The 140144-nt window shown below is 38.3% G+C and overlaps 7 protein-coding genes across 8 annotated transcripts; 6 read left to right on the top strand and 1 right to left on the bottom strand.

Annotated features, from left to right (window-relative positions):
* Window positions 1–5057: 5057 nt before the first annotated feature.
* srgn (serglycin) lies at window positions 5058–11905 on the top strand. Its single transcript, XM_062421682.1, has 4 exons — window positions 5058–5263; window positions 7292–7433; window positions 10654–10922; window positions 11048–11905. Exons 1-4 carry the CDS (start codon window positions 5209–5211, stop codon window positions 11152–11154), a joined length of 573 nt encoding a protein of 190 aa, XP_062277666.1. The 5' UTR covers window positions 5058–5208; the 3' UTR covers window positions 11155–11905.
* Window positions 11906–12959: 1054 nt separating this feature from the next.
* On the top strand, window positions 12960–20790 carry vps26a (VPS26, retromer complex component A). Of its 2 annotated transcripts, XM_062421686.1 has the most exons (10): window positions 12983–13027; window positions 13594–13757; window positions 14234–14383; window positions 15035–15110; window positions 15677–15833; window positions 15988–16152; window positions 16313–16419; window positions 16559–16660; window positions 16852–16961; window positions 18370–20790. In XM_062421686.1, the coding sequence occupies exons 2-10, from the start codon at window positions 13755–13757 to the stop codon at window positions 18484–18486; spliced, it is 987 nt and encodes a 328-aa protein (XP_062277670.1). In that variant the 5' UTR covers window positions 12983–13027; window positions 13594–13754; the 3' UTR covers window positions 18487–20790. The 2 variants fall into 2 exon arrangements, with proteins under 2 accessions (XP_062277674.1, XP_062277670.1); XM_062421690.1 differs by lacking the exon at window positions 13594–13757 and having other exon boundaries at window positions 12960–13027.
* A 1806-nt stretch (window positions 20791–22596) lies between these two features.
* supv3l1 (SUV3-like helicase) lies at window positions 22597–29807 on the top strand. Its single transcript, XM_062444262.1, has 16 exons — window positions 22597–22998; window positions 23126–23203; window positions 23666–23773; window positions 23865–23979; window positions 24152–24320; window positions 24570–24681; window positions 24843–24920; window positions 25218–25309; window positions 25454–25634; window positions 25859–25952; window positions 26434–26553; window positions 26670–26769; window positions 26879–26959; window positions 27215–27391; window positions 28280–28428; window positions 28636–29807. The coding sequence occupies exons 1-16, from the start codon at window positions 22719–22721 to the stop codon at window positions 29051–29053; spliced, it is 2352 nt and encodes a 783-aa protein (XP_062300246.1). The 5' UTR covers window positions 22597–22718; the 3' UTR covers window positions 29054–29807.
* An 887-nt stretch (window positions 29808–30694) lies between these two features.
* LOC133982754 (hexokinase HKDC1-like) lies at window positions 30695–41172 on the top strand. Its single transcript, XM_062421680.1, has 18 exons — window positions 30695–30757; window positions 32170–32332; window positions 32453–32610; window positions 32811–32933; window positions 33099–33194; window positions 35283–35382; window positions 36082–36265; window positions 36366–36521; window positions 36600–36833; window positions 37289–37430; window positions 37568–37724; window positions 38405–38553; window positions 39349–39468; window positions 39627–39722; window positions 40114–40213; window positions 40443–40509; window positions 40689–40805; window positions 41013–41172. The coding sequence occupies exons 1-18, from the start codon at window positions 30695–30697 to the stop codon at window positions 41170–41172; spliced, it is 2385 nt and encodes a 794-aa protein (XP_062277664.1).
* Window positions 41173–47803: 6631 nt separating this feature from the next.
* Window positions 47804–68547, top strand: hk1 (hexokinase 1). The gene is made up of 21 exons (XM_062421679.1): window positions 47804–48162; window positions 54548–54710; window positions 57875–58023; window positions 58125–58244; window positions 58461–58556; window positions 58757–58856; window positions 59026–59209; window positions 59532–59687; window positions 59810–59897; window positions 60043–60188; window positions 60275–60467; window positions 60579–60690; window positions 61699–61847; window positions 63325–63444; window positions 63625–63720; window positions 63810–63909; window positions 63992–64175; window positions 64326–64481; window positions 64710–64797; window positions 65262–65407; window positions 66511–68547. Exons 1-21 carry the CDS (start codon window positions 48100–48102, stop codon window positions 66656–66658), a joined length of 2757 nt encoding a protein of 918 aa, XP_062277663.1. The 5' UTR covers window positions 47804–48099; the 3' UTR covers window positions 66659–68547.
* Window positions 68548–70193: 1646 nt separating this feature from the next.
* On the bottom strand, window positions 70194–76255 carry tacr2 (tachykinin receptor 2). The gene is made up of 7 exons (XM_062428094.1): window positions 76109–76255; window positions 75084–75379; window positions 71681–71875; window positions 71095–71245; window positions 70793–70912; window positions 70627–70703; window positions 70194–70530 (listed from the first exon to the last, which is right to left on the bottom strand). The coding sequence occupies exons 1-7, from the start codon at window positions 76241–76243 to the stop codon at window positions 70194–70196; spliced, it is 1311 nt and encodes a 436-aa protein (XP_062284078.1). The 5' UTR covers window positions 76244–76255.
* A 6420-nt stretch (window positions 76256–82675) lies between these two features.
* tspan15 (tetraspanin 15) lies at window positions 82676–122174 on the top strand. Its single transcript, XM_062417141.1, has 8 exons — window positions 82676–82788; window positions 94079–94264; window positions 95338–95412; window positions 102261–102356; window positions 115341–115457; window positions 118522–118572; window positions 119162–119278; window positions 121802–122174. The coding sequence occupies exons 1-8, from the start codon at window positions 82699–82701 to the stop codon at window positions 121967–121969; spliced, it is 900 nt and encodes a 299-aa protein (XP_062273125.1). The 5' UTR covers window positions 82676–82698; the 3' UTR covers window positions 121970–122174.
* The last annotated feature ends 17970 nt before the right edge of the window (window positions 122175–140144 follow it).

The following is a 140144-nucleotide window of genomic DNA, read 5'->3' as shown; positions in this document are numbered from 1 at the left end:
GCCTGTTCTGTTCATACAATAGAAACTATTTCAATGCATTAAAACCTGCCATTACTGCTTTAATTTGTGCTACCACTGACCTTTCTGATGCCTGTCAAAACATGTATACATACCTGCTCACACAGTTCAAACAAACTAACTGTGGTCAGCTATGGCAAAAATCCTCTCAAATATAATACACACAAATATTCACCCTAATCACATGTAACCTCCAGGAATTTTTCATTACTTTTTCCATCTTTAAAAAAATACCAAGAAAAACTGCAAATGAGTTTGTTAAAAGGTCAGATGACCTATAGTTTCTTGTTATTAAGAGGTGTGTGGAGCACAGTTATGAAATTACTTATAAAATTTAAAAATGACTTAATGACTCATCCACATGGATTAATTTAATCTTCTTCTTAAGTTTTAATCGTTTTGTAGAGATATCTGTACTTATTTCTTCTGCTGTATTCAGGTCTCTTTATCTCAATGTGATTCCCTGACCCTTAAGTACTCTTTCATTGGGTACATTGCTGTACTATAGTTTAAAAGCTACTGTTATGTCTTGCAGGGCACCCAATTGTACTTAAATGTATACAGGTGGATAAGGCACAAAATGGAGCAGCACTGAAGGGTACAAAAGCAACAAGTATTTATACACTTTAGGTACACACTAGTACTTCTATTTTTGAGTGTGGACGCTGTACTCTCCAACAGTTTCCAGAGATAGGTTTTTTTCCTGTATATGATGCTTCATTTTGCTTGAAATACACCCACAGTGTGTTTTGAAACTGTTACACCCTCACTCAACCTCTGAGCGGCAGACAACACAACAGAAGAAAGCAGAGGGCAAAGTTCCACTGCAGTTTGCTGTGTAAATGGCCGACTGTGGCACAGTGATGGTTTGTGAGTTGAGCACACAAAACCTCTTACAGTTGCCTGAATATATCTTACACTTTCTGAATTTCTTTAAAGGGGTTACTACTCATTAAATTATTTTGAATGCTAAACACAGAATTATGTCAGTTTATGTTGGTGTATGATGTGCCACCGGTTTGTGGAGAGAGCTCAACAATCAGGTAACAGATGGCTCAGGTAGCAGGCTGGTATTAACACAAAACACAGACAAGATGGAACATATATGTATATATATATATATACACACACACACACACACACACACACAGGGCACTAATCACAAAAAGGCACAGGGGTGAGCTGGGACCATAACAAGGAGGGAACACGATGAATGGGTAACATGGTGATTCGGAGGGTGTAGCAGAAAAAACACAGGACGAACCTAATGAGGCTAACACCATACAGGTGAGCGGAGGAGAGCAGCTTGGGCAGGGCTACAGGAACACATAAAGAACACAAGAATGAAACCAAATCAAGGCAGACATAAAGCTAAAGAAAACCCAGGACTCAGAGGAAAAAACAATACCAAGCTCAAGCACTACACAAAGAAACACAAATGGCAAATGCAGTTATCACAAACAATCTGTAGCAATACATATTCAAACACACACACACAATCCTCTACATCACTGAGACAGAGAATATTCTGTGTGAGTTCAAACTAATCAACAAAGGCAACCCAGATAATCATCATGCAAGATAGTCTTTCATAGACAAAACTCAAATCAGCTTTCCTCAACTCAGTCCAGCCCAAACAAAAAGGGAGAAAAGTCTGAGGGCCTCTGGAGGACTAGTGGAGAATGGCAGCCAGTGGCACAGAGTCAGACTACGAACAGAACCATAACAGCTGGAGCTGAACCCTCATATAACAATCCCTCATCTGCTGCATGTGCAAAAAACTTTTCTAAAGGCATGCATATGTATATAGCATGAATATCTCAATAGTCAATATCTGTTCACTTGTGTTTTTTATTTTATGTATCAAATGTCTGAACTTCCCTCTTTTGTTAAAGAAAAAAAATGATTAGATAAGCTTAATGTGGTTATCAGTCACTGCTCCAGCTTCCCCTCACAAGCGTCTTCTGTGGAGACGTGTTTGTTTTCATGTACCCTGCTGCAGACGGGTTGAAACAATCCTATTGTGTTTTAATATATGTTGACGACTGTGTGTGCGTGTACAGTGTTTCTGCATGTGTGTATCTGAGAGTGTGAAAATAGTGCTGTCTCTGCTGCCATAAACTCTGGTTACCGAAACAATAGTCTTGAATCCCACATAATGTGACAAGGGCGGGAACAGAAGCCAAGCTGACTATAACAGCTAACTTTTTATAGGTGCAATAACACACTGACTGCTGCAGGAAAACACGCGTATATCATACAAATATCAGATATTATTGACTGTATAGGAATAATAGTGTTTTGTTTAAATGGCTTGTATATTTAGTTTTGTGCAGGGGAGAAGCTCCTGGAAAGGATTTGTGATGTGTGTAAGTAGGTATTTGTCTCATAAGTGTGTCAAAATATGTATATGTGGGTACGTGTACTGTGTATGTGTGTGCGTGCGTGGTGTGCGGTGGTGAGGCTGGGCAGGCTAGTGTGTCATTTCCTGAGGGAAAATGATAGCAATTGATGTTACCACTTCCTGTGGCATCGTAGAGATATGTCAGCTAAAACAAACTGTTCGCTCCAGCTCTGGGTCTTCCTCTCGTCTTGCCTGACACAGATGAGATAGGGGCATAAAAGACACAAAGATGCAGCGGAAGAATAGCAGTAAGAAGAACACAAAGTCAGTCAAAGAGAGGAATGCAATATTCAGCTCACAGAGCCACACCGGTCTCTGCTGTACAAGAACTCGACAAATATTTGACGGAGTGCTGACAGTAACACACACACAAGCACGCACGCACGCACACACACACACACACACACACACACACACACACACACACACACACACACACACATGCACTCACGGGTCAGTGGATCAGACTGTTCAAGCATATTGAAGAGGGGGCCAGATATCATAAACACTTTGTTATACTCACTGTTGTATGTGTGTGTCCAAGCCACTCTTTACCACTGCAGCTCCTGACTGAATATTGTTTAAAAGGCTGGAGTTGTGGAAAAGGAGAAAAATGAACTTTGAGATGGATTCGGCTGATGTTGATGATGTTGGGGCCCTCCTGTGTTGCAAAGTTACTCCAGTCTGTCTCCTCCATCTTTTCAAATTATTTGAAATTGCCACAAGAGTGAGCGGTGTTGACGCAGTACCTGTTACTGTATCACAGCAGAGAACTGAAATGTAAACAAATATATAAAAATGTTTTCTTATAGTACACTCAGATGCCTTCTGTTGAATATGCAAGTCTGTGTGTATTTGTTGTTGTATGCTTTCCTTGCCTTGTCATGTCTTGTATGTGACTTGTCAGTTGCTTGCTGTGCACTTCCAATACAAGATAAAACATTTAAAATAAATACATAAATAAAATAATAGACATCACCATTGCATGCTGCAGTCTGTAGTTTAGGCCATAAACTAAACAGGCCACTTGCTAGTTGAGAAGACTGTTTCCTATGTCAAATATTTAATATTTAATTTCTGGTGTTCACTTTGAAGTGGGTTTTTTTAAATAGAAGAGGACAAAAAGGAGATCCAGATATCTGATAAAACTGTGAAGGGACAGATTGTACTGATTCAATCTTCACCTGTGTCTGAGAATCTCATTTTTTAAAGTTAGTGATCTCCTTTCCACGACACCTGCATTAGAAATATTAGATGCCTAAAATGTTTTCTTAATCTGCTATTACTGTCAGAAGAGGGAAGGTTTATTACTGACACCACAAAAGTCTCTGAGTGTTCTCTCCATTATTCATACTTCTTTAGACTCACACACCCATTGCATCACAAGTTTGCAACATAACCTACAACTCTACTTCTCTCTTATTCACATGTATTTTGCTGCTAGTTCTCAGCAGCCGCAGAGCTTCCTGACACTTCTGAGTCATCGGTAGAATTAATCGAGTAAATGCCCGTCAGCTGCCCGAGGCCCTGGGACATTCCAGCTGTCGACAATTGAAATGTCTTAACTTGTGTTTACCAGCACTTAGAGCACAGTAAGGAATCACACTGATATAGACAATCGTGGGAGTGATGTTTAGATCTTTTAGGTAAAGGTGATAATAGTGTAAAAATACTCCACTGTAAGATAGATAGATATACTTTATTGATCCCAAGCTGGGAAATTACAGAAAAGTAAAAGAGTGTAGGAGTATTAAGGGGAAAATTTAGGATTTTTAAAGTTTTTTAATTACACGGAATGACCTGGTGGCCATTGTGGCCATGGTAATATTTTCAAGCTTATTTGAACTATATTGGGTTTGATTCATCTCCAGCAATGGATTATATTTTATTAGTTTATCAATAAACTAATTAAAAAAAAAACACACACACACAGAGAGAGAAGAGAGAGAGAGAGAGAGATAGAGAGAGAGAGAGAGAGAGAGAGAGAGAGAGAGAGAGAGAGAGAGAGAGAGAGAGTGAGTGAGAGAGAGAGAGAGAGAGAGAGAGAGAGAGAGGGAGTAATGTGTTATACAGGTGTCTCAGGAGATGGGGCAGTTACCGTGGAGTCCAGGGTGTAATAAGTACTTAAACCCCATGCAGGCCCCAGTACTTTCCCACACAATAATTGCTTTTCCTTATGTTGACTAAGGTGATACTGTTGGTGTTAATACTTCTCAACATTTTCTGTTTAACTCTGGGAAACTTCAGAGAGCAAAGTTAGGATTTCTTAACTTTAAACGAAAACGAAGTAATCTAATGAGGTGATACACCACATTCGTTTTCTTACACACAAAGAAAATATAAAATAACTTTGTGTATGAACAGAAGACAGTTAAAAACAACTGAATTGAATTAATCTTGACCGAAGAAGCTCTTCAAATATGCTTTTATCCCAATTCATAACAAGCCAATTAAGAAAAATTGTCGCTATCGCTATCAAAACACTGATTGAATCTTGGCTGATATCTTTTGGTATTTCCTACGTCAAAGTGCGGAGTTACGCAAACCTGATATCTGATATTTGAGGTAGCAAAAGCAAGTTTCCGCTGAGGATGTTCAGCAACTCTACACGCAAGAAGACTGCAGGAAACCATGACGCACTCAGAGGGCTGAGCTCTTTCTGTTAGGGGTAGTTTGGCTTGTCTCAGACACTTCACACATATTCTTCTGCGTGTTAAGAAGCTTCATTTTGGAAAGCAGTGTCTTTAGATTTTATTTGGTGTTACGTGAAAGGAAGAAAAAACGAGATGAAACTTATTCTGCTCCTCGTCATCTCCTGCCTCGCCTTAAATAACGGACAGGGTAAGTCGGGAGTTTATTCTCATAAAATCTAACTTGTTTTGTAGCTCTTTTACCGACTTACAGTTAAGGCTTTATTTGGACAGGCTTTGGTAGGAAGTTGAAACAAGTACAAACATCCAGATAGCTTGAGTACCACCGAGGAACATCTTTACAATAACGAAGAGTGGCCCAAACTGAGGTCTGGGGGCAATCAGGGTCCATCAAGTTATAAGAAATGTTCAGTTTCACAGTTTTTTGACTGTCAACATTTAAGTCATTACAGTAAATATATGACTCATTTGCCATCGTTATGGTTCTGTGTCCTCATTGTTGGGCTGATGGTAAATCTCCCTAGCTGATCAGCAGAATAACTATAGCTATAGATTTACAGGCTAATAATAATAATAATAATAATAATAATAATAATAATAATAATAATAATAATAATAACACACAAATCAAACATTGTGTTTCTGAGGATGATTTCCTGTAATGAGGAACTACACTCTGAGGCTCTTGAGAGGTAACTTTCGTATTAGAGTCGGGGCATTTCACTGTGAACATTTTGTACATGTAACGTCAGACAGTGTATCTCAAACCTTTTGCAGGTCAAAGACCCCTAAATGTACACAAATTAGACCCCTATTTGATAAGCGTTTGTCCTAGGGTTCTCCATCTGATGAAGAAGAGTTTTGCTTTTAGATGTTTTATTACATAAACGGTATAAAATTAGTTAAAAAGTTAATTGTTCCCTTTATTGCTGGGGATACCATGAGACCCACTTTGAGAATCACTGATGTAAGAGGAACCACTGATGTAAGGGACTTTTTGGACTTTCACAATGACACACGTTGTCTATGAATACATAAAGGAAGAGGCTGGGTATATCTGACCAAAATGGAAATAACATTCCAATTTATTCTGAATTATATATTGTATTCACCTTTTATTATTAAACCAACAAGCCATCTGTTTATTAACCTAAGTCTGTTTCTCTGGTTAATCTGTTCTTCTTGTAATTGTTCAAATTATTTGTACTGATGCTCTTTTTACAGCCTTTTAACAAAAGATTAGGTTAAAAAGCCTAAATATGAATATCAGCTTTATTAAGTAGAATGAAGATTAATAATTGAGATTATAATGATGCCTTACTTTATTACTTGTGTCATATAACACATACACGCACCAAAACCATACAGGCACCAAACATAGCACCTTCACTCTATCAACACTTAATCATCACTTTATATTAGGTGTAACACTGCCTTCCTCTTTACTGATGTTCTTATCTTACAAGTTTTACTCACACACAGCCGTCAAAAAGGAATCCACCCAACTACGAACACCCGTATTTCTTGTGAAATTGTTCTGATACTGGTACAAGTGTGAGATGAAATAGATGGTGCTGGATATCTTTGATAGTTGTATCAGTGTGATGAGGAAATGTCACAGCAACTTTGTTTTTTTCAAACATTTCATGTTTGCCTGTTTGCATGTTTGCTATGTAAGTGTTTTTCTAAACCATCAAAACTTTCAAACAATGACAACAGCCCAACAGCCTGGATGTGACAAAAAGACAGGGCTTTTGAACTCAAACTTTGTCTTCCAGGGATGGCTAATGCCATGAGTGTTATCTTGCTTGCTGTATTGGGGAAACATTTGATGGTTGTTTTCTTAACATCAATCTGCAGATATTGGTGGAAATAACAGTTAATTCTTTTGGCATCAGATAAACTCTGTATCAACAATCTGCTATGTGTTGAGAAAATATGGTGAAACTATTACTTCCTATTGTAGCACATCACTTAGGTGAATAAACAACTCTGAAACCCATTAGGCCAACTGTCAAATTACGCTGTTGCAGAATAATGTTGTAATCTCCTGAAACACTGCAAATGTGGAGCTAGTAAACCCTTATTATCACACTGAACTGATCCAGATGAGTTACCATGTGTTGCTCACAAATACTCTGACTAAATGAATGTTGCATAAAATGCTCCATGATATAAACCATAACTTCAACAATAACAATCTTCTTTCACTCTCCAGGAGCACCCACAGGTGCTACATATAAATTTGTAAAGTGTAACCCTGATGGCGACCAGGCGAACTGTGTGACTTACCAAAGTCCAGAGATGGCGTGGAGTCCAGACCTGCCTGCCAAACTGCCCGCTTCCACTGCACAGTATCTGTAAGTATTCATATGCTGTGTGTTTGCATCATTTTGAGTGGGATTTGATGGTTTAGTTGCTAAAACTCAGGTGACAGTGTCACAGCGGCAGTGAAATCACTTCAATGTGTCTACAAACGAGTCTGGAAAAACAACGCAACCATCTTGGACACACTGTTGTTGGATAAATGCAGATGTTAAATTTAGAAATGCTGATTCTGCATTGGATCTGTTAACTTGGTTGACAAACGCTCCAACAGCACAACAGTTATTGTGTGTCTTTGTGTGTGCACTCATGTGTTGTGTGTTTTTGTAAGTGTGAGGTAGGTGGCCAAGAAAAACCAAAATAGAGGACGACATTTAGGCAAAAAAGAAGGAGAAAAGGAACAACAGAGGGCAGGAACGTTAGAGCTAGAGTTTATTTTTCATTTACACAAAGTAAAGAAGAAGGAGCACAGATAATTTAAGGTGCTAGATATAGGTGGTTTTATATTGAGCATATCAAGTTTTTAAAGCAGGTTTTTATATGGTATCATGAGAAAATGTACAGTATGAAAGTCTAAACTCCCTGACATATTGTATTTAATGAGCTGTAAAGAGTGAAATTACATTAATGTATTTACAGACATTTGGTTGGTGTATTCATGGTGAAGAAACTTAGTGCCCTCTGGAAGCACAGTTGAGTGTATTTCAGTCTCCAATAAAGAGGAATTTACTCAGTTGTGGCATCATGTTGAAATAGTCAACTGAGAAAGATTGATGTACTCATGATGATGTAAGGTGTACAAATACACAAATAGCATTAACTTCTTTGAAGGATCATATTTTCTGCACTCAATTCTGTTCATATATGCAGTGCTACTTTTAAAATTCATCTCTGAAATGTAATGTTGGCTGTGATGATGCCATCTATGGTTTTACTCCGACCAGAATCATCTTTATGTCACCTTGTCTTCCTTTGCTAATTCTTATATGGTCGGCGTGTTGGGTTGGGAACTTGTCATGTTCATTTTCTCAGTTGCCCTGAATAGGAATAATTTAGCAGATCAAAAAGTTTTTAATTTCTTCTAGAAATTAAAACTTGTAGATTGTACCTGTCAGCAGTGAGCCTCATGTGGTTTGAGGGCTTAATTCAAAACTGAAATACTTGTGTATGTTTGTCATGGGAAGTTTTTATATCAATTTAAAAAATAGATGGCAGGACAGGTATGACAGACTGGAAATAATCTCTCTTGTGCTCCCATGTTGCTAAATTGAATTGCTAAATTATAATTAATATTTTTTGTCTTAATATCTTGTGGAAGGCATTCAAAACCCATGCAGAGGTTACACCCTGTGTCTTTAAAAGGACTTATTCACACCCCATGTTCCCTCTGATGTGAAAAGTTCATTACTTTTTGTTTCCCTGTGAGCTTTATGACAGTTTTGATTACTTAAAAAGAACCCTCAACCAACTCTCTTGGCAGAAGTACAAATTGTGATCACATCACAAATAGTTTGAGCTTAAAAGGAATTCAAACCGTTGCTTTTATTTAGTCTCTGGATCCAGATTGTTCCATTTAGTTTAACTCTAACTTCAAAACTGTGACCACTCTGGAAATAATGAGACGCCGAAAAACTGTGTGTGTGTGTGTGTGTGTGTGTGTGTGTGTGTGTGTGTGTGTGTGTGTGTGTGTGTGTGTGTGTGTGTGTGTGTGTGTGTGTGTGTGTGCGCGCGCATATGGTATGTGTGAAATGATTAGTTTTAATGTGTGTGTGACTGTTAGAAAGTCTGTAGCACGATCTTGGTCTTAGCCCTCAGTTTCCTCTATAGAGTTCCTGTTAACTGACATTGATGCTATCAGTTAATGAGCACACATACAAAAAAGGAAACTTTAAAAAAATGAATACCACAAATCATTTTTTCCAGTTGAGGTCAATCTGCAGTGATGTTGAAATTACACAGTTTGTTTTGATTAAATGAACTGTTGCAGATGTACCCTGCATATAAATAACCATGTAAACTCTTCATTTATTTTATAAAATGACAGTTCCACAGAAAATACTTAGTGGGTTACAGTGAGAATACAGTGAGCATCAACGAGCCAAAGCACATGTTTTTACTGTTAATAAAAGTGGTTAAAAGTCCATCTTAAAATTGTGTATACACGTTTATAAAGCCTTTGACAAACAACATCCTGTAAGTCATCAGTGACTTAAGAGCAGAAAAGGAGTGTAGGGGAGTTTGTTAGCAAGTGGAAAGGATTGTTGGAGAGACAGACTGAATAAAAAAGTTTAAGAATGTTCCTATTGAAATATCTCTGTTGTCAGCAACACTCTTATCTGGCCTCCTACATCATTCTCTTAAAAAACACGACAGCCTGAGCTGCAGCCTTCCCTTTTGCAGCTCGCCTTGTAGAGGAAGCCAGAGGGAAGTGTTGAGAGGAAGTGGGCTGTGACGCCCGGTGGGCCACTGTTTCTGGTCTATTGTTTAGCATCTGTGTATGTGCCATGCTGGTCTGATCCTCTGGTTTGTGAATCAACAGGTTACATGTTTAAGGGATAGAGTAACTGACTAATTAAAGCAGAAATTGTAATTTCTTACCTGGACTGGATTACTTCAACAGGCCTTGATATATGAGCATAGTTTACAGAACAAAAAATAAGTTAAAGTCAGGTTAGGTGGGGAGAGCTTGTGTTTTAAAGGTCTTAATTGTCTCAGAAAAAAAGGAAATATAAATAATATGATTATAATTTAGAAAGGGTTCAAGAAATGACTGCTGTTTCAAGCTTTCAGTTTACATTAAAAACACCCATCAACCTTTGACCCTTAAAGAGGAAATATCATGCTTTTTGGATTTTGTTATTTTTATACTGCTATAATAATGGATGTCTATGTTAAATATGGTTAGTGATCCAAAACTTGAAATGAACATATAGGAAAATGCTCCATGAAGGTCAAACAGCTTTTGTCAAAAGAGTCAAAAGAGCATACTTCAGCGCAGAATACAAATACACAAACCGGAAAATTTGTAACTGAAATCAAACTACAGAAAAGATGATGGCGATGGGGTGTCTATGTCAAGTTTGTGAAGTTTCCATTACTTTGTTGTTGTTTCTACATGCACTTAAAATGTAGACAAGAAAGTAACATTAACGTTAATATATTCAAGTGATAAAGTGAGGCAGCCTGCCAAAACAACAGCTTTGATCAGACGAACCAGATCAATGTTTCTCAATGTTTTTATTCTTGTGATTCCAGAGAGGCAGAGCCTGTGGAGGATGAGAGTCCAGTCGAGGACGAGGATGAGGATCTATTCGGGGGGGAGGATGAAAATGATGAAGTGGAAGAGGAAGAGGACGAATCACAGACAACCAGTGAAGACAGGGAGTCTCCTCTGCTGCCTGAGGAAGGTTCTGGCCTTTATGAAGGCTCTGGATCTGAAGGTTCATTCATCGGAGACCAGGCTTTTGTGGCTGAAATGGGCTCTGGGGAGTCCTGGACAGAGACAGACACAGAGCCATTCAAAGGTGATTTTTTCTTTAAAAGGTCTTAAATGCATGGATGGGATTGTTTTGTACTTCCTCCTTCATGCCTAGGCCCTCCTTTTTTCTGTTTCACATAGCCTGATCTGTCTTTGTTGTCCTTCTTGTAGGTGGACGGGCAGATACAAGTGATATGAGGAGGTACACCCGGTCTCTGCCTGATGAGGCAAAACCAGCAGAGCAGGAGATGAAAGACGACCACCTTCTGCAGCTGTAGACCCTAACCCACACGCACACACAGACACACATACAGGCTAGCATTTTATTTGCTTCTAACCTCTCAATCCAAATAATATAACAGATATAGCATCATCACCTCGTGGTGGAAAAAACTTGGTTGCTGAGAGATCGACAATGGCCAAAATATATGTAATTTATATTTTCAGTGTTATTGATGGGATTTATTCTCTTCAGGAGCAAAAGAACAACAAAGTATAAGAAGCTAAAAGAATGGTCTGCTTTCATGAGACACACTGTACACACTTTAGTTTGCTTTCTTGTGGAAAAGAATTGTCAGTTGTGAAATGGTTTTTTGATGTACACTTAAAGTATGCTTTTAAATAATTGACCAGTGCAATATTGGATGTCACCTTTGTCGTCTGTGCATTGCTCACCATTGTAGCTGAGGTTCTAACTAATTTTTTTGGAGCCGATAAGGCATGTGTTCCTTTAAAACACACAAAACTGGACTTATTTATATTATTTGATCCCTTTGTCTCAAATGTTGTGACACTTAATATTTTTATCCAGGACAATTATGCAACCTATTTTGGGAACTTCTGGTCTGTTAGATGGAGCAAGAGAACCTTGCACACAAAAAGCCCTCAGGAAGAGATTCACGCAATCTTAACCACTGTGACCTGAAACATATTCAATGTATGTATCGTGCACATGCATCCATTTCGACCATGCTCTGCATTGTCTAATTTGCATATTAAATACTTCTATTAATAAAAGATTTATATCAACAGTGTTCAGTTCTGTTTTGTAACATTTCTGTTTTTCATCTTCTCAGTCACCCTCAATTGTATGTTTGCTGACGACATGACAGACTATCTACAAACTGAAGTGATCGTGTAAAACTACTTTTTCTAAAATAAAGAGAATGTGTAATGCTGTAGGCTACTAATCATAAATACTAAATTAGACAGTTTTGTCTATTATACGCTATTATGATGATACAGTAGCAATATTATTGGTCAATACTGGCTTATAACAGATCTATCAGTATTTGCATATAATGGACAATTTTTCAAGTCAGTCTTAAACAGTGGTGTATAGTAACAACGTACATTTACTCAAGAACTGACTCCAGTTTAGTATCTCTCTGTGAATTTACAAAAAATAAACAACAACCTTCAGAAATGAAGGACTGTAAACAGGTGCAAATTGTTTGTGTGGACTATAAACAGGATGCAAATAGTGCAAAGGAGTGATGGTTTTAAAAAAGTGACATGTTATTTATACACATATAGTAGGCGGTTATAAGAAGTGGAAAATTAATATACATTTATTCAAGAATTGCACTTAAATTCAGTTTTGCTGTACTTGTACTTTAACTGAGTGTTTCCATTTGATTCTGCTTTATACTTCCACTCCACTACATTTCAGAAGGGAAATACTGCTACTTTCTATTCCAATACATTTATTTGACAACTTTAGTTTCTTTTCAAAGAAGATTTGACACAATGGATAACATAACGTTTTTAAAATACAACACATTGTTAAAGATTAAAAGTATTTTTGGCTTTTAACATTTTACAAAAAGCAGTTTGTAGTCAGGGTCACATTTCAGATTTCTATGAGTTGTTAACAGCTCCACCAAATAGTGATGTTTCCCTCCAAACTTCTCACATTGGTTAATTTCAATAAATATTAAAATGAGACAATAAGTCAGAAAACATAAAAGATTACACAAAAAGTCCAAAAAATTAGAGGGGGTTGTGCACAGCTGGACATCCTCCCCCGCCCTCCACACACATGACCCGGGTCACATGACTGTACCTTGATACTACCTCCTGGTTCAGACAGACTGGCTACACGGAGCGAGGCTAGCTGTTTAGCTTCAACTTGTCTAGACGGCCGAGATGGTGAGTGTAAAAACAGGCATCAGCTGTCCGGACAGCATTGAAAGCAGTTGTCATGTCTATTGATAAGTAACTCAACATTAACACGAACTTGCAGGCGTCGCTTGACAGTAGCTATTTGCTCTTTAAACCTGACAGGAAAGCTAGCTGTGTTAGCACAGTGCGAGGCCGCCTCTGTTTCTCTATGATATTTTGGTTAGCTGACGGGCTTGCAGCAACTTAATGTGTTGGTGTGAATATCTAAAATAACCTGTTCCTTTTATACAAAGTTGTTAATACTCGACCTACTTAGAGACATGTCATGTGTCACATGTTATGGGGATGTTGTTGACCGGTTAGCTTGATGCAATGTGAAGCATGTCACAGACAGATGTTGAAATAGCCTCCCAGCAACTGCTCCTGAAATTACATAATTACTATTAATGTTTAAAGGATATACAACGTGGAAAATAATTAATCGCTCATTGATTTAATTACTCAAAGGATAAATTACACCCCAAGTTTAAACCCACTGACTAAGATGCTGTGTTGTAGTTACTAACCCTGTAATTTGCTCATGTCTACTTCAGTGGGGAGATTTGGTTTCTTCACAGGGGCCAAGTCAGCTTTATTAAAAATGCACCCACTCTTGGGATGCAGTGAATGAAAGCATCCTACTCCTGTCCAACCAGTGACATCTTGATGATTGGGCTGATTCATCTCCAGATTTGCTGCTCCTGCATGTTGAAGCATGGTGTGTTTGTTACTTTGTGCCAGCTCAGAGGGAAATAATGTGGTTGTGCAGCAGGCAATGAGTGATGATATTAGTGTGGAAATGATAGATGTCATTGTTCTACCAGAATATGGATAGCAAGTGACTGTGAGCATTTACATAGTGACATCTTCAGACTGTTACTGTGTCCTGATCAAATCCATCAGCTGATGTGTTGACATTCATGTGCACACATTGAGATGTTTTCTAACCAGCTGTGGTGCTGTAAATAATGATGAATTACATTTAAGCAATAATTGGATGTAATTGAGTATGTTGTAATTTGTAATATGCCTGTAAACAAATCTGATGCAGCCTCAGTCCTGTTTATAGTGCTTCAACAACTAGTCAGCTTTTTTAAATCCTGTAGAGTCCTGGTGTCCTGTTTGGTTTCCGGAAGTGCACGCTGTATTCTTATCTGTAATTTTGTGTCTCATGCTTTTGTTCTCTGTGTCCAGAGTTTCCTAGGGGGTTTGTTTGGGCCGGTATGTGAGATCGATGTGCTGCTGAACGATGCAGAGAACAGAAAGACAGCTGAGTTGAAGACAGAAGATGGGAAAGTGGAGAAACATTACCTGTTTTACGACGGAGAGTCTGTGTCTGGCAAGGTAAACCCAGTCTGCAATATATATGAAACCGGATTCCACACACATGAAGCATTTTTTTCTTAATTAGTTAACAGCACTTAGTCAGCAGAAGATGGACTTAACCGCCATACACCAGTCTATTTTGGGATCGTCTCTTTTACTGAGCCCAGTGGGAAATCTTTTGTGTGTTACATGTGCTCTGACTTTTGTAGAATGCAAAGTGGTCACGCTTATTATCCATGAATGTATCAGCTTTTTTAGATAATATCAGGGTCGAACTGATATTACTTTTTCATCCTTGTGTTTGGCCAGTTGGCTTCCTACTTGTCTTCTGTCACCTAACACAACCATCAATTTAGAAACAATGAATTTAACATGGAATGTCATTAAATATCATCTTCACAATGTTTGTTCTTGAGATTACCTTGTTTTGATGAACCAACACTTTAAAAAATGCATATCAGTGTGGTAACAGCAAATACAGGATGGCTAAATGTGTTATTATACTAATATAAAGAAAGATTTTTCTATGTAATTCAAAGGGTGAATTTCTTAGTTTCACTGTGTCAAAGTATTTGAGGTATTTTTAAATAGCGATTGCTATCATATTATTGTAACAACACACCTTTTGGTTCTTAAGATACTTGATCACAGCACATGTTTGCCCTCCAGGTCAATCTAAATGTGAAGCAGGGAGGAAAACGACTTGAGCACCAGGGCATCCGCATTGAGTTTGTTGGACAGATAGGTGAGCATGATCAAAGCGCTGCATTTATCACTTTATGTTATCACTCTTAATTTACTGCCTTCCGCTAGAGATATGAAGAGGTAACTATGACAACATAACCTAAATATTCTGTTGCTCTCGTGGTAGGAGGATGGTGCCGATGTATGTATTCTGTCTGACACCTAAAACCTTTAAATTGTCTTAAGCTTTATAATTATTTATTACCTTCTGCATGCATTGTGAAATATCTGACACGCTCATTGGGTGCATTAGCTTCATAGCTGCAAAATTGCTTGTCAACAGTAGGCAAATAGTTTTCTCACGTGGCTAAAAGATTTAACAGAGCATGTGGCTGTCATGTGCAGCCTGCCATAGTGGAGTTAAATCCTCCTCCAACTGTAGTTGCAGTAGGAGGAGGGTAGTATGTGGAAAGAACATGGGATCCAGAATTAAAAGTCATATATAATGCTTTGCCTTCTGTCACTTAAATAAGTGTGATAAATGTGGAAACTATTGTGGTTACTAATTTGTTTAAACTGTCTTGAATTATGCACCAACCTCTGTAAATCCACTCTTCTGTGTTTCAGAGCTGTTCTCTGATAAGAGCAACACTCATGAATTTGTAGACTTGGTGAAAGAGTTGGCTTTACCTGGAGAACTCACCCAGAACAGGAGCTACGACTTTGAGTTCATGCAGGTGGAGAAGCCCTACGAGTCTTACACTGGAGCTAACGTCAGGCTAAGGTATATTCAGTTTGAGAAAAGGCAAACATCCTACACATACATTTGCTGTCTTCTGGAAATGTTAAATGCTTGTTACAAATTGATACAGTGGGTGGCAGCATGTCCCGAGTTGTTTCAGTCAGATTCCTGAGCTTCGGTTGTTTGTGTTTTTCAGGTATTTCCTCAGGGTGACAATAGTCCGGCGTTTGTCTGACCTTGTGAAGGAGTATGAGCTGATTGTCCACCAGTTAGCCACCTACCCAGATGTCAACAACTCAATTAAGATGGAGGTCGGCATAGAAGACTGTCTTCACATTGAGTTCGAATACAATAAATCCAAGTAAGACCAGTATTGTTTTAACTTATTGTTTTAACTCTGATAAGAGTCTTTGTTGCTTCAGTAAATCCCAAATCCAAATAGGATGCTTTTATCCTTAATTTAGTATGAATTTAGATGAAAGTGTCAAATGCCAAATGTCGTGTTAAAATTTCATTGCTAGATACCACCTAAAGGACGTGATTGTTGGGAAGATTTACTTCCTGCTGGTCAGGATCAAGATCCAACACATGGAGCTGCAGCTCATTAAGAAGGAGATGACAGGCATAGGTGAGAATCTATCAACCAGCAGCATGACACTGCTGTAAAACGTGTCCTCCAAGAAGACCATCAAAGCTTCTTTCAGTTCTGCTCCACTTTACCATTCTCCATCTGTGTTATTTAATGTTGTTCTTGTCCTACTTTTCAGGTCCCAGTACTACCACAGAAACGGAGACGGTTGCTAAGTATGAGATCATGGACGGAGCTCCAGTTAAAGGAGAATCAATCCCTATCAGACTGTTCCTGGCAGGTAAGTTCTTTATTTAAGAGTATTAGCTGGTAATGCTGCCACTGAGGTGTTTTCAAAGGTAATCAGGGCTTTAAAGCTGTCAAAGACATAGGCGCTATTTAAGATTTAGTTGTTACAATCATCTGAAGATAATACATATATTGAAGATAAAGTTTGAGTGAGAGTGTTTCGCATCTTCTGATTCCTAACAGGATATGACATGACACCCACCATGAGGGATGTCAACAAGAAGTTCTCTGTACGTTACTTCCTAAACCTGGTGCTGGTGGACGAAGAAGACAGGAGATACTTTAAACAACAGGTAACCTAAATATTTGTGGATATTTTTTTGTCTTAATCTCTTATCTGACATTGCCTTTAAAAATGAACAATATTGTTAATTGTATTCTACATGTTTAGACACAGATCTTAAGCTTAGTTTATTTTTCCAGTAGCAGGACCTCTATATCATTCTGACACTAACACTGGTAACTTTCAGAGCAGAGTTTCCTTTTGTGTGATTTATTTATGTCTTTAGAGCAAGAGAAAGCACTCTGCATCATAGGATATATTTTATAACCCAGCAGAATTTGCATCCAAGTTATATTTAGTTCCAATTGCATTTTAATATCTGTGTATTAGTGCTTCACTACAAGCTTCTCTATCACACAGACCTGTAGCAGCAGAGTAAGCATGCATTTTTTGTGCATGAGCATGAGTTTTTCTGTCTATGATAAGTTGATTGCAATGTTGATTCAGTTAATCAGTGGTATTTTAGGGTATATTTTTATAATCCAATTGTAAATAATTGTAAATTAAAGGCATCCTGTGTAGTTCTTGACTTCTAGTAATGATATGGAGTGATATTTTTGTGAGTGGTTGACACTTTTGTGTTTTGCAAGTGCGCACATATGCAAGCACAAAGGCAGCACAATTCACATCCTGTTGTTGGTTTCGTGCTATTCTGCTTATCAACAGTTGGTGGCGGCATTTCGGCAAAAAAAAAAGTTGCAATGACTAAAAAAGGCAGTGAATAGGAGACTTCCACAAAGCAAATATGGATGTAAACAATGCAGTTTAAAATATTCAGACATTATTTGTTATTAAGAAGTAATTGTTAGACTCCAAGGAGAGACAATGTGTTTTAGTAAGAAACAATACATGTATACACTATAGTTGTTCACTCAATAAAGTTGGGAAACAAAAGAAAGTGGCATCCAAGCACACTGGTCATAAACCTCAGATCACACTGTCAAACTAAGCAGCTCTGATCAGATATGGGTCAAGATTTTGTTAGTTCATACCTATTTATCACCTAAAATGTTTTCAGAAAAATATTTTAGTGAGCTGTTTAGCTTTAATGCGAAAAAGTTTGTGACCTGGCTGCCATGTTAAAAAATGGATGTGGGGAGGACAGGGAAGGACTCGCATACACGAATATGCGTGTGCGGTCGGAGAAGCAGAGAGAAGAGACAGAAGCTTGAATTAGAAACAGTCACCTTGTGGGGTTGAATGTCCTATATTGCACCTTTAACCAACAGTCGGATTGTCTGTCCTTCAGGAGAGTTTTTCTTAAGACTTTTAAAGTGCACTTATCCATTTCTGCATTATTTTAGTTCTTGTTTTTCTATTACAGCCTTTCTTTTGTATGCACCTTTTGACAACCACAACAATTTTAACTGTGATTATTGAAAGTTTTCCTTCATTTGCTCCTCTGCCTCTGTGTTTAGGAGATTGTTTTGTGGAGAAAAGCTCCAGAGAAGCTGAGAAAAAGAAACTTCCATCAGCGCTACGAGTCCCCCGAGTCCCGAACCCAGCCACTTACTGCAGAGCAGCCAGAGATGTGAGGGCTACGCTACGAACTGAAAATTCACACAGACGCATCCCAACTCTTCACTGCTGAACAGCCAGAGGTGTGAGGGCTGCCCCACTATCTACCTGGACTGAGAAATTTCTGTATACATACCTTCAAACATCCCCCCCTCACCCCATCACAGCTTCTAATGTGAGCTGTCCTACCACCGTCACCTGCCCCCCTTAGGACTGAAACATACTCGCATTCAGATGCACAAGTGTCAGTCCAAGTCTGCTGAATGCTAAACGTCAAGGCAAGAGTGCAAATCAAATCGACCCATGTAAGGAGCTGTGAGGCAGGCTATTTGATCTCGGCCCCTCCGACTGAAACACACACACAAGCACATACGAGTGAAGCCATACAGTCTCAGTTTGCTGAACGCATAATAAAACAGGAACAAAGATGAAAAAGAAGACATGGCTACATGCAACAACCACATCATTTATCCCTTCTTGCGCAACAGGAACTTCTTCTGTTTGGGGATCAGCTTGAACAAAGGACATGATACTCTGTTTATTCACAATATCTGACCTTAAGCTATAATGATGCCACAGTGCTATAGTTCATCCATCTAGCAGGGAAATAAAGAATTTCCCAGTTACTGGTTATCGTAAGTATGTTACAACCATGCACCAATGGCTTTTTCCATGCAAATGTCTGCTTCATTTGGAAATGAGCGTAGTGCAACAAATGTCCATCTTAACATCATTTTAATCCTATATTTAATCTTAAAATATGATTATTTTGTGCAAGTGACATAATTTAACCTGTTTCTAGTTTCAGACCACGTCTCATTTCATTACAGAAATATTTAGACAAGATAGAAACATAATTTCTGCGTCAAGTATTTCATACAATCAAAAAATACTGTAGCTCAGTGCATTTCAGTCTCTTCTTAGGATGAATATTTGATGCAGTTTCCACTGATTTAGTCTGTCAGGTTACTACAGAGTTGCCTCCAAATTAATCTAATGGTTATGATTCAGAGTTTGACTGTATTTCTCTAACGGTTGATCTTGAAATTGCTGTACATTTATGACAAATGCTCAAGAATGACAAACCATTTGTTGTTGGTCTTCCAAAGTTATTTAAAGTATCAATTCATCAAAAACAAAACAAAAAAACAAACAATGGCTTCAGTAAGATACCATTGGGGGTCTTCTTTTGGTTTGTTTGTTTGTTTGTTTTCTATGGTCATTTGTATGAACTGAACCTTTAAATTTCTATATCAGGTCTGGTGTCAGCTGACAAAGCTTCACAAGTCAAAGAGGTTGAAAAAAATGAGAAAGCTGTCCGGCTACTTTTAATGTTCTCACCGCATGAGTACCAGTCTCTATTTACATTTGAATGATCAAATATAAAACTGATATGACGCTAGCTCTCATCGGCATACTGTAGATTCACTGTTTCCATCAGCTTCACTTACGTTTAGGATGGGGAGTTTTTGAGCCTGTTTTAAGTAGAATAGTAATGTAATAAATGGCTCGTGTCTGCTACTGTAAGCACTGGAAGGGATGCAGTATCAGTATACTGTTAAATCCAATATTGTTCCACTGTGATGCCCAGACCGGCAGCTTAGGTCCTGCTTTAAGGACGCACATACAGCTATGTGATGTCACCAGTCCCATATGAAGGGCAATTTTTGCCCATAAGCTCTGATCTGTGGCCAGTTTTGCACTTTGCCCTCCGATGCTTAACTTTGTTTCAAAGGGCCATGGAAACTGAAAAGAAACATCACTCAAGGACAACTTCACCTCAGAGATCTCCTGTATCTGTAATGGAAATTATATTGTCATTTATGTTTCACTAGTTTTAATTGGACTCACTAAGTACAATATTTTGTTGCTTTGGTTTTGTTTTTGTTGTGCAAGTCATGCTGCCATGTTACATGTTACATTTCATGAACTTCTGGACACTCAGATGTACAAGTGAGCTTTTCTTTGTGTCTTCACACTAGTGTTGAATGTGCATTTTGTTTGTTTGTTTCTCTTCCTTTGTTTGGGAACAGTATAATTTATTTGCAGTAATGCTTTGTTTCTTTTTTCGCCTGTCAGACATAATTTCTGTCTTTCTGAACACTGTACATGTAGGGTTTGTTTGGTGTACTCTAAATATCTTCAAAGGTAATGAAGAAAACACTTAAAAGCCAAAACTCCCTGCCCCTGTCTTATCTACTGCATGTTAATCTTTACACAGTGTCTAATCATGCCATCGATGCGTGTGTATGATAATATGTGTATATATACACCAAACCCAAATATATAGCTAAAATGAATCGTGAATAAAGCAAATTTATACTGAATATTTTTGAATGACACTTTTTTTTTTTTTTTTTAAACAAATGATCAAGGTTATGGTTTGAAGAGTCAAAAAGTCTGTATAAAATGTATAAAAATGTTTAATAACGAGTTGAGTTGACTAACTGGTTTCAGTCTGAGCCTGAGAAGGATTCCTTCGTGCACACCTGATGAAGATGGAGATGAACAATGAAGAGGTGGTTTATTTGCTATATTGATTAAGATGATAACAGCCTCTCTTTGCCTCACAGTGTCAGCACATCAATGACAATGTCAACTATCCAATGAGTAACCAGTTTCAAAGATTTAGTCAATGCAGAGATGAAGATAGTACAGCATACAAGACCAGAAGAATCTATTCTCCTGAGGAAATATCTACCTCATGAAGTTTGGAAGACTCATGAGGCAGGTGTTCAGATTCAAGATTAATTTGTTATCTCTGAATGAAAATGTGAATGATTGAGTGAATGGTTGTCTCTGGGAAACAAAAGATTGTTATGGGTCATTAGTCAAGGCAGAGAGAGAGAGAACGGGACATTTTGGTTATGATTTTAATTGATGTCTAGGCAAAGTAGACAATTTTTTGCACTGTAAACCAGGGTTATTATAGTTAACTAAAACTAAGACTAAAACTAGCAGTGAAAGAATAATTCATTTAACTGAAATAAAAATAAAAATGATAATTTAAAAAAAAGAAAGAACTAAATAAAAACTGCAATGAACACTGCAAAACTAACAAACTAAACTAAATTGCAGATCAAATCAGCTTAATTTTTAGTTTTCTCTCTTGATTCTTAATGGGTTCTGTTCAGTTTGACTTCTTGAGATAACGGGCTAGTGCCAGTGGGTGGCTGCTTGACGTGCATTTTACGATTTTCTATAAAGAAGAAGTTCAAGTCAGAAAACAGTACACAGCCCGATATGGGAATATTTAGACTACGCCCCCACAGTAGATAAAAGTAAAAGTGTGGTGATGAAGAGTGTTGAGAACATTTGTGGGACACAGCTAAAAGGGAAAAATCCCACAAATTTGAAAGTCCACCTTGGAAGCGCTCACAGAATAGCAGGAGACAGCTAATGTAAGCTCCCAGTCAGAAACACAGCAAACCTGACCTCAGTGTCAGAATTATTTCATCCTTTACAGCTTCAACAAATCAAGGATTTCCTGCTAATACCTGAAAAACTAAAACTAAGACTAAAACTAAATAAAAACTAAACTAAAATTAGTCAATTCTTCAAAATAAAAACTAAACTAAAACTACTTAATCATTTGTTAAACTAACTCCCATTTGATATCACCATGTCCCCAATCTGATAAGATCTTTGCATCTTTTCTTTTTTTAATCGAAAAAAGCGTCTGAAAACCATGATCACTATCTTCATACATTCAGTCATGTGTTATTTATAAGCAGACTTATAGTGAAAATAAATTATTTCCTGGGGTCTTCTGGGGGGTCCCCGGGCCCCATTTTGAGAACCACTGTTCACAGCCGTGACGCCACTGCTGTAAACACTTCTATTATGCAAGTGTCCTTGGTTTGGCCTGTTCATAATTGTCGATCTTTTCTGCGAAGCGTTTATATTACACTCAAATATCAAATCCTATACAAGTAAAAACAAAAAATATGGCCCTGGATTTAAATAAAATTATTTGAAATGAATTCATTGTTAATTTTCCATGTAGCTTTTATCATCATTTGCATACACACAGTCATTTTGTAAACAGGCACATTTGAGAACAACTCAATTCAGACGGGTCCTGTCCCACGTTGTGTCCCCACAGGAAGAGGAGTGTGTTGATTCGTCCTCTGTTGAAGTCGTATCTGGTGTGTAATCCACATGTATAGAGCTGTCCCACACAATGAAGCGATCATAACACCGGTTTGTACCAGGCCCCACAAAGGGCGCTAACACCGGGGATACAACCATGTCAGTAAACCGGTGTTTGCGTTTGTTTTCTCGGCTTCAGCCTCACATTAATCCCCGGGCAGCTTGTATCGCCGCCTGCAGCCATCCCGTGTCTCCTGGCTCTGTTTTGTCCCATGAACAACACCCGACTGGCTCTGTGGGTCTCTGCAGACACGCTTCATCCAGCAGTTCTTCTCGCAAACCTCCGGACACCTCGCTGTTTGTCCCCGTCTCTCTGAAGACGGACTCCGCGCTGGATGGCAGTGTTGGAGCAGAGCTGACCCAACCTCTGGATAAAGGTGAGTACATTTGGTCTTCGTGCATCAAGGCTGTCAGACATACAGCATGTTGAACATTGACAATTATGGACACTGAAGTCTTTTTCTCATGTGTGTTTCTCTCTCTGCTGTTTGTGTCTTTTTTCAGATGAACTTCTGAAAGTCCTGAACCGGTTTTATAAGAAGAAGGAGATGCAGAAGCTGGCAGCAGACCATGGCCTGGATGGTGAGGATGGAAGCAAAGCATTCATCTGTTCATCATCTAACAGATATTGTCAATACCTTGTGATCAAAAACACGTCATATTACCTATTATACCTGCGATATGTATAAAGTAATGTCTTGTTTTTTAACCATCTAGTATTTACAGTTTTACCTGTATAATTCTTTTCTTTTTTATATTTCTGAAGATTGTTATTTTGTTGTTCTTTGTAAGTACACTGAGTGCCACTAAACCAGGGTCGGATTCCTTGTATACTCGGCCAGTGAAGATGATTTTGACTCTAATTAAAAGTGTATCTAGAGTTTATATAAAACATAATGTCTGTGATGTTAATTCACGACGCTGCATCAGGAGGACGCCAGACAGAAATCTGAACAGCATTATTAGTGCAGTGATCTCTGGTGGTTGATTCTGCAGGGTTTTCAGCCTTATGTGTCTTCATTGTGTGTTTTTGTGTGTATGGAGCTCGTCTTTTCCACCAGGCTTTTATCAGCTTCAGGAAATACGTCCTAGAGATGAAATCCCTCGCCGCCGATCTGCACATTATCCTCAGTGACATCTGCTGTGGAGCGGGTTTGTCAGTCTTTAATAAACAGCAATGTAGGTAGTATCAATAAATGAAAATAATAGTACTTAAATGTATTTTGTTTATGTTGCTCTGAAGGTCACATAGATGACATCTACCCGTACTTTATGCGTCATGCAAAGCAAATCTTTCCTATGCTGGACTGTATGGATGACCTGAGAAAGATCTCTGACCTCAGAGTTCCTGCCAACTGGTGCGTTTTATAGATTCCTTCATTATATTATAGTTGGCTTTCTGGTGCCAACTGTGTTTTTCAGTTTTAGTTCCACCTCAGTGTTTCCAGGTTCAGTTGCTCTCTGTATGCATGTGTCATACCATGCACAGTATTATTTTGTGGTTAAAGTACCAGTGTGTGTGTTCATCAGGTACCCTGAGGCTCGTGCCATCGAGAGGAAGGTGATTTTCCATGCTGGTCCCACTAACAGTGGTAAAACCTACCACGCCATCCAGCGCTACCTGGCTGCTAAGTCTGGAGTCTACTGTGGCCCCCTGAAGCTACTGGCCCATGAAATCTTTGAGAAGAGCAATGAGGCTGTATGTGTTCCTCTCTTTCTTCATCACAGTCTGTAATCTCTCCATCTACTTTGTTTCACTCTTGATCTTTCATAGTATTTTTGTTTGTCTTTTGCTTGTGTTAATGGCTTGACCTCACAATGTATATCCATGACTTTTGTATTCCCCATGTTGTGGGGCATGTGTGTATTCTCAAAGTGTCATCTCTATCTATTTCTCACCATATCATACTGTTGACCATTGTGTATGTGTGTGTGTGTCTTTTCCCAGGGTGTGCCATGTGATTTGGTTACTGGAGAGGAGAGGACGTTTGTGGAATTGGAGGGTCGAGCATCTGATCATGTGGCGTGCACCATTGAGATGTGCAGCGTCACCACACCTTGTTAGTAAACATTACATACAGATATTTTTTTGTATCATATCTTGTAGAAAGTTAGAAACTGTCATCCACATGATGGAAGGTTTGTTTGTGTAGATTAATAGCAAGTTAAATGTGTCACCCAATATATTTAATGAGGTTTGTTTTTGTGCGTCTGCCTGTAGATGAGGTGGCTGTAATCGATGAAATCCAAATGATCAGAGATCCTTCCAGAGGGTGGGCATGGACACGAGCACTGCTCGGTTTGTAACACACACAGGATACCTCTCACACTGTTTCAGACCTTGTGTATCTTCATCTTCATCACAGCCTCCACCATAAAACCCTGTGCATACATTAAAATGACTAAATTACTGCATATTTGATTGTATTGATGTTTTGTAAACATTGGTTTACAAACAGTGTAATTATTAATTGTCCATATTTATAATTATGTTTCCCTAATTGTGTCTTTTACATGATTTTGTGTTCATATAATTTGTCTTTTAGATACCAATGTTTCCGTCTTGTGCAGCTGACATTTTCTTGTATTTGCTCAGGTCTCTGCGCCGAGGAGATTCACGTGTGTGGTGAATCTGCTGCCATAGACTTTGTCAGAGAGCTGATGTACACCACCGGAGAGGAGGTGGAGGTGAGGCTGTAGAATGTATTACAACAGGAAGTCTGGCTGATGTTATACAATATTCTTTCATTGTTGTCTTAGGGTAACCACTCTCTCTTCATCCCCCCCCCCCCCCCCCCCCCCCCCCCCCCCCCCCCCCCTCTCTCTCTTCAGGTCCGCACCTACCAGCGTTTAACTCCATTCTCAATCATGGATCAGGCTGTGGAGTCATTAGACAACCTGAGACCAGGAGATTGTATTGTGTGCTTCAGTAAAAATGACATCTACTCTCTAAGCAGGCAGATTGAGGCCAGAGGACTAGAATGTGCTGTGATTTATGGGAGTTTACCTCCAGGTAAATATGTGAAAGTTTGTCTATCTTAAGATAATGTGTAAGTAAAAATCAACAACCTTCTGGTGGTATCTGTTCTAAAAGGTTTCTTTGGCTTCAACTTAAACTGAACTTTTTTTTTTAATGTTAAAAATTAAAGATAATGATAATGCAAGCTAATGTTCAAGCTATCATTTCAGCTTTTTGTGTCAAAAACAAACTCAGACCCACTGTTCTGTGATTTACAGGAACCAAGCTGTCCCAGGCCAAGAAGTTCAATGATCCTGATGATCCCTGCAAGATTCTGGTTGCAACAGATGCCATCGGAATGGGCCTCAATCTGTGAGTACCCTCCTACATACTGTATTCCACTTCCTGATATTTTTCAACACAGTAAAGATCATAAAAAGCCCTAAAATCAAGTCCTCATACTCACTATCCTAGTGAAATGTTTCACTTGTACTCACCAGCTTTTCCTTTCTGATATTTTACTCATGTATTTTTACTGTCCTGCCTATTTGGTGTTCTGTGCTAAATGTTTTTGATGTAAAGCACTTTGTAAATTTAGGTTTGAAAATCGCTTGATGAAATTTTAACTAATTTTAACTTAACTGTTAATTTGGAAACACAGAAGTTATTTGCTGTTGTCTGCTGGTGTGTTCAGCATACATCACTAGGTGTCGCCAAAGTCTTTTTACAAAATGTACACACTGGGGCTTTAACAAGACTCAAGTGGTAGTGTAACAGTCAAGTCTTTCTACAGAAGAAACTGCGTGAATGCCGTCAACCCAGCTCAGATGTATCCATTTGTCTTTCTCTTCAGGAGTATAAAACGCATCATCTTCAACAGTCTAGTGAAGCCCAATGTAAATGAGAAAGGGGAGAAACAGATGGAGACCATCAGCACATCACAGGCTCTGCAGATAGCTGGTCGTGCAGGAAGGTCGGTCTCACATTTACTTGTATGGTTCCCATTCAACAGGATTAAAGATGGGAGAGAACATTATTAAGCCATGTTTATTTCTGTCTGGATATTTATTTTAAACCTGTCTCCTCCAGGTTCTCCTCTAAGTTTAAAGAAGGAGAAGTTACCACGATGCACAGAGATGATCTGCCTGTCCTGAAGGAAATACTCAGCCACTGCGTAGATCCCATAGAGGTGATCATTTACGCACTGACATGCTACACTCGAACACACACGACACAGATGTACAATATAAGACATACATGGTCTTACTGATGGTGTTTTCTACTCTTCTTTGCCTCAGACTGCAGGTCTCCATCCTACAGCAGAGCAGATAGAGATGTTTGCCTATCATCTTCCTGATGCTACATTGTCCAACCTTGTTGTGAGTATAGCTGCCCATCTACTCATATATTTATCTTTTGTAAACAGCAGATCATCAACATGAAGAGATGTATCACAAAGGCCATATGAAGGCAGTTGCTCAATCATTATCAGACCCGTCTAGCTGTATGCTAATATGTACCATCAGCATGTCACAAAAGAACAATATAATCCAGGTGATCATTTTGCTTGTCTTGTCTATCACTGAAACGCATCTTCGTGTTCTGACTCCATTCTCCCTCGTTCTCCCTCTTAGGACATATTTGTCAGTCTCTCCCAGGTGGACGGTATGTACTTTGTCTGCAACATCGACGACTTCAAGTTTCTGGCTGATATGATTCAGCATATCCCGCTCAACCTGAGGTCACGCTATGTTTTCTGTACTGCTCCCATCAACAAGAAACAACCTTTTGTATGCACCTCCTTCTTAAAGGTAAATACTAGTAGAAGTGAATACAGTGAGGAAGCATGAAGTGAAAGGAAACATGTTTTGATTGTTAGGTTTTTGTGTTGTTCAGGCAACAGGGAAAAAAAAGACATCTGGGATTTTGTATTGTCAGAATATGAAAATCCAAGTAGGGTTGGATAATGTTTCTAGGCACTGTACTTTTGGTCTCTCTCTGTAATTTATGGTTATACCACACTGATAACATCAGATTAGCTTCAGAGTTAAAGTTTGGAAAGAAGTAACCTTTGAGATTCAGGGTTAAGTTGTGGATGTGTGCAAAGAAAAAATGTTGTGCTTGTAGTTGCATGGTTAAGAAGCAAACAAGCAAATTATATATATGGTTTAATAAAGTGTTATTACTGCTAACATAATTACAGTACATAATACATATTTGGAACAAAATACATTTTCCTGACTTTAGGGCCTGATTGATATGGACAATATCAAAATATTTTTGACCAAATACCTCCATATCAATGTTGTGATATTATTGTACGGATGACTATCGATGCTTTCACAAAAGATTCACAAGTTTCTTGATATATAATCATCAATAATGTGGACAAAAGCAAATAATGGAACAGTCTGTTTAGTCTAGAAAATTACACGCAGCCTTTAAAGCCAGGAACAGACAACACTCATGCCGTAACACAACATAATGATTTCCAAAATCTAAGATGATTTTTAGTCTCATATCATGATATCGATGTATTATCTATATATTACCCAGCCCTACTTGACTCTAGTATGTATTTTCTTGTCATGTTATGATTATGTTGCAGTTCATGACAAAGAACATATGTATTTCAAATTGCTTATTTGTTAAGCACCAGGAGCTGTGCTGCACTGATTTGAATCTTGTTTCTTTTTCAGTTCGCCCGTCAGTTCAGTCGAGACGAACCGCTGACATTTGACTGGGTCTGTCGCCATGTCAGCTGGCCTTTGGCTGCACCCAAAAATATAAAAGACCTGATGCACTTGGAAGCTGTTCATGATGTGTTGGATCTTTACCTCTGGTTAAGGTAACTATATATTTCTAGTTCTACCTGTTGTCCATTGATCTAGTCATTAGTTGATTGTGTTTAAAACACCTTGACTCACAAAACAGTGCTAATTATCACCTTTGTACTTCTTTCTGTAAAATCTTCTTTATTGTATAACATTATATATTTACAGGTGGCCTTACTATGCTAATCTGTGTTGCTGTTGATGCCTGTCTGTCTTTGTAGCTACCGTTTCATGGACATGTTTCCAGACACCGGCTTGGTTCGGGAAATCCAGCGGGAACTTGATGACATCATCCAACAGGGTGTCCGAAATATTACACGTCTCATCAGAGCGTCAGATGCAACTATCACTGACACAACACAGGCACAGAACAACAGGCGTGGCCTGGCAGCATCTGGCGGGAGCAGTGGCAGCAGCAATTTGACTGGCGGTAGAGGTCAGCGAGGCTCAGGACAGATGATGAACAGTTCTCTGGCTAGTCGACTGGTGAAAGAGGGACTGTTGACCCCTGATTTGCTCCAGCAGCTGCAGAAAGAGTGGTCCAAAGATCATAAGCAGGAATTCACCAATCCGAGCGCATTCGATACAGAACATCACAATAACAACAACAAAGGGAAAAGAAAAAAGAAAAAGAAATGAAGGGGGGAAACAGTTACATGACTTTTGACACAAAAGCACTGTTTGATTATGATCATGTGGTCTGGACAGAGATTTACAGCAGAATACTTTGTCATGTAATTTACTTATTTTTACTGTGATAAAAGCTCACATTGTAAATGTACTTCTAACTTGCAATTGTACAAACTGTAACCAGTGATGAAACATTATTGAAGTCAATGTCTGTGAATATCCTTCATGTGAGCTACTGATTGCTGCTGCTCTTCTAGCCACTCTGAAGGATCAAGTACCCAGTGAGAGATTCTCCAATCTCAGTGTGAACATACAATATCTTCCATATTCACTCTAGAAACTGGCAACTATTTGACTGCTTCACTCAAAACAGTGACATTAGCCCAACAAAAAAAAAGTACTGACCTGACTTAGACTCAAATCAATAGCTGGGTGATGTAATTTCCTTCCTTAGCTGTCACTGGCCTTTAGCTCTAACCTGCAAACCCAAAGTTTGTTTCACACATTGTTATAAATGCTATTTTATAATCACTGTGACCAGGAAACATTTCAAAATGCAATGTGTATGTGTTATGAAGGTTAAACGTTACAGCAATTTATTTGGGTATATCTAAAGCGTTCACTTAAAACTATTTTTAAATTAAAAGCATTTTCTTTGAACAGTCTGCTAACTCTGTGAATAAATTGAATTCAGTACAGCCCTTTAAGAGTCTGTACAGATGAGACACCATATTTTTCCTTCTTTGTACATTTAATTTGATGAAATTAGTCAATAAAAAAAGCTATTGTTTTAACTGTCTTGATTTCAGGGTTATGATGTATAGTAGTGTAGTATAATGCACATGGTCCACTGATGAAACTTTTGATCAGTGCTGGAAAGGTAGCTCACCTTGTTGAATGTCAAGTAGCAGCACTTCAGACTTTAACATTTTTCAAAAGTTTTCAAAACATACGGAAAACCATCATCTCAATAATAATTCAATGTAAATTACGTAAAAAATTGCTAGTGAGTTTATTTTGAAAAAAAGTTCATATGCTATGGGCTCTGCAAAACACACACAAGATGCATTAATGAAGAGGGACAGTCATCAGAAAGGTGAAATAAACTTCAAATATTTACAGTCCTGAAATATACAGTATGTAAGTGTTGCTGTCAGAAAATAGAAATCATAAATTGAGAAAAAAAAAATTGAATCATTATTATAGTGATCAGACTATATTGTTTCTCATAAAAAATGGGCTGATAATGCATATCAAAATGCCACTCCTTATTACTGTGATCAGAACTGAGGAAATGAACCATTAATGAAATGCACACAGCAGTCAAAGTGTTCTTAGGTCACTATAAACACTGAAACTAAATAGAAGTTATGATTGGGTCATAAAGAGGAAACGATGAAAGAGGTTAATCATTGAGTTGCTGCCGAGGATAATCTCAGTGGACTCGGTGAGATCAAAACGAGACAGAGCGAGACAGAGAGGAGAGGGACAAGAGGACGAAGTCCGACTTTTTTCTGTTTTTTAATATGTGCACACACAGAAATAATTTTTCATCATTATTTCACTATAGTGTGTGTGCACTGTCAGAGGAACACAAACTCATAAACAAACCAACTGTAATAGTTTGCTGGTGGAGTGTCGTACAACAAGATGTTTGCTGTTCATCTTGTTTCCTTCTTCTTCTCCAAACTCCAGGAGGACCCCACAAAGAAGGTAAGAGATACTCCACAGTGTTAATAATAAATACACATCTTAGCTAAATGTACGTAATCTAGCAGTGATACTAAATCACTACTTAATATATACACTGCTACAGATTAGGGAGTTTGAGATTGACACAGACTGCAGTAATATATTAAAATGTGAGTGCGAGAGCAATTGAGGGAATGTGTATTTTGACTAGTTATTATTGTCTGGTAACAATTGCGTTTGGAGCACATTTAGTAAATTGAAAAAAAAGTTATTTCTTAAAATTGAATTGCTTAAATTAAAGTTACTAATGTACAGGATTAGTCAGATTTGTGAAGGTAGTTGTGTGCACATCGATATAAATATTAAAATTTTGTCATGCTTTAACCATCTTATTACTATATAATAAAGCCTACCATAAAGCCTGCAGTGATTGATGCAGCACCAAACAGACAAATTAAATTATTTGAGCATTTACTGTGACAAAATGTATGCTATGCCCTTCTTGATACAACCTGACCTGGAGACCTAACTGCCCTGAGAGATAAGGCAGAAGCCAGTGCTGTAATAAGGTGTCATAATAAAGAGTTACTGTGTCACCATTTGTCTTTCCTGAGCAATGATTAACATCTCTCCTATGCCAGCATCTGTAGTCCTCTCTTTGTGCAGATGGGATCAATTCACTCAGGGACAAAATATTGACACTCTAATAAGCAGCGCTGCACACACTCACACTCATACACAAATACTGAGTGACACCCAGCAGGTGCACAGCCAGAGGGTCCTAAACATGTGATAGTTTGGCTGAGAATACATGGTGCAACTGAGCCTAAGGGAGTTTTTTGATACATTAACTACCTCTTACTTACTTACCTACTAATTTATAAAGATTAGTAGTTTCTCTTACTCACATACTATATGTATTATTTCCTACTTAGGTAGATTATATATTAACTTACTGTTACCACAAAATGGCCATAACATTGAGAATAGATAGTATTAAATTATGTGGATGTTTTAACCCAAGTACAGAAAATCTAAAAAGAAGAGGAATACAAGTGTTTTCAACCCTGTCAAAGATTGGACTATGTCTTCGTTTATTACTTTGTTTTGTGGGTAAAGACATTTCTCTTAAACAGCTGTTTTTTTCTGGTTGTTGGAAATATAAAATCTGGTCACAAAACAGTTTGTTGTGGATGTTATGGATATAGTTTTTCAGTAAGAATGAAATATGAGGTTTGTGATGAAGAATCAGCATCCAACCTTGTGTATGATAGACTCTTTTCCTTTACCTGACTCTCACTCTCACCTCTTCCCCCTCTTGTCTCTTTTCAGCGTCTATGTTTCTTTCTCTCGCTGAGTCAGTGGATAATAAATTAGTATGGCTCATTTCTCTTTATTTCTGTGTTTCATCTGTCTCTCATCTTGTTTTTTAGGTGGACAGGTTTCTGTATGCCATGCGTCTCAATGATGACCAACTAAGGGACATCTCAGCTCGTTTCCAGGCTGAAATGAAGAAGGGGCTTTCAGCTGAAAGCAATGATGCAGCAGCAGTAAAGATGTTGCCAACACATGTCCGCTCCACTCCACACGGATCAGGTAATGCTTTCAAAACCTTTATGGGCTTTTGTGTAGGTTGATGTTTGGGAATTACCGAAAAACAAGCTGAGGAAATGATGAGAGATTATATATTTTTTCCTCTTTCCCCCTCTCCTGCAGAGAAAGGAGAGTTTCTGGCCTTGGATCTCGGAGGTTCCAAGTTTAAGGTGCTCCAAGTTAAAGTGAGAGAGGGCACAGGAATTAGGAGGGGAGGAGTAGAGATGGAGGAGAAGACCTATCCAATACCTAAGGAGCTACTCATTGGGAGAGCAACAGAGGTAAGGAGGTGAAGAGGAGAGGTGGAGACATAGGAAACATGGTGAGTGAAAAGGAAGAGGAACAAGGGAACAAGGTGAAATTGAATGCCACCAAGAAAAGCACCTGGATTTGGGGAGTTTGGAAGCAGGATAGGGGAGAGATTGGGGTTCGTAATTTCTCAACTGTCTCTCTCCCTCTCTGTTTAACTCTCTGTGTGTAGTTATTTGACCATGTGTCCGAGTCTCTAAAGGACTTTCTGCATGAGAAGAACATCAGTTTGAAGGAGAAACATCCTCTGGCTTTCACCTTCTCTTTCCCATGTGAACAATCCAGCTTGAATCAGGTAATGACAATCTACATTCATGGTTTTCATGACCTGCCCTACATGAATCATCCTGGCCTTTGTGGACTCGTATAGTCCGACTCATCCATACACATCTGGGCTGCATCATTGTACAAGATGTATTATATGTTCTGTCTGCCCTGTCCTTTTCTTTCTTCTCTATAGGGATCATTGTTAAACTGGAGCAAGAACTACCGGGTTCGAGGCCTTCAGAAGAAAGATGTGGTCCAGGCCCTCAGAGAGAGCATTGACAGAACAGGGGTAGGATACCAGATATTCACTACTTTATTATTATTTTCAAACAATACTGACACGCCTACATGTACTTTGAAAGGGTTATTGGTCTATAGGCAGGGATCTCTTTACAACCAGTATGGACAGAAAGAATGATTGCAGCAACTTATAACCCCTTTTGTGTGTGTGTGTGTGTGTGTGTGTGTGTGTGTGTGTGTGTGTGTGTGTGTGTGTGTGTGTGTGTGTGTGTGTGAGGGTGAGGGGGTGATTTTTTAGTGATGCAAATGGTCACTTCTGAATGGACACAAATATAAACTTTAACATAAAGTGAAAAATGCAGAGGATCACACTGCTGACACTACAAATTATCTACTAATGCACTGTAGCCAGGCCAGCTGACAGTCTTGCCTGGGCCCGGGACAAGATAATCTTAGATGGGCCCCCACGCACCCGGATCTCTCCTTTTCCCTTGCTCTTCCTCTCCTCTGCTCTTCCTCTCCTCTCCTCAGTGTTGGGGAAGCTACTTTGCAAGCATAGCTTGTAAAACTACATGTAGTTCAGCCTGACAGTAGTTTGAACTATTTTTATTTTATCATTATTGTGTTCCAGAACTCTTTGAAAAAAAGGCATGAATCATGTCATGACAAGCTAACATTGTTGTTCAAGTAAATGTAGTTTGTAAAACTACAGCCAAAAAAAAGAAGCTTTAGCAACTACTGATACTCATTATAATCAACATGTAGTGTATATGAAAAAAAATATAATAGCCTACAAAAAAATTCACATTCCAGCAGAAATATGCCTCTCAACTCAGTTTTATTTTTTTAAAGAAAAAAAGCTGGTCAACATACTGTAGGTTCACCATAGATATGTTGGGTAATATAAAGAGCAAATGAAAATCCTACCCCAATACCCAAATCAGTTAACAAAAAATGTAATAAAAAACCCAAAGAGGTAGACATATTCTAGATCGGTGTGTCTTGAACAACAATGTTGGCTTGTCATGACATGATTCATGGCTTTTTTTCAAAGAGTTCTGGAACACAATAATTATTTAATAAAAATAGTTGTAGTTTGTAAATTGAGTAGTTTAACTCCAAAAAATGACCCAAAAAGTAGTTGAAATACTACAAAATATGAATGTAGTTTAACTACCAGCAAGTTACAGCAAATTTTAGTTAAACTATGTAGTTCAACTGCATGTAGTTTAAGTCTCCCCAACACTGCCTCTCCTCTGCTCTTCCTACTCCTACTCTATCAGACTCGGTCATTTTAGTGGGCCATAATGCAGGATCGCTGATATTAAATATCTGATCAGTCTCTGATCCATCCTGCTCAGACTATCTGACGGGGCAGCGAGCCCCTCCCGCTCCACTGTGACTCTCTTTCTCTTCTCTCTCACCGGTAGCCTGACTCTGTCCCTCCGTTGCGGGGCAGCTCTCCCGCATCACTCTCTCGGTCACCTGACTGTAGCTGGATCTCTCTCCTCTCTGACGGAGCTACCAAACTCAACTGTTTCTGTCAAAGATAACGTGTTGTGTCAGGCTTTTATACAAGCTAATGGACGTTAACATTAGAGCTGGCCAGTTAGGTTACGTTACAAGGCTGCCGGTAAACGTTGGATGCGCTGTTTCTTACCTTGCCCTACGTTAACTTTACTAGTTCCAGCTTCACCGTCACCACCTGTTTTAAAATATTTGTTTAGAAAATCTCTAAGGCCTCTATTTTCTTCTTCTCTTATTCTTTTTTCTTTACTTTTCTGAGCACCGGACTTGGGCTGACCGGACATTTTTAGCATACTGAACTTCTGACAACATCACATTTTAATCAGTGGCCAAACCATTTTTGTGTTGGGGGTGGGGGGGTTCTTGACCACTATTTCAAGAGCAATTAGGAAGAAATCAATTAAAAGCTTTTATGTAACTCATATATTACACATTTTTTCCACAAATAGGCCTATTTTGAAAAATTATTCCATAATTGAATGTGGGCCCAGTTCTGCCCCCCCCCCTAACCTGGGCCCGGGACAACAGACCCGTTTGTCCCCCCCTATCGGCGGACGTGCTGTAGATGATGTTACTAACCTGGTTCATCACTCTGTAACTCACTATGCAGGGTATGGATGTAGAGGTGTTAGCCATGGTTAATGACACTGTGGCGACCATGATAACTTGCGGTTTTGATGACCATAACTGTGAAGTAGGACTCATCATTGGTGAGTATCATCATATCATTCAAATTGTTCACTGTAGCTGTGTGAGGCAGCTGTAAATAGATCTTACTCTATTATCTATTTAACATCTGTGTGTTTTGTTAAGTGTCTGAGTGTGTGTGTTTTTGTAATATTACATCAGTTGTATTTTTCATCTTTATTTTCCATGTATAAAGGTGGTGGACCAAAAACAGTAATACAGTAAAACCGTTAACAGAAAACAAAACAAACCATGGACTCAAAAATCATGCAGTATGAACTTTGTATTAGTTGCAGAAACATTATATTGTCCTATATTGTCTCTCATTCTGCCTAATACATTAGTATACAACGAAACTTTTATATTTAAGAGGTCATGGTGTGTTCATAGTGTTCATATCATGGCCAAATGACCATATTTCATCATGATAATGAAATAATACAGTTTCAAATGTTGAAAGTACCTGTAGCCACACTGTTGCTCCCTCTAGTGGTGCATTATGTATGTACACATTTGGCCTGTTGTCACTTTTGCAAATATTTTATTTATGGTTTGTGTTTGGGGTTTGGAGATTTAGATAATTTATTTTAAATTAAATTAGTTTAGGTTTGAATTAGGGTTAAAATAAGCACCATGCATCTATTTTTAAGGTTTGTGTATGTTTGACATGTAATGAGAGTTAATACTATTTGCATTAATATCCTGTATGTTCGGGTGTTTAGGTACAGGAACCAATGCATGCTACATGGAGGAGCTGCGTCACGTTGACCTGGTGGAGGGTGATGAGGGCAGGATGTGTGTGAACACTGAGTGGGGAGCCTTTGGAGATGACGAAACTCTGGATGATTATATCACTGAGTTTGACAGAGATGTCGATGCAGCCTCCCACAACCCTGGAAAACAACTGTAGGAAAAGCAACTTTGTCTTTTCTCATGATATCAATCAGCATTAGTGACACTGTTTCAACCTTTGTTTCTTTTGTTTTCTGTTTCTTCCCTATTTTAGCTTTGAGAAGATGGTCAGTGGGAAGTATCTGGGTGAGTTGGTGAGGCTGGTTGTATTGAAGATGGCTAAACTGGGAAAGTTGTTTGATGGACATGTGTCTAAAGCACTGAGGACCAAGGGGAAGATAACCACTGCACAAGTGGCAGCCATGGAGGAGTAAGTTTTCATTTTCTTCTCTGCCAAACTTCATCTGTCTGAAAACTGTAAGATAATATAAATGTTCATCTTTCTCAGGTACAAAGACGGCCTGAAGAACACCAAAGACATTCTCACTGAGCTTGATTTGGACCCATCGCAAGACGACTGCATTGCTGTTCAACATGTCAGCACCATTGTGTCCTTCAGGTCCTCAAATCTGGTGGCTGCAGGACTGGCTGCCATCTTGACTCGAATCAAAGAAAACCGGAATTTGAGGACATTGACAACCACTGTAGGCGTGGACGGCACAGTGTACAAGACGCACCCACAGTAAGTTTTTAAAGAAACAGTTAATCATATTCACATGACAGCAGAATAAAAATCAACATGTACAACTTTGGATCTGAATTAAAAAACAATTTTGGACCCACCTGCAGTACTTCTCGCAGTCTGAGATTCAAAAAGCAGGTTCAGGACTGAGAGCTCAATGCCTTCTTTACCTTGAAACTTGCTGAAAAGAACTTCAGTCATGCTAATCAGAAAGTACCAGTAATTAAAAGTATCTAATTCTATGTCTATAATTTGGAATTTGCCACTTTGACATTGAAAAAGACAATGCAGACGCTGCAGACATCAGTAATCTGTATCTGTAATATAAAACCACTCAAGTTAAGTTTTGAGCTTGCTAAATTTATATGGGTTAGTTATGTGTGATGATGTTGCAGCTCCTACATATTACCAGTAGAGGTCACCAAAGATTAAACATTGCATTCCTTCCATTTCAGGTATCCTAAACGTCTCCATAAAGTAGTGAGACATTTGCTTCCTGAGTGCCATGTCAGATTTGTCCTGTCAGACAGCGGCAGCAGCAAAGGAGCCGCCGTGGTAGCAGCAGTCGCCCAACGACTGGCATCACAGAGGAGAAAGGTGAGGTTACTGTGTGTGTGTGTGTGTGTGTGTGTGTCTGTGTGTGTGTGTCGCGCACTGAGTGTGGCATATGTCATTATAGGTGTACACAATTTTATCAGTAATGCGAACATCTGATTATCTCACCTGTATTCCAGGTGGATGAGACACTGGCTCCCTTCAGACTGAGTCAAGAGCAGCTCCAATTGGTCAAGGCCAGGATGAGGGCGGGGCTGAAGGCGGGACTGAAGAGTAAAATGACCTCAGGGGTCAAGATGCTGCCTTCTTTTGTGTACCATACACCTGATGGCACAGGTCAGAAAATGAAACACCTCTGCTGGTTATGGCACAGTAACACTTTAAGTCTCTATTTAGCATTTATGAACAGTATATAAACTATTGGTTTATAACATACTATAATGTAGTTGTAAACAGCTATAACTCTTCCTGTGGGTACCAGAGCTATAATCGATTAATCAACTAATAGATTGCCAGAAAATGAATCTGCAACTATTTTGATAAAATAGTTATTGACCAACTCAGTTATTGACCAAAATAACTGAGTATATTTGGGTGACTTGCTCAGAAAAAACAAAACATCTGATAATCTTACCTTTTAAAGACCAAATGATTAATTGACAAAACAAATGGCATATTAACAAATAGTGAAAATAATCATCAGTTGCGGCCCTACTGGATACCCATTCGTGGAGGCTATAATATAAACAATATAATATAAATTATATCTTCATAAGAGAGGTTTTGATTGTTGACAAATACAGTACATTAATTAACACTTAAATCGGTTTAAACTCCATCGTAGTGTGTTACATACAACATACATACATTATTTATTTAATGTTTTTATACTGTTATAAATGCTGAATAGGGGTACTTAAACTACATTTTTCTAAAAGCCCACAAGAGGATGAAGAAATTTAACTTAATTTAAGTGAGTCATATAATCAGTAAGCTTACTTTTTGTGATTTTCAAGAGCATGGGGAATACCTTGCCTTGGATCTGGGAGGAACCAACTTCAGGGCCTTGCTGGTGAGATTTAAAAAAGGTCTGCAACAGAACTCGCGACTCTACCATAAGATCTACACCATACCGCTGGAGATAATGCAGGGAACTGGAGAAGAGGTAGGACACACACCAATGCAGCAGTGACCGGCACATAGAACACATTAAACTTAGTTGGTTTTAGTGAATTATTTTAATTTGTGGAAGTTTATTAGTATTTTAAGTAGTAGTAATAGTAGTAGTACGACATAGGGCCATTTAAGAAAAAGCCTTTAAGAACAAGAAGCTCACAAGAGGTGCCTCTGAACAGTATCCTCTAATAACGTCAAACAGAACACATAATACAGAACAACATGTTAGACAATAATAACCACATGTTTATGGCATTTTGTACACTTTCTCACCTGCAAACAGTTCATATTGATATTTTATAATGAAAACAGTTTATTATCCCTTAACTCTCACAATGGGTCTGTCACATCTGACAGTGGCTTCTGCCATCTACTGGCAATAATTAGGTCTGTACTAGAACTGCAATCTATGGCAACATTCAGTCAAACAAGCAAGTACATCCAAAGCAGAAATTATTAATATTTTGATATAATTAAGCAAAGACTGGTTACAAAGACTAAATACCAAGAGGACAGTGCAGTCAGAGTCAGACTGCAGAAGGATTTTATCTTAGTAAACATTCAAGATACAATAATCAAGCTGCAATTATTGGTCGATTAACAGAAAATTAATTTCCAACTATTTTGATATTTGATATTTTAATAATTTCTTTTTTTAGTCTTCTGTGATAGTAATTTTCTGACATTTAGACCAAACCCCCCAAAAAACAGTAATGGAATTTAAGTAATCAGTTTTTCATTAAAAACATGCTTTTCTTTCTTATCTGTCCACGTATGTCTGCAGTTGTTCGATCATATAGCGCAGTGTGTTAGTGAGTTCCTGGACTATATGGGAATGAAGAAAGCTCGTCTTCCTGCAGGCTTCACCTTCTCTTTCCCCTGTGAGCAGACAGCTCTTGACACGGTGAGCAAAGACAGACTGTCCTCTCTGTACTGTGGGTTGTAGTTCATTAATATTAGGGTTTGCTACATGTATTGAGTTCTTTTTCTCACAGGAATGCCAGCCATTCATCAAAAAGATAGAAAATGATCAACTTTGTAACCTTTTACAACCTCCTGTAGGGCACATTGGTGACCTGGACCAAAGGCTACAAGGCCACAGACTGTGAAGGACATGATGTTGTCAACATGCTGAGGGAAGCCATCAAGAGACACAATGTGAGTTTTATAATGATGCACTCTTTACTTATATGGACAGTGACGGTGTCAGATGCACAAAACTGTCTTTCACCATTATCAAAAAATGTAATATATATAATATAACATCTTAATTAATAGAAAAGATGAAGAGGAATAATGTAGCATCCTTTACACAGAATTTCAATAATCAGGAATCTGTCTCACAGCTGTTGAATGTACAAACATTTTCTTGAATCTTTCTACTACATGCTTCTTAAAAACTTAACTGAAACTGTTTAAGAACAATTAAAAACATGTGTTTTTGTGGCTAACGAAGACATATCCTGCTTTAATATGACAATACTGTAGCATCAATCAATGCATGTATGTGTGTTCGGTCCAAATCATGTTTATATGTATGTGACTGTAGGAGTTTGACCTGGACATAGTAGCTCTTGTCAATGACACAGTTGGGACAATGATGAGCTGTGCCTATGAAGACCCTCAGTGTGAAATCGGACTGATAGCTGGTATGTATTAGACCTACAGAGTTGGAAAATGTATTGTAAGTGGTCATTTTGGCTGGTCATCACTATTTTTTGTTTTGGGGAAAGTGTTGTAGATGCAACAGTTCAGCCTGTTTACTAAGCACAATGGATTTTTTCAATAATCACAATCCACTGAGTTTGACAAGCAGCACATTTATTGCAACACTGTTTCATGTAATACAGAAATGGACAATGTACCTCTGTTTCAAAGGAACTGGCAGTAATGTTTGTTACATGGAGGAAATGAAGAACATTGAGAAGATTGAACAAAAGGAAGGAGAAATGGAAAAAAAAGAGGGTACACCTGAACGCGAGGGAGACATGGTAAAAGAACTCTTATACAGCTGTTGAGTTTTTGGATGATAATACACACATTTAAACAACTCATTTTTGGTTTCTTCTCCCAGCAGGATGATGGGACGAAAGGGGAGAAAAAGGTGGGCGATGCCAAGATACAAAAGATGTGCATAAACACAGAGTGGGGAGGTCTGGGGGATGATGGCTCGCTGGATGACATCATCACACCTTATGACATTGAGGTGGACCAAAACTCAATTAATACTGGAAAACAAAGGTTAGAAGTACATATTCTTATACCTGTACATGATTTTTAAAGTTTGTGTTAATCGTGTGGTTGTGTGCTCATGTTACATATTACTTACATACTTTTATGCACGTGTGTGTCTTATGTTCCAGTGACTGTGTGTTTTTAGATCTATCAAGCTGTTCTGTAGCCTGTAACTTGGTCAGGTGGTCACAATGTGTGTTTGTGTGTTTGCAGGTTTGAAAAGATGACCAGTGGGATGTATTTAGGTGAAATTGTCCGTCAGGTGCTCTTGGATTTAACCAGAAGACGTTTGCTGTTCAAAGGACATGTCACTGAAACTTTAAAAACACCTGGAATATTCAAAACTGAATACGTGTCAAAAATAGAGAGGTAGGTAAAACATCTGTCTGTGTGTGAATAAAAGTTTTGCCCAGTATTCAATCATTTCTTTTAAATCTCCAGCTTATGCCCCCACATCACCGTAGACATGCACCTACTGTAATGTTGCATTAATGTGTGTAACTGTGCTGTCTTCTTCTAGTGACCGACTGGCTCTACAGCAGGTCAGAACCATTCTCCAACAGCTGGGGCTGAAGAGCACCTGTAACGACAGCATCATTGTCAAAGAGGTAGAGTATAGAAAATTATTGAGCAACTAGCATGAACAAGTCAGACAAGTCAGTGATGAACTATTAAAAGTAAGAACTGTACATGTAATAACATAATCCTGCAACCCTATAGCCTATTTCTTGTCCCAAACTTGAAATTTCTGAAATAGCAGAAAAAAAGGTTAAGAGTTTAAATTTTGTCTCACGGCAATGTCCAGAAAATCATGTTCTCTGTTGCAACCTCACTTTTGTAAGAGTTTTTGCACTGGATTGTGGACTGATATGATATTGTCTGGCTCCAAACTGTGGCACCAACTGTTGCAATAATGATAAAGGGTGTCATTGTTATGCAGGTATGTGGCGCAGTGTCACGTCGTGCAGCTCAGATGGTTGGGGCAGGAATGGCAGCCTTGGTCGATAAGATGAGAGAGAATCGTGGATTGGACCATTTAGACATCACTGTTGGGGTAGATGGGGCACTGTACAAACTACATCCACAGTGAGTTATTATTATTATCATTATTATTATTAGCATTATTTGTCATTGTGATAATGTGCTAGTGATGCAATGATTCAGTTCAATTATAAATGTTGTTGTTTGTGACTGGCAACTTCATTAATATCATCAAAAAATATTTTTTTCTTCTGCTGTTTGTAGTTTCTCGATAGTCCTCCAAGAGACTGCCAGAGATTTGGCTCCTCAGTGTAATGTGACCTTCCTCCCATCAGAAGAGGGCAGTGGGAAAGGTGCTGCCCTCATCACAGCTGTGGCTAGACAGAAGCAGAAGATGTAACTACCTACGGCTGCTAACAACGGTTAATGGTCTCTGGATTTTGTGAATTCTCGTCCAAAGCAAATGGATTCACCTGAGAACAAGAAGCTTCACATGAAGGGCTTAGCACATGCAGACGATGTTTTCGTTACATGATCCCTCACAGGCTTCCCACCCGTAAACAGACATTTCTGCTGTATGTTGCCCCCAGAAGTGAACTAATCATGTTTAAAGAAATTGATTTTTATAAAAACAACTAAATTTGTCAACTTTAAACAGTCATTTCTTGTGCTATATCTCAATTCCCTTAATCAGTGCTCAGATGCTTATAGAACTCACTGCTATGATGTTTACAACTTAGTGAAATTTTTTTTTTGTCCCTCGAAAGGCCCATCTGAAGTGCGTCTACATTTTAATATCAATCTATGACTGGCCCAGTAAAAATATTTGCTTATTTGACTAAAGATTTTAAACCAAAGCGCTCCTCTTTCCAATCAACTACGTAGTCAACCGTGGAAAAGACATCACACACACAGCTGCGTGGTCTCATGCTAATGTTAGTCGTGCACTGATTAGACTTTGCACCACTGATACCAGAGCTGAACAAAAGAAAGTACACTCATATCAAAAATCACATCCTGCTGAAGGTTAGCACCTTATGTTAGACCAAACAAAAATTATTTAATGAGTTGTCATGACATTCACCATGGCAACTGCAATGTAAAACTGTACTGCCACAAATCCTAACAAGCTTCAATTGTCAAAATGTGACTGTGCTGTACATTTGTGTGACCTTTTAAGAGCTTTAATGGTCCTCAAACATTCAAATGCTGCCTTCTTACAATGTGTTCCTATTCATTGTTTAGACTGCATTAACTAAAAAGTCCAATTAGCAGCAAATTATACAAATACGTGGGTAATCTAATCAGAACTGTTTGTCGGTCTTGCTGTGATTGTACTATGTTTGAATATTTCTATGTATATTTTACGTTTTAAGTTGTATCAGTGATTTGGTTCACAATTTGTTAGAACCAGATGATTTCTACTCAATAATTTAATAAATTATTTCCTTTTAAATATATTGATGTCAGTCTATGTAGAAGAAAGAGTGTCACAAACTGGGTCAAGGCTGGACAAAAGAAGGGAGACAACAAATAGGTTGTAAACTAAAAAACTAAAAATAAATTAAACTAAATGCAAGAAAAACCAAACATGGTGGAAGCCAAAGGAGAGAGAGCAGGTGACTTACTGTTGATAACTTAGCCTTAGCCTAGTCAGTCCAGGTGAACTGAATCCCCCTGATGACCCAACTCCCAACTGCAGATAGAGGACAATTAATCTGTCCAGAAAGGGTTGTCACAAAGAAAGACAAAGAAAATTACAAAAGGAAAAGAATGTGTGTGTGCGTATGTGTGTGTATGGTGTGTGTGTGTGAGAGAAAGAGAGAGAGAGAGAGAGAGAGAGAGAGAGAGAGAGAGAGAGAGAGAGAGAGAGAGAGAGAGAGAGAGAGAGAGAAAGAGAAAAGAGAGCAGTATCTGGGTATTGATGAAAGGCAGGAGGAGGATTGGAATCCTGCTGACCACATTTCGCAACAATGAAATAAACAACCATTGCTCTGTTCAGTCTCTCTGGACCTACTCTCTGCCCTTGTGATCGCCTGTCTGTCTCTTCATGCTGTCTGTCTTCCTTTCTGTCTGTGCATTTGTGCCATTTTGATTATTTTGTCTGTCTGCTTTATCTGTCTGGCTGGATCCTTGCCCATCAGTTTTTATCTGCCTATGTAGTACATGCTGGAATAACAGTACAGGCAGAAACATGGACAAATCCGGCATGATTTAATAGAACATTTTATAAACATTTTCAGTTGAAAGTGAGCTGAAAGTTTTGATAAAATTTCAGTATTAGAGCCTGAACTAGGAGGTCGGTCATATGTTTCCAGTGAATGTGTAAAGCAAATCTCAAACTACTGATCTAACAGTACTGGGCAGGGAATGAGCAGTGCAATGATCAGTGTTCTTATGCTAATCCATTCATGATAGATTAGATGATGTGTTGAAGATGAAAGAAGAAAGCGGTGGAGTGTAAGAAATATAGAAAAGCACTGAGAAAGAATTGAAGGAGGGACAGAAACAAATTAGAAGGAGTTAAAGAAAAGAAGGAAGGAAGGAAGGAAATATCTTGAGAAAGGCTGTGCGCTAACAGGAATGAAACAGTAGCTAATCTGTTTAGGGATTAACATGTTAGAATGCTACCCTGAGGGATACGTCACACAGACAGACACACCCACGCGCAAACACACTCACATACACACACACAGCACAGTAATCCCACACTGTCCTAGTAGTGACCTAGTAGCTTCATAGTTAAATCACACATGCACTGACACTGCAGCTTCAATACAGCAACGCACACAAACACAGCTGGGCTGCTGAATCTGCAGCTCGTACAGCACAGAGCGCTGCAGAGGCTTTCTTTTCCTCTCATGTTCTGTTACTCTTGTCCTTTCCATTTCCCCTTTCTGTCTTTATCCTCACATCCCTTATAACCTTCCTCCACTATGATGTACACCCTGACTTTAAATGCACATCCCTTTTTTAATTCAGTAAGTTTGAAAAATCTTAAGACTTGCCCCCAATGGGCATTCCTCAGGGAGTAAGGTGTGAGTGTCTTATTTTCAGTCCACTTTATTTGTGTGTGTGTGTATATGTGTGCGTATGCGTGTGTGTCTGTGTGTGTGCGTGTGTATGTGTGTGTGTCCGAGTCTTTGTGAGTGTGTGGGTGTGGGTCTTTGTCTCCCCTGTAAAGCAACAATAAGAGCTTTGACACACACACAAACACAGAAATGGTCACCAGTAAATGGGCAGAGTTTAGCTGCTGGTTCTTCAGGACCTACAAAAGGACGAGTTCTGGTCCGGTTCTAGTGGAAGTCACTTTATTTTTTTCTGATATATATTTGTTTTCAGTAAACTTTCATTTTTATCTCAAACCCTGATTCATTTTCTCCACAGTTAAAATGAATCGAAGCTTGAAGCCAAGATCTGAGGACAGTGGAAGAATGAGAAACCACAATGCCTCGAAACATCACTATGGTGACAGCCGTTGCATACCGGCACAGCTGGATCATGGAAAAACTTTGTTAATGAAGGTAACAAAATAATATACACTTATTCAAACATATTACTAGAATGATAATCTGGTGGAGCCAGCACTTGTGGGATTGGGATTATCTATAATTCAGAGATGGAGATGTGGGATTAGTTGTGATGCTGTTATTGCTGCTGGAGGTATGAGGAATGAGAGATATTCTGGAAATGGATGATGAAGGAAATATTGTATGTTGTCATATAATTTGATGCTGCAGAGCTCCACCATACCTGTTGGCAGCCAGTCGTTTGTGCTGTGTTGTGCTAACAGTTAACTGTCATATGTCTCAGCTTGTAGCACAGTGGCTAATGTTAGCATGACTGACCTGCAGCATAAAATTTGATGGATTGTTGCCACAGCCAGCACCGTTAACAATGTGAGAATATGAACAATGTGAAGATTATATTCCAGGCCTTTTTTACTCTTTCTTTCTGTCTTTCTTTCTTTCTTTCTTTCTTTCTTTCTTTCTTTCTTTCTTTCTTTCTTTCTTTCTTTCTTTCTTTCTTTCTTTCTTTCTTTCTTTCTTTCATTCATTCTTCTTCTATTATTTCATTGTCTTCCTTATTATGTAAGTTTCTGTAGTTTTCCAAAAGCTTTCTCTTCATTTTGAAATCATCATGGGAACCAGATGCTCATGTTAGTTAGATAAAGTTTTTGTCCAATGTGTTGTTGTAGACAGTAGAGCAGTTTAAATAAAGCTGTGTAGACACACACAGAATAGAGGATTTGGAATAGAGAAATAGTGTGTGTGTGTGTGTGTGTGTGTGTGTGCGTGCGTGCGTGCGTGCGTGCGTGCGTGCGTGCGTGCGTGCGTGTATGTGTGTGTCGTACGGCTGTAGGTGTGTCAACAAATGTAGAGGACATGGCACGTCAAGATATTTCGTTTCAGAGGGACCCTGTTCTGAAAGATAACATTTATTCTGCCTTATCATCAAGTAGCTTATTTCTACATTTCACAGCAGCATTCAGCTGTAACACAGAAAGAAACCCATCAAACAAGAGTCCGAGACTTGAATTCAATGCAGGCAGGGCAGTCTGTGCTTTGATTAAGCAGCACAACCCACACTACTGTACACACAAATACAACTAATCCAGGCATGTTGACAGGTTTATGTGGAATGAATGTGTAAAATAACTATAATTAAATCTTTTTAAAAACATTTTTTTTTAAAGAAGCACATAATACATTTGCACTAAATTTGCTTCCTTTGGATGTGAAATTGTTTGTTTCCTTCATACTAGGAGCTGTGGAAGCTGTTACATATTTAAGATCAGTCAACACTTTAGAGTTTTGAGCTTTTCTTTGAAAACGCTAATGCACCACTTTTATTAGCACCACTGTGTCTGTGGCTGTCCTTTGAAAGTCCAGACAACAGACAACAGACAGCTGTTGTTGTTGTTGTGATGATGTCACGTCTCTCTGAAAGGGACAGTGGAGACAGAGAAAGTGTCTGATGGGTTGACTGTCAGGATGTTTGAGTGAGTGAGTGAGTGAGTGGCTTTCTGTCTCCCTGAATTATAGTAAAGCAGGCAGAGTGATTGAAAGGAAAGGCAGGTGTATTCTCTCTGCTGCTGGATTACTCAGCACTTAAGCTAGAAAGTCCAATAAAAAATATGTCAAAGCATCTGTCCTCTTATCTCTATAGCAAACCTCCATTTGACTGTCTAAACTTTCAGTCACACACAACAACTGAGAACAGAGTAACACAGTTCCTAAATATTACATTATATGATTATGTGTCCTATTAAAAGTTTATATTTTACATACACAAGACTTCACCCACAGAGAAATAACAGAGGTTTTAACTTAAATTTGCTTAATATGATTTGATCAAAAATGTAAAACAAAAACAGAGACAGCATGAGTAACAGGCGCATGACTTAAAAAAACAGGGAGATTGAGTTCATACAGCACCCTCCACCTAAACTCTGCCATACTGTGCCCTTACTGATGCTTTTTGTCCTCATTCGACATTGTTCCCCATGCAGACTCGGAAAGGCAAAAGGCTGTGGCTTTCCCTCATCTTCCTCCCAGCCTTCTGATCAAGCTGACAATTGGATGAAGAGCTTTGACTAATACATTGACCGTGTGAGTCATTTTCTTACTAACTCATGCTGTGAATGCGTTGTAACTTTATAACTTCCTTGAAACAGTAAAACACTCATTCTTTCCTCTCCTCACTTCCTTACTTCTTTCTCTGTATTTAAGTTCCTCCCCCTCCCTGCCTCTCCTCTCCCCTAATTAGGCAGTTCCCACCCTCTACCTCCTCCATCACTAGGTTTGCCTCCAAGGCGTCAGCAGAGCTGCCCATAGCTGCCCATAGCTGAAAAGAGGATGTGGCACTTACCCAACTCCCCTCCTGCCCCAAGCCACTCACTCTTCCTAACCAATGAGCTCACAGATGGTGGGCAGGGCTTATGTTCTGGCCCTCCCTGCCTCTCTCTTTCTCTCTGCCTCCTGCAGCTAAACTTGCTGTCTCACTCATGCTTCCTGGCTTTACTCACATGCAAAGACAGGGAAGAGCTGAAGAGTTAGCCACACATGAAGCAGTTCTGTCTATTTTAAACTGCACAGGATTGGACTCAGGGTGTTTTTATATCTCTTGCAGTGTGTGACAGATTGTATGTACAAAGTAGAGCCAGAGTAGAGTACCAGTATCTTTTTTTTTATCCTTTTGTTTTGGATTTTTCTCCATCCGACTATCTGTGTGTTGGTGTGTGCGTGTAAGAAAGAGAGAGCGTGTGTGTGTGTTTGTGTGAGTCTGCATGTGTGTGTGAGAGAGAACCAGGACCAGGATGATTGCGGCCCAGCTACTAGCCTATTACTTCACTGAACTGAAGGATGACCAGGTTAAAAAGGTGAGTGCTCTCTGTTTGTCCTGCCTTCATTTTTCATGTTATGTTTGAGAGAAAGTGTATGAAAGAAAAACTGTTGTGAAGAAAAAACAGAGGTTGAGAAGAGTGGAGGAGAGCATGTGTTGTAGAGGTCATTGAGTTTATTTAAATGGTCATCATTGTAACTTTAGGTTCAAGACTTTGACAGTACAAAACCTGATCTGTAAATCTTTGTTATGTGATACGTCTCTTAAGGAAGTGAAAGAGACATACAATAGTGCTATGAGAGAAGTGATTTTGTTGTTTTTTTGACTTGGTTACTGACATTTCTATTTACATAAAGATTTAAATCCACCTCGCTCAGTGAGACATGACAAACTACACAGGTTTGTATTTGTGTAGAAAGGTGTACGAGACACACGACACACGGACGTGTAACTGGTGCCATGATGTTAGTTTTGAGAGGTGTGGCAAAGAGTAGGAGGAGAGAGAAAGTCAGGCAAAGATGAAAGGACAGATGAGCAGAGGGATGATGAGGGTCAACTTGACATGAAAGAGCAAAGATGTTTCAGGGGTCATTGAGTTTCTTTATGTTTTCATTAAAATGATGCGTGCAGTTTCATTTTTACTTGGTAGAGCTGAACTGCGCAAAAGGGGGAAAATTGACTAACTGATTCAGTAGAACAAATGTTCAGTTTTTCATAATTTCTCCACAATCTTTCAGCAGTCTATCAGCAAAGCCATTGACATAATTGTCATATTAGTGTGACAACCCAACAACTAAAGTATGTTCAAGCTAAAAGAATAAAACAGTGTTGGATGAGTACAAATAAGAAAACAACTTTATTTATGCACTTTTTTGCTCATAACTGTCATGAATTAGGGATTGAAAGTATGAGTGAATATTTAAAAGTTCAAGGTGAAACAGGACAAGACTGAGTTGCACACCATGAATGTGACTCTTTCATAACTTCTCAGCTGAGCAGCTCCCACATTTAGACTCCTGCAGTGGTTTGCACCAGCTATGTGTAAGTTCCCTCCTACACACAAGAGGTGTAGTAACTTAGATAGTTTGTAACTGAATCAGTTACTAACATTTTTTGCAATACGATTCCTTGGGGCATAACCTAACAAGTTTGGATGTAAAGTCATGTCTAAGGCAAGTGGCCAATAAATGATCAAAGATAGAGTTTCATACTGCCCATTAGCTTTATGGCTGCCATCTGCCACTTGGCAACAGTAGCACATTGTAGTAAGCTGGACTGATATTAAAATGCTATATAGATAAATCAGGTCTCTACCAGAGGGGCTGCAAAATGGCTGCAGTTAATGAAAAAATGATGCTGTTTTACCATTAGTGCGTATAATTCTGTGAGTTATGTTGTAACTTATCTAAATTTTAATAAAGAATAAATCACAATTTAGTGATAATAATAACCCTAAGCCCTAACCGATTATACTAGACTAATTTTGAACTTACACACAGCTGTTGCAACAGGCTGCAGGTATAAAACTGACTAGACCTGTTTTGGTTTGCTTTGTGTGTTTTAAAGGAATGAAGGGTTTCCAGTATTTTAGATCCCAGCAGATCCCAGTACATCCTGAGCGAACATAAAATAGTGTTACTGGGCATCTAATACAGTTCCCATCTGCAAAATAGTGAAGTGAAAACTGAGTCATCACATTTGTCATCTACTAGTTATTTTCCTTGACCAACATTTGAAACTTTAAATTTCTTCATCACATTTGGCTCAAATTCTAAATTATCCCAAAGCCTTTTTTTCAACATGTGCTCAGTGACTCGCATGTGGGGCAGGGTGCCTTTTAAGGTCGCTTACTGATGATGTCATATATAATCTCCATCTGCAGATCCTGCATCAAACACTGGGGTTATTGCTGTATAAATGGAGAAAGTTTAAAGCTATCACACCACCTACTTCGTTCCTTCATTTTCCTTGCAGTCAGTAGTCCTTGTCCTCTCTGTCTTTGTCCCCCCTCCCTCTCTCTCTCTCTCTCTCTCTCTCTCTCTCTCAGAGTTCAGTCATTCAGTCACAAGGGGGTACACAAAACTGTCATATCGAGGTGTGCCAAAATTTAAATGACAGTCAATAGTGACAAAAGACATTTATCAGTGTTCAGGATCTGATGTAATACCACACACCTCCCTCCCTCTTTACTCCTGCTTTCTGCCTCTCCCCGCCTCCCTAAAATAGGCCAGCTTTGAGCCATGTGACCATAGGTGACAGGAGGAGAAGGCTTACACACAATCACACCCACACACGCTCCCACACACACACACACATTCAGTGCCAGGTGTGTAGCTATTGTGTAGTTATTCTAAGAGTGTATTTTGTCTTATCTTCTTTTTCTTACTACATTGCCAAACATACAGCTCAGAATTTGAACTGTATGTGAAAGGATACAGATATTCTCATTACTGCAGTGTGTTCAGGCAAGCTGTGTTGTATCTGTAGTTGTCAAAGTAGAGCTTCAGTCAGCTGAGTGTGTCTCTACTTCACTCAATCCACTGCAGTGTCCTTGACTGTACTCTCGGATACACTGTTGGCTGTTAGCAGGCACACAAAGCAATGTTTTAATATGTGTGTGTGTGTGTGTGTGTGTGTGTGTGTGTGTGTGTGGAAGAATTAAAGGTGCAGGAGAGGACAGTGTAGAGGACAGTATTTTTCCACATGGTGAGCCTGTGTGTGCACAACATTGTGCGCACGTACATACACAATGGAGTCAGGTTTCAACGCTTCCCCGAACCACCTCGCGGTGACAAGGAGGAGAACAGGGCATTGTTGGAAGGAGGAATGCAAACAGAAAGGAGAGGGAGAAGGAGAGAGGAGGAGGTAGTTAGGGGAAGAAATGGGGAGGGGAAGGAGGCAGACACAGCGACAGAGAGAAAGATATTTTTCTGAAACTCTGCGGGCTCTGCTGTAAGTTGAGTGTCAGAGGTGTGTTGAAGGGAAAACATGGCCTTTATAGATTCACACACACGGCCTCCTGTTACCTCACCAAGAAATGTCAGTTTGCTCAGTGGAAAAACTGGAAACACCTATTTTGGTCAATTGCTCCTGTAAAAGATGAAGATGGCTAGTTTTGCACAGTATTTGTCTGTAGGCTATTCATGTGAGCTGCAACAACTCACAGCATAGATGCGCTTCAGCTGTGTCAGGTCAGATGATAACTGTAACAAAGTGCTTGTTTAGGCATGGTTTCTAGCTGCAGAGTGCTGAGTCAAAGTACAGTCATGCAAACGTATTTCCTACTCCAGGAACTGAAGTTAGTGTAGTATCAGTGGATTTGTCTTAGTATGATATGCAGAAATGTGGACGTGCCTGCTTTTAATCCTGCCCTTTGTTACGCAGGACCAGCCTGGTCAGCTGGAACCACATTGTTATTTAAATAGACCAGCTAAAGTTGCCTTCTCATTCAATTAGGATCACATTCTTATTTTAACCAGGCCATTTAAGAAGAATCCAAGTTAGACAAGTGCTCATACTGTCAATAAACTGGCAGCCCACAGTCAAGAACACTCTTTCAAGAAATAGAAGTAAGTGGCAGTACAGTTTCCATCATCAGTAGTGATACATTCAGATCAGCAGCAGGAAGAGGCAGGGTGGTGCCAAGCTGAATATAAACAATGAAGATCAGCACTTGTAGGCACTTGCAGTGTGTAGCACTTGGCATGAGCAGAACGTGTTGGCAGCTTATATAGATCACCGTGTTGAAGCATAAAACCCAAGACTGTTTACATCAGCTGACAATTGTGTGGCTCATTGAGTAAGCAAGACAAGGCATGTTTATTTGTAGCACATTTCAACAACAAGGCAATTGAAGTGCCTTACATGAAACATTAAAGGCATTAAAAAAAGCAACACAAGGCAATATATTAAAAGACATTTCATTTCAGGGCTTATTATATACTCTGAATTTATAATTATAATATGAAATTTTTAAAAAATTGAGATGATGTTGGTGGAAACTGTTGGTGAAGTATCTCATACGTAACTCACACTTTCATTTCCTCTGGTTGGGCAGCTGGCTGGGGTCAAATATTCAAATGTAAGAACAGAAAGCTCTATTTAATCGTCTCCAGCCTGTATCATGCTTTAGCATAGAGACGCTGTGTCATATCAGGTCAAATCAGCAGGATGTTAGCAACAAAATACCAAGTAAGTGTTTTAAAATGATGAAACTTTGTGGGGCTTTGTACTTTGCAGTTAGTTAGCTATGCATCCAGTAAGTCAGTCATTCGCTTGTTTTATAGGCATCTGTGCATATTATAAATCCTTTCCATTTGTTTCTTTTTTTCTAAATTATCAAAATAATGTTATCATAAATACTTACATATTCTGAGTGCATTTTGTTTGCTTTATGTGGTTGAGACAGAGGGTTTAGTATTTGTGTGGAGTGAAAGAAAGAGAGATGTGTGGTGTTGTGTGTGTTTATGGTTTAATTGAAGTGACACATGCTGAGGCCAAGCAGGAGAGTCGGGAGGGGAGGGCGTTGTCAAGCACTAACATATCACTGTACTTAAAATGTCTCCACAAACCCCCTGACTTGACCTCAGGGTAAAATATAATTCAGGGTGCAGTGTGGACCAGTTTTACTGACATTCCTGACATTTCCTCAGCTGTGGTCTTCTGTATGACAAGAGCATGTGCTAATGAACTTTCATCCCAGAGACAGAAGACAGACATTTAGACAGAATATAGGGAATGTAACACCTACAGATAAGTAAACGGTTGTAAACTGTTCCATCCATGTTTGCTTGCAACTTGTTTATACTGTTTAAACACGACTGCACAGTTAAACGGCAGATCTTTTTGTTTGTCAAGAATACCTGTAGGTGTCCATATGCTCTATGAGGAAACTGAAGTGTGCTTATTATCTGGTAGAAAAGTGTGGATTTGTGTGCAGAAAAGTAAATGTCTCCTGATAGCAACTTTTTTATATCATAAAAAATCCAACAGATTTATCCCACTAGAAAGTCCATTTAGATGCACATCCCTTCTTGGAAGTACTTTCACACCCAAACTGGCACTGTCCTGAACCACTTACCAAACACCAGAGCCGTACAGGAAATACACTTCATGTGTTACTCTTGAAACAGGAAGTTACAACATTCCTATCTGTTGTCTGTTACAGTGAGTAATACTAGTAAATTATCACATGGGGCCATAATAGACGTCACTTCTGAGTGCATATTAAACATGGACTGTGAACTAGGCTGACCAGATAAGTATTATGTGTGCGTGTATATATATATTCTGGGAAACATTCTTAGGAAACAGACTAATGGTAATCCAGTTATGGGTCCTAACAACTGACCCTTCCTGACAACTGGAAGGGTTAATCCTTCTCAACTTCACGGTGAACCTGACATTTAACCACAGTTGTGTGTGTATGTAATATTCTGCTCTTGGTTTGTCACACTATTCATTTCATAAAGAAGCTTTGGGCTTCATGTGGTGTGATGCAACAGTAGAGTTCACCCAGATTGTTCAACATCCTGTTACTGAAGGGTCAGACTAATCCTCTGTCTCTCTCTCTCTCTGTGTGTGTGTGTGTGTGTGTGTGTGTGTGTGTGTGTGTGTGTGTGTGTGTGTGTGTGTGTGTGTGTGTGTGTGTGTGTGTGTGTGTGTGTGTGTGTGTGTGTGTGTGTGTGTGTGTGTGTGTGTGTGTGTGTGTGTGTGTGTGTGTGTGTGTGTGTGTGTGTGTGTGTGTGTGTGTGTGTGTGTGTGTGTGTGTGTGTGTGTGTGTGTGTGTGTGTGTGTGTGTGTGTGTGTGTGTGTGTGTGTGTGTCCGGTGGGCAGTTTCAGCCAGGCAATCTGACTGCTCAAAATATGAGTATGTACTATATGTCTATGAAGCATACCTAGCTGTAATTTGGTTTGACTTTTCTTAATTTGACCTATAACTTAATTATTATAGAAATGACCAATGTCGTACCCATAATAAATTCATGAGGAACACCCTTCTGTGCAATATTGCGCCGATGCCCTGATAGTGTGACTTGTCGTACTGTGTGTCACACTGGTGATGTGATTTTTATTACAGCTATTGCATCTGTGACACAACTTACAATAAGAATTAAAAAGGAAGGACAGGAAGTGGATTATCTTTATGGATTAAAGCATTATGAGATGGGAATTGAGTCATATCCGCTGCACATCATGCTTACAGAAATGAAAGACTATGCCATTAGCAAATGCAGTATGTCTTTGTTGCTTCCATTATGAAGTGAAGGTAATTAGCCTGTGTGAGAGGAGAGTGGTGTGTGTGTATGTGTGTATGTTAATGTGTTGCACATGGATAATAATATCATTGTGGTTACAAATGGATGATTAATGGTTAAGATAGTAATAAATGCTTCCGTCTTTTTTCTGTTGTTTATGTTCAGATCGATAAGTACCTGTACTCCATGCGTTTCTCTGATGAGACGTTACTGGACATCATGCAGCGGTTCCGCAGGGAGCTGGTCAAAGGACTGGGTCGGGACACAAACCCCACTGCATCACTGAAGATGTTGCCAACGTTTGTGCGGTCAATCCCTGATGGATCAGGTTAGCACCTCCTTAAAGCTAATTTTTTCCTTTCTTTTTTTTTTTTTAAGAGTCACGACAAGTCTGAATACATTATATCTCTGTATTAATGAATGCACAGTGAGCTACAGAACATCAACAGAAGTGGAAAATATAAATAGTCACATTTATTTCCTTTAGCCTGTGGGTGAAAGAGAGATCACAGAGAGAGCACACAGACTTCACTCTGAAACTTCTGGTACTGGAATCTAAACCAAGATTATTTTAGCTGCAAACCATGAGGCTACGGTGCCAAAAATGTTCCTCCATGACAACAGCTAAGTTGTTTATCTGGTTTGGGGGCAATTACAATCCTAATAGACAAAAAATGTTGTGTGTTAAACAGAGAAATGCTTGTCTTGCAGTAAATGGGTGACAAATATGATCTCTTGCTTACAATAATCTATCCTGAATTCAAAAGACCTGCTTGTTGTGGTGACAAATACCATGTAATCATTGTCCCTGTCTCTCTCCCCCTGTCATTATGTCATTTTCTGCTGTCTAATCCTAATTTACTGCAGTCATTTTGTTCTTTAAATTCAAGTGAATGTGAGTCAGAATTTGATCATACCTTGCACGTGCTGTTCTTAAGGAGGACAGTGTCCTTCCATTTAAACTGAGAGATAGCTTTTATTACCTTAGTCAGCTGAAAATTAATTGCATCAAATATTGGCGCTGGCACAATCTTTGTGTTCATCCACACACGCATCAAAGATTAGCCCTAATCCTGCTACTGTCAGAGTCTAATACAATACTAATACAATTTATATAAGTTATATAATATATATTTTTTCTAGTTTTTTGTTAATTAAATTTAATGATACAGTCAAGTATATATTTATTGACTGCTGCCAAGTGCTGGTTCAGATTGATTGATTTTAATTTATTATTGTGTCATGCACAAAGTGCCCAGCCCAAATAAAAGAATAAAGAATGAAGTTGTCAATAAATGATTCTTTTATATTATAGTTATTGTGAGCTCCATATTTCCAATAAATTTGTCACAGCTGTTATTATAACTGCTTGTTAAATTGTTGGTTTAAGGAAAGGTTTAAAATGTGTCAAGATTGTCTAAAAAAACAGTCAGGTGTCCAAATAAACACTGAATGAGGTCTTACTCATTCCTCCTGTTCATACTGGCTTCAAATGTGCTTTCAGTGTAAGTGATGGGGGCCAAAATCCAAGCATTTCAAAGTTTATCTGAAAATTATATGAGGCTTCAGCAGTCTGAATTGGTGATATCAAGTGGATATCTGTCACATTTAGTCTTTTTAACATCAAATTCCCTCTTTGTGTTTCCTTCAGACAGTGTTTCCTTGTTGAGCTGTGGTGGTATAGTCACAAAAAGAGGGACTTTGGCATTAAAAAGACTCTAAGATGGGAAGATTCTTATTGATTTTACTCATTTGGACAGCTGTTCATATTCAGTTGATTACAATCTGAAACCTCACTGCTTGGTGCCACTAAATCCTGCTCCTTTAAGCCACAGTAGCTACTGTATGTTTGGCAGAGTGTCGGGGGATGGGATTATTATTCTGCCTCTGTTAGAGAGAGCAGGAATTTGTTGTTCACCTAATAGACTGATGGTGAAGCCAGGTAACATCTTGTGATCTGCCTGTAGGGTTAATATTGAATGACAGTGTGGTTTTTGGCTCTGATCACTCTATTTTCATTGGACACAGAAATTAAAGTAAAGAACTGACTTTAAAATAACTATTTAAATGATACCTCATCTGGTGTCTTGATTCCCAGGTTTAAAGTTCAAGTTATTTACAGAAGCTAGTACTGCCAAAAGTTTGTTCTGGTCATCCCTTCTGCATTTACATTCCTTCCAGATAATTTATCACTATGTGTGAAACAAGTGAACTACACTGACCTGACCTTGCATTGTGATCTGCACAAAAGTGTTGTGGCACAAGATCAAAATAATGTGATAAATAATGTAGCAACACCGAGAACTGTTTGATCTGTAGGACATCCTGTTTGTTCTTCAGTTTGATTTGTTTGTATGTGATCACTGAGGAATATGAGTGGGAAAGAAACTGAGTAGAAGAAGGAATAGACTGTATGTGCAATCAGTTTGGGGGTACTCAGTAGTTTATTACCTCTTATCAAAGGTCCGTAAACTCTGAGTCTGATTTATTCAGTTGTAGTTTATCTAATCAGAAAGCCTTAAAACAATTAAAATGCTAATAAACTACTTACAATTTACTGATATTAAATTTACTAACAAGTAATACTATAACAAGTGACATATTTCAATATTACAGATCAGAGTTCATCAGAGTATAAACCTCATTACTCCGTGAAAAGAAATCATTTCATTCTAGTTAACAGACACAAGCTACAGCAACACAATGCAGTGTCAAGATATTGTCCTGAACTGGTTCAGAGTTAGTGACAAAAAGGGAAATCACATTAAAAGCTTCTAAAACTGACATTTAACGTAAGATAACATATAATGTTCGTCAGCTAAGTCAGTAATGAATGCAATGTGTGGATGAGTGAAGTATGTGATGCATACAAACAAAACAAAACCACAACCCATCTGGCTGGTGGAGGCCTGTTAAGATGAGAATGAGGTGAGAGTGGGAGTGGGAAGCTGCTTAAATAGGCTGAGGCCTAAACTACCCAGGTGTAGGTAGTTTCCTGATGTTCTCTCCAATCCCGCCCACTGGCTCCTGAATGAGGAAGCCAAAGCCACCTCTCAAGAAAAAAACGGGGAGAGGGATATCACAATATATACCGTACATATACAGTATGTGTGTTAATCTCAGGAGTCACCATTGGGAATAAGTTCTTGCTAAAATTGCTGCTGCTACTTATGAGCTATAGTTTATGAAAAAGCTGAAATGACAGTATGAAAGTACATCTTACCTGATAATTGGTTGCACTGGACTTTTCTGCTTAAACAGTAAAAACCTTACTGTTAACACATTTTCATTAAGAATGTCTGTCTGTCTGTCTTACAGTAATATCAGCTTGACACTGAAACCTTGATGCATTCACATAGAAGAAAATTAATTTGGCTGGAGTTAAAATGAAAAGTGTAATTCCATGGCTGGAGATTACATTTTTTCTCTCTATCTGCTGCCCTCTTTCTTCCATCTATCCCTTCCTCTTTGCCCGCTTTTTTGTCGCGACAGAGAAGGGAGACTTCATTGCATTGGATTTGGGAGGCAGTAACTTTAGGATCCTTCGCGTCAAAGTGAGCCATGAGAAGAAACAGACCGTTCAGATGGAGAGTCAAATCTATGACACACCAGAGGATATCATACATGGAACTGGAACAAAAGTAGGTTTATACTAACGCAGACAACCACACAAACAAGCGAGCACACACAGCTTCACTTGACACAACCCCTTTCTCTTTCTTTCTTTCCACCTCTGTTCCAGATGTTCGACCATGTGGCAGAGTGTCTTGGTGACTTCATGGAAAAACACAACATCAAAGACAAGAAGCTGCCAATTGGATTTACCTTCTCTTTTCCCTGCCAGCAGACCAAACTAGATGAGGTAAATCAAAATTAACGATTGATTGGCAGATTGGCTAATTGCCATTTAGTCCACTTCTTTGTGACACATTACACCTTCCATTTATCTTCTATTGACATATCTAGAGATCAGTCCTTTTGTTAATATGAACTGCCGCCATGATAAGGCAGGCTCTGCCCAACAAATCTTTTCTCACTCTCTTTCCTGTTTCTAATTGCCCGCTGTGTTTCTGTCCAGAGTTATCTTTTAACGTGGACAAAGCGTTTTAAGGCCAGTGGAGTGGAGGGGATGGATGTTGTCAAGCTGCTCAACAAAGCTATTAAGCAACGAGGAGTAAGTCTTATCTTCTGTGTCATCGACAGTCATTTTATGCCTCACTATTCAGCTCTGTAATCTGCATTCATCACTTATTCACCATGAAGCATTTGGTTCAATTCAAACTGGGATGCATAATGGCACAGATGACAGAAAAACACAGCTGCAAAAATCTTTCCTTACGTGTGTGTGTGTGTGTTTATTTTATTTTTTTTCAGGACTATGAAGCTGACATCATGGCAGTAGTGAATGATACCGTGGGAACTATGATGACCTGTGGTTTCGATGACCAGCGCTGTGAAGTCGGAATCATTATCGGTACTACAACAATGTTTATTTCAGTAGTCAAGGGACAATGAAAGCACTGTAGAAATGATCCAAAGCTAAAATAAAATTAAAGGTGTGACAGCATAACGAGCTCTGTTGTATAAAGTGAGAAAGTTAGCTGAAGGGTAAGATGGTGAAAGGTCATGTTCTGTGTGTTTAGGTACCGGTACCAATGCCTGCTACATGGAGGAGCTGCGTCACATTGACCTGGTGGAAGGAGATGAGGGCAGGATGTGTGTCAACACTGAGTGGGGAGCTTTCGGAGATGACGGCAGGCTGGAAGACATCCGGACAGAGTTTGACAGAGAGATTGACCGCGGCTCTCTTAATCCCGGCAAACAACTGTATGTCAAACCAAAACGAAATCAGAGCCTCACTCATCCCCCAAGCTGATGAAATGAGTTATTGACCTAAGAGACAACCACATAATCAGCTAATGATTAGTTGTCAGTTAAGCTGCTGTTTGTTCTAGCTAGAGAGAAAGATATCATATCAAAAGCTTTATTTCTTATACATAAAAATAAAAGTAGTGGATCACAATATTTTCAGACATCAATAATAAAATACAGTGATATCTATAGGTTGGTTTTAACTGATGATATTTAACCAGGTATTTCTGAGTTTGTGTTTCACCTACTTCTCCTCTGCTCCCTCATCGCACTACAGATTTGAGAAGATGGTCAGTGGTATGTACATGGGTGAGCTGGTTCGTCTCATTCTGGTGAAGATGGCCAGAGAGGGCATGCTGTTCGAGGGAAGGATTACCCCCGAGCTTCTTACTAAAGGGAAGATTGAGACCAAGCATGTCTCCGCCATAGAGAAGTAAGTCACTCTTCAGGGCCATGTATTTATTTACTTAATGCTGTAGTTATACGAAACAGTAATTATCACCATCAAATCATTCATTTCAAGGATTTCAAAGCTTCTCTCTTTCTCTTGCTTAGGAGTAAGGAAGGTCTGAGCAAGACCAGAGAGATTTTAACCAGACTTGGTGTGGAGCCCTCAACTGAAGACTGCATCGCTGTGCAGCATGTGTGTATTGACTTGAAGTCAAAAAAATATTGATAGATTATCTGAAATTAGTTTACACAAAGTGCCTAATTTATCTTATTCTGCAGTTCATGAAATTTGAATGTATTAGTTTTGTACATGTCTCTCGTCTCATCTTCTCCTTTAGGTTTGTACCATTGTGTCTTTCCGCTCTGCCAACCTGATAGCTGCCACACTGGCTGGCATCCTGATGAGGCTAAAGGAGAACAAAGGTGTCGCCCGACTCCGAACCACTGTAGGCATTGATGGATCTCTCTACAAGATGCACCCACAGTGAGTGATGATGAAATATTAACAGTCATGTTTGCATATATGTTTATGGACTCTATCAGCAATAAAATCTTTCAAATCTGTCTCAGGTACGCCCGGCGTCTGCACAAGACAGTCCGTCGTTTGGTGCCGGACTCTGATGTACGATTCCTCCTATCAGAGAGCGGCAGTGGAAAGGGAGCAGCCATGGTGACAGCTGTGGCCTACCGACTTGCTGATCAATCACGACAGATTGCTGAAACGCTGTCAGAATTTCGTCTGACAACCGAACAGCTGCTGGAGGTGAGGAGCGAGAGAGATGTGTAGTGTAAACATTTGTGCATGTCTATGTGTTTGTGTGTGGTGTGTAGCTGGGCTTTAAAACACTAATTAAAATATTCTTTGTTTGTCCAGGTAAAGAAGCGAATGAGGATAGAGATACAAAATGGCCTTTCCAAGAGCACTCAGGACTCTGCTACTGTCAAAATGCTGCCAACGTTTGTACGAAGCACCCCTGATGGCACAGGTGAAACACACGCTCAAAAAAACACACACAAACTTCTTCCATACACATAGGTATTCAAGCTGGCAACTTGTGACCCTACAATCTAATTTCTGGGTATAAAGAACAGCTAAGATCATTATTTAGCAGCTTAGCAGCTCATTACATCCAGTTTACAGCATGTCACATGTCTCTGTGACTGACAGAGCTGTCAGCCATTGAGCATTCCTGCTTTACTGTTGTCACAAGCTATGTTTAAAATCTGTGCTTAGAAAATAGTTATTGCAACTTCAAATACAAAATGTTTTAATTGAATACTTACAAAAATGGTTAACAATTAAAACATAAGTAACATTTTAGAGGTACAACATACATGTAAAGGAAATAGGGGTTAATTTGCAGATTTTGCAGTAGCACACATTGTTGATGATATGGAAAGTATACTGCATTATAACAGTGATATTCAAAGAATTTAGATTTTCACATTAAAGTCCATGTAAAGTAAGAATAAATATATGTTCTGAGTTTGACATATCACAGAAAAGTGTGTTGTTAACCACCCTGCCAAACATGGACGCTGTGTGAGAGCTTTCTGCCGCTAGCTTAGCTGCTAGCTCGGCTGCTAACTCAGCTAACTGGCTAACTGTAGACTGTAGTAGTAGTAGTGTGCGCTGAAAAAAAAAAATAGTAGTGTGCGCTGAATGTATTTATACCCCTACAGCAGCAGGGGCGGGTTTTTGCTAATTTTCAGGCCCACCCACTAAATCCTGAACACAGACATTTTGAAACACAGTTTATGAAACCTAGCTCCACAATTCAAATCTAAATGGTTAAAATGCTTTTTACACATTTTTGAGAAATACATTTATGACGTATTTAATGTGTTTAGAAGAAAATGGCTGAATTTACTTTACACAAACTTTAACATCCTTCTACAATACTTGTGAGCATTCTACAAGGCAGATTTTGAGGTGTGTGTTTGACGTGGTTACTACTTTACTTAAATATCTACCCATTTGTCTTCATGTCCAGAGAACGGTGATTTCCTTGCTTTGGATTTAGGAGGAACCAACTTTAGAGTTCTGCTGGTCAAGATTCGTTCTGGGAAGAGGAGAACAGTGGAGATGCACAACAAGATCTATGCCATTCCTCTAGAAGTGATGCAGGGCACAGGAGAGGAGGTGAGCGATCAGGAAGTCTTTTGACCTGTGATACAGACAGACCACTAGGGTGCAAGTCAGAAAATACAGATGGAAAGCTTTGAACTTTACCTCCTGTTACGCTGATGGTGTTGTAAAGGCTGGAGCAGTTAGGTAGGAGGTTAATTATTGGAATTGATAGTTCAGAGGTAAGCTTGTAAGTAGCTCAGGAGCAGGGATGAGGGTCAATAATTTAGAGGTAGACAGATAGGAAGGTATATTGGTTGGGATTAGCTTTGACTTGAGATTGAGTTTGAACTTAACTCATGTATTGAAGCTAATCCTGTCTGAGACCTCTGGCCTTTTTACCCTCACTCCTTCATATGTGGCTCTCTCTGGCTCCTGTGCTGCACAGGACATTAAAGTTAGAATAGATACTACAATATTTAATTGTCTGATTTCACAGGTTATTTCACTTGTTTTGCTTAATTAGACCTTGTCAAGACCATGCTTAATATAACTCCCAGTCTTCTGTGGAAGTTTGTGTAGTTTCATGTGTTTCTCTGCCCATCTTCAGCCTGAGCACAGGTCTATTAAACCAGAGGATGTGCCACCTGTCTGGCTGTGCAGGTCCTTTGTTTAATCATCATTGTAGTCAGAATTATGAATTATTATATTATCTCACAACGCATTGTTAAATGTAATGTATGACTGATGGTCATCTACTGGGAATTAACTAGAATGAAGTACTGCACAGACATGGAAAAAAGGGAGACTGTGACAGACTGACTGATTTACGAAATGGCCTGGTTAATGTCCAAAATATTTTCATATTTTTTCCCCGTTTGACACACTATGTAGTCATCTACATAGATTCCCTTAGAACGTGTATTAAAAAGTGAATGAGCAAATTATTTCTAACACAGTCATAATCTGTCTGCCCTCAACAACTTCTTCAGAACTGCCATTTACCACAAAATATGTGTAAAAGGGAACTTAAAATGGCACTGAATAATATGGTTGAAAAATGGTTGAACTGCTCCATATACAAGTTCAAACTCAACCACGTTTCTCTTTTGGTCACACCTCAGTCAGTGACCTAATAACATATGTTTTCAATTAGATGTCCAGTGCTGTTGAATATCTGCTATGGAATCACTGATGGAGGTGTGACAAAAAATGCATCATACAGAGGTTTTAATATTGATTTGATTTAACTCCTTTAGCACATGTTAAGTACTGAAGTTGTTCAGCACAGTGTCTGTGTTTAATACCTTTACTGTGTTCAACTACTCCTTGTGGCCACTGCTTGAAATAAGAATTAACTTGACTGATTGAATGAGTGAGACACACGAACAACGGACTTAACAGAGGTCCCCTAAATTCCACCTTTCTCTGTCACAGATAAGTAAAGCCTCCGGACCTGTTAAGTTATGAAACAGTTCTGTATATTTATGCCCCTAAAATATTTACCCACAGTTTCAACACATTTTGACATAACATGTTTTTCTACTTGTAGTTGTTTGATCACATTGTGCAGTGTATCAGTGACTTCTTGGACTACATGGGGATGAAGAACACTCGTCTTCCTCTGGGCTTCACCTTCTCGTTCCCCTGCCGACAGACCAGCCTTGATGCTGTGAGTCTCCACTTCCTCTCCTACTTCCCTGATATTTCCTGGGAGTCAGCTGTGTTTCAAAACCGGACCTGCTGCCCAAGGATAGAAGTTTTAGGGTACTGCGTAGTCCATAAATTGTTACAGTTACATGGTTTGCAGAACTTGACAGTTTTAGGTGTGTGTGTGCGTGTGTGTGTACAGGGTATCCTGGTGACATGGACCAAAGGCTTCAAGGCAACAGACTGTGAAGGAGAAGATGTGGTGGGACTGTTGAGGGAGGGCATCAAGAGGAGAGAGGTAGGATACGAGGAGAGGGGTTCAATTACATATGGCACTATGTACAAAGATGCAGAAGTGACTTAACTTCTTTTGTGCTTCTTCTTAAGGAATTCGACCTGGATGTTGTGGCTGTCGTCAATGATACAGTGGGAACCATGATGACCTGTGCCTATGAAGAGCCCACCTGTGAGATTGGGCTCATCGCTGGTCAGTTTATGTTGATCTTCATGATGAATCATCAGGTTTCTGTGCTGTTCTTTGTCAGTATAACGTGTCTGTCTATCTATAGGCACTGGCAGCAATGCGTGTTACATGGAGGAGATGAGGAACATTGAGATGATCGAGGGAGATGAGGGACGGATGTGTGTCAACATGGAGTGGGGGGCTTTTGGAGACAACGGATGCCTTGATGACATCAGGACTGAGTATGACCGTTCTGTGGATGACTTCTCACTCAATCCAGGCAAACAAAGGTTAAAATCCCCCCTTCACACACACATACACACCTATTATATCTACTTGTGTGTGTATTTCCTGCATTTCTATCCTTATAAATGATTACCAGTGTATGGTTACGTGTGTAGTTATGTGTGTTTTTCTCTGCCTGTGTTTGTATATCGCAGATATGAGAAAATGTGCAGCGGCATGTACCTTGGTGAAATTGTGCGTAACATTCTGATAGACATGACCAAGAAAGGATTCCTGTTCAGAGGTCAGATTTCGGAAACACTGAAGACCAGAGGTATCTTCGAAACCAAGTTCCTCTCACAGATTGAGAGGTAAGAAATGATAAGAAGGGACAGTTTCAGTATCGTGTATCATGGATTTTTTTTTTTAATTAACCTATTTAAGAGGTGTGAAAGTAACATCAGTGCTTCACACCCAGTAGAACAAAATCTGCAACAAATTATCTTTGCTTATTTCACTATTAGGTTACTGATGTTCTAACATTTCTTGTTTTCTGGTTTTCTAATGGCTCTGTCTTTATGTTTATGTCTTTTCTCCAGTGATCGATTGGCTTTGCTGCAAGTGAGATCTATCTTGCAACACTTAGGGCTGGACAGCACCTGTGATGACAGTATTATAGTCAAAGAGGTAAGGTATAGAGTGATAGATATGTGCATAATCAACCTTAATATTGAAATATATTATTTCAAATTTGTAGCTAATCAAACGAACTGCCTCACCAGAAAGTTAAATAGCTAATCCAGTTGCAGACTCAGACCATTGTTAGAAATGAATTGAATAAATAGTTATCAACATAACATGTGTGCAACTTGACCCTTATTGCACATTAGATTGTATTTGGACATAAAAAAAAATAGTGCCAGTGTTCACTGTACACTGTGAAGCCTGAAACTCACAATGCCTTTTTGTTAGCCTTGTCTTGTGAAAGAGGCAAGAGTGTGTGACTGTACAGAAGAGTGAACAGAAACATGTTAAATTATATTTACGTTCAACATTTGTGAATTGATACGATATTGTCTGGCTCAGCTAAACGTGGCGTTCACTGTCTGTTAAGTGTTGCAATAATGATAAAGGTTGTCATTGTTATACAGGTATGTGGAGCAGTGTCACATCGCGCAGCTCAGCTGTGTGGGGCAGGAATGGCGGCTGTGGTCGATAAGATAAGAGAGAACCGTGGACTGGACCATCTGGACATCACTGTGGGGGTGGACGGGACACTCTACAAACTACATCCACAGTGAGTTCAATTCATCACTTGTACAAAACTACCATGTCAACTGTGTCAACTGTCCACTGAAATGGTTGAGATGTAACCTTCAGTTGCTGGGCCATTGGAAACTGCTAAGAAGACAAGTAGATGCAAACAAAGGCAGGCTACACCAGTTCTGGACAGTGATGAGAAGAGCTGCAGGCCATTATACCTGAAAAACAAGTGTTTTTGTCAATTTGTCTAGGCAGTTTCTAAACATTTACTTTTCATGCTTTTTTAATACATAAAGCTTTGACCATCTTGTGTAAGTTTTTTGTTCTACTTTGTTCTGAACTGCTGATCACTAGTCTGATACATGTAGTGATATGCAAATACTGATGATCCATTAAGTAATCACAAAAGTTATAGTGAGTTGTCCTTTTATTGATGTTAATACATGTACTGTAGAGTGCATGTACCATGCATTATTTCATGCACTTCACAATGAGTCATGCTTCAGTTATGTTTAAAATAAACTTGGTGTGAGTTGAGTTAGGTAACACCAGCATGATAAATCCTCTCAGCCCAGCTCAAAAGCTACAGCCTAGCGTGTAAATAGATCCTTTTCACAGCAGACATTTTGAATATTCAAAGAAGGGAAAGCACAAGTGGAATAAGTAACATTAATGACCTCACTCTACTCTACTAGATGTCATTTAAATGAGTCAGTTCAATCACTCTGGTATTGTGGGTGCTCACCCACTGACATGCCTGAATGTCTGCTGTGAAAATGGCCTATTGCCTAACTTTATGTATTTACCATCATTGGTAATATCAGGAGAAAATGAACCTCAATTAATGCTGCAACATGTCCAGATGAGCCTGTTCCTCATTCAGACAGGTTTTACTGGCTCAGGGCACCTGCATATAAACTGTTGTTCAGCTTGTTTAATGTGTCACATGCAAGTTTGTCAGGATGGTCAACAGCTTTGGCTTCCTCCACCTATATACGGAGTCAGGCCAAATTAGAGTAAACCATAAAATCAATACTAAAGTGTTACATTTAGACTGGCTCTATTTTCTAATTTGGTACAACACAATACAATTCATCACTTGACTTTATAACATTGTTATTTTTTGTCTCTCTCTAGTTTCTCCCGGATCATGCACCAGACAGTCAATGAACTGGCTCCTCAGTGTAACGTCAACTTCCTGCTGTCAGAGGACGGCAGTGGGAAAGGAGCCGCACTGATCACAGCGGTGGGCTGCCGGATGAGACAGGAGATGAACAATAAATAGAAGATACGTCTTCTGTCTGGCTGTTATCTACCCTCTTCTGTGGGTTCCCCCTCTCTTCCCTCCTGCTCTGTCCTCCCCTCTATTCACCCACTGTCTCCTCTCCTCCTGAATCAAACGAGTCCAGTCAACGAATCCTGCTCCAGTAGCTGCTTTAGCCTGTCTAGAGGGAAATAGATAGCTTTTTCTGCTGTATTAAGTAGCAAAGAGTCAGGCACTATGTTCTAGTTAGATTATGTGTGATTAACCATTGTAAAATAGCAAATCTGTTAAGGTTTTAGCAAGTTTTTGTGACTTCTGAGTTTAAACTTGTTGTGGAGATTAAACATGCACATTCATGTTTAATCAGTGAGAATGTGCAGGGCAGAAAGAAGTGACACGCTCCTGTAAATCTCTTGTGAGGTGTGTTTTTGTTGCCATCTGGAGGATTCCTCTTAAAACTGCAGTCTGTTGTTATAAAACAAAGACAACAGCTGCAGTTGCAAAGTTGCTGAAAAAAGTGAATGATCCTTGCAACATGTTTAGTAGATGCAAGGACATAAAAACACAGTTTTACACCAAAGCCACCCAAGTGTGTCTGCTGTAGCTACTTACTGTCTGTATGACAAGATATAAAAGGGATATGAGGTGAAATATAAATGTGTAATGAGGTTAAAGGGAATATTTTTGCTTTAAAGTTTTTAATGTCTAACCCAGATACAGTACAATATGTTATACATACATTGTTATTTATTTTATTTTTATATTGGTATACTGTTGCAATAATGACGCACACTGAGGAAGCGTTTAAAAAAAAAAGTCCCTTCAGCAGTCCTGTACTGCAGGGCAAAATAAGACAAAAGAAGGACTTATACCAGGGAAAGCCATGTTACGTGCTGGCTGGATGTGCTTATTTGGTCTAATTTATGACAACAATCCTGTTCTACTCTATTGTACTCTATTGTAAAATATGTCCAAAGAGAACTTGTATTTTACTAAGTAGAAATCCTGTTGTAGGTACTCATCACAGCTGATTAATTATTGTTGTCTTAAGAAGTGCTGGCTAAGTAGCCATCCTCAACAATGTGTGATGTAATATTGTATGAACTCATCAGTTACTTAGCAATAGCCATGAAACAAGAATGTATGTGGTGCTAACATGGATGCCAGTGGAAGACCAATGGCCAAACTGTGTATAAGTATATAAGAACATTACAGTGGTTGAAACTTTAAGGGGATTTTAAACTTTTTCAGAAAGCTTCTCCCTATATTGCTCCCTGTGTTCCTTATGCTCCTAAAATTTCAGGAGGGTTTTTAAGTAAACTTCTGTATGGCTCATTCAAATAGCAATTTCTTGCAAATTGATGAATATTTATTTGTTTCTCTTTAATAAAAGCAAATAATCATATTTATGGTTACCATTGACAATATTCATTGAAAGATTGTTCACAGAAATGACAGATTGATTCTTTTTCTTATTAAGGTAGTGATATCCCTGTGGAGCAGGAAACTGTCATATAGCTGTTGTTGTGCAAGATGGACATTTGAGATACTACATTGCGTTTTACTGCCATATTAGTTAATCATAGTTACGATTCTGGTTCATCAGGACATGCTAGTGCCAGCAAAATCTCAAATTAATAATAAAAAGTTTGTGTTTCTGGCAGAAACAGGAGGAGGGCTGGGTGGATTTCCATGCCTACTTAGTATTCAAACTGCCATGATAACAAAAGCCAGCCTTACTTTCTAGCAGGTCCTAAACTGCCTGCTGTAAGACCCCGAAGTAGTCACAATGAAAGCCACCCCTCATCACACAAACACCTTAATCTCTTTGCTCCTGTTCACAAAACCCACACTGTTATCGGTCTAACACTGTCAATCAACCACCCTCAAATAAAGACAAACCTGTGTCATGCTGTTGTCTTTGTGCCCAGTGTCCAGCTGAAGGGCTGTGCCACATGACTGTCAAATAAAAACAGCTATTGCACACACATATGTATTCTGTCACATTTATTAAACATAACTTTTATTTAGGCCACAAAAGACTAACCTTCTGATCTGTGTAGACAACAAATACAGATGTTTCACAATGTCACTGTTTTTTAAAAGTTGTTTCAAGGTTTTCATTATTTACAACATCACGATCCCGTGAGTGTACAGTCATCACACAAGTCCAATATTTACATTTACATCCACTTCATCAGCAGATTTTACATTAATATACGCAATAGATTAAATTTCACATCAGATTCTTCTATGTAGCTGCACTTTGACTTTTTTAATCTTGACTCTACTGTATACTGACCATAAGAAAATATTAGTTGTATGAACCAGTTAAATCACAATATATGAGCTACATACTGTATGAATGCACACTGAAAGGAATAGTATTGTACAGTGGCAAATACATGCTAACAAGATGATTAAAAATGAGGGTCATCCTGCAAATTCTTGGAAATAAGGTACATTTAAGGCGGATTTCACTTGTACAGTGTCTGATAGTAGCATTGTGTCAATACTAATGTTCCATTTGCTACTGAAACTCAGATTTTCTGTCTTGTGTTTTGAAAATGCCAGGTAGGTCTGTACTCCAATTATTCTATTCTTCCTGCTTCTCTACATGAATCATCAGTGCAGTGTGTGTCATATCCTACATTGTAGTTTTAGTAGTTAATTCTGTGTCTGTTCATTCAATGTAGAATATGCAATTTTGAATTTACTGTAATATACTATTCTGACAAGTTATCTTGCAGATAATGCTTTGGCTGTATGACTGCTTTAAGTTATTTCCCTTTGAACTGTGGCAGAATTGATGGCTCACTTTACTGAGGCTCTCAGACATCAGGCTATTTGTGCATTGTGATTAGTGACAGACAGAAATGAAATAGAAAATATCTCTTTAAGAACAAGACAAGACAATTTTTGCAATAAAAATCCATTGCGGTTAAAAGAAGCAAACACACAAAAACAACAATATTAAGGCTTGGTGCTGATGCCATTGGACGGTTCATCCATTCTATGCTCTTGAAAACCAGTAACCACAGATAAAAACTACAATTACACCATAATATCCACAGTTCACAGCTTTTCTCCAAAGCAGAGGAGCAAGAAAAGTGTCAGTGAATGAAATAAGGGAGTAGTAGATGGAGCGAGGAGGGAAGAGGAGAAATGAATGATGGGCTGATTTATCTTCAGTCTTTCCCAATAGCAGCAAATACTAACAATGCCGGAGTTTGTTTCTCATGTTGTCCAGTGCACAGGTGCAGTTTCTTCTTTCTATATTTTTACATCCTAATATGATCACTTTGGTATTAACATGAAAACATCCCCCAGGTTGACAGTGGCATTCATTTATTTACCACTGTAACAAAAATGGTCCCAAGTCTCAGTTTTCCAAAGGGATGCATGTCAGTATTGTTTGCTCAGCTCCTTTCGGCTGTTGGCAGGACTTCCTCTAAATCCATCTGCTGTCTTTTGTTTTTATCAGTTATAATGTCGCTATAGAAAAACTCTGTTGTCTTCCCATCAGGAATGTCCACATCATTGTTGGCTTCAGGTGTCAGTGGGTGTTGTCCATGAGTTTGGCAGCTGCAGAATTTGTATCATCCTGGCTGTTCGTCACATGTTTGTTGTGTGTGCTGAATGTATTTGATGATGTGTGCTTTTTAAGCTGTATGGAGGCATTTCTCTCAGTGTAGAGCTGAGTGCTGACAGCCATGTTTGTATCGAAGGTGCTGTTGGTTTTGATGGAGGTGCGTGCATGTGTGCTGTTGTTGCGGTGGCTGCGTGTCATGGTGACTCTGAAGGTGTGTGCATGCTTCAGTTCCATCTTGTCCTCCTCTGACACTTTGATGAAGGGACACCAAGCAAATGCATGACGGAAACCAGAACGAAACCTGCATTAAAAGAGACAGAAAGAGGAGAGATAAGGGAAATGTTTTGAATGTTGAGGCACTGGTTTGTCCACAAAATCCATGAAATATGTGTTTTACCTTTGGTTTAGGCAGCAGTAAATGATGGGATTGTACATAGTTGAACTCATTGCCAACCAAAATATGGCCAGATAAACCTGACAAGAAAAGAAAACATGATCCAATAAATACGTTATAATAAATAAATCAGAATGATGTAATAACAGGAAGAAAGACAGTTGCTAACCTGTTGAATATAATGTTGCTTGTAAATGTCTCTGTTGAAGGATCCGAGTATGAAGTAGATGTGGTAGGGCAGCCAACACAGAGCAAACGTCACCACCACGACAACCATCATCTTTACTACCTGTGGGAAATCAAATAACATGTCAGCTTTAGCTCGGTATTTAGCTGTCTGTTCATTTTTATATCAACAAACTCATCTGAGCACAGTTGGATTAGGCTAATTTTATCTGAGCAGTGTGAGAATAATGAGGGTGATTATTTCCAATTTGGTTGATGACAGCAGAAAAACGAGACATGTTTGACCTTTCTCTTGGCTGTAATCTGGCTGTGATAATGGTCTGTCGCCTCTCCAGGGATGTGCCCTCCCCACAGCGTCCGGCCGACTAAGCTGTAGGTTACCAGCATCACCAGCAGAGGGAGCAAGTAGATCAGCAATATCACTGCAAACTGGTAACTATAGACAGAGAAAGAGAGAGAAAGGCTTGTGTCATTTCCATCAAGGACATGTCAGTTTGTATTACTGCATGTTTGTTTGCATGTCAGTGTACATTCACATGTGTTAGAGTGTCTCCAGTGTGTGTTTATTTGTGACATGACTCTCAGCTCATTGGGTACAACTTAAAAATATGGCATACTTACAAATGGTTCACAGACTGTCTCTAATACTTTTATGAGTGATAAAGTTTTTGGATCAATAGTAAGTCATAATAGATAAAACGTGAATCCATAAAACATATGTACATGTGTATCTGTAATGTGTGAATTGTATAGCCTATAGGGAAAAGAGATAATGATAGATGTTTAAGAGTATAGATGAATCTTGTATGAGCGGTGTTTGTAAATGTCTGCATTAAATTACAGTCTTTTTTTATGAATCTCTTTCTTTCACCTCAGTTGATGTGTTCCTCCATAATCATCTGGCCAGTCGACCATGCACACAGTTCTGGGGTAGTAAAATCTTGTCACGCTGTAATAGCACTGAGGGAAAGCCAGTAAGATTGCCACAATCCATATGAGAGCAATCACAACCTTTGTGGAGGTGGAGGAGAGGCGGGGCTTCAAAGGGTGGATGATTGCCATGTACCTGGAGGATGATGAAAAGGTTCATCAAGGTAATTAAAAAGTTGAGGCGATGTGTTCATCTTTGGGTAACATCTGTTGAAAGCTGCCTTTTCTTTTGAACATTCCTTCATTCATCCAAGGCAACATCCCAAATGCACATTAATCAGAGTAATACAAACAAAATTATGATCAATGTAGGGTGCTTCGCTTTTAAAATCATTCAGCACTTTCTCTTGAAAACAGAGTACTAACGTTATACTTTCATCAAAGTCAGTCAATGAAATGACAACACTTTCTCCCAGCAACACTTTCAATGTATTCAGTTGGCTTATTGTATTTTTATTGTATTCATGGTTTATGTTCTTGTTTTTCTGCTGCCTTCCTGCGAAGAGAATGTCCTCTTGTGTGGCAGGAAAGATCTTGACTGAACTGAATTTGATACCGGCATAAACAAAGAGGATCAGCTTGATGCAAGAGAGGTCTACTCTACAGAGAAACTACACTACAAAAATGACCAGCTATATACAGTAATGTTATCTAGAATATAATAATTCAAAACTGAGAACCACTGAGAGTTGTATGATAAAGAGGCAAAAACCTGCATTTGCCTGAGGTCTTTTCTTGATTTATTGACTGTCTCTCTTCTGTTGAAGATTATATTTGTTTCTCTCCTATCTAACAGTCTCTGGTGATTGTAGGATTGAAGTAATGATAATGCCATTATTTCGTTCCACTTACCTGTTTGTATGCATGTCGGTACTAAATGTACTGTCAAGGACTGTGGCAACTGCAGTCAATTGTCTCATCTCATCTAACAAAATATATCTTAAATATATGGCAAATATGTGTCATTATGCATTCAGAGGAATCCTGTTAACCAAGTGAATTAACTGTACCAAGGGAAAGACTTATTAATGAAAGAGATTTATTAACTGCTGTAAAGAATCATTCTGACTGTTTATACCATATGTTAATTGTCATGAATAAAACCTAGTGTATATATTTGTATATTTAATCTGCAAGAACAATAATCCATAAATTGAAAACACATAGAAAAAAATTATACTATAATAGGATAGAAGTTGACCCCTGGTAACAGCCTTGTTTTGATCACTGATGGCATGAACATGAAAGAGTGTCAAAACAGGTGGGATAATGCTAATGCTAAAGGATGAAATCATTATAACAAATACAGATAACAGCAACCAATCATGAATCTTAATCAATGTATTATATTCATTTGCTTAATAACGTTACTCAATACTGTCATAGTTGTAATCAAATGGTCATCTATGACCATGAATCATAAATTTGAATTATTCAGCACTAACAGTTTAAACGTATTTTAATGGCTGCACCCTTTTCCTCATTTTAGTTTGATGGATAATAACAGTGTGTGATCAAGCATCTGAGATGCAATTTCAAAGTCATTTTTTAATAATATTCTGCTTTTATGGTTTGCACAATTGTGAAAAATGTGGCACAAAATTAAATGAAAGCTAAGTTAGGCACGAATGAAAAGGAAAATACATCAAAGATGAAAAAAATAATTATGTAAAGAGGTCACCTAAACCATTTAAGTCAATGTATAACCTATAAATATTAGATAAGAATGTTTTATCCAATCATCATTTAATCATTTAATCAGTTATTCTGACAGTGGTGTGTAAAACAATTGACTCTCAGGTATTTTACTTGCTTTTATATCAACCTCAACTTTTAGCTCTTATTTTCATTCTCAGTTTCAACATCTTCACCATGTTCCTGTTTTGAGGTTACAGATTAACTAATGCCTTAGAGGCCACCAAGAAAGTGGCACAAGTTAAAGGCCAAATCAGACCCACCTGGCTCTCTGAAAGGCTAACGTGTGCAGCTACATGGACAGAGAATTGTACACCTTGGGACATTTGATGAATGTAGATCATGTTTCACAGTTAATCTACTTTATATGTAACTCATCATCATTCATCATCATTTTCAGCACTGTTGCTGCCTGCAGATGAAGCCTGAATTAAGTCACATAAATTGATGGTTCCAAGAATTTTGGAAACTAATGAGGAGGAATTATTGAGTTATCAGCAGATTTTCACACCTGGTCTGATCCAAACATATGTCTCATTCATCACAACATCTGTCCTGGGCCACAGACAGCGACGTATACAGTATGTCATGAACACATATGATAGGATAATGAAATGCTCCAATGAAACTCTCTTCTGGAACAGCAATATTGCAGTTTAGGTGTTTTTGTGGATAAGGTTTCAGAATGGTTCAGTTTCAGAGAGACAATTTTGAATTGGACTGAATTGTATTTATGTTCTGCTTCTCTCATGCAACACCACCACTAACAACAGGCTCAAAAATGAACATAAGCTTCATAAATATATGATATATTGCAATGTTGTTGCATTAGATTACACAGATATTAACCAATATTTGTAATTCTGGGTATAGTATATTGTGTGATTAGTACAGTTTTAGACTAAGAACAGACTGAACATTCATGCTCCACTAAGCATTAATGACATCTGTGACTTTGCTGTCCATTGACCCATAATACCTTAAAGTAGCATTTGTATTGGGTGAACATTTACTGCTGCTGCTGCAATAATAGCAAATGATACGCGTGATATATAATATTATATGTCAACTAGAAGAATGGAAATATCAGAAGGGGTTTTCTGTTCTATCTTTGATACCTGAAAAAGGGCCAGAGAAAACTTGATGAATGACCAGATGAAAAATATTCTGGGGGGCAAAATACACAAGATACATAAACAGTTATGACAAATATACAATATTTTGTACATATCAACAAGTAAGTAAGTCTACTTACTTAAGTGGTGCACCGTTTCTGAGGTGCAGACACTTTTGAGAGATTCATCCTACTCTGACTCTACTTTCAGAAACAGTAAATTTTTTTTTTTTTAAACAGTTAATATACACGGTCGCCCATAAAGTTGGAATTATTTTGTTTTCAGACACATACCTCTTTTTATTTTCTATTTATACACATCAGTAATCACCTTTGACCAGGTGCAATGAGATTGAGCAGTACAATTTTGAAAATATATACACTTTATCTATCAAGAATAAATCACATTATCACAATCATTTCATGAGAAAAAGTAAAAAAATATTTTATTCCAACTTTATGGGCGACCGTGTATGTCCTCAAATGTCATCTATGTGTAATGGGCTTTGTACTGTTTATAAGAGAGCTTCCTCACCTGTCTACCGCGATGGCAGCCATTGAGTATATTGATGAAAACATGGCAGTGATAGGGAAGAAGTTCTGAAACCGGCAGTAGCCCAAGCCAAAGTACCAGTCGTTGTGAAGTGCGTAGACAAAGTTAAAAAGAGTGTTGAAGGTTGCCATGGAAGCGTCAGAGAAGGACAAGTTGACAATGAAATAGTTGGTCACAGTCCTCATGCGTCTGTGAGCCAGAATAATCCAGATGACTGTGACGTTCCCAGTGATGGACACCAAGATGATGAGGGAGTATGCTATAGCCCACAGAGCCACCTGAACGACGAGGACAGGTGAGGAAGAGAGGAGAGGGGAGGAGAGGAGAGGATAGGAGAGGAGGATTGTTAAATCCTTCAATATTTTGTGTGCAGTTACAAAGAACAAGGTGAAAGGGCTGCAGTGCAATCAAAATAGTAAAAAGCCCAAACAATATATATATAAAATGGAAAATATAATAGATAATATTCTCCCCTAAAATACATAATTTGTGACCTTGATGTCATTGGCTTGTCAGGAAGACAAATCAATCTGCCAGTATCTAACCCCCCCCCCCCCCAAAAAAAAAAAAAACAGGTAAAAGAAAGAGAAAGACTAGGACAGCACTCCAAATTGATTTTTTAAATTGCCATGTGGCAATTTCATAATCAATAGACGCAGGTGGAGTTGATTATAGATTTCCACACCTGGTACAAAAACAACTTATTTTAAAAAACCCACAAAACTATTCTACTTCAATTTGATCTTTTTAGGTCTCTAATGTCACAGAGACATCACAGGCACAAGATTCCTGAACATCTTGAGACCCTACACATTTTAAACACATCATTTCTAAAAACACAAATAGTTTTCCCACTGTTTTGTAGTAGCAGGTTTATAGAGCAATGCACATTTTATTCGTTCTATTTCTTCTTCTTCTAAGTGCTTCCCAATTATGCTCCATACTGCGTGTCCCTCAATAAGAAAGCACAGGTTGTAATTGTCCTACTGTCTCTGTGTTTCTCCCACCTGCCAGTCAGGCTGCTGGAACTGATTCCCAGCCGTCTCATTTCCGTCCTCCATCCAGTCGGCGGTCACTGATAACGGCAGTGAGGTGCCCTCCACTTCTCGTTCAACGTGCTGAATGAAACCTTCAGCGTCCATGTTCTTTTCCCTCTTTACCTGGGGACAGAAACTTCATGGATAACTACTGTTTGTAATGCCTTATGCGTAATGAGGCATAATGAGGATGCTACTATCTTGAAGGCGTTTTTAAAATGGATTAATGTATCCTTGTGTATTAATGTGTGTTTTATTCCCAATCGACGATTTTACAAAACTAATTATACTTATGTATATTTTAGCCATTAAAAATAAAACTTACTTTGACACAAAGCCATGAAATACACGTATTGTTACTTTTGTGTGACTATTTTAACTAAAGTGAACCCATCACGTATGTAATATACTTATCTCTTTTATGTCAACATTTCTGAAACCTGAAACCACTATGCGATTTAGATTTGAGGCATTCATATCAAATGGTAGATTTCACTGTGAAGGCATTTGGCTCACCGGGCTTCGGCCTTAGTTAATAATCATACACCATATCTTTATTGAGGCAAGTTTCACAGTCCACTGATAACCTAATCTTACAGTAGCACACGCTAGTTTTAATGAAACTATTCCTTGTGCGTTAAATAACGTTAAGTGTACTTTGTATTAGTCCACATTTAATTGGAAAAATGCTTAATAACTGTTTCTAAAGCAAAGCACATTCATTCATCAGCCAACATGTATTGCAGCTCAGACATTTGGAAGACACACAGAACTAATAAGGTACTTTGTCTGCAGCAAGCGCAACAGCCAAAGCACAAGTAAAGGATCAATACATGGGCTAAGGAAAGCTGATTTCTACAAAAAATGAGCCAATATATTTGTCAGGTTAGTACTTTTATCTGGCTTACCTCTATTTATGCGCTGAAATTGTTTGTTTTTCCATCATTTTGTCCAATCCATTGCTGATTTGCCCGAAAATAAGACTCCTTTTGCATAATGGACAACCAAGTCCATCCAATAATCCATCAAAACCCCTCAAGACATCTCTCCCCTCTCTTTCTCACACATACACACTGTTTCTCTCTCTCCTGGAATGTGCAGCGAGCTGATTACGGTGCTGAGAGTGACGGAGACGCACAGACATGCAGGCACGCGACTGTGCTCGTGGAGCTGCGCCAACTCCACACACACAGCGAAGGGGAGAGATTGAGAGAGGGTGAAATGATTGAAAGGCAGAAAAAGATTGAACAGTGATTGATAGTCAGATTGTGGATCTAAAATGTTGTGAAATAGAGGGTAATGCAGTAACATTAAATCTGAGAGAACACCTTGAAATTGAAAAATGAATCAAGAGAAGGGGGAGGATTGGGGGAAATGAAGGCATGGCTCCATTTAAAACAACAAAGAGATTAGAGTATTAATGAAAAAGAGAACAAACCAGTGAGATTATGAGCAAGAGGTGAATGAGAAAGCTGCACAAATAATGGTCAGTAAGAAAGGAAACGAAAAACGATTCCCAATTTCCTCTGCCATCTGTAATTTCTGCAGCTATCAATATCCCGCTCCCCTGAAATCTAAAGCACTTTTATGGTTATTCTAGGTGGAATTGCCTATTAACTATTCCTCTTCTTCAATTTATGTTTAAAACAGTGGACAGAAGGCACACAGAGGGGGGCTGTATGCAACATCTGCAGAAGACTGGTGCATCTCCTGATCCTCTGAGAACAAAATATGAAGATCTCAAGAGGGCTATGACTAATGATACTTCATCGTTATACATGTGAGGGCGTGGATGGATCTTCACTTCCTCTGTAAAATGCTTATCGTAATATACACCATGAAGGATTTGTGTATTAATAGTTTTAGACAAAAACTCTTTGGGTCGCAAAAAGGGTCCATTCTTGCAGTGTCGGTGGAGTGAGACACACCTCCTTAAAAAAGCTTGTTTTGTGCATCGTGACATGGTTGAAGATGACAAACTTTAATGTAGTGTGAATCAAGGTGCTGTTGATGGTGGGAGATGACTTATTTTTGGGGAGTCTCTCCATCCTTTGCTGCTGCTTTTTGTTTGCAGCCTGTCAGGGATCCTCGTCATTAAGTGCAGCTACTGTTAGAACTATGTCATTCCTTGTTGTGCCGTTCAGAGTAATGGTCTCCCAGTTGATGTGAATCAACTTGTGCTTAGTTAGCCACAGTCAACACATGAATACAATATTCCTGTGCTAATCAAACTCATTTTATTGGTTGTTGCTCAGTGCAAAAGCAAACAGGTAAAAGGGAAGTTCTGCCTCAACCTTAAAGCTCCATTGAAAAATATGTCATTTTTTCCTCGGGTTGAGAATTTATCTGAGAAGAACTGAGGGTGTTGCAGGGTTGATAACGGGGTTGATCACAAAGCACTTGCAAAGCACAGCTCTGTGTTTGCAGTTATTGGCAGTCACATATTTAGTACTTTAAGTTTGAGCTGTGGCATCTGAAACATGACAAAACACTTAAAAGTCCCAATAGAGACAGTATGAGTCAGTATTTATGTCCTGTTGGTTTAAAAATGTGAACATACTGCATGTGTTTAGTCTATTTACATTTCACATGTTTCTGTGTGCTCTGCTGTTGTGTACAGTAAGTATGGGGGAGGGCATTACTTCTGTGTTTCTGTTTACTGTATTATAAACTGTACAGGTAATGAACAGTCTATTTGTTTAAAAAGATATACAAATACGTACTTGTTACCTGTTTACTTATCACAAACCATAAGGTGACATTAAGGACACTCACATGTACTTGCTATATGCTCTTATGATGTGCACACATATGTAATGTAGTACTGTGGTGCTGTTGGGTCATAGCAGTGACTTTTATTCATGTTTCTCCTTAAAACAATCAAACAAAGTGCAAAAAATTAGGAATCTGTGACATTTTCTTTCAATGGTTCTTATGCCTCTCTGTCTTGCTGTTAACGTCCCTGCTTGTGTTTCCTGTTGCTTTTATTCTTTCTACTCACTAACTACCACTTTGATGTCTTTTGGGACTTTGATGTCTGTGGACATCCATTTGTGTCTCTGCCCTCCTGCTCTGTTGTGACTATATGTCCCTCTCGGAGGAAATCTACTGTGTATGTCTATTTGATTGCACAGGAAAGAACGGACAGAGGTAGAGCCTGCCGACTTCAGCTCAACTCATTTTGTCTTTTTTTTCTCTGTGTTGTGTGTGCACAGAATGTACTACATGTGTGTGCTCTCACATGCGCACACATATCCTTGTGCAGGACTTTATGAAGGCCACATGAAGGGTACAGAGGAAAGAAAAGTTTCAAGCTGAAGTAACTGTACTGAACCAAGTGTGGTCTCCTGTGTGAATCTGAGCCTGAATCATTGTAGACAAAGGAATAACAGTGCTTACTATCCACGGCCTGAAACTTACCTCTGTTAAAAGTTGCACCTGAACACACCTCAGAGACTACATCTGACCACTAACATGTACATTTTGCGCATGTTGACTAGCCTGCAGTCTGTGTTGCTAATACAAAAAAACTATCACCTGAAAGACAATTAAAAACAAGCTAGCCAATAGTTTTTCATGCCAAGGTGAATCTGATTAAACTGTTTTCTATTACCCTGAGAATACAAATTAAGAACATATATGATAAAAGCTACAAATGCTCAGTTTAGCTTTGTTTTGCTTTGCATCTCTGCTGTCAGCTTGTGGTCTTTTACTTGTGGAAGAAGATAAGAAAAGGCTGAGATGATAAAATAAGGTGTAACCACCAGATGTGTCAAAAATAGTGATTCTCTTGCCTGAACAGCCGCTCATACAGCTCTCACTCACTGACTCAATGTACTTTATCAGCCGAACAGCTGCTGATAAGGCTGGACTAAAACCAACAGTGTCAGATACACTGCTTAATGTACAAGCAATGGTTAGTCACAAACAGCACAATGGTGGCTGTCTATTGTTTAAATGCCATAAAATGACCTTTTCTGTTCTTTAGTTTTGTGACTGAACATAATTTACATTTACAAAACAGCAGTCAAATAATATGAAACCTTCTTGAGACATATGCGACCTTCTTTCTGGTTAAAATTGTTAACTTTGAACAAAATATTTTGCAATATTGTAGGCTACACAATGTTTTTTATTGATATAATGTCTTGTAATTTGATTTTGAAGTATTCAGTTGATTGATTTACCAGTTAAGGAGGATTAACCTGCATACATTTCCATGCTGTATAAGTTAGCAAAAGTAAATGTCTTAACAAAGACACTCCATATAGCCTTGCAACAAAAGTATTAGTAAATTCAGTATTCAGAGGCAACAAAGGCCACATTATTGGTAAATCCTCCGGACCCAACAAAGTAGTAGTGGCTGATTCTTTATGGCCCCTTTGCAAGTGATTTCTAATCCACCACTAGGGGGCAAAGATACATGTTTTACTGTAAATTGTTGTGCTATCCAAGAAGTGTTTGCCATCAACACCTACACTGTAAAAAATAAAGAAAAAGAAGTAATTTTACAGGACATGTTCTGTATTACTTTATAGACTTTATTTCCATAAAACAATGAAATGCCTGTGAATTTACAGATATTCGTATATATACAATATATACATATATGCAAATAATCAATTGAAAATTTAAATAATCCATTAAAAGAAGCTAAATTGAGCAATCAACTAATGTATTTATATAATCAAACATTTAACAGCACTCAAAATTATCTCCAGGATTTCACAAGATTTGACTGTAATTTTCTCAATCAAATACATTATTATCACTTATAACAACATTGAACTTAACTTTGAAATATCAGGACATGCTTATGTAGAATTTCAAAATTACAGCCTTGTAAAATGGCATGTCTGAGCTATATTTCCCCTGAATATGCATGTTTGCTATGTGCACGAAGGCCAAACAAATTTTTAATAGATTACTGTGTGTACAATTTTCTGATGTTTCCAACATAATCAACTGCTTATGTCATGTTGATCAAAATGTATTATGCTGGTTCTCTGTTGAATAGTCCTTTCCCCCAAGACTTAGACTTATCTGCATTACTTCATTGCATAAGTCATTACATGCAAAATCATCTCAGCAAGCATGTAAACCAAGGATATTTTCCTTCTATTCAACTTTTTTTGTAAATGTGTCCTGAAATGATGAATTGTTCTCAGGTCACATCAGATCTTGACTTTCTCTAATGAAGAGGAATTTGTTAAGCAATATATCAAACAATGATCAACCAGTTACACTAGTCAACCGATGATCTTAAATAGCTCAGAGCTGCATCTAATGAACCTTTAGTTGGCAAGCACACAAAGATAAAGCACAACACAGTGTTATAACTTTTGACAGTGGAAGAAAAACAAGGAAATGAACAGAGTAAACAGCTGGGAAGAAGAGGAGAAGTAAGGCTGCATGAAGAAGAGTAGAGAGGCAAAACAGAGGGAGAGGTAGGTGAGTCCAAGGCACACTCCAAATGAAATAACGTACACAATTGTGGATCATGTTCTCTGTCACGGCCTTGTGGTCGAGGCCGATCAAAATATGCGGCTGAATGTTTGGAGAAAAAAATGGACACAATTATTGGTAAGAAATAATTCATTTGTAGAGATACTTAAAGCAGAATATTGTGTTAGTTTGTTTTGATTAGTATCGCAGGTGTTTTCAAGCTTATAACCACTTATGTAGCCAGTTTAAAAGGAGAAAATTATTCACTCTCCGGTGCCACTGTGTGCATCACATTGAACATGGAAACAGAAGGAATACTAGAGTGGGTCTGAAGACAAAAAAGGTAATAGCCAAGTATGGTCAACGCAAAGGTTACAAGACCATCTCCAATGAGCCTGATGTTCCTGTGACCACTATTGCTACTATTATTAAGAGGTTTAATGCCCATAAAACTGTAGCCAACATCTCTGGACGTGGGCACAAGAGGAAAATTTAACAAAAGGATTGTGCGAATGGCCAAGACAGAACCAAGGAAAACTTTAATACATCCACGCTGAGCTTCAAGTTCAAGGTACAATAGTTTCAAGTCGCACCATCCATCATTCAGTGATATGAAAATGGGCTCCATGGCAGACCCAGGAAGACCCTTTTTCTAAGAGGGAGCCACAAAAAAGCCAGACTAGAGTTTTCCAATATGCATGTTGACAAGCCGCAGTCCTTCTGGGAGGATGTGCTTTGGACAGATAAAACAAAGTTAGAGCTTTTATGTAAATCACACTGTGTGGGGCTGTTTTTTTTGCATTTAGTGTTTTTGCAAATGTGATGATTCGAGAAATGTATCTTTTTGAGAAAACCAATTAAAAAACAATTTCGAGGTTCAGTGGTCAAACACAATTGTATTTCACCCTCCCATCAATCATTCGAGACAAACACTCTGTGAACATATACATATCTAAAAGCGTGACCCTCCTCTTTATTTCTCCCTTGTGAACGTGCTGCCTGACATCCATCACCCCCACACACACGCGCCTACAGGTGTGGTGACGACGACAACGCGGAAGTGTGTTGTAAACAGCGCAGGAAGCCGCTGAGCTGAACTGTCCGCAGCCGACACCATGTCCAACAGCGACGAGATCCGATACTGCCAAAGATGCTCGTACGTTTTCCTCAAATTCGTCCTGTTCTCCTATGCCATCGTCTGGTGGGTAAGTAATGTCCCGGGCACCGTTTGTGACGAGGAGCGTGTGCTTTGTTTGCACTGTTATCTGAACTGGACTGGTTAGACTGGGTGTGTTTGCCTTTCGCCTGCTGGGAGTCTGTATATAACTAGAAAGGAAAGACGGTTTAAATGTGTTATAGTGAGAAATTGTCAGCAACACAAGATTTTACCGTTTGTCAAACTGCATCGTGTTGTTCAGTTTGGGAGCGACAGGTGTTTTACCTGTTGAGTAATGAATAACTAGACTGTACTTAATAACCGTGGCTGTATAAGCACAGGCTGGCTCCACCCTCCTCTCTGCACCTTTACCTGCCTGATAAAGGGGAAAAACATATAGGAAGCGAGAGAGAAAGAGATAACGAAAAAAGGAGGAACAACAGATTTTTATTCTGGTTAATTCCAGAAACATTTTTCGTTATGCCCTGCTGTCTGTGGTCAGACTGAAGCACCAAATGAGTCATGTGTGTCTAACCACTCCACCACATGACAGATCAGCAATGGGAAAAATGAGTAGCTGCATTAAATGGCATGACATGACAGAGTTGATCCAGTACATTCAACCTAATAGGCAGTTACAGTAGGTGCATATTTAATAAAGTTTTTGTTTTCTGTATATTTGATAGAACTGCACTATCACCATAGACTCGAGTGTATTTGTAGTGTAAACTGTATAGGTGCCTGATCATGCAATGTGAGCAGGTTGTTTTACAAAACATGAAAGAAATGTCATAGAGAGACAAACTGTATGGTTGCTGTTTTGTGACTCACCACTGTGCAACTTGTGAAATAGCTTAATATTAGTGAAAGATTTGAGATCTAGCATTTTATTTGTGCAGTATGTTTAGATGATTAATTTACCAGTCATTAAAAAGAAAATTTTTGTTTGACAAACATTCACTTTTCCCAGCTTCTCAGTTGCAATTTAAGCAGCTTTTCTCTATTTTTTTCAACTAATTTTGTTTCCAACTTGTCAAATGTAAAAACATTTTGCTGGGTTATAGGAAATTGTGACAGGCATTTTTATAGACCCCAGCGACTGATTGATGAATTGGGAAAATAATTGATTATGAAAATAACCATCAGTTGCAGCCCTAATTAAGATAAGATAAGATGTCAAACAAGCCACTGGATCACTCTCAGGAACAGTGGTGCAGATCTCCTGCAGCCACAGGCCATCAGAGGCTCCGAAAACTACTGTTTAGCTTGAGAATAAATTCATTTTCTAACAGCATATTTGTTTGCAGGTAGATAAAAAGGGAATTTAAAATGACTTCAAATGTTAATCAGGAATCATCAGTACATCAGTATTACAAAACACACAAAGGAGTCAAAGTCAAAGAAGGAATGTATTTCATTTCTGTGAGACAGCAAAGAGTTTCCAGTAGAGAGGTCAGGTTAAGTAAAGTGTTCCCTGAAGAGCAACTCAGATGAACTACAGTGTAAGCAAATATTACAGTCATCTTAGCGGAAGAAGCAACTTCATAACAATACCTAGTAAGGTATAAGTTTGCTTGGTAATAGAGAATCTTGGCAGACAAACAGACATAGCCTCAGCTGCAAGGGAGCCTTGTCTAACTCTCTGCTATATCCAAGTAAAGCAGTTTAGAGCTTAAATATCGTCTTAAATGCTGTGATATGTCAAAAACAAGAGGGAAATGCCTTTATGATTACAATTTACCTGCTTCTACTTGTATTTTCTAGGCATTCACTTAAATTAAGCCAAAACAATTGTTTCCAGAAGTTGAGAACAAAATTAAAACAACACAGGACACGCTGATGGTGTATATTTTGGTACTTGTCACTTACTTAAAAGACAAAAAGTTTTGTGCAACATAGCTAAACTGTGCAGCTGCTCCTTCTCATAGACAGCATAACAGAGCATTTATATTTGTGCAGACAGATGGCTGACAGGCACAACACTTAATGGACAAAGAAAATGACTTATTTGTTCCTTCTGTGAGACATTTTTAAAATAATTATTCATGGAAGAGGGAATGGGATGGTGAAGCAGTAATTGGTGCATTATGGGGAGTGAATGCTGGCTTGATAAGAAAGACGAAAGAGATTAATGACTTATTACTTTGTTCCTACATCTTGTTGATTCAGTCATGTTAAAGAGAAGTTCTCACCACACTGTCTCAGTGTTTACCATTAATTATAGACTGTGGTGGCCCACCATTGTCTAATTTGTGCTGCCACAGTGTCACAGTGAGCTGAACATGTGTGTACTGTACACTCTCCAAAATGAGACGTTATCTTCTTTTGTGTGGATTATATTGTTATATTACTGAGTAAAGTTGTGACAACTTTCCACTGTCTCTGTCTCTGATGCACACAGAGGCTCAGCTCTGTCCCTTCTGAGACAGAGGAGAGATGAGAGGAGCAGCTAACATTAGCCTCTGCCATAGTTTGCTGTCACTTCTTGTTGCTCTCCACTGCTCTCAGGAGAGCCTGTTGAATAATGTGGGAATAGAGTACTACTACTTTATTCTGCCTCGCTGTTCTGTATAAAAGGTCCGGACACTGAATGGGGGACAGAGTTGTTCCACCAGTAAGCGGCTACAGGAAGCTGTTGTGTTAGCTGTGGTAGAGCGAGCTAGAGAGTGAATGAAGCGAGGGAGCGGCGACAGTAAGAAAGCCAGTGAATCAGATCAATAACACAGGGATCCCTGAATCTGAAACACCTGTGTGCTGTTTAAAACGCAGCAGCGTTATGCTGGTTTGGTTGGTTCAGTTTAAAGAAAGCAAAGTCTTAATGAGAGTTATTCTTTATTTCCATCTGTACAATAACTCAACTAAGATCTGGATCCACTAATAAATCATCTGAAAGTCGAGTCTTTTATTGATAAGCAAAGACAGTTAGTTTAGTTATTTGAAGAAACACAATGTAGAAAAAGATATTTACTGAAAAAGTATTTTATACGTTCATAAGTAATAAACTGAAATATGGACATTACAACTTTTTTGATAGTTTGTTTGGAACATTTATTAAATGGTAAAATTTCTTTCCTGTGCTTTGTGGGTGTGACCTTTTTGCTGTGTCATCACCAGTTCAACCAGTAATTACATAACTAGAGCACAAAATACAATTCTAGACTTAAGCTCTAAATTTTGCTCTCAGAGTGCACCAGAATGATGCATTTGACTTAAAAATGTACAACATTTTCTTCCAGGGGAACATGCCCCTGGACCCCTCTAGAGGGTTGGACTGAGATCCCACCACCATAGTCTCTCAAAATTCTGTTGGAAACATTGTGTCTCTAACGTGGTTTATCTCTGCGGCATGCAGTCCAGAGCAAAGAGCAGCTGAGGTCACATAGTCACTTCCTTCAGGAAATGTAGACAGTAGCAAATGTTCACTCACTCAGCATTAAATTGCCTGCTGTTTTATTATTGACACCAACTGTATTTCTGTTATAATGTCTCATCAAACAGGATGGGGAGAGATATTTCAGCTCATTTGTATTTGACTATATTGTAATTAATATTAGAAACAAAAATAAAATGATAGACCAACACACAGTGTGTGCTGAGGTTGCACACAGACAAGCAGCATAACACATGTTGGAGGAACAATGCACTGTATAAGATTGTTTATTTCCTGCTTACTGTGGAAAATGACTATACAAGGACAATAGCTTAACCCAGTACTGTGGGATCAAAGGTGTTACAGTCGACTAAGACTAAAACCAAAACTACAGCCGAGCATGAGGGTGACAATGTATCTGTGAGATGGGAATTTCACACGTCACTGTTTTCTCTCCTTGAAATTAATTCTGAGTTATATATTATATTAAATCAAAGGGGTGTAGTGACATGATGCCAGCAGTGTACTTGGTAGGCACAGCAGAGATCATTGTTTTGATTACTGAGACCTGATTAGAAGTGTGTCAACGGAGTTATGACTAACATCTGTAATTTGTATTAAATTGATTAATTCTATCAGTTGATTTTTTAGTGAAAAGCAATGAGAGTTTTGACTTTTGAAGACAACCATCCCAACTATGATGCAAGCTTCTTGTCCCTGTGGGTTGATTTCACTTCATCCTGCTGTATTTAGGTTGTCTGTTTTTCTTGACCTTGATTTACATGTTGAAGGCTGACTGAGCACACTTTGTAACAACAGCACATGATTCACACTTACACATATGGACTCATTGGGATTTCCCAGTTTAAAGCAGGTCTTTTCTCTTGACCACTCAGCTACTGTAATTGCACTGTAATTTGGGACCAATGTACTTTACTGACAGCTGTTGTTATGTGAGCTGATCAGTACATAATCTGTCATCTACCGTCCCTCAACAGTACAGGCTTTTAACCAGCAACTTTTTATATGGTCAAATAAACATTTCCCCTGTTCGCATTCAGCTTCCAGCACAGCTGAACTAAGGCTGGAAAGAAATGAGCCTGCTTTTGAACTCTGGCTTTGTTTCAGCAGTTTCTGTTTGTCTGGTAACAGAATGTGGCTGGATTACTGCATTGCTTTCTGTTCGATTTATAATCAGTGTTTTTCATGTGAAAATCCAAAAAAGCTTAATTGACTTAAGAGTAGTCAGAGACAAAATTGGGGTCCTAAGTTATCTTGTTTTATTTAAACACACTTACTTTAGAATGAAATGAGGTCCCAACCACCAAGAAGAAGCAGAAGAAGTTTCTGAATATATCAATCAATGAATAGATAATTCTACAGTTTACCTATGAAAAACTATTAATTCCTCAGGAGACACGTTCAAGCCTCCATATTAATTTGCACTCATATAATTTACATAATAGAAAATGACATGATGTGAGACAAATCACTAACTGTGACCTTGTCCTGCAGAACATTGTTAATGTGATTAATACGATTTATTTCGGTGAATTTATGTCTCTTTACTGCAGTTTATAGTCTGGTTTCAGAGTTCCTTTTCAGTTTCCGCACTGTGTCCTGTCACAGCAGTTAGGTAAGCAATAACACTGTAGAGCTGTTCATGAGTGTAATAGGTTATATAATACAACTTAACCTTGGCCTAATGCCCTGATATTGGCATCAAGTCTTCTGCAGCTAAGTGCATGCTGATAAACAGAGATCTGCCTGTGTTAATATATTATTGCTACAATTTTAGTTTACATGAACCTGAGGGATTCACAAAACAGCAAAACTGCCTGTAAAGATGATCACTTACGAATGTTGACATATTCTATTGTTGGCAGAAATGTTGAGTTGTTAAAAATGCTTTAAGTGCCCTCCTCTCCTCTAGGCTGAATAGAAGTGACTTTGGGGTCAGCGGGAGGGCACCTAGTCAATAGCGAGATACCATAACAGACAGCCGGCAGGGACATGTAAGGAAAAAACATCATGGTGGAATATAAACAGTGGTTCATCAGAGCTCACAGATGGCTACTTATGTGAAACTTCTTTTCTTTCCTTCTTCCTTGCTGGTTTCCTCCTCTCTGACATGTTGTCTGTCTTAGTTTGGAAAGGCTGAAGATAGATTGTGAGGAGGGATCAATGCAATTAGCAACAAATTTTAGGCTGCAAATTTAAGAGGCTGACACTTCTTTTTAGCGATAACCACATTGCTACAGGTGCGAAGACAAACAAAATGTTTTTTACTGTTTATTATAATTGAAAATGTGTTTAAACTGATGTAACTGTTGTTTATTCGACTGGCTCAAACGAAAGGAAAACCACAGTTTATTCCAGACAGGTCTTCCTTTTTGTATATGATTACACAGGGCTCACCATTGTCATTGCTGAGATTTTAAAACATGACATCATTACTAAAAATAGGTGTAACGGTGCATGAAGCACTAGCACAGGGAGTATCAGACAAGTTGTAAACAAACCTGCAGTTAGTCAAACTTATATGGAAGAAAAAATTAAGGGGGGTGATTAAAATAATCACCAGAAGGGGTTGATTTCTAGGAATAATCTGTTACGGCCTCACGGTTTTTGGACTTCTCTTGGTTTCTGGTGTTATACTTCTGTTTTTCAGCCCTTTTGGCCATTTGATTTTGCTCATTTATACTTGAGTTGTTGTTTGAAGGACTGCATTACATTATTAGTTAGCTGATGGTAACTTGAGTTTATTTTAATGGATTTTTCTTGGATGGTTTTATGTATACTGGGTTGTGTGTGTTTTCTGGGTTTTGATTTTCAGTTTCCCTTCTGTGTTCCTGCACTCCTCTCCAGCCTTCACACCTGTCCTGGACCAGTCTTGTCAGCACTGTCCTGTCCCGAGTGTCCTCCCAGTCACTCAACTCTTGGCCTGCACTTGTGTCTATCTAGTCACCTGTTCCCCATTCCCTCACTAGTTCAGTTAGTATAAGTCTTGGTTTGCATTTCAGTCTTTGTTGGATCCTTTGGTCTGGTTTGTTCCGGTTTAGCTCTGGTAATTTAATCTTGTTCAGCATTCTGTTTTGCATGGCTTTGTTTTTTACCTGTTATTCCAAGAATTACGACCTTTCTCTTCAGCACAGATCTGCTGTTTATGACATAATCGTCTTAGCTATAAAAAATAAAATTGAAGTTGTAAGAAAGCATTGTTTTCATTTTAAAGAAAGGTTGTATTCCTCTGCTTTCTTATGCAAATAGCCTAAACTGCAGTGATGGTGTTGCACTGTATTGCTCATTGTTCATATGAGGCAGGAAGTTGCAAACAGGCTCATTTGACCCTCCCAAAAATAATAATTGTCACTATAAATTGCTTATTGGTGTTTTTCCAGTTCCTGCTTTAGTTGCCTGCCTGATCACATTACAGACCTACATTTGCTCGTGTGCTATTTGGCAGTAATCGAATCTGTGCAAGTGACCTTTTTTAATTTTAGATTAGCCCAGAGCTCATTGTAGAAACAGATGGGGTCACTTAATTTTGTTGTATTGCAATTGTTTTCTGCTTGGTGTACAACAAATGTTGCAACCTTCCACTTCAGCAGAATTGAACTTTTTACTAGATAGTATTTTAGCGCTCAAATCTCTTTCAATATCAAGTGTAAGAGTAGAAACACATCATCTATGAGGCAAACTGTTATTAGACTTTACTATACAACTGTAAGGTTTGCTGATCATTTCCTAATTTGGTGTCACTGTTGAATGATGTGCTGCTGATGGATAGATATTTTGATGAGTGATCTGTCCATCAATGAAATAAACAAAATCAGACCCCAAAATCCTTCACACTGCATCCCTAATTAGAGAAGTTAGAAAGTTAGGTGCAAAGATCCTCCAAACTAGCCATTTATTCTTTGGTAGAAGGTTGGTCTGATGAAATCTGATTGTGGGAAGAAATACAGGTTATCCAGTCAGGAAAATATTCAATGCATTTAGCACCAGATGTGGAATTCCACTTTTCTCTGTTGTATTGGGATGGCAGCATGGATGCATATCTCTAAAACTCAGCAAATTATATCTACATGGCTAGATAATATGTGGACCAAGTGGAAAAATGTGTCTGTTTTTTGTCTTTACATTTTTGTGAATTGACCCTTGAAGCTCTCCCTTTATTTTCAGAACGTCCCTGACTGTCATTGGCACTGACTTCATAATTAGGTGCTGCCAGATGCTTACTGCAGATTGCAAATCAGTTTTGACTCATGTTAATGTGACACTGAAGATGTGCCGACGTGTTGTTGAGGGCAGACAACACTGGACTGAATTATCTGCAAATTATTTTCTGACTGAAGAAACAAGCTTCAGTCTCACTCAGTTATTCCTTTGACATGTGGTGGGCTAAGCTCAGTTTTCTCTGAAATCTTCTCTGTGTTAACAAGGTCAGTGTAAAACAGTTATTAAATTGATCAGGTGGCATTCCTTAAATGGAAAGGTTTATTAATAGATAATTAATTAAACTGAGCTATATTCAATCACATTTGGTAAGAAGTGGTATGTAGTGGCTCAGTTATGCAGTATGTTCACTGCTGTTAGTTTTCAGTCACTGAGTCAAACTGAATATCTCACAATGCAACATAGGCTTATTAAAACATACCAGCATTCTCATCATATTTACATATGAATAGATGAAAGCATTCAATTTGCATTCATTATCAGCCACGACTTGAGTGCGACTACATATATTTCTGTCGCACAAAAATGACTTTGGCAAATTATACTAGATTTGTATATTTTAACACTATGAAAGGCGAGCAACCAACATTACAGGGCGTGTTTGAGTTTGTGTGAGATTTCAGCTCGAATGCTAACATGCTGATGTTCAGCAAAATTCAGAATAGTGTTTACCATGTTCACCAGCTTAGTTTAGCATGTTAACATTGTCACAAACTGGCTCAGGAATGTGACAAAGAAGGAGTCCATGCAAAAGTATTACTTAAAACCAATGTGATTTATTAAAAGTAAAGTTAACAAAAATAGACGAACCAAAAGGAAATGATGCAGGGTGGATGTCAACAGGATGAAGGGTGAGAGTGACTTAATGGGTCAGCTTTAAAAGCACATGGGGTCAGGCCAAGGTGAGCCATATAAACTAATGCAAATGTTTGCATACTGTCTGCCAGTATGCAAACATTTGCTTATTACTGTAGCATTAAGCACAAAATAGACCTGAAGCTGATTGGCATGTCATTAGTTTTGCAGGTATTTGGCTTTATACTAAAGTACTGGACCAATTAGAATTTTGGCCTGATGGCGGCGTTAGATTTTTACTAAAAAGACTGTAAATGTGAAAGATATCTTACTTAATATGACCAACTGAATGTGGAAGTTTCACAGTAGCCTTAGATAAACTTTCGAATGCATTTTTGCATTTTTGTAGACACACTGTGCAATTTGGACCTCATCATTTACATTGAAAGTTCATTCAATGGGGATTATTATAGTTTATAGAGTTCATATAGGCAGATTTTTTGTCTTTTTTAAATTTAAATTGTAATCCTATCTTTAAGGTTGATCCTCTGAGGACCATGTGTACAAAATTTCATGACAATCCAATAGTTTTGTGTCAGTCTGGACTCAAAGTGTTGGCCAGATGAACTGACCAACAGATTGACCTGCCAACACTTCCATCCACAGAGCCAGGCTGCTAACATGGAAAGAAACCTAAAACCAAATGTGTGTGTGTGTGTGTGTGTGTGTGTGTGTGTGTGTGTGTGTGTGTGTGTGTGTGTGTGTGTGTGTGTGTGTGTGTGTGTGTGTGTGTGTGTGTGTGTGTGTGTGTGTGTGTGTGTGTGTGTGTGTGTGTGTGTGTGTGTGTGTGTGTGTTGGACAGTCTACAGAACAATCTGTTCCACAGCATTGATAGTAAAAAGACTAGGACCAGACCTGAACTGATTGTTAAATTATGTTGGAGTAATTGAGTGAGGAAAAAAAGATGTGTGTTAGAGAGAGAGTATGTGAGTCCAAACACTATTGATCGTTCCGAGTAGATTCAATGTATCCAAACGCAAGTGCTTCAGAGAACCTTAATTAAAGAACACTGTCATTTACAATAACAACACTGAATTATCTGTTGTTGACGTCCACTTCAGTCTGGAGAAAATGCAGCTTGCAATTAGGCTAAGCCACTAAAACTATACTGCCTAATTAGGCTGTTTTGCTATCAAGGCTCTATAGATTCCTAGAGAGAGACCAGCGTTCGGGGATGTCAGTTTGAAATATTTTGATTTGGTCCACTGAAGATGAAAAAACATGGTTTTAAATGGGAACAAAAAGACTGTGCACCTTTCCCAGTATCAAAGGCTTCTGTCTTAATGTTGATTTCGTAAAGACAGCAGCTGCCACTGAGTCATGCAATGTCATCTAAGTAGGTTTGTTCACCTGAATATGTGAATAGGCCCTTTTCACAGAAGACATTTTGACATCTTACAGTAGGAAAAGCACAGGTATAAATCATAAAATGAATGATAAATTAATTACATTCATGTTCACTCAGTTCCAGAGTCCTGGTTTTGTGCATGTTGGCTCACTGTCACAGTTTACTGGGACACATTAATAGAACAGAGTCATTGTTAATGTTATTAGTATCACTTGTTTTGTTCTCATGAAGTCAAATGTCTGCTGTGGAATAAGCCTAAACTTACTGTGTGCCAGTATGACATCATTAGCATACTATTCCAGTGTGTAACATCTATATAACTTCTATGTTCATCATGTGTGTTCATAAAATGTGCAGTTTTTTATGATCTGTTATCATTGCAAAAATTAAAGAATTATTAAGTAATATTTTTCGTATTATTTGATTACTAGGGAACTATGCAGTACAATCTACTCTGTAATCTACTCATGAGTCTTTTTTAGTCCTTAAATATTGAGTAATTTATACATTTTAAATATTTTTGTAAAACCAGATGGGGTGACTAGAATCAATAAAGGATTTGTAAATGATTCCTAATTGATAAACTGATTTGATAATTGATTCAGATTTGAGAACAAAATTCAAATGCCAACCCTAGTTTACAGTATCTGTTTAGCCATGTCTGCTCATCTGTTTTGTTGTTGCACTTTATTAGGAACATCTGTGAAATCTAATTCAATCCAATACAACAGCTCTACCATGAATTCTTATTTCAAGAAGCTTATTACTGAGGTTGTAATGGGTGGTGGTGGTGGTGTACTGCAGTGCATTATATTTAAGTTTTCCTAATATTTCGACCCTTTCAAAGTAGAATAGTATAACTTATAGCAGAGTTGTTGTATTGGATTGTATTAGATTGCTTAGGTGTTCCTAATAAAGCTCTTGTTGAGTTTATGTATGTAATCTAGTGACTAACCCGCGACCGTCTTTTGCTGCACCATCATGTCAAATTTTAGTAGGGCTGGGTATTGGTAATCAATACCTTTTTAAGGTATCAACCAAAATAGATCAATACCAAGTAGTATCGAAATGTCTCCCTTCAAACAATACCTGCGATTGATCCTTTTTGCACCCAGAGGTAGAAAATATGACTATTTCTATGGACTTGATCACAGCCAAAAAACACAAGCATTCGATTTAATGCGACATGTGATTGGCCCACTTTGAAGACTTTCAAAATGCATTTGTTTAAGAATCAAATCATTTAGATGTGGAGGAGTGGTGGCATTTTATTTAAATTTAATGGTTCTATTTACATGATGGGTATTAAATGAAGTATCTATTTGGTATCGGTATCACTTTAAGGGTACTTGGATTGGCAGTGGTATCATCATTTTTGAAATGATATCCAGCCCTAAATTTTAGATTGTAAAGTCTTTACAGAATTTAGGATCTTTGGCTGAGGCCCTATAACTGTTTCTTCTGTTCGTCATGAATTTTACAGCTGTTGGACTAATCTGTGCTACCTGCTTCTGTTTGTGTTTCCAGCTGATAGGTGGCTTCATCCTGGCCATAGGCATCTATGCTGAGGTGGAGAGACAGCGCTACAAGACAATGCAGGGGATGTTTTTGGCACCAGCTATAATCCTGATCCTTCTGGGAATCATCATGTTTATTGTTTCATTCATAGGAGTCTTGGCTTCACTGAGGGATAATCTAACTCTACTGAAAGTGGTGAGTGGTGTGCTAAGACAGTGGTTGAAGGACATTATACATGTCACAGCTGTGCATTTAAGTAAAAGCCTTGCATGCAACCAAACTGTTAATTCAAGTGTTACTTTTTTTCGACATGGACATCACAATAGCATTGGAGCTGCAACATATAATTATGCACAGGCACCAGATGCACTGTGTTTAGTATCTGTAGCAAAAGTTTAAATTACAACACCTGTCCACAAGATGCTTTTTTCTTTTCTTCTTTTCCTAAAGTTCATATATAAAAGTTGAAATGTAAAGAGGAAAAGAAAGATAACAGGAAAAACAAGAAAACATACACAAATGCATACATAAAAATACAGAGTCTTTACAGGGGTATTAGGTGTGAGAACAATGTTGTTTCTCTTTTAGCCATGAAAATGGATTGTCCAAATGAGGTTTTACACATTGCATTGTGACAGGTTTCATTTATTGTATGTGTGCTGACTCTGCTGATTTATAACAAATTGTATAAGCAAGGATCCTTTCTTGCTTAATGAATTTGTACAAGACAACATAGCTTAGAGATGTAGCTTCATGGCAGTAGTAAAACACTGGTCTCATTTTATGCTAATGGCTAACAATTAATTGAAAGTGTCCATGAAACAGAAATAAAAGCTTCTTAACCTCCAGCAATGTGATATATTATAGTATACTGTGTGTGGGTGGGGTTTTATTAATGAGCGGTATTCAAATCAAATCCTTCAGATGTGAATGGTTCATTCAAACTTGAATTATACACATTTATCTAAGGACCCCTGAGTTTGAGGTGAGCCATCATAAATATTTTTAAGAAAAGAGAGGGTATTTTGATGTAGAAATATAAGCCATATTAAGCATATAACAAGAGACTAATTAATAATTAACACAGGGACACAGGATTAGAACCTAGAAAGTCAGTTCATTTTCTAAATTTTTGTGTTGTGTTTTTAACTTCAAAAAACATCAACGAGTGCTTAATATTGTGACGGACAAGGATTCAAATTTCAAGTGTATAATGGCAGAGCTTGATTGATTAAAGGCTCTTTTGTCTGTTGTGTCATTGGTCACAGTTCATGTACACCCTGACTGTTTGTCTGCTCCTGGAGCTGCTGGGAGGAATTGTGGCACTGGCGTTCCGCAACCAGGTGAGCTGTCCGTGATGACGGTTAATTACCCAACAATTTGAAACTTCACCATCTCAGCATGGTGGGCAGTCAGGGAAATTTGGGGATTAAGTTTGACAACCAAATCTTTACTGTTTGGAGCAATAAACTGTTCATCACGAGGAGATGATAGATAGATATTCCTCTTAGGTTGTATTTACCTTCAATTGAGGGAAGGTAAAAACAACCTAAAGCTGCGTTCACACCAAAAGCGTCTGACGAGAATTGAGCAGCAAGTCTACATAGAAAATCAATGTAAGTGGTGCGATAACACGCAATTTCATATCAGCCGCGACATGCAATCAGCAGCGAGACGTCAGACGCTTTTGCTGTGAACGCACCTTAAGAGGATTATCTATGGTCAAAAAACAATTAATGAGGACAAATGCTAAATATCATTGTATCACAACAAAAGGAGTTAATCTGTGGAACAACTGTTCTGAAGAAATGAAAACATGCAGTTTAAACAGATATTTAAAAATAACACTTTTGACAAATATAGACAGGATGAACAAAGAGGTGACTTGTGCTGTTTTGTTTGTTTGCATGTTTCTTTTGTTATTGTTTTCATTATTCACTCGTATTGTTTTGAATGCTTGGCTTTTTTTTGTTTTGTTTTGTGTGTTTGTTTGTTTGTTTGTTTGTTTGTTTGTTAGTTCTATGTTTTCTTTGTTTTTGTGTTTTTTCATTCTCTTTTTTAGCTTGGAAGTGACTGATAGAGTTTAAAAAAGAAAAAAAAGGGGTAGGACTAGAAAAGCTCCCTGCTTCATCCTACACCCATTCAAACATTGGATATTTATTGTGTTGTTGTATGCCTAAACATTTTTGCTGTATTTTCTATTTTGTTATAAATACAGCCTTTTTATTTTGTTAAGTTATTTTAACATGTTCGAAATAAATTAATACAAAAATGATCCAAACCACCCTGACCATCAGAAAACAGCTCAAAACTATTTGTGATTATAATGTGCTACCTTGAGGCTAATTGAGATCAATATGCATCAAATAGTGTGTGACTCCTCTTGAAGCATCCTGAGCTGTATTTATTATTTATTGACTTCATATTAGCACCTAAATATGTCTGTGAAAAGGCTTCTCCACGCCCTTTTCACTAAGCCCCAACATTATCATTATTGGCTGGATCACAACTGACTGAGTCATGAGCATTAGAGGTATACCACTGGTAGGCCAGCTCTTTCAAAATGAATGGTGCGAACAGTTCTCTTACGTCAGAGGTATGTGTGGGGCGTTGTCATGACAAGTGTCATGTCAATGCACATGATGAAGTTGGCAGCTCACCTAGTGTTGTGCCTCAGGCTGCTGCACATGAGAAACCTCCAATGCTGGTTTGCACTACTTTAGCTGCTTCTGAGCCGAGACAAAAGGCATGAGCTCGCAGAGCAGTAGAGAAAAAACTCTCCATGCCCAGGAGGCATGAGTGAGAGTGTACAGTTAAAGCCCCTCGAATAACAATCAGTCTGAAAAAACACTCAATACAGAGTGAGTAGAAAAACATGGGCAAAAGGGTGTTAACAGATAATTAGATTAATTGTAATTAGGATTAAAATAAATTCTCTTTCAAATCAAATATCCCAAGATATGAATGGAAAGTATTGTTCTTGTAACTGTATTTATAGACTGAAATATAGCTTAATTTAGAATTGCATATTAATATTTTAGACACTACCACTGACTATCCCCGTAACAAACTGGCCACAATTTCATACATTGATCATACACTGTTCACCAATATACTGGTTCTGGAAATTGTCTTGTTTTGTGTGGGATATAAACATGATTTTCAGTCAAATTTTTCCATTAATTTGCTAGTTTTTAAATAATTGAATACATTGGTTGTTTTATATGGTTTATTTTTGTCTGGGTGATGATCTGTTAGAAAGGTTAGCCCACTCTTTCAACTTTTCCCCATCAGGGAGACTGGAAGCAGGTTTACATCATTAGGTTGTCTTAGCAGTGAGGGACTGGAATTGATAGGATGTGTAAAGATGGGTGAAACTGTTGCATAAATGACATTTGGTTGAACTTTTGAATAAGTTGTGTGCTTATAGTAGATAATGACTGCCAGCAGTAACAGAAAAACCCAGTGTTTATAATTGGGTGGTGTTTTGAAAGCTTTGTATCTCTGTAGCTCACCCACATATTTACCTGAGCAGGTGCCGTGTTCCAGTTAGGTGAGAGGAGAAGGTAAAATGTCATTCAGTGGTCAACAGGGAGGAGAGTAGGTGGTAGCTTGCTGTAAGGCTGAAGCTTTTATTTGTTTGTTGCTGTGGTTTAAGTTTTTTTTTGTTGGATTTCCTGGAGTTCATATTTTTGTTAATAAATATCACTTTTTGAACACGTACTTCGGCCTGCTGACCTGCACTTTTGCAACATCTCTTTAAAGGTTTCCAGCATCCAAAAATAATCTTCTGGCCTTAATATGGGATGGTGGCACTACAATGCCCTCCCAATGTTTTCATATCATATTTATACTGTTATTATGACTCACCAACTACATTATATTACATTTACATTGCACATACATATCTGTATCATCTTGGGACAACATGAATTCAATTTAGGTAATTATTTTTCCTATTTCCTTGAAACTGTCACCATATGGTATATATTAGATATATAATCTTCTCCATGCAATTGTTATAATATCTCTCATCAAATCGAGACTTTACAGACACCCCATTGAAACCTTATTTGCTCATATTTCTTGGCAGGAAGCGCTCAGAGACGGTATAATTATAATTAATCTGTTCAAAGAGCAGATTGGATTTACATTTGTATGATATCAGTATGCCGATGGAGCGTTCTGTTCCCCTCTGCATCTTTCTTCTCTCCGTCTACCTTGTCTACTCTATTCTCTAACCCTCCCTCAAATTCTGCCCTTGTTTCCCTTTTTTTTGTCTATCTCAGGCTTCAGTTTCTGATCTCTTTTCCCACCTCACAATAAAATCCAATCATGTTCCTGTGCATACTAACAGAGCATGATGTGTTGTTTTCATGCAGTCGTGACTCAGCAAGCAGCTTCCTCCAGAACAGGTTACAATCAGGAGCAACACTTTGTGTATTAAAAAAACAAAGGAAGGAAAGACTATTGTGACCTAGCCACCTTAATTAGTAATGTTATTACTAGAATAGGGTGTTTTCTTTTTTGAACACTGTAACTGTTTTGGTTGTTGAATGATGCAATGTAGGTGGGAGATTTAAAATGCAGTGTTTGTAGTGTTTGACAAAGAGGCAACTGGCCCAGTAATCTGGACCACCTGCCAGCGAATCCCCATCAGGTAACATGACTGGAACATTCTCATCTGCTGCTCCTTAAGAGCTATAATGAATTCTGCTGCTGTTAGACTACTACTAATGCAAACCAAGTCATTCCTATTGCTGCTTCATACTAAGCGTCTCTCACTATGAGCCACTGTGAAGCAGTTGCAGGACATGCAGCCTTAGGCCCAGTCCTATATGCCTCTCTTGGCCCTACCACCTGTTTTGGAGTGCCCTTCATTGGTAGGGGTCCCCTTTAAGTGCATCCACGATGGGTAGGGGTTGAAATCACTAAATGGGACACCACTTGTAATGTCACCGGTAGACGACGATGGCACATACGTAACACACCAGCGACAAGGCTGTGCCTGATAGAGGTTTCCGGTATTTATTTCCCTCATATATTCCAACAGATTGCTATTTTTTGGGATTATTATTTGTATTTGTGTTATTTGTGCTATATTTATGGGCTTCTTCACTGCAGTGGTAGCCCTGCTCATCTTGTGAAGCTTCAATTATTATGGATTCTGGGAATTTCCACTCCGTTTGGAGTCTGCATCTGACAACACTCCTTTTGGAGGGCCGTCTGGAGGGTAGATGACCACTACCCCTCGATCAACAACAGAAACGGGACACCCGTACCCTACGTGGGTGTGTGCAAAACATAGGGGTTGGGCCAAAAGGGGAAATGGGACTGGGCCTTAGTGATCAAGGTTAATTGAACGGGTATTGAACGGGAGGACTCGCAAAAGAGAAGACAAGCAGGAATTGTTGCAGTTAGCAGCACTGTGCCATGTCAGGAAACACTTGGACAGCATACCACATTACCACAGCGTCTGTGGTTCAGTTCTGGCACTGAACCTTTGTTGCAAACAATCCTCCAGGTTCCTGTTGTCTCTTAACTGTCACTATCTAATCAAGTCACAAAATGTTCCCAAGTTGAATGGGACCAAACAAAAACAGAACAGAAACACAACTTACAATGAATGATATAGACTATGTTTACACCTGGCATCAACATGCGTTTTGGGTGAGTCGTTTACAAGTGGACAACGCTAAATACAAGTGTAAACGACCACCAAGATGCATTGTGATCCTATCACTTGAACCACTTGCTAGGGTGGTCTGGGACGCATTTGACTACATATCTTTTGTAGTGTAAACGCTAATGCGTCCTGATGCAAGGATGTAACAGGAAAATATGACATCAGTGCTTGATGGTTGTTTTGGTAAAAGTGCAACAACAGTTGAAAAAATGGAAAGGAGCACAGATTTACTTGGTTGTAGTAATAGCCCGTACATGTATAGTAGTTCTTTAAACATTTTTTTAGCTATTTAGTCACACTAAAAACACATCTTCTTGTGTAAGTGATGTAGGAAGCAACGGAATCTGGATAATAGAGACAGGTGTGAACATCACCTGAGACGCATGTTAATGAAAGGTGTAAACAGGGCCAATGTTGCTCCATAACTGCTGAATGTCAATAAGCAACTACAAGTGTACCATATCAACTTAGAAGGAGATGCTAAGTCAGTGTTGTCTCAGCTGCCCACAGGTGATCAAAAATCCATTAATGCAGATTTAAAATTTTGTGACCAAAATTTTCAATTAATTTTTAATCCATGTCATGTGTTCATAATTGGTTGCTATAAACCCTAAAAATAGTTGTTGAGCACAGTGGAAAAATACAACGAGAGCCTATAAAATATGCTGATGTTCTTTTAATATGTATTGTTTTGTCTTGTCTCTAACAAGTACCACTGCATGAAACTGTATCTGTATTTAATGCAGTGTGCTAAATAACAAATCATCATTAACTTGTTCATTTTGTTTTTGTATGTGTGTGACTTTATGGAAGTCATTTGTAGAAACGTTTGACATAAGAAACAGCTGCAGCAAAATGCCATTTGTCTTTTTAAAATTGTTTTGTACCACAGATGTATTAAGGAGAACTTATTCCCATCTCATTTACATGAAGATCATGTAACAACTGATGGTGCATGAGGTGCCTAATGTCAGAATAAAACCTTGGATGTATGTAGTCAACATTTAGGATCTTTACAATGTATTTCAGTTCCTGGTTATAAAGAATGAATTTCTGGGGTCATTAAACTTACTACACAAACAATCCAACCTTGAGAGTTCATCATGTTACAGACTGTGGAAGATTATTGCTAATCTGGTCATGCAACCGTAATTCATAGTTAGCTAAATTGAGATTCTTTTAGTCATCTAGTGAGCTATTCATTACATCAGTTCTTCATAAACTACTCTTTCGTTCATGAATATCTCAATGTGGCTCTGTGGGGAAAAGCTTGAGTATCTGCATCTGTCATATTTCCTCTTTGTAATGCTTTTTAATCATCTCGTTTAGATGATAGTTTCATTAAAGATAATGTTCTCTCTTGGGAGAACTTCTTCAATAATATCATCAGTGCATTTCTTTTGTTTCTCTCTTTTTTTGTCAAAAGAAAAGCTAAATTACCTCATTAAAGCAACATTATACTTATATATATATATATATATATATATATATATATATATATATATATATATATATATATATATATATATATATATATATATATATATATATATATATATATATATATATATATATATATATATATACTATATTCTGTGTTTTAATGGCTTCTCATATGTCCTTTATGTTACTGTCATCTCATTTACATTGAGATTAAATTAATACAGCAGTGCATGAGAAATTTGCACACTCACTGAGATTTCAGCGTCTTTCTTTTATAAGTTGAGTTTTATAAAGATGGAGGTTTTTTGGCATCTCATTTCCATTAACATTGTGTTTAATATGATAATGCCATGTGAGCTTATAATAATAGTTCTCAGCAAACTAACTCCAAGTCTTCAAATCTGCACATTGTAACTGGATTAAAGTGGCTGCCTTGCCCCTATAGATTCACCGTGAAGACCGGATATGTTCATGGGAAGGAGAAAAGAATTTACACGAAATGCTCACTCCCTTCTCAGCTCTGTGATTCTCACGAGAAAGGCAGTCTCAATTTATTACCACCAGTGGTTAAAAGAGAATATGACTAAATGGGCTAAGTGGTGTTTAAAAAATCTCCAAAGATGTGTTGCCTTCATCTTTAATGAACGATAAATAAGACTAATGTATTACAAAGCAAAAATGTAGTGGAGTTAAATTAGTGGAGTGAATGAAAACATTGAATGGCTCTCTCTGTGAATGTACTTAGTAGAGCTCCAAGTTGAAAAATATGTATTCTCTGTCTCTTGATAGACCAATACATTAACTTAACATGACCCAGCTGTACCAGATTGTGACCGACAGATGTAAGCTGTCGAACTGTCATATTTCAATATTCCAGTTCAGTGGATCAGTCACCTTGGCTAATCAGAACATTTGCTCTCCAGACTCCTGCCCGTTTGATACACTGATTGTAGATCAGCTGTGTTGTGGAGACAAAACAAACATGGTAAAATGACCCACCCACACACAAACAACAACACCATTAACACCAATTGTCTCTTGTGTTTTTCTCTTGTCATACAGACGGTGGATTTAGTGAACAAGAACATCCGAAGAGGCATAGTGAACTACTATGATGACCTGGACTTCAAAAACATCATGGACTTTGTACAGAAGAAGGTAGAGTTATGTCACTGCTTTACTTGCATTTTTACAGTCCTTTCATCAAGTAACAGGAATGACAAGGCTGAGTTAGCTTAGGGTGTGTGTGTGTGTGTGTGTGTGTGTGTGTGTGTGTGTGTGTGTGTGTGTGTGTGTGTGTGTGTGTGTGTGTGTGTGTGTGTGTGTGTGTGTGTGTGTGTGTGTGTGTGTGTGTGTGTGTGTGTGTGTGTGTGTGTGTGTGTGTGTAGACACACACACATATAGTTATGAATATTTATATATATTCAATAGGTTATAATGTGCTGGTTGATGAAACGACACCATCAGTGAACTGATAATCACAGCATCCTGTGTCCTAATAAACAGAAAACTGTGCAGAGCTATCACTCTGCACCTGCTCCCAAAATACACCATGCTGCCACACACACAGCCTGAAACTGAACATCTCATTATCAGCTTTTATCAAGCACACGGAGGAAGCATTGTCTGGGGGCAACAGAGTGGTCACAAATTGAAATTAGGCAGCCTGCAAAAACTCAACTGAAGAGCAGAAGATAAAATGTGCCTTCAGTCTGCAGGCTGCATTCATGCCTGTTACAGAAGGTCATATATATATATATATATATAATTTTTTTTTAATCGTGCTGCTCATTGACTCACTCACTCAAAACCACTGTCACAGATTGCCATTGCGATCGACCATTGTAAACTGTGTGCAATGCATGGCATGTGTTCATATGGCAGAAGTCTTGCTGCTGCTGTCATATTCCTGCACTTTCTGCGCCAGTTGTTGTGACTTTCCTTGCCATTTCCCATCGCTTCTGAGGAGTGCTGGGCACACTTTTCAGCAGAGTGTTGTGCACTTGTGCACATTTTTCAATTTGGCAAGTTTCTCAGTTTTCAACTGAACTCAAAGATAATGGACCTATGAGGAATTTTTTGTTTGTTATAATATGCTGTACATTTTGCACATGCACTTCTGCATATTTCTCAATGTGGAACAGTGTAATCCTTCCAAAATATAAGTATTTCACAGATAAGCACTTTGAAGTTGTCTCACTGTTGTTGTAGAATTTCTTTTCTGTTTAAGGCAAGCTATATTTTGAAGTAGACATTATGTTACCTCAGGCTAATTGCACTTCTTTTTATATTTTTCTTATTTATCTTTTTCTATTATATTAAGTAACTTTCTTTGCATTCATTTGATTCCCAATCAAGATACACTGGTAAGAATTGCTTTACATTGTTAATATGCAGTCACTGCATATTAACAATGTACTTGTTTGCTCAACTGATTGTGTCTTGATTAAACAATCTTTTGGATGTGTGAAAGACCCAAAAGTTGCTACTTGGCTGATTGTGTGACAGATAATTTAGTGTTTTAAGGAGTTGCCTCATTTTTAATCCCTCCACGATGGAACAGAGTCTGAACTTTCACACATTTGTAGACTCCATTCCTACCATTCATGTCTTAAAGAAAGCCAGTATTTTATCTAATAACCATGAATTAAATGTGTAATGTGACAGGTAGGGCTGGGCAATTAATCGTGGTGTTCACTGTTGCCATGACAGTAAAGGTTGCATATTTTTAAGGTATTTAAAAACTTGTCTCCAGTGATCATTTTAACCCAAACCATGATCTTTTCATAGTTCTAATCAAGTGGGTTTAGTGCCTAAACTAGACATTAACCACAGCGTCACACCTTAAAACATCGTTATTTTCACTCCCTAAAGATACTCATGTGCGAAAATATCACAAAATATTGTGTGAGGGCAGTGTAAAATACAAAACAAAAGAAACTGTGAAAATACATAATTGTTCATTAATCGTAATCGAGGTTAAAAGTTCAATTAATCGTGATTTTGATTTTTGCCATAATCGCCCAGCCCTAGTGACAGGTGTCCTTTTGTAGTTCTTTCAGCACCAGGATAGGAAATAGGAAACTCTTTTTTTACAATGGCTTTTTTGCCTTCATGAAATATGTTTCAGGTGCATTTTTTGGATAACTTCCAGGGTAGTTTTTTGAAATGATTGGAAATACCTTAGTTCTATGTTGCATGACCAATATTTAATGACTCTTTAAAAAAGTGAAAGAAGGAGCCTGACTGATAATGCAAGAACATTAATGGTTAAAGGCTGTGCAGGTACTGAAGCCTAGCTGTCCCAGCCATGTCCCAGTCGCACTTTGAATACAGAGCAAAATCTAGAAAAAGCATTAAGTCTTTGTTTTACTGTTAATTTTACGAGGGAATTTAAAAGCCCTGTAATCCCAATGCCAAGGGCAATTTTAGATTTCTGTTAGGGGAATTGTGCCCTCAGCCCCGCCCCCGATAATTTCAGTTGCTGTTCACCACATTTAGATTTTATAGCCTACAACTTTACTGTTTTGGCTCATTGCTTTTATAGTGTCATTTTTAACAGGCAGCTATTGTTTGTGACAATCTGGTGAACATGGTGGTGCATTTTGCAGGCAGCTAAAGAGCCAGATTATTCCACCAGTAGTTGATAGAGATCAAAAACAGACCTAAAGGAAAGTGAATGTTGGACTTACATTCACCAGGTGGACGGAAATATGACTCCAAATGAATAATACTTAATAATATCCATTGCGTCTGGAGAGACAACAAAAATAATGTCAGTGCAGATGAAAGTTTTGCTCAAATATTTAATTTGGCATGCCTTCCAGGTGACATTCAACACGGCTTTGGAACACTTGCAGCCTTTTTTTTTAAACCTTCAACAGCCATTTCACTTTATCATCAGTCCAAACAAAGAAGCCCAGCTTGCTTTGGCAGAAGATTTTTTTTCATGTTTATCTTGCGTTGTGCTGTTTGGAGATCTAAACTTGCTGGCACTCTGATCTGCTTGCTCTGATAACAACAAACAGTGCTTTAGTAAAAGTACAGTGTCATTTGGCAGCAGTAGCATAAAGCCTCTTCTATATTTTTCCTGTCATGGTGAAAAGCTATTGGACGGCTTAAGTGTCCTGCAATAGGACAGATTCAGGTGTTTTTCTGAAGGTTTTGAACAAAGATCAATCAGAAAACCTTAGTGGAGATTGATGTTTACACACATAAACAGGGTTTGTGGATTTATCCATGTTTGTGAGGATATTGGCCTGAATGCAGCTTTACTTGTGTGTTTGTATTGAATAATGTGTGACACGTTTTGTCTGGTAGTTTATAATGTGGATTAGAATACCTTTTTATGTTTCCCCCTGCTGAGATAATATACAGTACTTAATACTGTTTTCCCCTGTTATTTTTAATCTAAAGTGGTATCACCTGAACAGTTTTTTTTAATAAAATAAATACATTTTAAATATGTTGTCTGTATTGCAATATTGTGTTTAAGTCAGTTGTATACATATTGAAATAAAGCTAGTGGAAATTGTCTAATACATTACATTTTAAAGCAAATGTATAAATAAAATATATCAAGTAACCTCCAACCCACCACCAAAGATTCATGATTCAATCAGACCTGCTTAAAATACCCTGTGGCGTTAGTAGTACTACAGAGCAATGCTTTTCTTAATGAGTTGCAGGTGGCACAATTCACATGCTGCTGTTGGTTTCACAATACTCTGATTGATAGTTAGGAGTAAAGTGCCGAAAAAGGCTGTGAAAAAGAAGGCCATTTGCAAGCAAACATAGATATAAACAAATATGATTTAAAACATCATTCAACACGTTTATTAGACCTGAGGCCTGTACAACGAAGCTGGATTTTCTCTTATCGAGGTAACTTCAGGGTTAACCCTGGGTTTTCCATCCTACGACGCTGGTTCACTTCTTACCGGGGTAAATCACCATGGTAACTTATGCTGAACGGCTAACCTGCTCCGGAGCAGGTTATGTTCTGGATAAGAGATCAACGAGTATAAAAGCACAACCTCCTGACCAATCAGTTCTCTTGGAAAATGGCCTGCCCATTCTTAGAAGATCCTGTCGACATTGGTGTGCGGATCGTGAGAGGAGCGTTTAGGAGAGAAATTATTTTTAGGGATAGATGCAATCCTCTTGATGTCCCTGATGACATACTATAAAAGTTACAGATTGTCAAGCGACATTAAGTTTGTTTAATATTCAACATTCATTTGACGTTCAAAATACAAAACCTATTATGCGCTTCAACCATTTGAGTGAATGATGTCAAACCAACTGTAACATATAGACTAATATCCCTCATGTGCCACAAGGCTTATTTTTCAAATATATCTTTTTGTCAATTGTTTTACAATTAAAATAAATAAATAACCTTACCACCACTCCAGTTTCAGAACTTGTGTCAGGAAACCTGACAAAAAGTCCTAATAAGAACATCTTGAGGGTAATTGCTGCAAAAGTGCAAAAAAGCAGAATTTTATTCATATTTTTTGATTGACCAAAATATATTTAAAAAATAATCCTTGTGGCACATGAGGGATATTAGTCTCTATTACAGTTGGTTTGAAATCATTCACTGAAATGGTTGAAGCGCATAATAGGTTTGTATTTTGAATGTCAAATAAATGTTGAATATTAAACTAACTTAATGTCGCTACGAAAGGAAGGGCACCGATGAAGCGCTCTGCCCGAAACGTCTGTGCCGTAATAAAGTGAAATTGATTGCTGTACGTTTATATTGTCCGATGAATTAATATTGTATAATCTCACGAATTTACGCATTAACAGAGTCGGCAATGTTCTGCCAGCATTGCTTCCTGCCTTTTGCTGCGGCAACAGTGTTGCTTTTGGCCTGGATTATATGTTTGAATTGTTCATATTTATGAAGAATAATTGTCTGCTCCTCCATCATGAAGTACGCTGCTCTGCAGGGTTTCTCCATGTTTGCGATTGGTCAGACGCTGCAAACACCACCCTTTTTATGTGAACGCGCACTGATCAAGATTGGAAAACCCTGGGTTGAATTACCCAGTTGATAACCAGCTTCGTAGTACCGTTTATCAGGATTGCGAATGTCTGGGTAAGTCAACCCAGGTAACGGAGAGATATCCCGGGTATGTTAATCCAGCTTCGTAGTACAGGCCTCAGGATACACACACTGTGTTTTGGTGAGTAACACTAAATGTAAACAGACCTTTTGTTTGTTTACAAGAAAACTCAATAGGGCAGTGTTATGACCTGGCTCAAGTGGCCACAACAAAATGGGAGACACACCATGGCGATTGATAAACAAAAGATATATTTATCTAATTCAACTAAACCCAAATTAAAGATATTCCAAATTAGGTGAAGTCATGGAGTGTGAACATCAGTGACAAGGACGAGACCTGGGAGAGAAGGAGAAGAGTTACCTATCAGCTACACTACAGGGCACCGGGCCCAGGTGCCCTGAGTTACTACAATTAGGCCTCTCATGCAAGGGAAGAAGTTAACCACACCCACACAACCCACAGGGGCATCACAGGCAGCTTTAATATTTTTGTCTGAATCATCATCTGTGTTGTGTGAACAGGTGAAATCTGAGACTTACCCGGGAAATGCTAAGCGAAGTGTAAACTCAACAGGAAGTATGTTGAAAAATATTCATCTGCAGCATTTTTGAGTTTGTCTTTCCTCCTCCTCCATCTGTGGCTTCAGCTGTCTGGCAGGCTGACATTAGATAAGACCTGCCCTCTTGACACTTGGCTACCAATCAAAAAACAAATGATCATTTGTGATTGTGACCTTTTCCTACACTGACTATCTGACAAGCACTTCAATGTTCCTGCACCGTCAGGTTTGCAGAGATGTGAAAGTATGTGCCTTTAGGGAGAGATTTGTGTGTGTGTTTCTAACCCCTGTCTTTGACGGCAAGCTTTTCCCGCCACCCTCAAGTGCATTTGGAACAGATATAAACCCTACTACCTGTAGATGTGTACAGACACTTTGTGCGAAGCACAAGTTGAAGCATACTGAACCTTTTAACCCAGTGTTTCTCATCCCACTTGTCGAAGCCCACCTGTTAGCTTTTTGTTCCAGCTTCGAAAATGTGTACAACACAAATCCATGGATTAGTGGCGGGTCATATCATATCCTGCATTAATTTAATCTTGAGTTGACCTTTTTACTCACTCCGTCTCAGTATTATAATGGAAATGTGCCATCAGCAGTGGCTGCCTGTGCCTTCAACACTGGAAAAGACAATGAGAGCCTTTTTTTCCCCACACAATTAAATTGCATAGTTAATCAACATAGTAATCAAAGTATTGATTACTGTGTGGTGTCTCATTGTGAGAAGCTGCTATTTTTCATTCTCTCTCATCAGAGAAAACTTAAACAACTTAAGACACCCACCGACACGAACACCATACCGCTACACAGCTTGAATACTTCAGAGCCTTTTTTAAAAAAAAAACAGTTTACAGTGCAGTCGCAGTGTTCAGGGCTCTCACAGCCACTGCATCACTGCAAACAACAAAGCCTTTCAGTGATTTGGACAGACACTGACTTAATTCCCTCATTGCTGTGTGGTTGCTTTACACAAAAGAGATCATGCATATTTATAAGTTCATGTTGAATTCATTGCAGGAGGCTTTATGACATTTAGGCAGGTCCATTGTATTTACATAGTGCGTTTTATTTATTTATCAATGTGATTTTCATTAAAAAAGCTACCAGTAGTTTGTATATTTAAATATGTAATAAATAATATTTAAAAAAATCAATAACAAACAAGAAAACATGCAATGACCAGAACACATTAATAAACCCTGCACAGACGCTGATTTTTAACTAATCAAAATTCTGTCATCTGCACATCCTTATCTTAAGTAACACAACCACTGCATGACGGCCTGACAGGTTTAACTGGATTGTATTCAGTTCTGGTCATAAAGAAGTGTTTCAAAGATAAAAGCAGTCATACAAAGCCTCTGTCACTAAAGTAATGTGAGTCATAGAGAAAAACATCTATAACCAGAGGCAGGTAACTGTATATTAAACATCTATAAACACAGGTAACATCAACAAAGTGAACAGAATCAAAGCTTTAATGTGGGATAGGTCAATGTTGACCTCTCAGAAGAACAAATCAGTCACTCTGCTTGTGTGCTATTGGCACCTGGCTTCATCTATTAGACCTGGAGAAGCCCGATCGATCAGTTTGATCTACAGAGCGTATTTATCCATCAGATAGGAGGCTGGCTTAGCGTTGGCGTGAACAGTCCATTATTCACACAGAGCAATAAATTGTTTGGTCAGGTTGTATTACTGTTGATCCCTCCTCTTCACAAGAGCTTACTTTTGCTAAAATTATATACCATTATTCTCCAGTTCCTATAGTTCTTTTGTTGCAGTAGTAATCTGCTAGATTTTTAGTCTTTGATTTCATTGTAGTGCTGGTTGTTTTCCCCCCACTGTGCACTTGTCAAACTGAAAGACTTTTTAGCTATAAACAAAAATATATATACTGTAATATAAACTAATCTGTCCTGCTTTAACACATTATATGATTATTCTATGTAAGGAAGATCGTTTTTTACATTTCTACTTAAGACTGCAGTGAAAAGAAACATTAGGTACCTGTTGAGCTTCATAAGTATCCTTACTGAGCCAGTGTTAAGACCCACAATTCTGGCATCCATCAAATCCATGCACTAGTGTGTGTTGAAACCATAATATGCGCCTGAAAACCTTAACAAGCCCTCTTTTAAAATGAAGCCAGACTGCTCACCATCTCATCCAAATAAACTCAGATAAATATTTCCATTTATTCTAAGAGCTGGATTACATAGTTTAGAGAGCAGAGACCTCTGCAATAATATGACAAAGAATCACAGGATGTTCGCTGAAAGATAATGCCAGTATTACTTATGTGCTTAGCATCATCCGGACACATTAGCCGGTTAGGCATTGCTACTCTAATTCAAAGCACAAGGTGCCCAGCACTGAAGATGGACCTAGAAAATATATTTCTGCTGCAGCCTTTGAAATTATATATGTACATTTTTTTTAGTTTGTCAATATGGTCCTTAGGCCAGTCTAACGAGTCAGGTTGTCCTATTTCAACCCATCTATAATTATCCAAACTGTATTTCTGTTATTTTGTTATTGGCTCTATTCAATCAGTACACACACATATTGCATGTCTTTCCATCCTGGAAGAAAAATCCTCCACTGTTGCTCTTCCTGAGGTCCCCCGCCCATAAAGGTTTGGTTTTTTTAGGGAGATTTTCAGTATTATTATTATTCATTATTCGAATTGAGGGTCAATCCTTAGACCCTCAATTCGATTAATGAATAAAACTGCAATCTCTAGTCCTTGCATGTTCGATGGAGATAATGCCTGCTGTTAAAATGATGATGATAATGACAACATTGTTTTAATCGTTATATATGCAGAAACATTAACATATTTGACCAAAAATTTGCATTCAACAAAATAATGATGTAAATTATCATTGATTGTTTCTGTGCCTAGTTGCAGTAGCAGTTCTCAGATGCTGAACTGTCCATTTATGTGGGGAATAAAGCAGGTAATATGTGAGACACAATTCCTGTCAGGGGAAACATAAACGTAGGATAAGGTAGGAGGAACAGACAATGAAACTGTGGGAGGGAAATGAAACTAAAGGTAGGAATGTCTGCAGGAATAGATGGAATGTGTTTTTATCCACAGTTCAGATCGATTGGGGTTTATCCTGCTGGTATTTTGTGTCTTGTATCCCTGAAGAGGCTCTTTTTTACCAGCACCACTTGCAATAGCAGCGTACTTGCTGGTTGTGCACAAACCTTTTGAGTTGCATCTGTCTTTTGCACTGTTGAAATGTGTTATCTATGATGTTAAAACACACTATGCCCTGTAAAATGCAACAACAGGCTATTTAAAGACGTGTAACCATAACCGGCAACTAGATTTACAATTTCCTTTACTTCTATTGATCATGTTGTTGCACAGGTGTCCACCGAGTCTAAATCCTTTTGTTTTGTGCTAGTGTATTATCACAGCTTCCTCCTGTGTTGTCACTCTAATTGCTGTGGGATAGCACATGACAGAGACATGACATTTCAAACTAAAGATGGCCTGCTGGCAGTGTAATTAAAGGTACTCACTGTTGTTTTGCAGTCCACACACCAGGGCCACTTACAATGAATGAGATTCATGTTTAGGAATCATATTAGAAAATGTATATTTTCTACTCATGACCTACAGTAAACCACAAACTGAGCATTGCATGTGGCATGATAAACAGAGCATCATAAACCTGCCCAGTTTACAGGATTAATAGTACACTGATCAATTATTGTATAAGTAATGGGAGTGGTGGATTTCAGCTCGCTGCTTTGATAATGAACTGAATTGCCTTTTGAGTCTCTTTTAAATAGAGAGCTATAGGTAAATATATGGATAAAAGACACTATTGCAAAAAAAAGAGGTTTTTAAAAAAAAAGGCATGTGCATCAATTCCATTATTGGGAAATGGTTGGTGAAACTGTTCGGTTGTTAAACTTTAAATTGTCAGTAACTGAAACAAGAGAGTAGAAATATCTGCAATGGTAATATTTATGCTGTAAATGAGGCAAAGACAGTTTGGTCAACTTGTGTTGTTTTTAAGTGTGGTCTATAAATAAATTGAACTTACGTGATTTCCACCCAGTTTAAATTTAGCACACAAAATGACACATACTGCTTGTGCCAACCTTAATTAACAGCTGTGGCAAATCATCAAAATAACACATGGTGTCTGACAGTGTCTTGATAAGTGGGCTATTAGGGACAATATTCAATATCAAAATTCAGCCAATGATATTTAATGTATTCACTTTGAGTAGCTCAATAGCAAAGGTATTGTGTTGCTCAATATTAAAGACTATAAGTGTGGTCAATTTACAGAATTGCATTGTTCAGATTAATATCCTTCTCATCCTCAACAACGACCGCTACTAACACTTTTCTCAAATTATCATCCATTGTTTATCAGCTGATGTTGATCAGTGTCATATCAGCTGCCTCATGTACCACCTGAACCCCATTTAAGGTTTCCCCGCCCTTGCTGCAACGTAATGAGCAGCACATCGGCAAGGTGTGCAAAGGTCTTCCTATCACATGTCTATCTGTGTTACTGATTGTGCACACTGATAAAAAGATCATATTTTTTTTTCATCGACAGTGTTTTGTGATGTTGAAAAGATGTGACATTGCCAAAGCTCCTTTCTGCAGAGTTGTTTTAATTTAATTTGATTTCATTATAAACTATTATATGTAGAACAGAAGTAGCTAAGTCCAGAAAGTTTGCCAAAACTGCTTTAAAAACATCTTTATAACATCCAATCATGCATGTAGGAGCTTTCATCATGTTGCTTCTTCGGTGCTACACCATAACGAAGGCAGGGAACACAGGATGGTAAGACCAATTACCCACCCACTTAGTCAGTCAGTCGGCCAGTGAACAGCCAGCCATCAGTCAGGCAGTTGGCTACAAAATCACTCTTTCTGCAAATATTTCATTGTAAGAGACCTGACTGCATCCTGGTAATTGACCTCTGGAGAAAAGTTGTCATCCAACAGTGAAGAAGACAATAGAGTCTGTGGGGAAAAAAATGAAAAAGAAGATAAAATGGCAAAGAAGGCCAGTCTGTAAGATGACCAGAGGCAGATATTGTTTTTAGATATTTTGTATACACACATTATTATAACATTATAGAGCAAATTGTTGTGCCAATCATTCTGAAAGTGACTGTCAGAGAGTCTTTTTATGGTCTGAAGAGACTCTGTTTGTCTGCTGTAGTCACATTGGTGTTGACCGGTGTTTTGAGAGATTGGCCCTTCAGGTTGGTCTCATGAGGTAAGAAAATCCCCTGATCTGAACGGACCATCAGTCATACCAAAGACAGGACTTACTGCAGTGCTGTTGTATTCAATTGCATTGCACAGTAAAAATGGTAACTCATTGTAGCGGCATAATATTTTTGGATTTCTACCTACCAGTTTTCAGACATGAATCACATCATAATTGCTTTGCCTTCCTGTGACCCTGAGGTGGGTCCTGACCCGGTGCAGGAAAAAGTGCTCTCAATGGAGTCATGAAGACGAAGAGGGAGTAACTTCCTGGCACATGTCAGCATACTGATCAAACTGTCTGGCAAAGAGCAGTCTCATATTTATTCATTTCATTCTTTATCTCGTCTCACCCTTTCTTACTGTCTCTCTCAGTGTGTGACTCTTCGTCCTGTTTGTTCTCTTTGTCTCGCTTACAGTGTTTCTGTCTCAGTTGCTCACTAAAAGATTATTTGTCTCTGTAAATGACTACACAGCAGAGCTAATAGTGTGGTTCTGTCAGTGTTTAGTCTCCGAGGCAGATGTTGTTATCTAGGCTAGAATATTTTTTTTCTTTTTATTCAAATGTATCTCATGTATCGTATCCCTTTCTCCATGTCCCTTTACACTTTGCGTTAAATGCATCTTGTATCCAGATTGTTTTTAGATATGATTTAACCTGATTACATTTACACCTGGTATTAATATGTGTCTCCACATTGAGATTCAATCGCTCTGTCCAGCTCTAACAAATAAACATCACATCCTCCAACAACAAAAAAGATGGTAGCGATCTGTAAAGCTCTTGGGTATCCATTGCTTTCTTGCTTATAGCTTAGCTCACTAACAGGCTAACGACTGCTACCTTGCTGGTTTGGAACACGCACATAATTACATCTTTCAGTCCATGTAGTTGTTGTATGTGGATTGACAACACTTTGCATTTACACTTGTGTTCAATGTGGTCACAATATGTCCCTGACCACCTCTGGAGATAGTTTGGCCGATAGGATCACAATCTGTCCTCAATGCATCGCGGTTGCATTATAAACAGGTGGATAACTTTGGAAAGAATGCTCTGCATTGTTTTGTTCAATCATGTTTGTATTTTGAAGCTGATTTAATTAAAAAATGTTATCATGGTTGCCTGGCTCAATAGTCAGCGTCCTGCAAGCCATGTGACACCATAACTCAATTAAAACGAATAATGTTTTTTGCAGTGTCAATGTAACTTGAAAGCTCTCAGCCAGACCATTTATAATTAACTTGCTTTAGATAGCTTAACAAAGCTCTTTTTCCCCCCTAGAAAGTATTATATATTTTATTACCTCGAAGGTTTGTCATTAATGAAATAGAGGGCAATAGAAAATAAGTGTTTGATGTGTTTTGTGTCTGAGCCAACAATATCTTGACAGCTATCAATTTGTTGTTTAAGGCTGCAAATGCTTTGATTCAGTCGGAGATGCTCCAGTGTGTGAGGCTGCTGCTTTCATATACTAGCTTGGTATGTAGTATGTAGGCAGCAGAGGAGTTTGAAAAAAATAATGATGTTAGATTACAAGGTTTAACATTTTTGTGTGAGGTAGCGGACAATGGATTAAGAAAGCCACAGTCTTTATGTATGTAAACTGAATTGTTTTACGTACACACATACACACAAACATGACAGGGGGAAATAGGCACAGCTTACAATGTAATGTACATTTCTGACCACAATCTACAGGCTTAAAAAGTGAATATTATACAACTGTTGGGTTCATTGCAGGGTTGTAATATTGGATTGGATTATAGTTTCGGGGGTTTACAATATTATGTCTAACCACATTTGCTAGTTCTACCAACACCTGTAAAATTCATTGTCACCTTTTACACACACACACACACACACACACACACACACACACACACACACACACACACACACACACACACACACACACACACACACACACACACACACACACACACACACACACATATATATATATATATAACAGAGTCATAATTACATGCACATTTTGCTCTTAATTATGGCTCATTTCATTCCAAAATGTTACTGGCATCACGCCAACACAGCAGAAAAATGTTGTTTACCAGTTTGTTTACTTTCTTTTTCATCTCTCCCCCTAACTCTCATCCCTGCCTCTCCTCTCTCTCTTTCTCTCATTCACATGGCAAAACTTCCATTCTTTTTTTCTCTTTGTCTTCCCATCTCCCTACTCTTGTCTTTCCTCTGTCATTTGTTCCATCTGTGGTAGTTCAAGTGTTGTGGCGGTCAAGAGTATAAAGACTGGTCGGTCAACATGTACCACAACTGCTCTGCACCTGGTCCACTGGCTTGCGGTGTCCCTTATACCTGCTGCATCATTACTAAGGTAAATATCGCTATCATTAAGCCATATTCATATTGTAGCAGAGAATTGAGTTGTTTTGCTCTGTATCAGCTAATAGTAACAACAGCAGTTAGATCACTTTATTGACTCAAACTGTATTTTTGTAAGAAACCTAATGTTTTCAGTTTGGTCTCAGTTTGATCATGATTAGTTATTGCATTGCTATATATAGAAATACTCATAAATGTGTCATTTAACTATAATCATCTTTCCATGATAATATATATATGGCATTATTGTTAGTAGCTGTTATCATTCCACTATGTACTATTTACCTGCTATAACTGTGACACTTGCACTGGTTGTGTGTTACCACATTATCATCATGTCTATACCTTTTGGCATTATTATTATTACTACTGCGATGCATTACAATAACTATTACTTGTTACAGCTTTGGTTCAACAGTTATAATTCAACCAATTTTAATACTCCTGCTAGTACCATTCTGCCACCATAACTACCACTATTTTAGTGTGCTGCACTGTAGTTTATGGCATACTTTTACTTTATTAAAATTTGACTCACAAAGAGATACATCTTTGTCCTCATTTCTTATGTCTGATTTCTGTATACGACATATGTTGGTAAAGGTCCAACACACAGCTGTGCACAGCACACTGACCTAGAAACTCTGACATGGACATCAGTGCCATCATCAGGCACAGGATGCTCCAGACTTTTTTTGTGTTTGACTTTACATAAAAAATGCAATAACATGCAGTTTTATGTGTGTTAAATGCTGGCATCGTGAAAAGTTACTTTGGCACTTACTTATTGAGGGCATGCTGAGTCGGATTAAGACTTTATTAATCACTTAGTGGGACATTTCTCTGGTAAATAAATCCCTGCACGCTGTAGCTGCTTATATCACCACCCAGAGCCCAGAGAGGAAGGCACCCTATGGATACACGGTATGTGTGTTAACCGGTTTTGAAGATCATTATTAGATAGTAGTTTCTGTAACTTTACCCAAAGTGCTTAGACAAAGCAAACATTTTACTATTCCTGTGTTTATATGCGTATTGAGTCTGGAAAGCCCTGAAGGCTCAGTTCAGTCAGGATGTCATTATAGTAATAGCTGTAATAGTGTGGAGTAACGTTTAAAAACATCTCATCTCATGATAATGATTAAGCCTTTGCCATGCCAGAAACACTCACAGGCAATTTTCTCCCACACAAAACAACAAATGGTCTTCTCTTTAATTTACACCCCTACGCTACCTAGGAAAAAGAGAACAAACAAAAACTTAATATTAGACTAAACAAGAGTTTGATGTATAAGCCAGTTCTCCCTTGTAGCTTGGCTCATAAAAATGTCCCTCTTTTATCCCGTGTTACCAATATTAAAATCAGCTACCACAGTATTGATTTTCATTATTTTCTTAATCTACAACATTGTATTAATGTGCATCAGTTGTGATAAAAAAATTGATTGACTGAAATGTCATGTATTTATTTTTCTGTTTATTACAGCGTTTGATGTTATATAATTATTTCTCTTTTTTACCTAAAGTTCAGCCAATTTATAGTTTGGTGCACTGTTATTATATCAAATTTTCTCAATTCATGGCGCTGTTCTGGCAGTAGTGGCTTACTTATTGTTACTGACTATGGAGGAGACACTGTTGAGTGGATATTTTTTTTTAAATATTTTTTACTGTAGTCAGGCCTGCAGCCATCCCAGTTTAAAGTCATAGGACAGCAATTAATTAATTAATTAATTGAGGTTTGTTATATTCCACCTCTCTAAATCTATATACCATATATGTCAACAATGTCATATCAAGATAAAAACTACATATATTTAATTTTACCAAAAAGACTAATGGGCTTGACACATGAAAAACTAGCATATCGCACAACCCTGTGTGCCAAAGACAACACATGGTAGAAAACAGAAGCAGCCCCAAAGCAGACTGGGTATCTTGTTGCAACTAATTGACAACCGTTTCCCTAGAAACAGGCTGATTTTGGGTAAAAATCAAGGAATATACAGATTTAGAGATGTATTTATAATACTCTTTATTTGGAAGTTGCATGTACCAGATGACAGTAAAAGTTAGGCATCAATATTGTTGAAAATCAATGGGAATGCATTACATTTTTGTGACAAATAACATTATTAACTTGGATGAAATTACCTCTGATTGAGCCATTTCCTGTATGAACCATATTAGAAAATATAAAATGTTCACATTTAGGTTCACATCCATGCTTGTACACAGCTTGTGACTCAGTACTTCATGAGTATTACTTCCAAAGTTAGGCGACAATTTCTCAAAAGTTCAGTTTTCTACTTTGTAATCGTTATAATTATCTTTGTAATTGCAAGCCCGCCCGTTCATATTAACATGAAGCAGCAATTAAGTACACTCAATTGAGCATCAGACAGTGACCTGAAGAGTTTCGCCTCTTTGCATCTTTTTTATTGAAATAAACAGAGCAGGGTCATCCTCGCCTGCTGTGTGTCAGACTCATGGCTGATTCCTGCTTTTTACCGTTGTTAGTATTTTATTTCCTTCTTCACTTATAAGGAATCATTGAATATCATAAATGATTGTGCCGCAATGAAGCAGAATCAAAAGCAAAATACAGTGATAGTGTGGTGATGTGAGCGCTCACATTCCTATGACTTAAAAATGCACAATACATTTAAAAAAAAACAAAGCCAATAAAACTTGTTTGAAGACTTGAGAAGGGCGACTTCTTTTCTACCTGTGCCAGACGGCCATGAGAGATTGGCAGTTTATCTGATCTTATTTGAATATATGAATATATTTCAATATATGATTATGGAGAAGCACAAGGCTTGGATACCTGCATGTGCACACACACATACACACACATTTTTTCACTGGCAATGTCATCTTAAGCTGTATTATTATCACTGGCAGTTGTGATCTATGTGTACATGGGAGAGGCGATTGACCTTCTGGGATTTTTGTACAGTTTCCACCTCTTTGGATAAATTTAGATTAAAAGTTTGTGTTCTTTTATTTCCACTTCTTACTTGATCTCTTTTTGTCTGCTTCTCCCCTCTCAGCCCAATGAAGTGGCCAATACCTTCTGTGGGTACAAGGTGTTGGAAAAAGAGGTAAGACCTGTAATATTGGTGTCCCCAACTACATGAACAAAAGACTGGTTTAACCTTATTATAATGCTGATCTCATCCCTTAATGTTTGTCACAGTTTTATATATTATGACAATAATCTAAACTGGCAATTTACGACTTTTTTTTTTTAGCGGAAAGTCTCCCTGCATTTATGTCCTGTTGTGTAGAGTAGGCTTCTCTCTGACAACAGGCTGTTTTTAACGCTGTGCTTGTAGAGACTAATTTAAGCACAAGATAAACCGTTTTGCATTATAACGTCAATGTTTACACGTTATAAGTTTGTTTTTATTAGGACTTCATTTATGTTTTCACGTTATAATGTAATACAGATTTTTTCATTTTCTGCCATGGCAGCTTCCATAAGAAATTAGTATGAAACATTATAAAATTTGAACATTAAACTAATATCTTACATAATATATCTAACTGCCAGTGCCTTTGTCCTCCATATCCGATGTCTTGACAGGTTTTTGATATCCTGTTAAACTAGTAAAGTTGCTGTAATCATTCCTCAGCTTTAATCACTATCTAATAATGTAATCTGACTGACAAACCTTTTGTGTCTCATAGCGTTTGGACTTGATCGACATAATTCATATCAGAGGCTGCACTGATGCTTTCTTCATCTGGCTGATGGACAACTACAAGATTATGGCTGGACTGCTGTTAGGGATCCTACTGCCTCAGGTATACACACACACACACACACACACACACACACACACACACACACACACACACACACACACACACACACACACACACACACACACACACACAAACACAAACATTATCAGACTGAGATGTCCAACATGCACTTAATGAGCTCAACCGCAGTCACAAATGGTTTATAGAATGAATATGTTTGCCTACACAAACATTTCATAACTTTATCATACATTTTTATCATAAAATCTTGAGGTATAGAAAACACAAACATTATAGAAAGTAAATCTAGTATTAAGAAGACAAACACACAGACTATGATGTGCATTTCTGCCTAACAGTTTAAATGACATTTTAACACATTTGCAGTAATTCTAATTAAATGCCATATTATAGATTGTCAGTATAACTTGTTTATTCTCTTCTCAGTCTCTCCTGCTGTATTTATATCGTTTCACAGCATGAGTCAGATAAATCTGATCATGTTTTAACTGAACACCTCTACCTTTTGGGATAGTAAAAGGGTTGAGGTGTTATGTCTCTCATTTCTAAAAGCCTGCAGGGATTTAAAAAGTGCAGCTTTAGTTTCAGTTTGTCCACGTAAGTTGTAAAAAACATTTATACATATTCAACAGCCTGTCTAGCACAAGCAAAACAGAGTCAGTCAGTAAAAAAGGAAAATTGCTTCATCTCAGGTACATCTGACAAACCAACTTCCAAGTGCCGACATTGATAAATATTTGCTGTGATTTCATGAAATGCATCTCAGCCCATGCTCATGCTCAACCCATTTCATTTAGTTTGTTATACATTTAAATCAAACAAGGTGACTATCTTATTTTAAAACAGTACATCTGAGCTTAAAATTCACATTTCAACCACAAAGACTTTGGCATTTTTCTAGCATTAAAAATATTATGTAGACGATAAAGTGACATATATTGTATAAACCCATATATACACACACATAATGCATTCACACTTTTGTCACTTTTCCTTCATATTTAGCTTTTTTATGTCCATTAGAGAGTGTGGCTGTGACAGACAGAAGCTATTTTTCATCACTCTGCCATCTTACATCTAATTTTAACCCTGATGATGCCTTAAAACACACATGTACACACACACACACACACACACACACACACGTGTTTGTATAGCAATCTTAGTGAGGACCAGTGTTGCGGGTAATGCGTTACAAAGTAACACGTTCAGAGTACTTGGATTACTTTTTTGATGTAACGAGTAACCAAACGTGTTGGGTCCGCAATTTAAGTACTCAGTTGTTTAGTTGCATTTTCAAAAAGGTGATCCGTTATTATTTTTTAACCAACTATGCCTGTAGTCTACCTTTTTACCACAAGAAAAGAAAATCTGCTACGAATTTGCATCATTACTACTTTTTTGGTAGGCAAGCAGGCACCTGGCTACATGCTACGGTTATATCACTACGTGCACGACAGCAGCTCGGCGAGCAAGATGTACGTTTCAAATATTTGCATTATTTTGAATTTGTGGGAGGAAATAAGAGCAAGAACATTCTAGTAACATGCAAGTCGTGCCTGGGTAACAAGCGCTTGTTGCCCTGTTACAATGTAAGTATGTGTTTGAAAAGCCTATGTGTAGTTACTTATGTCAGAAGGTAATGGCAGTAATTTTGTAATGTAATTAGTTACCTTTACAAGTAACGTTCCCCAACACTGGTGAGGACATATGAATGTACCATAAATCTTTATCATAAAACCTTGACGCAGATAGATTAAAAACACACAGATTATGACAACATTATAGATTGTCAGTATAACTTGTATATAATATATATATATATATAACTTGTTTATTCTCCTCTCAGTTTTTCCTGCTGTATTTATATCGTTTCACAGCATGAGTCAGATAAATCTGATCATGTTTTAACTGAACACCTCTACCTTTTGGGATACTAAAATGGTTGAGGTGTTATGTCGCATGTGCCTGTGACTTTGACTGAAAAACTTGTCGCATTGATTTCTAACAGCTTTCAGGGGTTTAAAAAGTGCAGCTTTAGTTTCAGTTTGTCCACGAAAGTTGAAAAACACATTGCAATAAAACATTTAGCCATATTCAACAGCCTGTGTAGTGCAAGCAACTCAGATGACTCAGTGGGAGAAAATTTTAAATTGCTTCATCTCAGGCACATCTGACAAACCGACTCCCAAGTGCCGACAGTGATAAAATATGCAGTGCAGTTTTCATGAAATGTATCTCATGCTCAACCCATTTCATTTAGTTTTCTGTACATTTAGATCAAACAAGATGAATGAAAATCACATTTCAACCTCAAAGATGAAAAATGACTGACTTTGGTATTTTTCTAGCATTAAAAACATTATGTAGAAGATACAGTGACATATATAGTATAAACCCATATACACATACACACATTGTGCGTTATGCAAAATGCTGGATTTTAATTAGTTTATTGGACTGTTAGTTTTGGAAAGGAGAACACAATCTGTCCATCAGTCATCCTCTGCTTTGCTCAGCTTCTTTTTTGTCTCTCTGTAGTTCTTTGGTGTGATAGTCACGTGGCTGTACGTCACTCGAGTTGAAGACGCCATCAATGAGTATGGTCACTCCATGGATGGGCTACTGGACACAAACACACAGACAAGAGTAGCCAAGAGGCATGGCCGCATGTCCAAATGGTTTAAGTGTATGCCAGATATCGACTGATGAAGACAAAATGACAAAAAGCAGCAAAGGGACTGCGGCAACACCCACAGATGGTAAAATCACTCCAGTTGATCCAAATGCTGCGGCAGTCTTTGTGGTGGTTTGCCTTTGAACTGCAGATTTACTATTCGTTTACTCCACTGTGGAGAAAAAAGGTTTTTTTTGGTTGTTGTTTTTTTGTTTGTTTGTATGTGTTTGTTTTTTTTTTAGAAGAAGGAATCGTTCAGCAACCAGATTATTAAGAGATTATTACTAAAGTGCTCTTTTTTCGGTTTTACTAATGTTGGATGTTTAACATATTGTTTAGTATATTGTAAGTATCCAAGACAAAACTGTTTGCAGGGCCCATTTGTATTATTCATTGTTAAAACTGTACTGATGCATGAGTTGGAAATATGAGCTCATGTGTACTTTTAGCTGCAGTGTTCAGCCAGTCTCAGGGATAAACACACACCATTACAACCACTTTTGCTTCTGGTGTTAAAATATGATGTAACATTTCACACAGACTGAGTCAAATCAGTTACAATACTCAACCACTTGCTTTCTTACTGTTATTTAATGTTTGCCAATTAATCAGCTACTCCACTATTGCCATTACTATTCCACCACAGATGAAGCAGCTTCAGCCATACATAAACCACTACTTTTGCCAAAAACAACAAAAATGCAGTGCACAGTAAGTTAAGATAATATTTCTGTCATCTGAAAGCAGGACATGTTTGCATTATGTGTACATAGAAGTGAGCATACTCAGAATGTTGAGACTAAAAGTTTAACATTTTGAAATGTAAGCCTGTATGAAAGTAATTACTGTAATACCTCTCATTTACACTATTCATATACTGTGGACATATAAATCAGTTTTGTGTGTCCACATTACTCACTGAAACTCCTCCCATATTATACCAAGATGTTGTGTAGATACAGTTTACTCAGCATATCCTATAACATATAATCAGTGTGGTTTTAAGTTTCATGGATATACACTTGTCATGACGTATCTAAAAATTCCAAAGTTAATGTGCCTCTGAAATGTGTTGGATTTGATGTTTGATGAAGTGCGAAACTGAGACCAAAGACCAAGTTTATGAAGTTGATTTAAGTAGATTTTTTTTTCGATTCAAGCCTCTCTCTGTGTCCGTCTTTGTGACTGCACACTACTATAATATACTTATTGGGACATCACTGACAAGCAGGATTTAAAATCAAAAAAGATAAACAGGACTTCATCCTGATCAGCATCTTTAATTTTTTATGGCCAAATATTTTATAATCCAGGTTAGATTCATTTTGTGTTATGACTCAATGGACATGGACATTTCAAAAGCACAGAGACATGATCACACTTGTGAGTTCACTCAGGTCACTTCATTTTTCTGCTTCATTAAAGCAGACATGTCTAATGGTGACGAGTTCAAAGGATGGATTGGACATCATGCACATTTAGCAGCCTCTGTGGTCAATCCACATAATCTGAATGTGAAGAACGCTTTTCTTAAAACTGTTTTCAGCTTTTTCACAGAGTTTTTGATTTTTTTTCTTCTTTGTTTGAATTAAAAATGTATTGACCCTGTTATGATAAAAAATAAACCTGTTCATTTGTGTCTTTGTTAGTTTCCCCTGGTGCAGTTGTCATTTTCTCGCCCTGCGCCCACGTTGTCTAAATAGCAAATGCACTTGCACCAGTCTGTGCGCCAATGGGCGCATTGGTCTCAAAATGAGGTGTGGTCAGGCGCATTAGTGGGGCGTTGCTATTTTGAGGCAGAGGAAAGCGATTGCGCTACTGACCCAAAAAAACAACAGGTCTAAAGTCACTGGCGCATATGTCACTGTTATTAAAGGGCGCATCATCAAGAGTCCAATATGCTCCTAGATAGGCGGGAGCGCAGCATGCAGACACTGTGCCTGTTACACACACACGGGCGCGCAGCAGCACACAAATATGCAAAACATCACAAATAAAAAGGACCACAATGTGAATTCGTATTATGATGTACATCAACATATTAAAAAAGTCACAATGACGTGCCTCTTTGTATCAGAATCAGTCAATCGCAGTAATTATCAATGAAACTGTCAATGTAGTCATGTGACCAATCCTGGTAAATCCGCCATCAAACTAACAATCCGCCAAGGTGACAGAGCGCCTGGATATTAAAGGGAATGGGAGATGACACTCTGATTGGTTTACCGCGTGTTAAGCCCAAAACACGCCTATGATTAATGAGGGGACTTAAGTCCCTTTTAGACCATGTGCCTGGCGCAGTGACCATTTTTCCGCCGTTAAAATAGCAAAAGTGGATTTGGATACGCCCCAAAGGCACTTGCGCCACGCACTTCACGCCATGCGCTATAGATCGTTAAAATGGGACCCATAGATGTATATTTAAAGTTATGTTGGTTAGTTACACAACATTTATACACAGTATACACCGTAAAAATGTTGGTGTTACACAGTATAAATGTTGGTCTTGGACAACAGGGAATTGCATCATCTGTTTATAAATGTTAACATCATTGACAGTTCATGATAGATGTATGTTGTCAAATTCTTGTAATTTGTTTGAGGATAGAAAATAAAATGATGTGATGCTGCTTGATGACTTTAGTGCTGAGTAGATCTTTCTGTAAAGGGATATTTTGGGGGTGGCCGTTGGGTGAGGGGGAGGGGGTGGAGGTTGTTAAATTAATTATGTTGATATCACATTGTGTATTTTCTAGGGCAAGTGTCATACTGAGTCACTACCAGTGTCTAAATGTTTCATGCAAAAGTATGCAATTTAGTTCACCAAAGGCATGAAGAGAAAATAATAGATATAAATCGAAAAAAAAATAAAATATATATATTAATATCTTTTAACCCAAATGGATGAATCAAAGTGTCAAGTAGGGACATGTGTTTTTTGCTTTGATTTGAAACTTCAGTCCTGCATGTTACTTACTACAGAAAATAATATCCTCTATTATTATGTAGCAATTATTACATTCTTTAATTATGTAAAAGGTTGATATCACTGATATCACAGGATAGTCATATTGTAGCAGTACTTTTACTTTCATGGGTTACACATATTTCAGCCACAGCCACCCATAAACATACACGGCATCAGAGAGAAGAACTTAAAGTTAGTTCTTAATATGTGTTATTGAATAATGACTACAGTAATAATTATGAACACCAACATAAGATTAACACATTTCCTCTGTTCACAGGGATTTCTTCAAATATGTTTATTTAGTGTTTTGGTTTGTTTTTTTCAATTTTAAGTTTTAAGGACAGAAGAACTAAGTGACCTCAAGTAAGTCAAAATAAAAAAAAGTTTGGAAGAAAACTTTATGAATAAAAAATATTTCACCTTGAAAAACAAATGAACAGATGTTTGAGCTGCTTGTGGGTTTTAAAAATGATAAACAGGATTATGCTTTGATACGATTCCTAAGACACTTGTTTCCAGCTGTTCACACACACAAAAACAATGCCACAAATGTAAATGCATTATGTCAGCATGACTGAGTTGAACTAAGTTCCTCAACTCTAAAGTACTGCGGAGAAGAGCAGACCCTGGTGATGAATGGGTAGAGACTGGGGTGGTTTGGTGTTTTATCTGTTTTATTCTTTCTACCTCTTACTCCTGCCTCTCCTGCTGCTTCAAGGATTAAAGTCTATGAATATTTTACTCCTACCACCACAATGGAGGAGGAACATTTTCTTCTACATCACCAGCAAGGAGGAAGAGGCTGTTATTGCAGTCTTGAAGGAGTGGTCATGTTGCTCTGCTCCACCAACACACACTTTAAAATAACTTGTTTGGTTTCTTCACGCTAGCTCTTATTCTCTCTACATTTCCACATCCACAGTAAAAAAAAAAAATATATATATATATATATAATTCTCAGTCTCTGGCTTAAGTTCAAAACAACAATCATAGCAGTGCATGACCACTCGTTCCCCTTATTTTTGTGGATTTGATGCACAGTGTCTCCAAATTAAAAACTGGTCACACTATAAGCTGCACCTACCATCTGGGTCCCTGTGATTGATTTCACATGGTGAGCTGCTGCCTTGAAACATGTCCAAACAGATCAGAATAAAAAGCCATAGGACACATACATTCAGTGCATCATGTGCAAGCAATGTTGTGACAGAAGTCACAAGATTGCACATGAAGCACATGAGAGAAATGTTAGCGTGAGATGTACCACATCTTTTTTTAAATTACACATGATACGTCTTCCAGTATATAATCACCACCATTACATTAAATACACAATACATGACAATACATTATACACAATACATTTTAATGCATTTCAGTGTGTTTACTTTGTCGAACAACATCCTGCCTCATTTGTAGCATCATAAAAATGACTCTAAAAGGAAAATGCAACATTTTTCTATGACCTGGGTATTCTTTTAGAAGTTTTTTCCATCATTGCTACCCGTGGAATCAGCTTCATCATAGTCCAAGTTGCACACAAAACCCCAATTTTACTGTGTTAGGTAAAACACTTATTTGGAAGTGAAAACAAAAACGTTATTAGAGAAGCAGATTAGTTTTGTAGTACCACTTCATGCTTTCATTTTGACATCACCTACATATTATATTAACAAACATGTGCTTTCATTACTAAAACATTATAGCTGCCTCCAACAGTATACATGCAGTCAGATTCACAGAGGGCAGAATCAGTTAAAGCAGACTCACATATCAACAGGGAGGCTGTTCAATTGTTTCAACTATCTAGATCAAAACGCCTGTTTTCACTTATTTTGCCAGATTAGGCTTTTTATCAGGACAGTGCTGGTTACAGACTGAGCTTAATTGGCATTTCCTCTGTTATCTTCGTTATACTTGTTTGTATTCTGCACCCAGACATCTCACATCCTCTAAACAGTTATTCTTCCCCACGCCTTCCCTGTCAGTTAGATCCTCCCATCTATTGCCACTCTTAAATCACAGCTAAAGACTTTGAACAAAAGGAGTCATCTTATTTATTACTGTAAGGGCCAACATTGTTCTAATCATTCTGTTAAAGTTATGTATCTATTATTTTGTTTTAATGATCTATTATTAATTATTTTTAGATTTCCCTGAAAAATAATTTGGTCAACACTTGTTTTTTTACACATGCTTTTTAAATTTGACTTGACATGTGACATTGGGATAACATACTACTACTAACTAGTGACCCCTGTCATCCCCAACATAGCCCTATCTAATTAACCAGAATAAATGAAACATCTGTGAGGGTTTTTCAGGTCCCTTGAGGTTAGGTTTATGCAACTTATGCATGTTTTTCGAACGTTTGAAGTGAAGCTTGTTCATCAAGGTTGAAAGACCAATTAACTCTGCTGGATTATCATACTCTATATAAATTGAATGTATTGCTATGTGAACATAGCTACAGTTTTGAGATGAGAAAGAGAAGAGTGGTTTTGCATCGATTATAGACCCTCAGTGACCTAACAGTAGGTGTTTCTTTCTCTCTGTTGAGAAACACTGTCAGTCTGCTTTGCTGTCTTTACCCTAACTTTCAATTCTCCTTTACAGCTGTTCACACTGACACTAGCAGACAGCTGCACAGAGAGTAGTGAGTGTGCTCTTTCAGGCAGGCAGTTTGCGTGATATGATCCTCAAGTACAACACTGTTTTAATTTAGATTTTCCTGGTGTCTATTTATTCAGTTTTCCAGTCAAATAGAGACGTACTACAACCTGTCAATAAAACTAGTTTACCATATGTTTTCTCCTCTACACCAGAGCAGATTGTTTATGACAGTCTCTGTGATCTTATAGTGACAGCTTATACCAGTTTATAGCAACAAATTAAATTATCTGTTGCTTCACCTTGTGTCTTTTTCTGTGCCCAAGAAGAGCTGTCCCGGTTGGAGACAGAGATTGCTCTGTGTTGTATCTGTAGAGTTAAGTAACTCATTTTATTTACACTTGTTTTGCACACTGAAAAAAGGATCTCTGATAAAAGTGCTAAAAGCAGAGTAAAATAGTCTATACATCAAGACCACAGATCTTACAGCAGAGCAGATTTACAGCTTGTACTTTTTTTTTTTTACCAGCTCAGCAGCGTCTCCACTGAAGAAGCGTGGAAAAGTAAGGCAGGATAAATTACAGAAAAATATAGAAGGCACTCACCCTATTATCAGAGAAAGTACCACTGTGTGTGTGTGTGTGTGTGTGTGTGTGTGTGTGTGTGTGTGTGTGTGTGTGTGTGTGTGTGTGTGTGTGTGTGTGTGTGTGTGTGTGTGTGTGTGTGTGTGTGTGTGTGTGTGAAGAGAGCAGAGTGAGGGCTCACGCAGCCACTGCAGTGTTATTTATCATCATTGTCAAACTTTAACCCGACAGACAGAGACCAGAATTGTAGCACAAGCTATGTTTTCTATACTTCTAGGGACATTTGGACCGACACACACAAACACACACACACACACACACACACACACACACACACACACACACACACACACACACACACACACACACACACACACACAGTGCCCAGTCTCCTCCCATCCATTCAACCTCTACTAATGGACTGCTTGTATGAAGTTAATGGACCTAACACAACTACACAACTGTTAACATTAAATTAAAAACATGTTTTGGTTGACAATGATAATAAAGTCGATTCAAATCAGAGTCAGCGGGCTGGAAGTAATGCACATCCCACCATATGATGACACATCAAAATAAGCCCAGAAGTATCACGTTTCAGTACTGTAGTGATGTGAAACTGCAGCATTGTGACTGCACAAGATTTGCTTAAACGTTGTGTGAGTCAAGAAGCAGGTTATCTTTTAGGAAAGAAAACACCCAAAACTCTTTGTGATTAACATGTAAACAAGATTAGAATCATAATTTGATATAATAATATAAACAGCTTGAAGAAATTAATGCTTCATTCACAGTTTTGGCAACAGTTGATTGTCTCAACTAAACATAGAAGAAGTGATTTAAATGCAAAGGAATAATGATACACATCTTTATTTTTACACAATGCACTCATTGTGTCATATATGAGCCATTATGACTGAGTCCCAGCAGTTTAATCAGTTAGTTCCAAAACAAAAATATGCAATACTGCTCCCTGAAAACATGATTTGGTCAGACTTTCAATCAACTTTTAAAAGACACATCTGCATTTGTCTCCCTGCCGACAAAGCAATCCAAGCCAAATATGAGCAATTCAACCTCAAGCTAGTAGTGTTGTGATTAATTTTATTCCATTTAATTACATTCAAATAAGTAAAATAGTTAATGGGCTCATTACTATTAATCTGTTTCACGTACGCTTTGTCAGATAAATAATTAGTAGACAGAGGAAAGATAGACCTTTTATAATTAATTAAGCTGACAGGAAAGGATTTTTTATTCAACACATGTCCAAGGAAAAAAATGTCACCTCGTAAGAGAAAGCCTTGATTAGACAAGGATGGTCCATAGCCTCGCCTGCAAATAAAGGGTTAAGATGCCAACCATGAACCTCAATGGTCACAGTTTCAGTCTAGCTTGGGGATATCTCGCCCTTGTTTCCTGGTATCTCTCTTTGCTGTCTGTAATGGAGACTTTTAAAAAATCCCAAATACTTTAAGTCCCCCTTTTCTTCCTGTAACTTCAATCAATGAAGAGGAGTATATGCCATTTTAAACATTGTTATGTTAGACAATTTATTATTCTAAGCAGAGTATTTTATATTTCTTAAAACATGTTTGGAGGGGATCTTTAAAAAGGATAACGGGATCTGCAGCATGGGTAAATGCTGTTTACACACCATTGAAATCTCATGTAGGCAGAGGCTAACTGCATTTACTTCATCAACTAATATCAGTTTTATTTGCAGAAGTGCCTTTTACTCTTATATTCCCCCTTTACACACACAAACACACAGACACAAACACACACACACACACACACACACACACACACACACACACACACACACACACACACTGACGCTCTGTCCAAGCCATTTATTAGTCTGGTGGATCGCTCAGTGTCTGACATTTAACCCAGCGCAATGTAACAAACGAACCTAATCAGTTAGTGTGGACAGCAGCAGGAGCACAGATGAAGAGGTGAATCTTTAAGGTCACATGGCTTTTCCACAGACTTCATACGGTTGATTTAACCATCTCATGTTGCTGCTTGTCCCCCTGTATGCCTCTCAGCAGTAGGCAGATGTGAATTCTCTCACTCAGACTCTGAAACATGGATGTCTACATGCATGGCATCATAAAACACGTCTGATGGACACGTATAGTCAATGTATGATTACTGCAGTCTCTCAGTGTGACAAATTAGATTTTTATTTATCAGGACAGACAAGAATAAGTATAATGTGGGACTCATTAGTTTGGTAATCAGTCCAATCTGATGCTGGTATTTAAAAGTGATGACAACATTCTATAAATCAACAGGAACAGGAATTACTCAAGTCTGAAAAGCAAAAACAAAGGGTTTTCTGAGTAAACCACAACAGAAAAACAAAGATGCAAACAAATCACATTTTACCAAATTTGTCAAACAGGTAAACATCTGTTTTACTCAAGAGGGAGAATGTGCAGTAAAAACTTCTTGTCCACAATCCCCAATACTCATGTACAGTAACTGAAATGGTCATGCAGTGAAAAGTAAGAGGTCAGGGGAAATAAATGATGGACAGAAAATAACAGAACAAACACTGATTAATTATATAGGCTATGCAGAGAGCACCAATTTCTATTTGAGTCACAATGCAAGTATGTTCAGTTGTGCACTTTGGTTTTGAACACATTTCATAAAAGAAATCCACAAAACAGAAAGAAACCATACCTATGTTTCACCACAAGAACTGTCATACTGATACAAACAATGTCATCCAAAGTGATGGAGTATTTACTTGTAATATTATCAGATCATTTTAGCTTGCTTTCTCTCATTTTGAGTGATAAAACTGCACTTTTAGCCTACATTCTTCACGAAAATGCCCTAATAGCAACGTTTAACACTAATGTTGGAAGGAAGTAGCTCTACCGATAACAGAAAACTAATAATGCAGACTGCAGCTGTAGCTATACAACACCAACAAAAAAAAAGAAAAACAGAGTTACAGTTTGCAGATTTTATTCTGTCTGTGTATTAAAGCTTTTGGTCATTAGGAAATGCAGTCAGCAATATGGTGTGTCTAGTCAGGACATGGGAGGCAGGAGAGTTTTGCTGTGAACTATAAGGCAGATACACAGATGAACAGGCACTATTTCATGGGAGTGTGGTTCTAAATAAGAAGGACACAAAAGACACCAACATTACACTGCTGTCATAAATAGCAGAGCAGTTGGACTCAAATGTAAGGACCAATGGCAAAAGCAGGGCTGGAAAAGAGGTCTTTACTCTTGGAATAGCAGGTAAAAAAACTAAACTACAAAACTAGCTGAGCAGAACAAATCAGAATGCTTGAACAAGACTGAATAAAGAGAGCAAAACAAGAACGAAGGATCCAAAGAAGATGGAACAGCAAACCAAGACTTAAATACTAACTGAACTAATGAGGGAATAGGGAACAGGTGTCCAGCCACAATTATAGTGGGGGTGATTGGCTGGGAAAGACACTGTGGGCATGGCAGGGCTAATGAAGAAGATGCAGGTCAGGTGTAAAGGGAAACTGTGGAGGGAAAAGCAGAACAGAGATACACCCACACCACACAGAGACCGACTGGAAGGCAGAGGAAAATAGCAACCAAGGAAAGTCTCTGGGGTCAGTGACAGAACCATGGCAGTTACATGGCTATATTATCTGTAAAATTAAAATAAACCTCACTAATGGGGGGTTAGGGTTAGGGTTAGGGGCAACTTTATACAATTACAGAACATAAACAGTGCTAAATGGGCACTAAAGACTATAATACACAACAGGTGCTGCATAAGCTACACAGATGGATAAAAGGTTCGCTTGATACAAAGTGCTGGTAACCCTATACGACCTTACGGTATGTTATTCCTGGAAAGGCTGGCAACTCAATGAACTTCTGGTCTGGTGTAGTTCCTCTCGTCCACCTGCACATCACCAGTCGGCACCTTTCCATCAACATTGCTAATTATCTTTGTAACCCATCCTATGGGCCACAGCACTTGAAGTAGCCTCTGGTTAATCACCAACTGTGTTCTCTGTGTCCTTAACCCATTTCTTGACGGTAAGTAGTTTTACAGGAAAAGGGTCCAGAACCATTTGGTTAATACCTGACTGTGTAACCATCTTCTCTGGGTGATGATCTTGGATTCATGCCTCTTCCTCAATCCTGTCTACAAGACTGGGTATATGGTGTCTGATGCTGTGATGACCTCCTTGATATCTGAGCTGTAGACTAAGGGGAACCTCTGTTTACTTCTTGGCCATCTAACTTTGTTGCCGCCATATCTCTGTTGTGTGCAACACAGACTCCAAAGATTGATAAACAATAGCCTCATGCACATTCTGCATTGGTGACATGAAGCATGTGCGTCTAGCAGGATGAAGTTGCTCTCTCTCTTCTTCATACCTATGCATCTGCTCTATGTTATGTTGGTCTGTATATTATACCAAATAATCATTTAGGTATCTTGGGCGCTGCACTGTGCATTTGGACACATAAATTGTATTGAAGGTCAATAGGTTACACATATGAGATGGATAAATTCTCATTATCATTCAATACAAACTTGCTAGTAAATTGCCACATAAACAGCGGATAAACTGAAAACATTACTGTACCAGCCTGGGACAGCTTTTTGTAATTGTTTTCAATGAGAGTGAAGCATGTGCAAATTGCGAGGTGCAGCACCTTCCAATTTTTTGGTTCTATCCGCCTCATGTTTTTGCGGGAGCTCCCTGAATGTCTGAAGTTGAAACCACTTCAAATTTAAGCATAAAAGTGTCCAACATCATTGTTGTTTTTTCCCATTATTTAATCAGATGAATTGAGAGGCAGGCCTTCTGTGGCTGTGACGACAACAAGTGGAGATGACAATCATACATGACAAACTAGTGGTGGATACTGGAGCTACCAACCATACCATTACCAACCATAGTTCACATGATCTGAACATAAAACAGCAGACATGGAGTAAGTTTACTTCACAGTAAAACAGCAGTTTGGCTAAGGGCAGGTGTTACTGTGGTTGCCAAGCAACAGTAAAACATTTTTTTTAAAAGACACAGCAAGCTGCTCTTTTTCAAAATTATTGGGTTGAACAAAAAAGGCAGTGTGGTGCACCTCATGATTTGAAACATGCAAATGTTTTGTCTGATTGGGGCACAACCATCTAACTCTTCTAGGCTGACAGTTATCTGCAAACCAGCGTGAGCCGTGTGCGAAAGTGCATTGCCTTGCAACGGGTTAAACCTCACTGTACATACGTCTTCATGTTACTTGAGCCTTTTGCGCCCTTTTTTATGTTGGTTTTTGGGCTTTTTAGCCTTTATTGAACAGTTGGTGGCAGAGAGGCCGACAGGAAACAAGGGGAGAAAGAGACATAGTTAGGACATGCAACAGAGATCCCTTGCTGGACTTGAACCAGGGACGTTGTGTTTATATGGCATGCACTGTTCCCACTCAGTTATGAGGGCGCACCACCTTTTGCATACTATCAATAAAAGAGTTCTGATTGAGCAATAATTGTCAATGACATTATCGATAATACAGAATTTTTTCAAATGAAACATAAATCATGAAGATAACAGAGCAGTGAAATGTGTCATTATGATCAAATTAATCACACGTGCTGTAAGCAGTCAATCAATCTTTTTAGCACTGATAATTCTGCTCATGTAACTTTCCAACAGCAATAGCTACAACTGTTTATAGTGATTTTGTTTTGTGACATGTTGTGGGCTTTGTTTTTGTGGGTCACCAGAATAAATACCTCTTGCAGATCTATTTTCAAGCATTACAAGTTGATCTGACGCTCTCCTTACATCATCTCAGTGGTGTTATGTCCCTAAGAAGAAGCACTGTGTTGCTATGACTACAAAGGCAAAATTGTTTGTCTGAGAAGTCATAGCAAAACAGTGAACACAAACCATTACTCTGAAATGTGATGATAAACCATTTCATTCAATACATTTGAAGTTTTCCAGCTGAGTGAGTGAGTTGGCAGAATCTGTGGAAAACATTGTTTTTTAATGACAATCTAAAAACATTGAAACAAAAGCAGGAATGTGCTCTGAAGACACAAATTCCCACACAAATAATAATAGAATACCACTGTGTACTGCTGCGTCCCCTTCAGTGTGTTCCTTTTGGCTGAATGCCCTTATGATTGGTGTGCCAAGTTTTATGTGAGACAATTTGCTTCAGTGAAGATTCTGGCTTCACGATGCCACAGCATCTTGAAAATCTGCATCAAAATGAGAAAATTAATCGGCTTCGATGCATGAAAATAATACAAATCCACACTTTTGTTGTTGCAGCTGATTTTATAGATACATTTGTTTGTTCCTGGAGATTATGGTGGAGGGAGCAGGGATGGTCCGGGTTGCATCAATTGCACATTGTAGATTGAATTCCATTAAATTTATATCACCAAGTTGTTATCACAGTTTCATAAATTGGATCCCATTTTCAGCTTCACGTAGCTTGGCGCAGTGACTGTGAAATAGCACTGGGTCAGATGCATGGCAAAGATCGTCAAGTTCATGGGGGTTCATAAAAAGAATGGTTCATAAATACTGAAACAGCAAAACTGTGAAATTGGAGACGATGATAGCAAAGAGGAGAAGCAGGCGTGTGACACCAGAGTTGCCAGTTCAAGGTCTGGAAGAATGTGATGAATGAACTAAATGACTAACAACCACCACCCTTTAAATAGCTTATGTCCAAATGCTGTTGAAAAATGTTTCCACTCTCCACCCGCTCTGGTGGTCCTCCTCTCACAAATAGAAAATAATTGCCCATGAATTTCATATAAAGCATTTTGCTGTGATCAGAAACATGAGGAGAGAGAAGTAGGGTGACACAGATCCAACTAGAGACATTAACTCTACAAGACTGCTCCACAAACAAAAGATTGAAAAATGCCACAAAGTGCAGCATGGACAGAGGAGTCAGTCATGTGAGAAGCAACATTCAAATACTGTGATGAACCAGAGTTACAGAAAAGTCACTATTGTTGCATTGGATTGAGAGTGTTGAAATATTACGCTGGTTCATGGAAACACAGTATTTCTTTTTCCAGTTGGAAATCGGTTGAGTTGTGCATATTTTATTAGAATTCCATTTGTAAGATCATATCTTAAAAAAAACCTGGAATACTTTTAAATGTTTTATACAGAGTACTTAAAACAATTTACAAATATATTAATCCTCCCAGAGCTGCAAACAGCACAGTTAAAGTAAGTCACTGTGATTTAAAATTATTATGGTTTTATGGTTTGAGAAAGTTTTCTGATGCCCTAAATTAATACAACTTTTTATAAATGCTACAATAAAACTTCAGCAGCAGACAATCTAACAACAAGATGATTTATTTTTGTCCCCTTTAAATCTACAAGATCTTCAACCAACAGAGAAAATTTGCAACAAATGGGAGAATCCCATTCATCCGCTTTCTACTGTGCTCCATCTAATAAATGCTCTGGGTCTCTGAAATACTAAAATACTTTTTTTCTCAGAATTTACTAAAATTTATTAGTTACTTACATTTCACTGCATTGTTTTGCTTTATGAAGTTCCAATCAAGTAGCTCCAAGTGTAATTTTGTGAATTGTGTGTTAACAATTTGAAAGCACACACCATCTTAGTGAGTCTACATGTTGTGATGTGACTGAGCAACTTCTTCCTCTCACTATTTATTGTTAAAATTCCATCAACCTGTGCATCACAGTGATAAATATTTCCTAAAGCTGATAAGGTATAAAGGGGGACCAACAGTATAAGACATGTTGCTTGCCCCAGAGTCCTCTCTGAACACAGTATCTGACTGTAAGGAGGACTGGATGTTGAACTGTACTTTAGCTCCTGTGTGGGTGTGTTTTTATGCTGTAATTAATTATAATTAATTCCTACCCCCTGCCCCACATCTTACCATGCACCCACACACATTGCTGGATGGTTGTGACGAAGCAGGAAGGTCCCCTGACGCTTCTCTGCCCTGAGGCTGTTTTCATTCATCCCCTCCTTGACTTTCTGCCTTATTAAACCAAAATCTGCATATCTGTGGTATTTTCACTTGCGTTTAAGTGGAAGGTTAACAACATTTGTTCTGATAATCAGGGGATATAAAGGTCAGCTGACAGTTCTTGACACATTGATGGTTGCAATATATGTTGGAAATTTTACATTCATCTTTTAGTGCATCATAGGTCTTTTTAACAGAAAACATTTTGACATGTCACATTAGGAGACAGAGGTGACTGAATTCCATTTAGCTGCTTCAGTTTCAGGGTCCTGGTATTGTGCATGATGACTCACACTGTGACACTTTCATTACCTACTGGGAAACCTAAATCGAAGAGAGCCATCATTACTGTTATTAGTCATACCTATGACCTAAAACATGTCACTTTTTGAAAATATTTGAACACAGTGATTTTTTAAAATTAACAAAACTGTTCAACAAAACATCTAATCTGGCAGTGGGGTGTCTCCTGAATGTCGTGCTGGGCAGTCTGTGTTGATTGCATTTTGCTGAATTACAGGTTGAATGTATGGTGTAGAGGGGTTAGTGTGTGTGTGTGTGTGTGTGTGTGTGTGTGTGTGTGTGTGTGTGTGTGTGTGTGTGTGTGTGTGTGTGTGTGTGTGTGTGTGTGTGTGCGCGTGCGTGTGTGTGTGTGTGTGTGTGTGTGTGTTTCCTCATTGTTTAATGAGGTATTTGTGTTTCATAGTGAGTTGAATTAATAGTCTGTTGACTTCATCATTATGCACTGTACTTCCATGTGTATGTGTATATGTTCATGTATAGGAATTTGAATTTGATTCGGTCGGAATGAGTAAATCTGAATGATTTGCTACAAATATGTAGAACTGTAACTTTATTTGATTTGTTCAGTAGTTGTTCACATCAGTTGATTATTAGCATTGACTGTACTATTACAGGAATGTAAATGAATATTAATTATCTTGACTACTGCAGAATCTTTATGGTGATGATCTTTATGAAATCTTTATTTAGTCAAAAGTGGAAAAACAGATGACGGAAGGTAAGACAGTGGACATCAGTGGTTACGAATGGATGAATATCAATGAAGAAAAGAGGAAAGAAAGAGGAAATGAGAGAAAAGTAGGGGAAATTAAAGTTGGGGAAATTAAGAGGTTGAAAAAATTGAGGAAAGAGAAGAATAGAAGAGTAAAAAAAGAAAAAGAACAAGGATGGGGGAGCATAAGTAATTTCTCATAATGTGTCAATGTGGAAGTTTACCATGAAATTGGTCTTACATTTTCTCAATCTGCAACCATACAACCACTTCCTAGGTGACATTTACATAATGGGGTTTGCCTCCTTTATGCACAGAGTTCTGATTGGTCAGATTCCCCTAGGTCAATGACAATAACACACACACACACACACACACACACACACACACACACACACACACACACACACACACACAGTACATACAAACACAAACAGACATGCACTAAAATATAGCTTGCATGAGTACACGCATGAAATGCGTTTGAGATAATCTTTTTGCTTCATGTGGATTTGGTTGTTTCATCTGTCATAAAACAGGATGCGGAGGCGGGACTGAAAACCAGGAGGGACGCAATTTATGATTCAAAGGTAGATCTGTGGGCTTTATGTGAGATGGAAAGGTTGGCTGGGTCAGCTCCGAGCTTTTGAATACATTTTACTGGACAGAAATGTATTCTCCTGAGTTTATGATGCAGCATTGGTTAAAGAGGCAAAATAGAGGAGAACAGGAGGAGAAAAACATGAGATTATAATGTAAAAGATATCCAACATACAAATTTATCTTATAATGATGGATACTTAAATATCACACCCAGGGACTCACAGTAAAGAAACATGGAAAAGACAAATTTTCTTTCATGGAATATTTAATGCATTATGAATCTCTATTAACAAAACTTTCCCCAAACACACACAGACACTCATGCTGTTGCTGACAGCACAATATACCGCTTGTAATATGATGAAATCAGATCAACTTTCTCAGCATTCATAGCAAGTGTCAAGTGAATAAATGAATGAATGGATGAAATGAAAGAAACCTGTACTGCCCATAGGGGAATTTGCTTTGCACAAAAAGACAGCACAAAAAACGTCAAAGCATTAACAGCCATACATGACCAAAAAAAAGAAGTATCATTTGGGTAATTGATAAAAACATAGAGTGCAAGTTCAAAAAAGTGTCATGTGATCAAAGCAATACAAAAGGTAAATATACTCTGAATGCAGGTCTTGTACAGTGCGCATATAGATCTTAAAAGAGTTATGCTGTAAAACTCTTTATTTATAGAGCAAGTAAATGGACAAAGCTTTATTAGTTTACCACACATTTCTATTCTTTTATGCAATAACATTGATTTATTTCTGTCTCCCACTGTACAAACATAACTACTGATATGTATTAAGGCAGCTGCAAATCACATTGATTAGTCAGATAGATTTGGTTGCCCAAACACAATAACAAATAGATAGAAAGTCAGCACACACAGTACACAGCTGACAACATGTGAAAGACACACTGCCACAATAATAGTAACACACAAACTATCACATAATCTAACAGGATACTGGGGTAGCTCTGGAGCCCGCTGATCCACAGAATGAAAAAACAATACATCAACAGGACCAGTATTGTAAGAAATGCATAAATATGAAATGAAAACCTTAAAATGAACAAGGAAAAATAGAACACATATAATAAAGTGATGTTGGAAAAACATGACCCATATCTCAGTAAATACATGCAAGCGTTACATGCCATTCATGTTTAACAGCTGTGGCCACAAAAGATAAAGCTGCAGATAAACCCAGTGACCTTAAAACACAAACAGACCAGCCAGTTAGTTTCACGTGATGGAGTTTGTTAGCTGCTGTTGTTCCATTTTTTATGTTTTAAAACATTGCTCTTTCAACAGTAACTTTTTAAAATGTTCATATTATTATGTGGTGGATTCACAGTTGCACTTCCAGTATTATAATTCTACGTGCTGAGGTCACTGAGTTGCCAAATTTTAAGTATCAGCTTTATAAATGGTTATTGTATCTTAATCACTTCCCTGTTTGCTTTCTTACCTCAAGAGCCTCCTTGTGCTTTTACAAAATGTTTAATGAACAGATCATCCAAATATCCCCCCTGACCTGAAGGTGTGGAACTCAACTCCGCTGCTCTTCATGCTTGGCAGAGATGCATGACAATAATACCAATAGCTCAGAAGGAGTGAGGACAGTGAAAACGCTGTGCATTGTGCAACTGCTACTGCCAGACTCCTGCCAAGTGAGCAGCTGCCATGTGGTCCTCCGTGTGCCATGCCAAGACTGCAGTGACCATGTTTGCATGGGCTTGAACAAGAAACATCACAAGCACCAGTCCACATGATTATTCCTCCTGAAGACAGCCAACAGCTTAACAATTGGAAAAACCATCATCATTCCTGCAAAACACTGCACAGAACTTGACCTTTTGGAGAAAAAAACCTCACCACTGGGACAGTGATCTATTCAAACACAATTCCTTTTCGTAACTAAGGACCATTTCACACCAATAGGTTATAACTAGTTTTAATGGAATGAGGGGGTGGTATATGTTGAGGATGGATGGATGGATGGATGGGAAGGGGGTATGAACGCTGTAGGTTAAGGGTGGACTGGGGCGGATGTTGTGAAGGCCAAGGGGGACAAAACCTAGTGTCAGGGATCTGTGTCAGGCACTGTGTCACCAGAGATGGATACAGGCTGCAGACAGTATCTGAAAAAAGGAGAAGAGAGAGATTTAAAGAAGAAGGAATGAAAGGAAGGAAGAGAGGATAAAAGAAAGTGAGCAGAGGAGATGGGCAGCCAATAAGAATCCTTGCCAGCAGGGTTGGAAATGTGCAGAGGCTCATATTCCACTCCCTCCATGTCTATCATATTCCAACACGAGTGCCAAGATCACATCCATAAGTGAACCTGATGGAAGGCGTCAACATCTAAACATTATGGGCTTGGTTGGATTGGCAGATTGGGATCTGATGC

This window comes from Scomber scombrus, chromosome 1 (assembly GCF_963691925.1).
Source record: "Scomber scombrus chromosome 1, fScoSco1.1, whole genome shotgun sequence".
In the NCBI taxonomy this organism is placed as follows: Eukaryota; Metazoa; Chordata; class Actinopteri; order Scombriformes; family Scombridae; genus Scomber; species Scomber scombrus.
This window is presented reverse-complemented; position numbering and strand designations above follow the sequence as displayed.

Excerpts from the sequence above, each read along its gene's own strand:
- srgn (XM_062421682.1), top strand. The coding sequence starts at position 5,209 with ATGAAACTTATTCTGCTCCTCGTCATCTCCTGCCTCGCCTTAAATAAC. Across the intron at positions 7,434-10,653 it reads GCTTCCACTGCACAGTATCT|AGAGGCAGAGCCTGTGGAGG; the intron begins GTAAGTATTCAT and ends TTGTGATTCCAG. Across the intron at positions 10,923-11,047 it reads AGACACAGAGCCATTCAAAG|GTGGACGGGCAGATACAAGT; the intron begins GTGATTTTTTCT and ends TCCTTCTTGTAG.
- vps26a (XM_062421690.1), top strand. Across the intron at positions 14,384-15,034 it reads GAGAGTCTGTGTCTGGCAAG|GTCAATCTAAATGTGAAGCA; the intron begins GTAAACCCAGTC and ends TTTGCCCTCCAG. Across the intron at positions 16,962-18,369 it reads GGAGATACTTTAAACAACAG|GAGATTGTTTTGTGGAGAAA; the intron begins GTAACCTAAATA and ends CTCTGTGTTTAG.
- supv3l1 (XM_062444262.1), top strand. The coding sequence starts at position 22,719 with ATGTCAGTAAACCGGTGTTTGCGTTTGTTTTCTCGGCTTCAGCCTCAC. Across the intron at positions 23,980-24,151 it reads CTCAGAGTTCCTGCCAACTG|GTACCCTGAGGCTCGTGCCA; the intron begins GTGCGTTTTATA and ends TGTGTTCATCAG. Across the intron at positions 26,960-27,214 it reads CTACATTGTCCAACCTTGTT|GACATATTTGTCAGTCTCTC; the intron begins GTGAGTATAGCT and ends TCTCCCTCTTAG.
- LOC133982754 (XM_062421680.1), top strand. The coding sequence starts at position 30,695 with ATGTTTGCTGTTCATCTTGTTTCCTTCTTCTTCTCCAAACTCCAGGAG. Across the intron at positions 33,195-35,282 it reads AGAGCATTGACAGAACAGGG|GGTATGGATGTAGAGGTGTT; the intron begins GTAGGATACCAG and ends CTCACTATGCAG. Across the intron at positions 39,469-39,626 it reads AGCAGACAGCTCTTGACACG|GGCACATTGGTGACCTGGAC; the intron begins GTGAGCAAAGAC and ends AACCTCCTGTAG.
- tacr2 (XM_062428094.1), bottom strand. The coding sequence starts at position 76,243 with ATGGACGCTGAAGGTTTCATTCAGCACGTTGAACGAGAAGTGGAGGGC. Across the intron at positions 70,704-70,792 it reads AGCAACATTATATTCAACAG|GTTTATCTGGCCATATTTTG; the intron begins GTTAGCAACTGT and ends TTTTCTTGTCAG. Across the intron at positions 70,531-70,626 it reads TACTGCTGCCTAAACCAAAG|GTTTCGTTCTGGTTTCCGTC; the intron begins GTAAAACACATA and ends CTTTTAATGCAG.
- hk1 (XM_062421679.1), top strand. The coding sequence starts at position 48,100 with ATGATTGCGGCCCAGCTACTAGCCTATTACTTCACTGAACTGAAGGAT. Across the intron at positions 48,163-54,547 it reads AGGATGACCAGGTTAAAAAG|ATCGATAAGTACCTGTACTC; the intron begins GTGAGTGCTCTC and ends GTTTATGTTCAG. Across the intron at positions 58,857-59,025 it reads TGAAGTCGGAATCATTATCG|GTACCGGTACCAATGCCTGC; the intron begins GTACTACAACAA and ends CTGTGTGTTTAG.
- tspan15 (XM_062417141.1), top strand. The coding sequence starts at position 82,699 with ATGTCCAACAGCGACGAGATCCGATACTGCCAAAGATGCTCGTACGTT. Across the intron at positions 95,413-102,260 it reads CACTGGCGTTCCGCAACCAG|ACGGTGGATTTAGTGAACAA; the intron begins GTGAGCTGTCCG and ends CTTGTCATACAG. Across the intron at positions 118,573-119,161 it reads ACAAGGTGTTGGAAAAAGAG|CGTTTGGACTTGATCGACAT; the intron begins GTAAGACCTGTA and ends TGTGTCTCATAG.